The 144,179-nt window shown below is 38.9% G+C and overlaps 7 protein-coding genes and 2 non-coding genes across 11 annotated transcripts; 3 read left to right on the top strand and 6 right to left on the bottom strand.

Moving 5' to 3' along the window:
• Window positions 1-30,037: 30,037 nt before the first annotated feature.
• Window positions 30,038-39,599, bottom strand: SOD2 (superoxide dismutase 2). Its single transcript, XM_063307906.1, has 5 exons — window positions 39,481-39,599; window positions 37,633-37,835; window positions 33,426-33,542; window positions 31,773-31,952; window positions 30,038-30,902 (listed from the first exon to the last, which is right to left on the bottom strand). The coding sequence occupies exons 1-5, from the start codon at window positions 39,513-39,515 to the stop codon at window positions 30,757-30,759; spliced, it is 681 nt and encodes a 226-aa protein (XP_063163976.1). The 5' UTR covers window positions 39,516-39,599; the 3' UTR covers window positions 30,038-30,756.
• A 5,484-nt stretch (window positions 39,600-45,083) lies between these two features.
• On the bottom strand, window positions 45,084-65,752 carry WTAP (WT1 associated protein). 3 transcript variants are annotated; one of them, XM_063307900.1, is made up of 8 exons: window positions 65,483-65,752; window positions 61,829-61,866; window positions 61,691-61,746; window positions 59,977-60,035; window positions 56,929-57,056; window positions 53,707-53,885; window positions 48,385-48,539; window positions 45,084-46,285 (listed from the first exon to the last, which is right to left on the bottom strand). In XM_063307900.1, the coding sequence occupies exons 2-8, from the start codon at window positions 61,856-61,858 to the stop codon at window positions 45,702-45,704; spliced, it is 1,191 nt and encodes a 396-aa protein (XP_063163970.1). In that variant the 5' UTR covers window positions 61,859-61,866; window positions 65,483-65,752; the 3' UTR covers window positions 45,084-45,701. The 3 variants fall into 3 exon arrangements, with proteins under 3 accessions (XP_063163970.1, XP_063163971.1, XP_063163972.1); XM_063307901.1 differs by lacking the exon at window positions 65,483-65,752 and adding an exon at window positions 65,108-65,326; XM_063307902.1 differs by lacking the exon at window positions 65,483-65,752 and adding an exon at window positions 64,700-64,719.
• Window positions 65,753-72,014: 6,262 nt separating this feature from the next.
• On the top strand, window positions 72,015-89,861 carry ACAT2 (acetyl-CoA acetyltransferase 2). Its single transcript, XM_063307899.1, has 9 exons — window positions 72,015-72,122; window positions 74,576-74,710; window positions 77,591-77,772; window positions 79,622-79,739; window positions 80,730-80,873; window positions 85,350-85,472; window positions 87,253-87,407; window positions 88,055-88,165; window positions 89,532-89,861. Exons 1-9 carry the CDS (start codon window positions 72,068-72,070, stop codon window positions 89,697-89,699), a joined length of 1,191 nt encoding a protein of 396 aa, XP_063163969.1. The 5' UTR covers window positions 72,015-72,067; the 3' UTR covers window positions 89,700-89,861.
• Window positions 89,862-90,277: 416 nt separating this feature from the next.
• TCP1 (t-complex 1) lies at window positions 90,278-102,169 on the bottom strand. The gene is made up of 12 exons (XM_063307890.1): window positions 102,026-102,169; window positions 100,093-100,178; window positions 99,153-99,281; window positions 96,769-96,866; window positions 95,684-95,794; window positions 95,319-95,500; window positions 94,435-94,561; window positions 93,324-93,499; window positions 93,043-93,166; window positions 92,532-92,724; window positions 92,078-92,241; window positions 90,278-90,612 (listed from the first exon to the last, which is right to left on the bottom strand). Exons 1-12 carry the CDS (start codon window positions 102,093-102,095, stop codon window positions 90,396-90,398), a joined length of 1,677 nt encoding a protein of 558 aa, XP_063163960.1. The 5' UTR covers window positions 102,096-102,169; the 3' UTR covers window positions 90,278-90,395.
• Window positions 98,724-98,858, bottom strand: LOC134488695 (small nucleolar RNA SNORA29). Its single transcript, XR_010067013.1, has one exon. It is a non-coding gene; the product is annotated as a small nucleolar RNA SNORA29 (small nucleolar RNA).
• Window positions 100,590-100,725, bottom strand: LOC134488696 (small nucleolar RNA SNORA29). Its single transcript, XR_010067014.1, has one exon. It is a non-coding gene; the product is annotated as a small nucleolar RNA SNORA29 (small nucleolar RNA).
• A 1,763-nt stretch (window positions 102,170-103,932) lies between the features above and the next one.
• MRPL18 (mitochondrial ribosomal protein L18) lies at window positions 103,933-109,705 on the top strand. Its single transcript, XM_063307879.1, has 4 exons — window positions 103,933-104,108; window positions 106,494-106,677; window positions 108,968-109,202; window positions 109,493-109,705. Exons 1-4 carry the CDS (start codon window positions 104,042-104,044, stop codon window positions 109,658-109,660), a joined length of 654 nt encoding a protein of 217 aa, XP_063163949.1. The 5' UTR covers window positions 103,933-104,041; the 3' UTR covers window positions 109,661-109,705.
• A 1,799-nt stretch (window positions 109,706-111,504) lies between these two features.
• PNLDC1 (PARN like ribonuclease domain containing exonuclease 1) lies at window positions 111,505-137,424 on the top strand. The gene is made up of 19 exons (XM_063307867.1): window positions 111,505-111,662; window positions 113,469-113,526; window positions 113,636-113,709; window positions 115,427-115,460; window positions 115,568-115,691; window positions 116,535-116,620; window positions 117,276-117,376; window positions 119,705-119,784; window positions 121,601-121,738; window positions 123,101-123,170; window positions 123,364-123,449; window positions 124,866-124,921; window positions 126,113-126,177; window positions 128,267-128,320; window positions 130,292-130,334; window positions 131,524-131,620; window positions 134,349-134,524; window positions 135,924-136,022; window positions 137,260-137,424. The coding sequence occupies exons 1-19, from the start codon at window positions 111,587-111,589 to the stop codon at window positions 137,330-137,332; spliced, it is 1,590 nt and encodes a 529-aa protein (XP_063163937.1). The 5' UTR covers window positions 111,505-111,586; the 3' UTR covers window positions 137,333-137,424.
• A 4,564-nt stretch (window positions 137,425-141,988) lies between these two features.
• Window positions 141,989-142,834, bottom strand: LOC134490402 (mas-related G-protein coupled receptor member H-like). Its single transcript, XM_063293464.1, has one exon. It carries the CDS (start codon window positions 142,832-142,834, stop codon window positions 141,989-141,991), a length of 846 nt encoding a protein of 281 aa, XP_063149534.1.
• Window positions 142,835-144,179: the final 1,345 nt, after the last annotated feature.

Genomic DNA, 144,179 nt, shown 5'->3' with positions numbered 1-144,179 from the left:
AAGGTGTAACTGAATCCTCTATGCATAATATGGTGGAAAGGAGAAGGGGGCAGAATCCCTCTCCCATTCGTGTGAGTCCAATGGAGGGAAATCTCCCCCTCCAGTTTCAAGGTCTATCAGAGGCACGAGAAAGCTCTGGTCCATATAAATCCGTACGGAATAGCTCCAGGATATCTTACCAGTACATAAGAAGAGCATGTGGAATCATCCAGAAACCTATCAAATTGACAGTTCTTCATCCACTGCATCAAATCCGTGGAAAATCCAGCTCCTGCTTGGATATCCTAGTAGCTGATATTTCGATTTTTAATAAGGGTAAAGTCTCCTTTAAGTTGGGCTCAGCTCCCAGTTTCCTTCACAACATGGCCTTGTAGTTTTCTTGGCAGCATTTTATAAGTATGCTGCATCTTACTTTCTGGGACTTTAGTTCTAATCAAGGGGCAGGGAATATAAACAATAATACCTGGAGACGGCTTGGTAGCACCTCTTATTAGTGACTTAGTTATAACATCAGGCAGCTGACCCACTGCCATAGGAATATTTTTAGGTAAAGTGGGGTCCTTCTGTGGGCTGAGATATCTTTTACATGCTGGTTGTCCAGTCTGCGGCTCTTCCCCCTGTCTCCCAAGGTCATTCCCACACACCATTACATCACCTTAGTTCACACTTTCCTTCTTCTTATTCCAAATAATCAGAAATAAGATAACTGGTCACTGTTATTAATTTATCAACAGGTAGCCTGTAGGACATATGTGGTCTACAGTGTTGCAGGAAACCCTACCCATTTTCCCATCTAACCAAAGTGACAAGCTGGCCAGTAGGTCCCAGATTACTTGCTGCTGATGGCAGAGGGAAATCAGGGGATCTAGAGTATGTAAACTGGTAAATTATTATTTTATTGTTATTATTTATTCAAATTTTTGCCACTGCCCATCTCCCCCCACAAGGGGGACTCTGGGCGGTTTACAGTACAAAATTGCTGGGAGGTGAAAGGAAATCATATTGCTCCATATTTCTTTCTCCCAGGCAATCCCTGGGAAGATAAACATGTTGTATAGATAACACACTGGGTATTATCTGTGATTATTTGTTCTTCATACAGTTCAGGTTCACAGAAGTTATTGGCTACCAGTTAACAGACAAAAACCCATCATAGAGTGAATACACAGAATGGTATGGTGGGTTGTAGTTCACGAAAGAAATCTTTGGCTCCCTTACCCATTTTTAAAAAATAACATAAACTTTCAGTTAAAAGATGATATAATATTTTCTTAGCAATTACAGAAGTTTAAAACTTCAAGATCGTACATGCTTGAAAAGAGATAGTATCTCTGGACAAAAAAAAATATCTTTCCTAAGTCCCAGTTTCTCTTTCCCAGCAGAGTGTATGAGCTTCCAAAAAGAAGTGATATCATTTAAAAATCAGAACATATTTATAGCTTTCCTAAAACATCACTTCAGTGTTAATACTAATAACTGTCCCATAAACTTGGCCCACAATCTTAACTTCTAAAAATGTTGTCTTTTGGTATTATTAACTCTCTCATAAATTTGGGGGATGTCATACCACTTTCTTAAAAGGTTATCTAATCTTCACATTTAAAAAGAATGTGTTTCTTGTTAATTAATCTTGAATTGTATTAATCTACATTTTAACCTTTCCAGTTTATAATCTCTAAATCTAAACATCATTTCCACCCCTAAATAACTATGTATCAAAGAATCAAATGCTTTTTGGAACTGATATGAAAGTTGGGGAGATGTATATGAAGAAACAATGGAGATTTGTTCATGTGTTCCCCAAATTCTGGGTCCTAATATCTTGACTAGGTATCTTTAATATCTTCAGTAGAGGTGTGCTCTTATTGTGGTTAAACAAATACATCTGAAGGAGGTAATTCCTCTCAAGCATTCTGAACAGTCAACAATTTTAAAAAAAACAAAAACAAACCATGGTTGGGGAGCAAGAACAATCCCTTCTACCCCGAGAGGGAATCTCTGTGTGGTTGTCTAGCCACTTCCTAGAGCTCCTCCAGTGAAAGCAAATAGCTGACTGAGGAGAATCCTGGTCTCTCATTCCATGTTCCTAGGAGAATCCTGGTCTCTCATTCCATGTTCCTAGGAGAATCCTGGTCTCTCATTCCATGTTCCTAGGAGAATCCTGGTCTCTCATTCCATGTTCCTAGGACTGTTGCCAAAGACAGGATCATAAAATGTGACATGAAGAGAAAATCTGAGAGAATTGGGTCTAATTACTTTACTAACATAGCATACAGCACAATTAGCAAAATAGGTTGTTTTGAAGGAAAGCAGAAGAGATTTTTTTAAGAAAAATCTCAAACTAAACATAAACCACCAAAGCTAAAAATACATCTCAAAATATTGAGATCGCTTTTACAGAACCAGGAAGTCCAAATTTCAAAAGATTTGATGTAATTGATTTCAAATGAGGATGAACAACTTCTGGTGCCTGTAGAAATCCAGGGTGATTTCATCCATAAATGCAGAAAATGTTTGCGTGTTTTACATAAAAGCTGGAAGGATAGTCCCCTTCTAAATATATATGTTCAGGTTAGATAAAAAGAAGGGAGCCAAGTGGCTTTAAAGCAACAGGCAAGGGACAAAGTCCAAAAAAGGGAGGAGGGCTGACAAGTATTAAATTTGATTTGATTTCCATTTACACTAATTAAAATTAAATATAGTTATTATGCTTCTCCTCAGTCATTAATTATTATGCTTCTCCTCAGTCATTAGTAATCTCCTCCTTTTGTGTGATTAAAAATTGTAATTTAAAAATTGTAATTTGGTAGCAACTTGTAGAGGTTTCAAAAGGCCCAGTGAAGGCTTTCATGGTCCAAGTGGAGGGCTGGGTTGTGCATATGTTAGGATTGCAAACTCTGGGCATCTTTCCTCAGAAGAAATACACTTATGGACCATTCATTCAGTTCTTTGAGTTGAGAATGTTTTGGATCATAATACCACTGAGGCATTTTCAACATCATGCTTTTAAAGAATCTTGGATCTGTAATTAGCCATCCAAAGCAAGGACAATTCTAGTTTTCATTGCAGTGCAAAAGTTAAGCAATTATATTCAAACAGGGAAGACTGAAATAATTCAGCTGGGATCCTAACATTCCTATGGATTAACAACTGAAGGATTGCCAAAATATTCATGAAGAGGACTACATCTGAATCTAGAAGACCAATACTCTTCATATTTCCAGTGAATCCTACATCTTAATATTTCAAGCACAGAAGCCCTTCTGTGACTCTATTACTAGCACTCTGGAGAAGCAAACTTATTGTAAGGCAGAGCAAATAGAGCTGGGCACTATGGGCTCTGCCCTTTACCCCCAATCCTAAAATGGTGTTCTTAGGTGAGCAGAGAAGGATGTTCTAATACCAGTTTATCTTAACCTTCACTTTGGCTGACAAACTGTCTTGAGCAATAAGTGTATGTATGTATGTATATGTGTGTGGGGAGGGGGTGACTTCAAGTCATTTTTTGACTCCTGGCAACTGCCTAAACAAGTCCCTGCAGTTTTCTTGGTAAGGTTTTTCAGAAGTGGTTTGCCCTTGCCTCCTTCCTAGGGCTGATAGAAAGGGACTGGCCCAAGGTCACCCAACTGGCTTTGTGCCTAAGGCAGGACCAGAACTCACAGTCTCCTGATTTCTAGACTGATGCCTTAACCACTACATCACACCGGCTCCTTAAGCATTCTTAGGTACTGTAAATCAAAATCAAGATGGAGGGGATACAAATGGCCTAGAATGAGTGATCTACTTGTTGTGGCAATTCTGTGTCCCGCCCATGTACAGACTCATCCTGTAACTAAGTTCATCCATTGGTGCTCTAGACTAGTCTTCCTTGCTTTGCATTTGGACATTCTGGAATCAGTTATATTCCTATGCATAGCAAGTTTCACTGAAATAAGAGGCACTTGCTAAGACTTTTTTAAAAAGTTTTACATTTGTTGTTACTTTCCTTCATTATATTAGTTCTAATTATGGATGGATTAAGGAAACCAGGTTTTGCACAGAGAGACAAAAATGATGAAGCAGTAGCCTGGCCTCTTGTCATTTTCATCACACATTAGTTCTGTCCCGGAAAGCTCTTTCACATCAATAGGAAAAGTAACACACAAATAGTGAGTTTCTGCATGTACAAAGGTAATATACATTGGCCTTCAGATATTTGCCAAACAAAAAATTGTAGCTGAAGAAAACATAAAGCTCTCTTTCAGAGTCCCAGACAGATATTCAGAAAAAACTGAACAAAAGGCAGATTTATTTTTGGCAACTAAAAAGAAACCTTATAGTTGACGAACAACTCACAAAAACAGAGTTTTTGGCAGGGATGTGAATGTGCCTGGCTTATGTTAGAGCTTTTAGGTACATATATGGCCATGGCAATGATAAGAAATTATTGTAAAATCACATGTTCTAACCAATGAGCCAGTTTCTTCATATTCTTACACAAATTGCTACATTAAATGTTTTGTGCAAGTATTTTGCTTTATTCTAAAGTTTTAGATCTTCATCTAGAGCAACAGCAAAGCTAAGGGAAAAGGAACCAACTATGGAGAGTCCTAATCAAATGTCAAAATCTTTATAAATGTCATTTATAAAAAAAATGTAAGTCATGCCTTCCCTGTTGCTCTTTCTCTCATAAACGGTTCCTGGAATTATTTTTATGTAGTATCCTATATATTCAGTATGCACTTGTATCCTCCATGCCTTGCAACTAGACAGATTTACCAGGGCTGTGCACATTTCAGAAATGGTTTGAGTAAGTGGTTCAGACCTTGTGCAAGAACAGCACCTCTCAGCTATTCATTAAAATAGACCGTTTTTTTTCTTCTCCAAGAGTTTGAAGATGGTGCTTTAAGGACTTGACTCATTAAAGTGAATGCCACCCCACTAAGCCAACTCTGCCCCTTATTTGAAAAGCACCAATAAGGATTCCACCACAATTCTGTTGCTTAACAGCTCTTGATTTTAGCATTTTATGAGATAGATGATAAAGGGAGAGAGAGCGTGCATATTCATACTATGAGAAGGAAAGGCTTAGATACAGTATGTTGGTCTCAGAGTTGTAATGACTGATCTAAAGTTTGCAAACTAGTCTGCTTTGCTCTGTATTGGCATTCATCAATAATGGCATCTGAGATTGGATTAGAAATTGGATCCTGTTTTCTAAAGTGTGTACCTTATAGAATATATATTTATTTCTTGCCTGCCCAGCCATCAAGCTAAATATTACACTAAACCCATTGTTTGGCAAACTTTTTAAAAATTGTGGTTAACCTGAAATTGTGAATAAATAAATAAGAACATAGCAACAACAAGAGCCAGGAATTACTGCACTTTGTTGTTGTTTATTCGTTCAGTCGCTTCCGACTCTTCGTGACTTCATGGACCAGCCCATGCCAGAGCTTCCTGTCGGTCGTCAACACCCCCAGCTCCCCCAGGGATGAGTCCGTCACCTCTAGAATATCATCCATCCATCTTGCCCTTGGTCGGCCCCTCTTCCTTTTGCCTTCCACTCTCCCTAGCATCAGCATCTTCTCCAGGGTGTCCTGTCTTCTCATTATGTGGCCAAAGTATTTCAGTTTTGCCTTTAATATTGTTCCCTCAAGTGAGCAGTCTGGCTTTATTTCCTGGAGTATGGACTGGTTTGATCTTCTGGCAGTCCAAGGCACTCGCAGAATTTTCCTCCAACACCACAGTTCAAAAGCATCGATCTTCCTTCTTTCAGCCTTCCTTATGGTCCAGCTCTCGCAGCCATGTGTTACTATGGGGAACACCATTGCTTTAACTATGCGGACCTTTGTTGTCAGTGTGATGTCTCTGCTCTTAACTATTTTATCAAGATTTGTCATCGCTCTTCTCCCAAGGATTAAGTCTTCTGATTTCCTGACTGCAGTCAGCATCCGCAGTAATCTTCGTGTCATGAGTGCCGTTGAGCTGAAGACATCAGCGCAATGGCACACATGACAATAACAAGGAAACAGGGGAAGGGGCTCAAGATAAGTAGCCATCAACTGACAAAGACGGAAGGACAAGAAACAATGGCTAAACGGATCGCGAGGCACACCCAAGCTGTTAGCGCTAACGCAACGGAGATTGCCCAGCTGACAGCAATCACCGGAGGAATAGAGAAACCGATGATGGGAGATCCCGGAATGCCAGCGGGGCCTCGCAACCCCTCACCTACCGGCAGGACAACGTGTTGGACAAAGGGGGGTGACGAAACCATGACTGAGGGGGCGCTGACCGGCGCGGGGTATTTAAACCCCGCACCGGCGCGCTCCTGTCACTCTCAGCTTTTTTCCTATACTGTACCTACACTGCGAATAAATCAGAGCCTGTTCCACAGAATCAGCGTCTGAGTATTATTCGGAGGTAGGCAGCGCATGACACTTCGCACCTAGAAATACAAAGTCTTTCACTGCTTCTACATTTTCTCCCTCTATTTGCCAGTTATCAATCAAGCTGGTTGCCATAATCTTGGTTTTTTTTGAGGTTTAGCTGCAAGCCAGCTTTTGCACTTTCTTCTTTCACCTTCATCATAAGGCTTCTCAGTTCCTCTTCGCTTTCAGCCATCAAAGTGGTATCATCTGCATATCTGAGATGGTTAATGTTTCTTCCAGCGATTTTAACTCCAGCCTTGGATTCCTCAAGCCCAGCATGTCGCATGATGTGTTCTGCGTACAAGTTGAATAGGTAGGGTGAGAGTATACAGCCCTGCCGTACTCCTTGCCCAGTCTTAAACAAGTCCGTTGTTCCATGGTCTGTTCTTACTGTTGCTATTTGGTCATTATACAGATTCTTCAGGAGGCATACAAGATGACTTGGTATCCCCATATCATTAAGAACTTGCCACAATTTGTTATGGTCCACACAGTCAAAGGCTTTAGAATAGTCAATAAAACAGAAATAGATGTTTTTCTGAAACTCCCTGGCTTTTTCCATTATCCAGCGGATATTGGCAATTTGGTCCCTAGTTCCTCTGCCTTTTCTAAACCCAGCTTGTGCATCTGGCAATTCTCGCTTCATGAATTGCTAAAGTCTACCTTGCAGGATCTTGAGCATTACCTTACTGGCATGTGAAATGAGTGCCACTGTTCAATAGTTTGAACATTCTTTAGTGTTTCCTTTTTTTGGTATGGGGATATAAGTTGATTTTTTCCAGTCTGATGGCCATTCTTGTGTTTTCCAAATTTGCTGGCATATAGCATGCATTACCTTGACAGCATCATCTTGCAAGATTTTGAACAGTTCAGCTGGGATGCCGTCGTCTCCTGCTGCCTTGTTATTAACAATGCTTCTTAAGGCCCATTCAACCTCACTCTTCAGGATGTCTGGCTCTAGCTCACTGACCACACCGTCAAAGCTATCCCCGATACTGTTATCCTTCCTATACAGGCCTTCTGTATATTCTTGCCACCTTTTCTTGATCTCTTCTTCTTCTGTTAGGTCCTTGCCATCTTTGTTTTTGATCATACCCATTTTTGCCTGGAATTTACCTCCAATATTTCTAATTTTCTGGAAGAGGTCTCTTGTCCTTCCTATTCTATTGTCTTCTTCCACTTCCGCGCATTGCTTGTTTAAAAATAATTCCTGATCTCTTCTGGCTAACCTCTGGAATTTTGCATTTAATTGGGCATATCTCCCTCTATCACTGTCGCCTTTTGCTTTCCTTCTTTCTTGGGCTACTTCTAGTGTCTCAGCAGACAGCCATTTTGCCTTCTTGGTTTTCTCTTTCTTTGGGATGTATTTTGTTGCCGCCTCCTGAACAATGTTGCGAACTTCTGTCCATAGTTCTTCCGGAACCCTGTCTACTAAGTCCAGTCCCTTAAATCTATTCTTCACCTCCACTGCATATTCCTTAGGAATATTTGTGAGCTCATATCTAGCTGATCTGGGGGTCTTCCCTAATCTCTTTAGTCTGATCCTAAATTGTGCAATAAGAAGTTCGTGATCTGAACTACAGTCAGCTCCAGGTCTTGTTTTTACCAACCATATAGATGTCCGCCACCTTTGGCTGCAAAGGATGTAGTCAATCTGATTTTGGTGTTGTCCATCTGGTGAAGTCCATGTATAAAGCCGTCTCTTAGGCTGTTGGAAGAGAGTGTTTGTTAAGCAGAGTGAGTTGTCTTCGCAAAATTCTATCAGCCTATGTCCTGCTTTGTTTTGTTCTCCCAGGCCATACTTACCTGTAATTCCAGGTGTCGTTTGACTGCCCACTTTATCATTCCAGTCTCCCGTGATGAAAATAACATCTCTTTTAGGCGTGTTGTCCAGTAGGTGCTGCAGATCCTCATAGAACTGCTCTACTTCAGCTTCTTCAGCATCTGTGGTTGGGGCGTATATTTGGATCACTGTGATGTTAGATGGCTTGCCCTGAATTCGAATTGAGATCATTCTATCGTTTTTTGGATTGTATCCAAGCACTGCTTTAGCCACTTTACTATTAATTATGAAGGCTACTCCATTTCTTCTGTGGTCCTCTTGTCCACAGTAGTAGATCTGGTGGTCATTTGATGTAAAGTGGCCCATTCCAGTCCATTTCAGTTCACTGACGCCCAAAATGTCTATCTTTAATCTTGACATCTCACCAATAACCACATCCAATTTGCCCTGGCTCATAGATCTTACATTCCAGGTTCCAATGGTGTGTTGATCCTTAGAACATCGGATTCGCTGTTCACCACCAGCACCGTTGGCCGCTAGCCATCCTTTCGGCTTTGAGCTAGCTGCGTCATCACATCTGGGGCTAGTTGAGCTCATCCTCTGTTCCTCCCCAGTAGCATTTTGACCATCTTCCGACCTGGGAGTCTTGTCTTCTGATGGTATACCGACATATCTCTGGTTGTACTGATCCATTTAGTTTTCATGGCAAGAATACTGGGGTGGGTTGCCATTACCTTCCCCGGGGATCGCATTTAGTCTGACCTCTCTGTCATGATCTTCCCATCTTGGGTGGCCCTTCACGGTTTAGCTCATGGCATCATTGAGGTGCTCAAGCTCCAGCACCACGGCAAGGTAACGATCCTTTGCTGAAGTTACTGCACTAGTTAAGAATTTTATTTTTATTAACAGTTTATCTCCGCACCCTGCCCCAACAAAAATCATACATACACAACCCAGAGTGAATCATGACAGAAGAGTAAACATTTTGAAATGTTTCCTTCCTCATCATGGTCTCCTTCCAGATTTTTCCTCCACATTGTTGTTATGTTCTTATTTATATATTTATTTACAACTGCCTTTATCCTGCTTCATTCCTAACAAATCTAAGCAGCTTACAAAAGAATCTAAATAAATAACTGTACTATATATAAACAATTACATTTCATGAAAATAACAATAGTAACAACAATGATTGACCATCAACAATGCCCACCCACATCCCAAGTACATACATCATCAATTCCTCAATACCTCCCTAAACTACCAGATTTTCATCAAATTTCTGAATACTAATAATGAGGAGGTTAGTCTTATTTATGGGGGCAGTTATAGGAAGGGAACTTCAGTGGAGAATAAAAATAACAAAAATAGGTTAATCCAAACTGAGTTTCATGGCTGGATGGCAAGATAGGAGAGAACTGGCTCATCCAGAAAGGTCCCAGATCCAAAGCTGACTCAGTTTTTCATACTGCAGTATGAACAAAAGCCCCAGGGAAGCCATTTTCATCCCATTGACATGCTGCATTCATCAGCCCGAGCATGCTGAAAACCCATCTTGCAACTGCTTTTCCTATGTTGTCCAGTTCAATGCTTTTTGGAACAAGACGTGAGATTCTTTTTGGCCAAGTCTAGTTGCTTTTTCAGTTAGCTGTAGCTGACATCATGTCTCAGTTATAGCAGGCAGGCAGGGTGGGGAGGAAAAGGAGAGATGAGAGAGAGAAAGATTCTTTTTCGTTCTGAATCCTATTGTTTCTTTCTCAACTATTGCTCTTGCTAGCTATGCTAACAAAGTTCCAGTAAGCTGCTGTCAGGATAACTTGGTGAGAGATCCCCAAAATCTAGTCCTTTGTGCTTGTCTTTTGAATAGCTTATTAATCTCTTCACCAGTGCTTTAAGTTCATTACTATGATTTCTATATTTTTCACACTTTGAAATCAGTTTCTTTTACTACTTACCAAGATTAGGTAAATATGAACAGGGCTGCAACTAGGGTCTGTGTCACCCAGGGCAAACAATGATTCCGTGCCCATTTTGGCACCACCACCCCCAGCACTCATTTTGGCGCCCTCCCAGCACTCATTTTGCTGCCCCACCAGTGCGGCGCCCAGGGCACATGCCCCAGTTGGTCCCCCCACTTGCGGCCCTGAATATGAACATAGATCGTAAGAGCAGTTGCCAATTGGTTTAATTGTATTTTACACATAAATAACACATCTGTAAAGTTGAGGGTCTACCTGGAAAAGATATTGCATGGTCTTCTTATCACAAAGTCAGGAGAAAACAAAAATTATCGATCCCACCAATCACTTAGCCTTTTAACTCAACTGAGATAAATAGAAATTCTAGAGAACTATATATCATATGAGACAAACCTGTGAAATTAGCTTTACTGGACCAGTTCTGTATAGCATTTTGCTTACAGTCTGATGCCTCTGAAAAACTCACAAATAAGGTATTATTTGTCTTTAGCATCTGACGTACTGAAGCACACAATAAGTTGTCAAGGCAGCCTTCCCCAACCTGATGCCCTCCTGTTATTTTAGTACTACAACTGGCAAAATTCCTCGGCTCATGCATTAATAGCTGTCCTGGGTTTTGGCATTAGTGGCATTATAATCTCAGATCAGTTAGAAGGTGCCAGGATGGGGAACATTCTTTTAAAAAGTGCCACCTTGGTTTGCATAACACACTGAATCACATTGATAGGGATGACATAACAGGCAAGATTCAACTCTACTAAACCACATAAAACTAAAACATGTTTGGCTAGTTTGTGGTCCAGAGTGTTGTGTAAACCTAGCCATGTGGCACATTGTCTCTGGAATCCACTTAGGGGGAATACCCCCCATTTTGCAAGTAGGAGAGGTTTATAGAAATAGAAACAAGACAATCGGGTTGTACTTAACTTGGGTTTGTACATTACACTAAGTGTTTTGTTTGTTTTTGATTTAGTGTGATATCCAAACTCACTTACTATGGCTTGGCATAAAGTGGAACCATATTCTGTGATGTGTTCAGCTAATCCCTGGTTTTAAAGTTCTGAATTTAGCAATATCCCTGTATGTACCTCACTCTCTCCCATGGCAGTCATAAGAAGAAAAAGTCAATAACCATTATTCTGGAGAAAAGTAAAATGTATTTGGCCTATTTGACAGGATGTCAAGGGACCAGGCACCCAGCAGTGCTTAGAATGCTGTCACAACCATTGGGTGCCCATCAAGGGTTGACTATCCGTTGGGGGACAGGTAGCACCATGGGTATCATACTGTCATTGTGCAAATGACACAAATTATCAGCCATGTAACACATGTTACATATTTCACATAATTTAGGCAATGATATTGTGATTTATTGTCACATTAGCTATGCACTGATGGGGACCACTGGTCTCAGCCCCTTCAGCTCTGATTTAGCCCTATTCAAATGGGCTTTTATTCAAGCCATTCCTCCATTCACACAGCATATTACATAATAACTGGCAATTTGCTAGGGGATCCTACAAAGTCACTAAATTAGGGCAAATGAAGCTCACCCACATTGCTCAGTCCTTCTACTCTGGCAGAGCCCAAAAGGTATGGTTGAAGGGGAAAAGAAAATATACATCAGCTACTCTTGTGTGAGAATGCGACTCAAATAGTCTATATACAATGAAACAATACGCCAGGCACAGTATATCATGCATCTTAGATATGGATTGAGTAGCATAGTACTGACATATGGACTGATCAGATTTCAATTGAAAAATGCAGGCAGGGTTACCATGAAGTTGGGTGTGTTTGTGGCTTTGGATAACAATTTAATAAAAATATTGCCAGTACCTTGATTAGAATGAGGTCTTACCTCAAAGGGTTTGCTTCAGAAAGACATGCATACTCTGGACTATTTATGCTGTAGAATTGGAGACTAAAATACTTTCAAACCCATTTTACAAATTTATACCTTTAGAATTTCCTTTTTTTTATAAGAATTTTTATTAAACTTCAGACAAAGATAAAAGCTACAGAAAAACAAAAAACTACAAAGATGAAAAAAAAACTTTAAAAAGTGTGAAAACACAAGAGAAAAAAAAATTAACAGATTACAAGAAGAGGTGACTTCCGACTTTAAACAGCAAGGATATACAACAATTTTCCATAATCAATCCCTTACTCTATATTAAACTGAAATCACATTATTTCTATAAATCATACCATTGGCACATTATGAAAATCAATAAATACAGTTGCTCCCTCCCCTTATATTAAAAGAAAAAAGAAAAATTAGACCAAACTGGCTGCAGGAGTGAACACTATAATTAGTTTTGGGGGCTATTTTATTTTATTTGAAAAGACAAATTGTCTTCTGCATTGTTTATGGAATCTCTTACCCTTCCCTTAAAAAATAAGCAATATTAACAAAACTATCCCTTTCCCCTAAAGCAATATAGCATTGTTTTGTGCCTCTTTTGAGATTATATACATATTCTTTAAAGGCTGTGTTGCAGTAAGTATAGCTGTCTCCCGCTATGACCCACAAAGCTTCAGCAAGGCTCTCCTCTTTCCATTATAGGAAGATTGTATGAGATTTGCCTAGCATAAATAAATTGAACTAAGAAAAGCAAATCTGATCTTTTAAATCATCTGCAAAGGTCCAAGATCATTTGGCTGCCATCACTTTTTGAGAAACACATATTGTCAGTATGTTTGTTTATCATTCACAGATGTTTGCCCAAAATTCTTAAGGAAAACATCTGTCCAGAAAATTTTGTTCTGTACATATGCACTGAATCTACTTCTTATCTGCCTAAGAAGTCCCCAGCCAAGAAGCCTATCATGTTCTATCTTTCTGCATTCCTCTCAGAGGTTGGATCCTTTGTGTCGCCTCATTCTTGCTTCTGAGAGGCCAGTGTTCTGGGCACCCAGTGGTAACTGTTACTCCTGTACTCTGAGTTTTCCTAATCTTATTTGGTTATTTCTTGAAGCAGTGAGTTAATATTACAAGAAAGCTAACTTTTAATGTTTGAATAAAACTTTACTGCAGAAACTGAGTAATTCATATTATCAAATGAAAGAACATATTTTCTGTAGGTTAAGTCCTGGCAACTGGATTTCTTTCTTTTTGGTAGAAACATTTCACTGCTTGTCCATGTAGCTTCTCAGTCTGGGCAAAGATTGGAGAGGTGCCACCATGGAAGGTGCCACCCTGGAAGATAAATATGGGGTCCCCTCACCAACCTTTGCCCAGACTGAAGGAGCTGCTCGGACAAGCAGTGAAACGTTTCAACCAAAAAGAAAGAAATCCAGTTGTCATGACTCAACCCATAGACAATTCCACCTGAGAATCTTCATCGAAAGAACTTATTTGCTTAAACAAATTCAACATCAAAATCAATATATGAAGAATGCATACAAATTGAGATTAATTAGATGCCTCTTCTGTTTTCATCATCAGGCAACAAATACAGCCAATCTTTTTGTTCTTTTCTTGTACATTATTCTGCAACCACACTCTCTGAATCTGATAGGGCCTCTTGCTTTTATTTCATGTTCTGTGTGGCATTCTCCACAGATGTATATCATAAGTGGTTCTTAAGGAATGTATTTCAAGTCCCATGATGTGTTCAACATGGTCTTACACCATGAGGCAAAGGTAAAGGTTTCCCCTGCACAGTTGTGTCTGACACTAGGGGGCAGTGCTCATCTCCGTTTCACGGCTGAGGAGCCAGCGTTGCCTGAAGACACTTCCACGGTCATGCGGCCGGCATGACAGTCACAGAACGCTGTTACCTTCCTGCCAAAGCGGTGCCTATTTATCTACTTGCATTTGCATGCTTTTGAATTGCTAGGTTGGCAAGAGCTGGGCAAGTGTGGAAGCTCACTCCATCACGTGGCGCTCAGGTCTCGAACTGCTGAACTTGCGACCTTCCAATCAACAAGCCTGGCATCTTAACCACTGAGCCATCACACCCCCACACCATGGGGCAGGTGCAACCAAAACTGAAACTTATATTTGGGCATGCATCACATTCCCCCCTTCCCCTGGTTATTATTTACTGTGGTTTTTATTTGCTGTCTCACAATTCATTTTCTTTTTTTCTTCTGTCTTTTGAGTTGGTCAGTGACTGTAATAAAGTAGTACTACTATTATCATATGTGGCTATTTGGGAGGAGGACTATCTTTCTGTATGTCCATCTTCCCTCCCAGATTGATCTATTAAATCTCACTCTGAAGGCCATAAGAAAATGTGAACTGAGGTTGAAATGTTGGGGGAGGGTCATAAATCAGACCAGACTCCTACAAAATAATCTGCTTCCAGAAATGTTTTAGAAGTTTTCCATCCAAGACTGGCAAGGTGTCTTCTAGAGATGTTGGAAGTACAATAACTGTGCTTCAAGTTAGGTATCAAACTTTTGGGGTCATCAAGTTCCTTCAGCAACATCCTTACACCATTCGACTTGCTAATCTGTTGCATATTTCAACTTTTTTGGCCTACATTCTGTAATATACCAGTATTTAAATAAATAAACAGCAGATATATGGATTCAGAAAATGTAAGTGGGTTATATTGGATTCTGAAAATGCCCCAAATACCTCCAGAACCATGTGGTCTGGGGGAGGTTTGGCATGGTCCAGAGTGGAAACCAAATGTACTGAAGTTCCATTCCAAAACCAGTGAACATTGCATGCCCCATGGGGTAATTTCCTTACTAAATTGTGAGAATGCTGTATATTCTTACTTCTTGATATCAGCAAAGTATTTGACAAAATACATCATGACAACCTGATTAGTAAGCTAGTTAAATATGGGCTGGAGAGCAAGACAATTAAGCAGATACATAACCGGTTTGAACTTTCTTCAGGTCATCAAACATATAACAGCATCCAGAAATGAAGTTAAGACCTATTCTCCATCATTCCAGAATGAAGGATACAGAATAATAAATTTACAGAAATGCAGACTCTGATTAACAGTTCAAAATAAACTTAATAGGAACAGCAGTTTCTCACACACCCAGAACTGTCAGAAAGCACGAAGCCATAGAAAGACAAAAGAAAGTGCTAGATAAATCAAACACTCAACCAGAACAGCTCAGAGAGGGGACATCTTTTTGTAATGTTCTTGCCTATTGTCACATTGTCTCTGACTTTGGGAAACATCTCCTCAATTACCTGTGGTTGGACTTGGAACAGTCAATACACATCAACTCTCCATTCCTTTTACTAGCTTTAACGTAAGTAAAACAACGTGCCCAAGGGACAACTGGAATTAAACAGGGTTGAAGACAGTTTGGCTGCTGCCAAATAATTCTATTTCATATACCCTAAAGGCGTGTTTGTGGTGAGGGAGAGCTGAAGTCACATTCAACCAAAAATGCTGGATAGGAGAGGGAAATTATCTATGTGTTGTTCCTGCATGTAAGCTTGGCTTGGCTCACGGCTTTGCATTAAGCAAGCATGTTTTGTTTTTAAAAAGTAGAAATGAAAGTTCAAATAAATAAACAAAAACCCCTAGTACTGCTCTCAATCTGTTTCAGATCTCCAGAAAATACAAAACAAACTAGGAAAAAATGCAAAAATATATGTGGGAGTGGAGCAAAACAATGCAAGTTGCAAAGCCCCTTGTTTATATTTCTCCTCAGATGGCCATAGGCTATCCAGGACTCTCTAAATATCCACCTATACCATTTCCAATGAATGATTAAGAAGATGGCCCAACCATCCATGCTAGGGCTACCATATTTGATTTTTTTGAAAAGGGGACAACTGAAGAGAGGACTGTTTTATGCCAAGTGTTGTACAACACTTGCTCCGGTTGCCCCACTCCACCCTGTAGTAGTGGCCCTGGCCTGTTCTATAGCACAGAGCATCTGTTTTTACCTATACATCAGCGTATGAACAATATCCTAAAAACTGCAAAGACATCCACTTCTCCTCCCTCCAAATGGATTAGTAAAATGTCATGACCAGGATATGTCAGTTGTAAGCACTGGTATTTAATTAAGGAGTAGAGGAGGTAAATAGGATGCATATTGCTTCTCATCCTAGTAGGAAAGATTCCCCATCCCCACCCCCACCCCCACCCCCACCCGGTGACTTGCATGCCTGGAGAAATATACTGTTAAATTTATTTAAATTATTAATAGATAACTTCTAGGGCCTATTCTCCCTCCTTATGGTTCTTATCTATACATCAGATTGAAATGATCAGCCTTTGAAACAGAAGACTATCCATATGAATCAGACAGATAGTCAACCTAACTAACATTGCTCTTGATGGAGGAGGTAATGTTTTACGCCACTGACTAACTACATACTTTAGCATTTCTTTATTGCCTTAGAACTTTGAGACAAAATTTTTTGGCTCAAAAACTAAAGCACATTTTCAAACCACATCTATACACACCTAGTGCAGCATGATAAAATATGTTTTAAACTGTTTCCATTTGTTCTGTTTTCCATAATTATAATTCAACCTCTAACATAATTCAGGGGACTCTATAATGTTTTGTTGTTTGATCTTGCATGATAGGTTTTAAAAACATATATAAACACACACGTGAGAAAGTCTTTTGGCTGCAAGATTATCGTTCTTTGTATTTCAATCAAAATCACATGGAAAGTGTATTTATGGCAAAAGGACTGTTTAGAACCTCTCAAAGAAGAAGAAATGCTTTAGCAGATGTTTCCTCTCAAAAGAATATGGATTAGAAAGCCAGGAAGATCTCATCTTGGCCCAAATTAATCTCTGAGTGGAGAATCTCCCTGATACTCAGAGAAAACAGGCCCCCAATACAACATGCAGTAACATCTACTGTGAAACATTATCTGCTAATGCTGCCAAGCTCCCCTCACTCAACATAAAGATTTCAACAAATCTAGCTCAATCAAAATCTCTCTGGAGGTTATAAAGTGCATTAGAATACACTCTTCAGCCATTTGTCCTGCTCCAGCATGGGAACTGCACCAAAGACAATGGGGCTTCTTGTTTTGAACTTGAGGCTTGGTCTGGAATCTGGAATCTTGTCCCTTCTTATTCCCATTTCTAAACTTGTTCATTGATGAGTTCTATGTTACTTAGTTTCTACAATCATTTCTTAGGATCTTTGCCTAGCACTATCCCTGCTCGTTCTGATGACATTTGCCTAGCACCATTCCTGCTAACTCTGATGCTTAGTACATATTTCCAAGGCCAAAATAGCCCCTTAGCCAAAATTCCCCGTCCTCTTCTTAAACCACAACTAATTCAGTTGTCTAGAAACATGCCTTTGCCGTGGATCCAGCAAAAAAAAGTTTTATGCCTGTTAAAGTACTTGTTGAATCCAAAGTCTGGTCGCATACGTGATGCAACATAACTTGCTCAGTCTTACACATGAGATACTAGTCTTTTTACATACATACATATATACATATATACACACACATACACATACACACATACATACATACATACATACACATACACTGTATATATATAATTTTTTAAAGAAGTTTTTTACAAAATTAAAAGATAAACACAAAAAATATAAAGAAAGAAAAAGAAAAAGGTGTTGAAAACAATAGAAAGCGGAGAAAGAAAAAGAAAAAAAAACCTTAAAGAAGCGACTTCCAATCTTCTTTACAGCAGTTATAGACATACTTAAAACCATTTCCTTCTAAATTACATAACATGTGTGAGAGGTGAAAGCAGAACAACACCGGGCAGGTGGAAGAGAACCTAGGAAAAGAAAGCCCTCAGGAGTGTGTACGTGTCTCAAACTCATAGGAATAGGGAAGTGGTAGAAGCTAGCCATCTGCTGATGCTAAAATGCTTATGTGTCAAATAATAAGAGGAAGATTGTAAGCCAAGCCCTCGGAGGAGGGGGAGGACAGTTAGGGTATAAAAGAAAGTAGCCAAGTATTATTCGGGGTTCCTTCTTGTATGGGGGAACCCGCCTTTGCAAACGCGTACAAATAAACTCTTTTCCTTGAACCATCAAACCTTGAGGTGTGGTTTTTGCACCATATACCTGCTGACACATGGTTCCCTTCACCCCATATTCAACCCTTATTAATTGGTAAATCCAGAAATCACCAGTTCATTTTTATCCATTTTCAGCAAAAATTCCATAAAGGGTTTCCAATCTTTTATAAAAGTAGTTGTTCTTCTCCCCCTAATCAGACAAGTCAGTTCGTCTTTTTCTGCAGGTTCTACCATCTTCAGGATCCATTCCTCCACTGTCAGTATGTCTCTATTATTCCATCTTCGTGCATATAATAATCAGGCTGCTGTTACCATATATAAAACCAATTGTCCATGAGTCTTTTCTAATTGACTATCCATGAGTCCTAGTACGAAGAATTCTGTTTTTTTCTGAATGTTGATTTTTAAAACTCTCTACATCGTCATATGCATTTGTGTCCCATATTTTTTCACTTTTCCACAAGTCCACCATGCATGGTAAAATGTCCCATCACGATTTTCACATTTCCAACCATTACAAGTACCTTTCTACATCCTAGATAATTTCTTTGGTGACATATACCAATGGTATATCATTTTATAAAAATTCTCTCTTAAGTTATGAGGCAATGTGGATTTCAGTCCTTTCAGCCACATTCTTTCCCATTGATCCATCTATATATTATAACCAAAACTCTTAGGCCATTTTATCATACAACTGTTTTAAACAGTTTAAAACACATTTTATAGGCCATTTTATCATTTTATCTTCTTCCATTTCAATTCTTAACAAAAGTTTATACATTTTAGCAATTACATGTTCATCATTTGTAGATAGTTCCATTTCAAATTCCATGACACATTGTTCTATACCTGGTAACTTTTTAATCCATATTAAACCTCTGCTTTAATTGTGCGTATGAAAACCATTGAAAAGTAAACCCCTCTGCAGTCAATTGTTCTTTGGATTTCATCTTAAGTTCTCCGTTTTCCTGTATTAGCAGGTCTTGATACCTTAACCATTTTTCTTTGCCTGCTATTTCTGTTCTATACAGTAAATGCTTCTTGTGCCGAGGCCAGTAGAGGTACTTTCAGGCACAGCCTGAATCTGTATCTGTTCCATATTCTTAATATGGCATTCCTAACATAATGGTTTTTGAAGTCTACATTAACTTTACTTTATCATACCATAAAAAACCATGCCACCCAAATTTTAGGTTGTGTCCTTCTAATTGTAACATTCTCTTATTTCTTAGCAACAGCCATTATTTCATCCAGACCAAACAGCAGGCTGCAAAATACAATTTGAAGTCTGGGAGTCCTAATCCTCCTCTTTCCTTTGCATCCTGAAGAATTTTATGTTTAACCTTTGGTTTCTTGCCCTGTTGTATAAATATGGATATATTTTTTTGCCATTGTTTGAAAGGTACATTTCTCAAAACAGGTATTGTCTGAAATAAAAACATCATCCTAGGTAAACCATTCATTTTTACCACAGAAATTCTTCCAAGCTATAATAATTGTAATTTTTCCCACCTTAATAAATCCTTCTTAATTTCACTCCAAACCTTAACATAGTTATTTTGAAATAACATACAATTCATATTAGTCACGTTAATAACCAAATATTTCACTTTTTTCTCAACCTGAAACCCAGATTTTACAGACAATTCTTTTTAGTCTTCTATCCTCATATTCTTTGTCAGTATCTTCATTTTTCTTATTAAATTTAAAACCAGCCAGAGCACCAAATTCCCTTAGTTTTTCCATTAATATGTCTATTCCTTCTATGGGGTTTTCCAGAATTAAAACCAGATTGTCTGCAAATGATGCTAGTCTTGAAGTTAACGGTCATGGCAGTCAAGCAGAGAATTAAGACCATTTGAGAAGTTGCTATCAATGGTTTTTAGTCAAGCAAAATTCACTAACCACCTCTCTAAATTTATTTTTATGCCGCATTTTATGGCCTCAGAACCCCTAATAATAGCTAAGCTTGTACTTAGTTGCTTGTACTTATAGGGGCGACAAAGTACCTAACTATTAAAAAGTGCTCCAGCCTTCACACAAATGTAGCATCTCTGCACTATCTGCTAACATAGCCAGGCCCTTTTCAGACATCTCTATCAGCCTGTGAAACTGATGGGCCTGCTTTAAGAATTGCATTATCTTTAATGAGTTGACTCCTTACAGCTGTGTGGAAGCCAGAAAAAAGTCAGATTCTTTAACTAGCAAGGAAGTGCTGTGTAGGCCATCTGAACCAATTTTTCTATATCATTTTTGAAGTATGCTCACCTCTAATACACAATGCCACAAAATCATCATCATCGTCGTCATCATCTCTTCTTATAAACAAATGCTTAGAAGTATCACATTTTTTCTCCCCATTTCATTTTTCAAAAGTAGAGCAGCATTTCTCAACCTTAGCAACCGTTAAGATGTGTAGACTTCAACCCCCAGAATTCTGGGGGTTGAGGTCTACACTTCTTAAAGTTGCTAAGGTTGAGAAACGTTGCATGTAAGAATTGCTCCCTTAAGGTTTACACAGCAGCCCTCCTTTGCTTATTTGGATAACTTCCCAGTTATTAATCTACAATAATTAGTAAAATTGTAAGAGAGAGTATGGAGAAACAGCTTCTCCTTCTTAGTAGATGATATCACCACCACCACCACCACCACCATCACCTAAACTTGTATGCCACCCAACTCTCAACGACTCTGGGCAGCTCACAACAAAGAAATTACAATCAAATCAATACAACATAAAAATAAAGATAAATGTAAACATGACTATAGGTGCTGAAAATAAAGTTTTTGGCTTTGTATGAGATTTCCTGATTTAATTATGCATGTTACAAGAGAATGGCCAAGGTTGCCAGGCCATCTGTGACCATATCTCATAAAGCATCATGTCCTGCTCATCTGGTACATACTCATCTACATCTCTACATGGAAAGAAGTAGAGCCAGTGGCTTTAAAAGGAGCACTGAATTGTCTTGTTTGGGGCCTGTTTGTCAGAAGGGAATACATGGGGTGTGATGAGTGCAGCTTCAGAGGAAGAGGCTGGAGCAGTCTTGGGCAACTGAAGACATTGAAGAGGTCCAAAAATAGGCCAGTGGCAATCCAGGCAGCAGCTGTGACCCAAAGAGAAGAAAGTTGGTGACAGTGAAATCCCAGAATGAGGTTGGTGGTACTTTGGAGATCTGCAGCAGCAGTGACCTAGGAAGACAGAGGTCTAAAGGTACTGGCAGCACAGAAAACCAGCAGAGGTGATGGGCAATCAGCTGAGCACTTTGTAGGAAAGCAACACAGAAGGAAAAACTGTTGGCAGGTTGAAAGCCTCCCATTTCGTTTCCACTCCTCCTACCCCCAGCCCCGTCCCATATAGCTTTGCCGAGGGAAAGGAGGAGTGCTGGAAGGAGAGCCAGAGGCTGTCCGTAGAGACAAGAACCTGCCTAGCAATGAAGTGCCTGCAATTTCAAGAATCTTCCCATGCTGAGGAAAGAAAATAAACAAGGTCAGCCCTTCCTTAAGGTCTAATTAGGTGAGAGAAGAGAACAAATGAAAGAGAAAGGCTTAGAAACCAAGTCCAGAATTATAAAAGTTAAGAGTTAATAGAGAAGTGGAATAAGTAGCATAAGAGGTGAAAGTGAAAGGTCCCCTGTGCAAGCACTGAATCATGTCTGACCCTTTGGGGGGACGGCACTTTCACAATGTTTTCTTGGCAGACTATAGCGGGGTGGTTTGCCATTGCCTTCCTCAGTCGTCACCTTCCCCAGCAAGCTGGGTACTCATTTTACTGACCTCGGAAGGATGGAAGGCTGACCTGAGCCGGCTACCTGAGAATCCAGCTTCTGCTGGGATTGAACTCGGGTCATGGGGAGAGTTTCGGTTGCAATACTGCTGCCTACCTCTCTGCGCCACACGAGGCTCAAGAGCATAAGAGGTAGTTACAGGAAAAACACACAGAAATAAACTGGGATTTATCAACACACAAATTTAAATTGGGATTTAAAGCCTAATTAATTTGAGCCTGTAGATCCTGTGGAAATGGACAGGTTCTGTGTAATATACACTCTGTCACTTGTGGATTAGACCCACGGCCCTCTTGGTTAGTGAAAGTTACCAAGAAGATGATGGAAGGCTAGGATCAGAAGGTGATTAATGAAACCTTGGGAAGGGGTAAGGTAATGCTACTTGCCTTGAAAAGAGGCAATGGTGCCCCCTCTCCTCAAGAAGCCCTCACTTGATCCTGCTGTTTTAGGTGACTATCAGCTAGTCTCAAAGCTTCCTTGTTTAGGGAAGGTTGTTTGAGAAAGTGAAGAAACAGTTGCAGACAGCCCTGGAAAAAGCTGATTATCTAGTCCCTTTTTCATATGGGTCCAAGACTGCATGGGTTGGTCTTGCTGATGATCTGTGACAGAACTAGGATAGAAAGGGCAACTCTCATGGAGTTGCTAGGCAGCTCAGTTTTCTTGGTTACCATTGACCACAGTCTCCTCCTAGACAGTATTGGCTCAAGGGTATATGCAACCCATAGGCCATATTGACTTATGGCACCACCTTCCACCAATGTGAACATTTGCATTTTTAGAATGATTCTGAAGGAGGGGCAGTGTTGGCACCCTAGGCCAGTGCCTGTTCAGCCTTCGTCTAAAGCTGGTCTTGCTTCTAGACTATCTGTGATGGTTAGAGTGGGGAACTGTTTTACAATGGTTCTCCTCCATCCTGAGTGGACAGTTCCAGTCAATGAGGAAGGTGAAAGGTTGAGCCCTTGAGCTCACTCTCGTAGGGTACTGTAGGGCTCTCAACTCTTTCCCTTCTCCTGTTTAACATTTACATGAAACCACTGGGTGCTAGCTGTTATCTTTGGGGTTCTTATTGACTTGGAACCTAGGTATAGGTAGTCCTTGGGTTATGACGGCATTTGGGGCTGGGAACACCATTGGTAAGTGACATGGTCATAAAGTGTGATATCACATGACAGCATCACTTAGCGATGACAATTCCAGCAGTCACGATTGCCATCGTTAAATGAGGACTGCATTGGTCATTAAGTGAGGTCCTCATGTGATCACAACTTCCAACTTCCTGCCAGCTTCCCTATTGATTTTGCTTGTGGAAAGCTGGCAGGGAACTCAGAAATTGCAATCACATGAATGTGGCTTGCTGCAACATTGTAATTGTGAGCCAGGCACCAAGCACCCAGACCACCCAGATTGCAATCACATGACCACAGGGACACTGTGAGAGCCAGAACTCTGAGGACCCATCATAAGTCTTCCTCATTCAGCTCTGTCATAACTTTGAATGGTTGCTGCACAAATAGTTGTAACTTGAGGACTACCTGTATCTGCAAGATCACCTGCTTCAAGAGGAATCTGCCTATCTAGTGAGATCTACAAGACAGGGCTTGCTATAAGTCCTGATCCCCATGGAATGTTACCCATGGGGACCCTGAGAGTGAGCCTTCTTGGTGAGAGTCCCCTTCTCTGGAACAGCCTTGCCCTGGATATAAGGCTGGCTTTGACCCTGCTAGTGTTCTGGAGGATTGTTAAACCCATTTTAATTCCAGAATGCCTTTGAGAACACATCAGTAAATGGAATATTTCCTAAAAAATTGCACCATTGGGATAAGTGGGTGTTGGGATTATAGTTTGTATTTATTCTGTATGTTTTTAACCCAATTACTGCAAGCCACTTGCAATTGATCTGTCTGGAGAAGCATGTAAACCCAAGTAATACATTCAATAGGGCACACTTCTCTGAAATATTCATTGTAACTTTAAACTGGTTTGTTCCCTTTCTTCAGAGAAATATAGTTACATAAGGAGGATCAGAAGATTCTCAGTCCTTCATCAAGCTACAATACCCGGGATTCTTTGGGAGAAACCACAACAATTAATGTAAATGTATAGCACAGCAATGTGAAAGAGGTCAGAATAGCAAACACACAAACTGACACCAGGTTTAATCTTAAATTCATGTTCTCCTTTTCCCCTAGAAGAATTATACAGAAGTTGAAAAATGTTCATGCTCTTCACCAAATGAAAATTCCTTCAGCACCTTCTGGGAAGGGCAGCCTGCTAGGCCACCACGTAAAGAGGGCTGTCATACAACTTCCAGCTGCTTAGCCCACACAGCAACTATCAGAGTCTTTTACATCCTATTCAGTCCAGCTCTCTCTCGCTCTCGCTCTCCCTCCCTTACTCCCCTTGCCCCCCCACCCCACCTTCAAGTCAGTGTTGATTCCTGGCAAGTGCCTGGACTAGTTCCTGCAGTTTTCTTGGAAAGATTTTCAGAAGTGGTTTGCCCTTGCCTCCTTCCTAGGGCTGAGAAAGAATGACTGGCCCAAGGTCACCCAACTGGCTTCATGCCTAAGGTGGGACCAGAACTCATGGTCTCCCAGTTCCTAGCCTGGTGCCTTGAACCACTACACCAAACTGGCCTCATTGACTACATTCATTTACCAGAAGGGCATTTAAAAAGAGATGGAGTGGAAAAACTTGCTCTTAGGCTATTGTTTATTCGTTTAGTCACTTCCGACTCTTCGTGACTTCATGGACTGGTCCACGCCAGAGCTTCCTGTCGGTCGTCAACACCCCCAGCTCCCCCAGGGATGAGTCCGTCACCTCTAGAATATCATCTCTTAGGCTGTAATTAATCACAAATCCTTTTGCTTGCCCTGAAGAAGCTTAAAGGAATTGGTGACCTGGAAGTGAAATATTCCAACTGACTTGTAGCTTCTTTTATACAACCCAAGCTTCTCAGGGGTTAACATGCCAAACATTTGCAGTTATTCCATTGCTTTGTTCATTGGAGATGTGGCAAGTTAACTGATCCAAAATGACACGCACGTTTGGCACTTCCAGGAATTTCAAGCTTGGAGTGTATAGGTAGGTTGTAGCAAGAAATGATGGTGTATGTTGATGTCTGGCACAGATTGCTGACTTTCCAGGCTACCATACTAGTGTATGTTTTCATTCCAACTTGGCTCATGGAAGCTATGAGAGAGCTGATGTATTTTCAGACTGTTACTATGGCTTACTTTACAAAGGCAGAATAAGTTATTTTCCAAGGCAAGAGGAAAAAAGAAGTTTGGACAGTGAACAACTGTTTCTCCCATAGAGACTGCAAGATTGTTGGGAGGTGCATATATATGTATGTTTAAGAAAAGAGACTTGTTTTGTTCCCAGTGTCCCAAATTCCTAAGCACTGAACCGATTGGGCTGAATTAGTCTAGAACTGTCACTCATGTGTATGGAAACTTCCATATATGTCCCTCACATCTGCACGAAGACTCCAAGACAGTGGTTAAATTTTGCTTTGCATAAATATTTCAAGCGCTCAGTGATACTGATGTTGGCAACTAGCCCTATCTATAAACGGCCCTTGTTAGTAAAACAGATTTCACACTCATGTCCACAAGCCATATTTTTGGTGGGTAGGGATAACACCTGTCTTTTGGACTAGGTTCCTATCAAACTAACTGAGCCAAAGAAATTACTGCTCATTGTATAGGAAGGAAAATTACAGATAAATAACATAACAACCTACAAATGTAAAATACACAGTTGAACTTGTTCAGCTTGAGATGCAGACTACTAAGAAAGTTGAAAGCATTTCCATCAGAAAGACTATTCATATCCTGGAATCACTAAGATCTCATGGTATCATGAATAAGCTGTGGTATTTCACAGGCATTGACTAGCCCAGCTTTTTCCAATCTGGTACCCTTCCAGAATTCCAGTTTAGGAACTAGCATGTATAAAACATAGTTCCATAGTGATCACTTACAGGGGAGACCAGCCAGCACTCTTGGTTCCATTTTTTGGAGCTGGACACAAAAATGGAAATGTTTCTATCACTAGTCAGTTGTCACTGAGTCAGGTTTGAATTCGTGACTATACGTACAAATGTTCACCTTCTTGGCCTGCCTACTTTTAAGACTCATTCAGGCGTGTGTTTTTAGTTCCACTCTTTATTCTATATTCTGCCTCTTCCTCAATATTTCCAAAGGAGGGGAATATGCATGGGCCATGTGCAGGCTTCACCCCACAATTTGCAACCCCATGAGAAACCTGACATTGCATCACTCAAAGTGTTTATCAAAACAGTCTGATTTCAGCAGCACAATTTTGTGCCTCTGCTTGATAAATTAAAGGCAAAAATAAGTCATTTTTATCCTTAAAACTACCCCAAACTGCCTAGTTATCTTAGTGATTGAGATTGCATACAAGTTGGTTGATAGGTAGCCAGCTAGAGTGGTTGAGAATTTCTTGGCCCCATCAAACGCAGTCCTGTGTCATCAAAGCACAACCCCTGAAAAAAACCCTGTCAGTTGCCAAAATTATAAAATGCAGCAGCAAGAAAGTGTGTCCACAAATTTTGCTTTCAGGAAATCCGAAGTTCCACTGGTGGTACACTATGTAAAAAGATCAAATACAAGATGTGAATGTTTCTTCTTCAAAACCTAGAGAATCCCTCTCAAAAAGAATATAGTGGGATAGATCTGGGGCGGAAAACTGGTACGGCCAAAGTCTCCTCCATCCAGCTCCTCACTTGATTTGGCAGCCTGCAAGCCATCAGGGAATATGGTTTAGTTGACATCACACCATGACAGCATTAGCCCAGCCTCTGGTATCACCCATTTATTTCTGTGATGTGTGTCCACTTCTCTGGAAGAGGAATCATCACTGTGTTCTCCTCCATAGTGAAATCTGATGTGTCTGGTCCACCCCTTCCCCTAACAGATAGGATCTGACTCAGCCAAGAGTCACCCAGCATGATCCCTGATCAGGGAATGCAACAGATCGTTCCTGCAGAATGAAAAGGTCCACAGGCTAGGAAAACCAGCTCACCTAGAAGCCACCTACTACAACCCTCAAACAGCATCAGAGGCTCTTGCTTCATTCTTCATCTAAAAGAGGGAAAGGCAGAATGGAGGCAAAGCCCACCCAATCCTACCAGCAGTACTGCAGAAGTATTAGCAGGACCAGAACAGCTTTGCTTAGGGAGAGAAGCCTTGGCTTAAGCCTCACACAAAGGACTGGTCAAGCACCGAGGTCAGAAGTCCCCCATCCCTGATTTAGACATTCAGATAAACTGATCTGGTTTAAGGCAGCTTGTTAATTTTTTTAAAATATATTTGCACATATACCAATTCTGCACATGCATATTTTTTAAAAGAACTAGGATCTCCAGTGCCTTCCCAATCACCCCCCCTTTTTTTTAAAGCTTCTGCAGTCTCACAATTGTAGCTATGTTTAAAGATATATGCTAGACTGTGTGGAAATTCAGGATTTTTAAAGTAGTTATAAACATGGAAAGAAATGCCCAGTGACAACAGTATCAGGAAGCTTGTGTGTGCCCACAAACAGAAAACTATCCAAAGAAACCTGAGCTATATACAATGATATCCAGACTAGGCAATCTTAAACAGCTAAAGAACTCCCTCTAGAGTCCATACATTTGACTATGCAAATTCTGCACACCTGTTTTACTAGGTGAAGCTTCCAAATCACATCCTTATTTCTTGCTGTAAGCTGCAACTCTCCAGATGCTGCTCAACTCCCAGCAGCCCTCACCATTTTGCTATGCTGTCTGGGAAAAAATACAGCACTGATGTTTTGTGCCAGCATTGGAGCAGCAGGGCTTCTCCAATTCCAAGCAAAAGGCTTATAGAAGTGCCACCTCCTTGGCTGCTAGCAATCTTTACACAGCTCTGGTGAACCTTAGGGTGTGATATTGATAGCTGCTGACTAGTACTGGGGCAAAGCTGAGTCTCAGATTTAGGGCAAAGGGGCCAGTTACTCCACATTCTAAGTCTGGAGTTCTTATCCTGGATCGTAAGTCCTGTTTTAACTCAGCAAGTTAAAGACGTGTGCAGGAAAGATAGAGAACGTGGAAAACTAAACTTTCCCCATTTTTTGCATCTACTTTTGTTCCTTTGCTTTTCACCAAAAGGGCATTTTTATTCTTCCCAGCAATTTAAACACTCTTTTCTCATATCTAATAAAACGATTTGAAATTGTCTTAAAATATCCAAAACTTCTGCAAGAAAAGAAAAAGAAAAAAAAGGGAGTTGGTTGAATTGATGACACAAGACCTGATCAATATTCAGGGTAAAATATTTAGGACTATCAGGAATTCCAACTGCACAGATTCGGTTCTATGACGACTGCAACCACATGTGTTACACCCTTGAGACCCTCCATTCCAAGAGGATTCAGAGAAGGGAGGGACAGGACCTAAGCATATGTCCCTATTTTTCTGCCCTGTGTTCATGTGGTCAACACTAAAAGAGAACTTCCATTGCAGCTATTTACTGAAATCTTCATTAGTTTTAAAAAAGGAAAACTAGAAAACATGGTTTGGAAAAAAGCAAAAAGAAATGGTTGCAAGTTACACAATTTTTGCTGTGATCATTATTTCAAAAATCCTGTTCTACTCAATTATAATGCCAGACCTGCTAACTGGAATGGGATGGGATCTTTACTGGGGAGTGTAATGGTCATAGAAATCTCTTTGAATGTAACCAACTGTTGGCAGTGATTCAGGCAAAGTCTTTGGATATTCTGATCCAAAGCCCCTCCATTCCCTAGTGAAGCTTTAGAATTGGGGGTGCTGTATGCAGCCTCAATTCTGGGATAGATATTTTCTTATCTATACCAATTAGTAGCACTGTGGAGGGTGGATCGAAGACCATTAGAAGAAAAAGCGGACAAAACCTGTGTTTCCTCCAGTTTATTTTCTAACAGTTTCCTGACATAACTACCACAGTGGATCTCTCCATTTGCCCTGGCTAGGATAGCTAATATACACCCTTCTCCCAGGTTAGGCGAGTATTTTCTACATCCGATAAAATATTTTCTAGTCTGCAGAAGCTTATGTCATAACAAATTTGTTAGTATTTAAATATACCAATATACGTATTTATTGCATTAGCCAAACCTAATTTCTAAGTATGGTACAGAAACTCCATCTGGTGGACAAATTAAAGACCTTCTACCATTACACAACAGAAAATCAACAACCTACATGTGCAGATTTGAAAATTTTCAAGAGGATGGAAGCCTACTATACTCCATCCATGAGCAGCGGACATACAGTAGTAGTAGTCTCACTACTTTGCAGGATAATAGAGATGATCAGGTTGCACGGGTTAACATTTCCTATTTGTTCAGCATCATGGCTTTATGGAAATGACTTAAGGGACACTTGCAAAACACAAAGTCTACATCGTGAATTTTGTAGACTACTGAATCCCCTCTCTAGTAGTGATACATGAAGTGGTATGGATGAAATGTTTTTAAGGTACTCATATGGTACACAAATTCAGCTATGTGCTCTAATTTTTTGCCATTTATGTATAACTTGCAACTGTTGATTCCATTTTCCTATCAAACATACTTATTTTGATCTCTGATAGATTTTCATATCCATACTCATTGCCGCAAATTATTTAGGTTCTCAGCCAACAACACAGCATGATCTGCATACAAAAGTAAAGACATATTCATGTCCCCAAACAATGTATCTCTGATGTCATCAAAATATTCCTTACATAAATAAATCCTTGTCTCGTTCCCTGCTTGGAGTTGAACCATTTGTCAAGCATTCTATTTATTCTTACTTCTATTGTATTCAGCAACCAACTTTCAACACCTTATTTACACACAGTGTTTTATAATTTAAGCCTATTCATTTTACCATATATCTAAATAAACAAATGTACATTTTTCTCATTTTTACATTTCCCATATTTTGCTCCTTGAAAGGATATGAGATGTGACACTCTGAATTTTTAACAAGCATTTTCCCAGGCACACTCAATACACTAATCCCTCTGTACTTTTTACATTCAACCCCAAGGTTCTTTTGTTTTAAAATGGTCCATTAACATTATACATGTTTATTTAACAATTTAAACAGTAGTTTTGCATTTTTATTTTTGGAACAAAGTCATATATAGTAGTCAGATATATAGTAGACGTAACAATGGATGGATATATTTCACTTGAAGACAGTGCATATATACCTTTAACCCAACCATTTTATCCTATATATTTGGTACACTGTGTCACACCATTGTATCACTTACTTTTCCCCCCTTTCAGAAGCACAAATTTCATGAAGTGATCTACTATATTTACCAACTGACACAATTTAGGAATCTTTGTTATAATGAACATGCCAAATGTTTGTTATTAACATGAATATAACAGATTGCCTTTTATTCAAGGACTATAAAGCTCTTGATACACAACTTTTCAGGAAACCTAGTTTATTAAATGTTCTCTAATTATTATTTCTTAAGAGGCTTCCTGAATTTGCAAGAAATTATTCAAAAGCATTACAAATTCACGTTACCAAAAGGAATTTCATCTATAATTCCATTTTTACGTTTTAGAAATTTACGTTCTTTCAGAACATTACATAACCCCCTCCTGTTTTTAAAGAGACAGTTAGCACTTTAATAACCTACAGTTTTACCACAATTAGGTAAAAATTAGCTTGACAGTGAAAACCTTCTGGTGATGTGATTTAATATTTTCAGTGATGGAGCAATTAGCAATTGAGCTGCTACATATTACAAAAATAATCTGAGGAACACCTAGACATTGTTTCTACAAGATTTTGTTCTATTTTTTGCAAGCTGCATATCTTGAAGATACATTTTCCCAGTTGATCACATTCCAGATAGCTTTGAGATAATCAGGTCTAACATTTTTATATTGAAGGTAATATGCATGTTCCCATACGTCAATTCCTAACAGAGGAATAAGTCCTAGAAAAGAGGTAAAATATTGCTAAAATATTACAAAGCTTTAACAAGTTATTGTCATACACCCCTGCCCCCAATTTAAATAAAGTCTATTTAGGATTATTATCCAAATAAGCACTGAGCATCCAGTTAGTACTAGCTTCTTTCACGGGAATATATATTTTTCAAAATAAACTGATTTCCTGACAAGTTTGATTACTCTCATTACCCACCCATCATGCCTCCTGAAAGGAAGCACCTTCTTCCCTCCAGAAGAAGGTAGAATTCCTCTAAATTCAGCTAAATTATAGAGGTGCAGAAAGAGGCAAGAAAGTTTTTGCTTATTTTGTTATTCTAAAATGTTGCAAAAATGACAACACTTTTTGTCTTAAGTTTAGAGCAAACACATGCTTCTCTCATATACAGAGGTGAGAAAATATCTAATATATTCTTATTCAAATAGTTCAAGGAAAACTCTCTTCCCCAAATCCCATGTGGCCGGCCACAAGATTGAAATGAGAAGCTAGAAAGAGAGACTGAGATATTTCTCACCTGCAGGGGAGATTTGAGGAAGGACAGGAGCAGCTTGCAAGTTTTTCCACCAACAGGCATCATTTCATATTAACATCTGAACACCAGACTCCCTACTGCTGAAACTTTCTGGGAGGCTAAGAGCATGCTTTTGTGAATGCTGCTCATCCCTGGTTTACTCTTTTGATTTCTTATCCAAACTGCTATGCAAGTGAGACCCTGTCAGAAACTAGAAGTTCTTCTCACGAGCAAAGCAAACGCATTTTGCTTCACTAGGAAGCAGAACTGTCAATACCCATCTTCACTCTACATCTAAAAATGGTCTTTAACAGATTTAGTCAAGTTCCACTTAGAGAATCTCACCTGTGGTTCCCTGGAGAGGATCCTGATTGGGACAGGCAGCAATCTGGAGTCTATCAGATTCTTTATTAAAACCGAGCCATCCCCATCCTGAGCCTTGGACACCAACTGAAGCAGCTGTGAGTTTCTCCTTGAAATTTGCAAATGAGCCGAAATCACGTTTAATGGCTTCCAGCAGCTCCCCTTAAAGCAACAAATGTATAAGCAGTTTGCATTTACATAGCACATCATTGGTTTTTCCATCAGGTACCCCAAAGAACCATTTCAGATTAATTCTGAAGTAAAGAGAGGCAGTGTAAATAAGAAATCAACATAAACTTAACCATCAAAAAGAAAATGAAAGCAGCCTGAAACATCACCCATTCTGTCATGCTCCTCCCATCAATTCAATGCAACATTAATCATAGTAAGACCTTACATTATCATCAGGATTATGACTGTAATTTATCAAGCTGTCTCTTAATCAAGATTTGAGTTAGGTATACTGGTTAATGGTAATTGCATAACACTGGTGCTACTGTAATGCTGAGCCACTAAACAGTAAGCAGCAAAAGGACAGCTATTTCATACTAACAATAGAAGGGATTCACTAGATTTCGAGGCTCCGTGTGATTCTGTAACCTGCTGATAATCTCTTATTTATGGCTAATATCTCCAGAAGCAGGTCCAAAATGACTCTTCCTTTGAATGCTTGCCTATTCTTAAAGTATCTGCTACATTCAGTTTGCCCTGTGTGAAAAACTGCTATGAATTTTGCCTGATTAAAGTATTTTTTTCCATAAAGCTTGGTATAAAATCCCACACAACCAAATATTATTTTAATACCAATATTTTAGTTTATTCATGTATTATTTCGTTTTCTTGTTTTCATTTTTTGAGCTGCCTTATCTTTGAAAGCAGTATAGAAATATTTTAATTACCACTGATTAATATCATGTCCCAGCATGACATCTGAAGATACCTCAACTGTAAGCTCAGGAAAGCTGCAGAAGGCTGCAAAGCTAGCGCTACCATTAGTAACACAAAGAGCTGCCTTTAAAAATAGATCCTGAGAACATGGACACTGTCAAGGTGAAGGAACAGAAGTTTTGTATGTACTACCCACTCTGGGTTGCATCACTTATGTACCCTGCTGCTGTCAAGTGCAATGACAAATGAGGTGTTTATCTGTTTGTATATAACTTCCAGTCCACCTACTTTCTGTATGTAGAATTAAGGTATATATGTATTATTATCTCTTGTATCAGGCATTACATTATATCAGGCCAGTCCTGAAGGCTGCAAACTGGGGTGTCCATGGGGGTGAGATTCAACAGCATCAAAACGGCAGGAGTGACTGGGCAAGCAAAGTCCCACCTTATAAAAATGTGTTGCACACACTGTACACATGTGAAAAAGGGCAGGACTTCAGTTGCCCTGCCAGCCATTTTGCTACTGTTGACCCTCCCTGTGGACACCCAGGTTGCAAATGCTGTGTTGCATATTAATAAGCATTGTGGAGCTGATGAGGATCAAGTGTTCAGACCTGATTTTCATTTGCCACTGATAAAGAACCCAATTGGTTTTACTTAGAACTTAAGTAAAAATTCATAAAGAAACAAAGCTTGCCTGTATCAATATTACTAAAAGTTACTACGAGCCAGTTCAAATACAAACCTGTTGGCTCTCCCCCGCCATTAGGAGAAAGGTTTGTCCAAAAGATAGTATGATTAACGTGACCTCCACCATTGAACTTCAAAGCCGGCTGAAGGGACACCTGGGCAGTTACGTCCCCTGAAGACGGAAAGAACAGAACTAGTAAGCTAAGCCCTAACCCAAAACATCTTATGCGAGAGCCTTCCACTAAATATAAGAATTCACACAGATACTGAAGTACTATTATGCACCTCCTAGTTCTTCAATCCAGCAAAAACGGTAGCCTGTTAGAGCTTAACTTGGCTTCCTTCAGCTCTGGGTTCCAATGCTCCAAATCCATGCCTCCTTGTAGCAGTTTCAAGGAACTGTAGCTGCTGATTCCTGACCCACATTTGAATTAGGAAAAAGGCAGAAGAAACTTAAATGAGAACAAAAATGTTCATTGGTAATGCAAGAGTAGCCACAACAGACATGGCCTCATATCTAGCCCATCTATCACGTTGTCGGGTTGGGTCGGGTGGGCGTCCATGGCTCCGGGAGTCCGCGGTGCCTCTGGCCTCAGTCGGTCCTCCTCTGCTTCTTGCCGTGCGGCTCGCCCTCCTTGTCCGCGTCGCGCCGGCCTCATCTTCCTGGTCTTCTCGCCGTCTACTCCTCCCGCGGCTCGTTGTCGTCCGGTGGGGCTCGGCGAGGCTGAGTTTATGACTCTCAGCTTTATGTCATGCGCTGCCTACCTCCGAATAATGCTCAGACACTGGTTCTGTGGAACAGGCTCTGATTTATTCACAGTGTAGGTACAGTATAGGAAAAAAGCTGAGAGTGACAGGAGCGCGCCGGTGCGGGGTTTAAATACCCCGCGCCGGTCAGCGCCCCCTCACTCGCGGTTACGTCACCCCCCTTTGTCCAACACGTTGTCCTGCCGGTAGGTGAGAGGTTGCGAGGCCCCGCTGGCGTTCCGGGATCGCCCATCATCGGTTTCTCTATTCCTCCGGTGATTGCTGTCAGCTGGGCGATCTCCGTTGCGTTAGCGCTAACAGCTTGGGTGTGCCTCGCGATCCGTTTAGCCATTGTTTCTTGTCCTTCAGTCTTTGTGAGTTGATGGCTACTTATCTTGAGCCCCTTCCCCTGTTTCCTTGCTATTGTCATGTGTGCCATTGCGCTGATGACTTCAGCTCAACGGCACTCATGACACAGGTTCAGTTTTACAATGATCTTCACCAATGTCTGAGTGACCTCTGGAAAATATTACAGCCAAAGGCATTTATGTGCAACATGTGCCAAAACACTAGTTAAAAGTTGTCAGAAACAAGCATTAATGGCTTTTTTTTAAAAAAAATCAGCCCCAGAATCCAACCCAAGAAAATAGGAAAGTGTTGCTTTCCCAGCCTTTTTCTTGAGTATCTGATTAATTAGAAATGGAAATGGAAATAATGCTGAGAAGGGGAAAGTCTTATGCTGAAAGCTGTTTCTTTTGATAAAAAATAATAATCAGACTGTAATCAAATTTTCTTCTGATCAAACACTGAATGCAGCTTGAAATACACTGGATGCTAGTAACAGTTTGCTCAGTAAACTAGCTTTATGCAAATTGATTTTTATTTTCTGTTTCATGTAGTTTGAATAAGGCTCCTTTGACCTATCTGTAGACCACACACAAAAACAGTGTTTGGCTACACCCTAACAACAAAGATTGTGGACGACTATTTGCTTTTCTTGGAACTATCAACTAAAAAGAGCATTCCTGTCTCAGCTTAATCATTAAACTCTTAGGGACTGTAGTTTAATTCCTTATTCTGTTATGTCTGTATAGCTTCCATGAGCAATTACTGAGAAACGTCATACACAGTCCTTATGAAATAGTATGCTGACAGCCTAGAAACAAATTTACAAACTTAAGTTACCTTCCAAATGGCTAGGGTTGAGTTAAACTTGCATAAACCATTCACAACAAATACTTTTGAAAATGTATTAAACTAAATAACATAGGATACAACCATAAACAGGCTCCATTTGGGACAACACAATCCTCAGAGTGGAATAATGTGAGTGCAATCCTATACACATTTAGCTAATTCCATTGATATGACTATATTAATTTGCATCCTATCACAGGATGAGATAATCTACACCTTCAGATCAAAAGGCTCATGCAGAGTGGACTAAACTATAATGTGTTTAGATTTAGATTGGCATAAAGTAAATCCAGCCCTGTGGTTTACAAATCAGTTTATTGCTTAGTATTATGTATGAATGAGGTCACAAGCCATGATCAAAAAAGCCATTTAGCTTAGACTGAAGTGTGAACTCAGATTCTACAAAAGCAATAGGAAACCTCCTGTATTGCTGAACGGATGCAGGAAGAACCCATGTAAAAAGACCACATGTATGCTGCACTTCCTCTGCACCTGTCTTTCAGCAGATTCCCACCAAACACATAACCTTTAAACATACAGGTAGTCCTTGAGTTACAACCATTTGTTCAGCAACCATTCAAAGTTACAACTTTGAATGGTTGCTGAACAAATGAAGGGACTGAAAGGACTTATGACTGGGCCTTGAAGTTCCAGCCATTGCAGCACCCCTGTGGTCACATGAACAAAATTTGGGCACTTGGCAACCAGCTCACACTTATGACCAGTTGCAGCATCCTGTGGTCATGTGATCACTGTCCTTCCCGCCTTTGCTAGCACGAATGCACCATGCCCTCCTTCCCCGGCCTCCGTGCAGTCACACACACACACAAGCACCCACCAGTGCCCTCCTTCTCAGGCCTCCCTGTGCTCACACACACCCCACACCCTCTTTCCCCAGCCTCCCTGTGCTCACACACATGCATGTACCCACCAGTGCTGACCTTCCCTGGCCTCTCTGCACTTGCACACATGCACACACTCACCAATGCCCTCCTTCTTGGGCCTCCCTGGGCTTGCGCACACCCCATGCCCTCTTTCCCTGGCCTTCCTGAGCTCGTGCCACTCGCACTGCAGTACCCCCTCCTTCAATTTGCACACAGCCTGCGCTGGGCCTCCCCAGGCCTCCCCACAGCACCCCTGTGCTCATTACCTGGCACACCCACCACTTCCCACTTAACAACCCAAGCATCTTAGGGTTTCAACGACAACCAGGACTGCCTGGATTGTTGCTGCTAAGCAATGTGGTCACATGACTTTGCGCTTTATGACCACATTGTGTAACGACTGCAATCCCAGCCCCAATCGCCATTGTAACTGGAGGACTACCTGTAACACCTTTGGATCAAGGTTGGCTGAGGATCTGGCACTAAAAGAGTTTAAAAGAAAAATATAGGTTACCCAGACAAAATAAACCTTGAATTTATCATTTGTATTTTATTTTCACAGACTTGCTGATTAATCTCATTATAGTCTCAATTTATACCAGTGAAGATTTTAATTTCATCAATAGCATTTACAAATTTTACTCCTCTAAATAATAATTCTCAGTTTTTTCTTTTAACTAACTACAGGGTATCAGTGCTCCTTTAAAAGATTCTGTAAAATTCAGGCACAAGAAAAAACACAATTTCATTTTTACAGGCCATGTAGTTACAGTGGAAGGCAGAAACAACATATGGCCTCTTCTGCTCATTTGTCCTAGTCAGGCAAGATGACAACAAACTACAACTGTGATTTCCTCATAATACAAATACATTAATAAAGGCTACTATCAACTGCTAGTTGATATGACACAATGCCTTCTTTTTAGCAGATGCATTTTGCAGTTACAGGTCCTCAAATCTGTTTCATTACTGTTTATGGTAGCATTCTAAAATCAGATTTGACATGTGAATCCTGGACTCTAAAACAGCCCCCACCGCACTCCAGCTGGGTAAGAGAAGACAGGAACACTATTACTGTATTTATATTCCATGTTTTCTCTGAGAGCTAAAGGGAGCTTGTGTGGGAGGTCTCCACTCATTTTATCCCTACAACAAAACTGTGAAATGGATTAGACTAAAAGACAAACTCTAAGCTCCATGTTTGGGGGGTAACCTCAACCTGGATCTCCCAGCTCTAAAAATGAAATCTTATCCACTAACACTTCACTAGCTCACTTTCTGATTCATTGACTGCCAAAGAAGATGGCTTTCATCCTGAAAAACTGTTAATCTTAGCAAAGGGGAAAGCAAATGTACATAGAACAGTTATAAAAAGGCAGTTTTAGCAGGAAAAAAAAAGTAGAAAATTGTACAGTGATATATTATTCCCACTACCTTTTGCCAAGGCCTCTTTGTATTTTTCTTCAGCAATATTCAGATTATTTACATACGCAGCATGATGTTTGCTGTGGTGAAGCTGCATAATTTCTGCATTGATGTGTGGTTGTAAAGCACCATAATCATAGGGCAAGTCAGGGAGAGTGTGCTTTTTTCTAGAGGCCAGACAACCAAGAGATGTAATCGGCACAGTGCCATTTCTGGAAGACAACGAATAAATTATATAGTAAGAATGCTTTGATTTTCACTTTTTAGGATTTTTCTTGCTGTCATTTAATACATTTAGTAGTGAAATTTTTCATAATGATTATCATCTATTATGTATTGCCACAAGTACCTATATCATCGTTAGTTCCATTTACCTGTGAACTGAGGGGAAACAAAGTCTTGTTTCTCCTCAAGTCAGGACAATGGTAGGGATATGGGAATCAGCCTAAGTATGGTTTATGTTGGTATCACATAATTAATTTGTTTGATCATTTCACACACACACCTGAGATAGATATAAAATAAGGGAAAGAGATAACTGTCCTCTGTAAGTGGAACAAAAGGGTTCAATTCAATAAGCAACAACTAATCTCCAAGCTGGCCTTCAAAGGCTCCCACTCCCTTGCAGCAACATCTACAGCCATCTGCATCTCTTATTCATTCTTTTGTTTTTAACAGATTCTTCTGATTTTACCAAGAATGTAAGACACTCCCTCCTCTCCATGGGAGAAGAAGCCCTCATACCTTCTGGAATCTGATATACACTTCTTTTGTGTTGAACTACATCTAATATTTGCTATATTCTTTAAGTGTCTTTTGCAAGTAAGCACTGTACTGTGTACATGGTGCACTGGGAACAATAAGCAGTGCCTATCACTTATTACTGCCAAGTCATGACCAAGCCTGATTACGCCAATCATTTTTCATTAAAGTCTGTGTTGGATTCCTTTCATGCTCTTAGTCAAAACTATGTTTTTGAACCAGTAAATAAGACACTTGCTTTCCCATACCCAGATTCTCAGTTATAGTTTTTGTTTCCCCTTTGTGGAAGAATGTATATATTTACTATTGGGAAAGATGGGTGTCCAAGAGAAAACTGCTAGAAAAACTTTGTCAACAGCAGGGTTACCATATCTGGCCTCAAAAATCCAGATCACCACTAGATGACAGCACATACAGAAAACTTTTGATTAACTCTTTGCTGTCATCTAATAATTGTCTGAATTTCTGAAGCTGATATGGTAAAAGTCTGTGAGTGACAATGTAATACAAAAAGTAAGAGAAAATCTTAACCATTATTTTCGAAACTAAGAATAAAAATTATAACTTATTAATTATTCTTAAAAAATTGGCAAAGATTGTTTTGAAAATGCTGCTAGCCTGTACCTTTTTCATAAAAGAAGTATTAACAAGTGGCATTTCAAAAACAATTTAGAATTAAGATGCAATAGATGTTTAAGGTACTCTTTCACTTTAGAAATCTACTGCATCTTAATTTAAGGATTATAAAAATTACCTACATTTGAAAATAATGGCTTTGAAATATTTCTATGCCTAAAAAAATCAAACTAATTAACCAAAAATACATACAGCAATATTAATGTAATAGTAAAACTGGGGGACTATAAGATGAAGTCGGCCTGCAACTCAAATGAAGGGCACCAGCTTGGGGAAGCCGCCTTCATCTCTGCTTCACTTCACCCATCGACGGACTCCGGGCGCCCTTCCAGCAGCGCTCTCCTCCCCCCAAGCAGGCCGCCCTTTCATGTCCTCGCGTCCTGCCATTTCTAATCTCCCGCCTCTCGCTATGTCCTTGGCCGGGAACTCAAGGGCTTTCAGACCCCGCTAGGTTCTCACCTGCGGCTGGCCGCGACAGCCAAGCGGCAGAGCATGACGGACGCGTGGCTCACAAGATAGCGGGAGAAAAAGGACAGCACACAGAAGCTCAAAGCAGACAGTCACGCGCGGAGATAGTCTCGGCGGCCCGCGAGCCTTTGTCTCTACAGCGCCTGCGCGGCTCCGCCTCGCCCTTCTCTTGGAGCTCGGCGGAGAAAATATTCTCTTACCAGGCCTATAACAGGAGTGGCTGGACTGAAGAGGCGGAAACGGTAGCCTGGACAGAATTGTGGCTGGCTGGCTTCTCAACTGAGCTATGGTTTCTTTTTCAAATATATGTTCGGGCATTTTTTTTTTTACAAACAGTGAATGTGCCGTTTGGGTGCCTCCTCGTTGCACTTGCATTGGCTGAGTTCAGACAATACACTAAAGTAGGGATACAGTTCTGGGCGGCAAACATTTGGACGACTGCGAGATGACACCGAAGAGTTATGGGTCTCTGCTGCCGTCCAGCAGGTCGTCCGCTTTTGGCAGCCGGCATCTGCTATCCGTCGTCAAGGCAAAATGGGGTTTGTTTGCTTGTGGCGCAGCATGCTGTGAACCCAGCTAATTGGGCCTTTTCAGTCAACCGGGTATATATAGCCTGTTGTGCCAACACAACTCACGCTGGAGAAAGTGCTACAAAATCTCTCCCTCCCCATGCTGCCTGCCGTAAAGCCTTCGTAGGGCTAATGCTACCCGAGGACCGGTGGAATAATTGGCTGCTTCCATCAGGACAACTAAATAACTACACGAGAGTTTAGCAAGATACCCAGTGTTCAGCGTAAACGTTTCATACTACATTAGAAGCTGCTTCATGTTAACTTTGCTGTGCAGATGTTATTAAAATACAGCTCACTTCCGCACCACAGAGGTAATAGCAGAAACTAGTGTAATATTCTTACAACAGTGGAAATTAACAGCCTTAATTTCTAAACGTTACTGCAGCACTGATTCATATGGCAAATATAAAAAACTATCAAAGTTCTCTAAAATCCCCCAAATCAGGCAGAAATTTTCCTTCTGTCATGGATCCATGATCCAGTAAGACATGTACAGGCATCTGTGTGTGTGCATGTGTAATTTTTTTTTCTATGTGGATGGCATGTAATCAAGTGCTGTGACGCTTAATACAAAAAGCTAGAGGAGGGGACTGGTAACAATTCCTTTTTTCTCACTCTCTGGCTAATTGAACTATGGTTACTTAATTAACCCAGTTATATGGATTTGCATAGCACATTGAATCATAAATTAAATGTCACCCCAAACCAGCCAATTGCATTTTAGCATAGTGCATTGAGCAAACCCAGCAAGTATTGTTAGTTCATAGTTCGGGATATAACGTAAATCTATAAAATTGGGTTGAGTAAACCATGTTAGTTTACCTCTCAGAAAATGTGGTATGTGAAGCCATCCTGCAACTCTTTTTGATTTCACTTCTTTGGATTCTGATGGAAATGCTGTTTCCTAAATCAACAGGTAGAGTTAAATAATAACAAGTGATGAAGACTTTGGTTCTGTTTAAAATAATAGGCAATGGTCTGAAGTTAAAAGTCAAGCTGACTGCCAGGACAGCAAGAGGCCCGTCAGAGTCTCGCCATTTTTGGAGGTAGCTTTTTGGAGCCCAGAATGCCTTTTGGGGGAGTCTAGGCCAGTAAGATAACTTTTCCCACCAACATCACTGCTGCTCCCATGCTAGCAATCCCAGGGGGGCATCAGACCCAAACCTCCATCAGACCCACTTTGGAGGGCCTGACAAGCTTTGCACAAATGCATCAGGGGACTGCTAGAGATGACATGGAAACCTCCCCAGCACAGAACAGTTTTGCCCAGGCACCAGCTGTTTCTGAGCCTGGGTCTCTAGATCAGTTTTTCTCAACCTTGGCAACTTTAAGATGCGTAGACTTCAACTCCCACAATTCTCCAGCCAGCCCTGCTGGCTAGGGAATTGTGGGAGTTGAAGTCCACACATCATAAAGTTGCTAAGGTTGAGAAACACTGCTCTAGACCCTTTCAGCTGGTTTAGCTCTGCTCAGGTCTGTCAACATGGCAGGAGTGGGGATTGGCATCAAATCCCAGTGCGGCCTAGCCTCCACCATTTCTTAGGGTTGTAGTGGGGGGAAAGTGATTAATGTGGGGCAAAAACAGGGACCAGCCCCTTTGGGATGTGCAGGATGGTAATTTAGCACCAGGAAGGAGAGAGGCCATGCTTCACCAGGGTCCCCCATCCAAGTGCAGTTCTGCAGAGAGCTACAGAGATGACCTTGGAGGAAATGTTATGAAAACAGAAGCATGCCCTAAGTCTGGGAAATATAGAAAGTGTGAGAAAGAAACTCAGATTGGCTCCACCCTAATTTGCTGGGGTATGAGAGGAAGGGAAAGGAAAACATGATCAGGCTTTCAAGATTGATGCCAGCCCTCCAAGGTAGGCCAGGTCAGGAAACAGACTCCACAAGCTTAACTGAAACAATATACTACTTATATAGGCCATAGTAACAGAATTTTGAAAGGTCATCTCTGTGGCTCTCTACAAACTCATGGGAGACAGGTGACAAATGGGTGAGCTGGGAGAGTCTGGGGGGCATGCAGTAGTTTTGCTACAGGACAGTGGCTACCAGTGGTGGAACGCAGAAGGAGTTCAGCTTTACAGGTAGTCCTTGCTTAATGACCATAATTGGTCGCAAATCACAGTCATGTGACTGCAGGACACTGCAACTGGTTGTAAATGCAAGCCAGTTGCCAAGCACCCAAATCGCGATCATGAGACCGCAGGGGTGGTGCAACAGTTATATCTTCAAAGGCAGGTCATAAGTAGGGCGAGGATTTCTATGACTTAAAAATGTTAGAAATATGCAAGCATTTATGACCTTTAAACTGTTTAAATATGACCAATTAAACCAAAAATATGACTTTACAATTTTTCTGAAATTAGCACCCAATTTTTAAAAACCTGTCCTCACACACACACACACACACACACACAAATTAAAAGGTTTATTCTTCCTCACTTCCAGTGCAGAAGTGCTAGTATCAACGGATCATGGGGACAGTAAATGTTGAGGTTGCCCTTGGCAGCACACATTCTGACAGTGATTCAACTTTGGGTGCACAAGCCTGGTTTGCAAATGCCCGGCTGAATTGTTGCCAGACTGTGCTCCTGTTCTGCTTGGCAAGACAAAAGTTGTTGTAAGCTGTTGTAAGCCACCCAGAGTCACTTGCTGAGATGGGCAGCTATAGAAATCAAATAAGCAAGCAAGCAAGCTGGCTGTCTATAGACAGAGGGAGTGTGATTGCCCTCAAATTTGCTTGTGACCTCAGTTGGAGAAACTGGCAAAAGATCAACCAGTTAAATGAATTATAGGAAATTCAATAGAAAAATAGTATTTCATATAAATCACAATTACTTGGTATTTATTTTTATCGTTAGTGATGATCATTAGTCTAACAGTCTTTTAAAAATAAATAAATTTATTGCCTATTGACGTAGGCAATCTTTGGCTGCATGGTGTTTTCAGATCAAAGGCATCTCCCTAAAATATTCCTGCTTTTTGACTTTCTGGTGGGCTTTCTCTAAGCCAGGTGTCCCTAATGGTGGAAACATCTACAATTTTGAGAGCATGACATGAGCTTTAGCTAAATGGATTTGCCAAAAATCAAAGTGACAGAGTTCCTTTTCACCATTCCCTTTAGTTTCTTAGGATGCCTAGCATAGTGTTTTTTCCCCCCCAAGCCAGGCAACCATCTTCCAAACCAACTGCTTGGCTATAGCCACCCACTTAATTTTCTGAGAATGCCTTTGGGTGTTCCCATCTTCAAGCTAGTGTTTTGCAACATGCTTGTTTTCTATATATGTTTTTAATTGAAAGGAACTTTTAAAAAGAAGATAGGTCAGGAAGCCTGGTAAGCATCTAAGCTGCTGATCAGCTCACAGGAATGTAGAGTGCCATATTGGGACTTGAGGTCACAGATATTTATTACTGTAAACCACCCAGTTGCTCCCTGAGATGGGCGGTGACTAAATTTGAAGTATAAGTAAACAAACAAATGATTTTTAAAGAAAATAAGCTGTCAGATTTACTATAGGCTTGCTCTGATCTTCCAGGATGTTATGAAGCAGAGCACGAGATCAGTTTTGTGTATCAACGTTCAGTAGACCAGGGGTTTTCAAACTTTTCCAAAGGCTATTGATACGAATAATTTACTGGAACCCCTGCTGCCAGCCTCTCAGACACACACAATGATGAATCATCCTAAGCACGATTGCCCCCTAGGGAATGGTGTTTCTGAATGCCCATTGACATGCCCTTCCCACAATACCTTAGAAAAATTGCTATGGATGCCCTTTCATTCAAGTGAACTTTTTTTTTGCCCTTAGTCTCTCATGGAATCCCATCAAGTTCTTCTGGAATCCTAGGGTTCCACAAAACAATTAGAAAAACCCTGGTCTGGACTAGATTAAAAGCGCATCTATCATTTATACGAAGTTACTTTACAATTTAGATCCTATAAATACTAATTACTGATGTTTTTAAAATACAATTTTGCATTAGAATATAAAGTTGTACTAAATACATCAAAATTGTAGCTTCCACCCCTAATTTACCAACTGTAGTAGTGTTGTTTTTTTAATGCCTTCGAGTCAGTGTTGACTCCTAGTGACTGCCTGGACAAGTCTCTGCAGTTTTCTTGGCAAGGTTTCAGAAGTGGCTTGCCACTGCTTTCCTCTTAAGGTTGAGAGTGACTGGCCCAAGGTCACCCAAATGGTTTTGTGCCTAAGGTGGGACTAGAACTCATGGTCTCCTGGATTCTAGCCAGTGCCTTAACCACTATTGTATAACAACCTGGCTCTCTTTAGTGGCTTTTAAGGATCCACAATGTTTTTCATACTATAATGGTCATAATTTACCATTAGTGACAAGGCTGTAATAGGCTACACTTACAATCTCAAGTCAAAACAAACCTCAAGACATGTATTCCTCTCCATGTAAGACAACACTTGTGATTGCAGTATAAGGACAACTTGACTACTGTCACATTGAAGCTTAAGTCAGTTTGACAGGTAGATGTGAAGTATCTTGAGACAATCTATGAATTTTTATTAAACTGGACAGAAAATTTACTATGACAGTTGTTACTCTGGTTACTCAGTCCAAATATGATATAGGCTTAAACACATACCACAGGTTTAGAAATTTACTTTTTCTATGGAAAAGGACTTGCAGGCATGTTTTTCCTGCCTACCAAGGAAGAGAGAGGTACAGCTAAGGATTTCACATACGGAATATTTTCAATACCTGTATTTGTTACTCAGTTTTTACTCCATCTTTCTGCCCAGAAAGTAGGCTGCACCACTTTCATTATGTAGGAATATGTCAGTGCAAAATCCATCATTTGTCCCAATAAGGTACTGTATGGAAATACTCTTGGATATTTTAGATAGTATGCTAATTTGCTATGACAAACTAATCATTTAGTGTATTAATTGAATATTTTAAAAATGATTTTATGAACAAGACCTCTGTAGAAAATGGCAATAAGGAAAAATCCAATGCTGAATAAAGAAAAATGCAGCAGCACCAAATAAATTACATTATTAAAAATTTTATTTAGGTTTGGTCAGTACAGGTAAGATAATATTGGAGTCACAGAGCAATATGCATTAACAGGATACAACAGTTCTTAAAACTGAGTAACTATGCACACAAAATTCTTAAACATTCTGTCACCTAAAGAGAACACACAGATGCATGGTGGCAAAAGTGGAACACAAACTACTATAGGACTCCCTCACCAAGTTTATTTTAGTTAGAAAACTACTGTACTGGGCAACTTGGCAGTCATTAACCCACAACTATTATGACAAAGTTTAAGTGTTATAAACAGTATGAGTAAAGAATGCCCTTACACAGCACAAGTTCTAGATATACACAGATTTGTACAGACATCATTGTGTTATACCTGGAAATAAAATTCCATTTTCAACTTCACATTAACTCAAAATATACCTTGAGCCTACACAAACATCCTTTTAGCAACATTCAACGTAATTAATTGTTAAAATTTCAGAAGTGGCAGAGGTATTGAAGCAGAAAACCCACAAAGGCAGAATTGTGACATATATGCACTAATTTGAACAGTTCTGGACAGTTTCTTCTCCCAATTAAGTGACACTATAAAAATTTTTTTTTTTTTGCAGAAAAAGGTTACAAAACCGAACCCTGCACATTTACATTAGAGTCCAAACCATTCTGAACATGACGAGACCCCGAAGTTCTGTTACCTTTCACACTGACTGTTTTCTCTTCTTGTGGATCATGATTAGAGTCTGTATCATTTGAATGGAGAGTAAGAGAATTTTCACTACCAGTGGGAGAGTCTACACTTTCGTACCCAGTACTGAGTTGGTTTATGTAACTACCAGATCCTCTGCCAGTTCTATCTTCAGAGTGGTTGGAAAGCTTATTACCATTGCTTGGTGAGGGTGGAAAATCATCCTCTGTTCCACTACCTTCTCTATAAAAACCAGGCCCAGCTGTCCTCTGATGTGAAGAGCTGCCATTACTTGGTCCATTGGCCAGGCGACCGCAATCTTTGCTCATGGTTTCTCCCTGATCTGTAGTTTCACAAGATGGAGTCCGGCTGGTACCTGGAGTTGAAGCTTGTAACTGCTGCTGCTGATATTGAACCAACTGTTGGCGAGTCTCTTTCAATTGTTGCTGTAGAACTAGAATGGTACTTTGCATACCTTCTACTTCCTCATCAAGCTGGATGATGAAATCATTCAGTTCTATATGAAGAAAAACAATTTGGAGTATATACTTAATAAGTAATACCTGTCTCTTCAAACTGAGCATAACCAAATAACTTGCTCAGTTCAATATATTAATACCTTATTTGGTCTTACACACATTCCATCATAGCCCTCTTAAAAAAAAACTCTTAGGTAAATTTAGAATCTATTTTTTGTGCATGCATGCACGCACCTGTGAACACAGAGTTCAACAGAATGTGATTTTTAGAATGTAAGTTTTAATCCCTATTTTATCATCCTTTTTTGTTTGTTTAAAGCTCTGGTAGATCTTATGGGCAGATTTTTGCAACTAGCCCTAAATTTAACATGGGGGAAATACATGAAAAATACACTTAAATGGGCTAAAAAAAGGTCAATAGGTATGCAAATGTCCCAGTGGTAGATCTGCTTATCTATATGGCTACATACATCTTACTGCTTCTGATTACTCTGACTTAAGCAATTGATCTTTTCTGTCCAAAACTGATCTACACATCCTAAAATAAAAACTAGTACTGAACTCAAAATACATGCACTGAGAATGTTCAAAAACAGGATTTGCTTACTCTATACAAATAAAAAAACTTGGTATCAGTAGCAAGTTATTTTCTATCTTTCTGCAAGAAACGTACGTTTTTGCTTTTTTATAAATTCTATGCTACCTATCAACCACCTCCAACACAGCTCCCTCCATGTGTGTAGGTTGGCGATTCCTAGGCAGCACAATCTAATTCATCTCGATAGAATAAAGTTGCAGCTGCTCTTTACTGTAATTGTGACGTACAGTATTTAATTTAAATGTTAATTAAATGATGTGTAAGTTCTCTGTAGCATTTACCAGACCAACATCAGACCCAACTCATTGTAACTGTAGCATAGAAATCTTCAAGCATATGCTAACATAGAGAAAGCAAAACTAGGCAGGTTTTTAAAGTCTGTAGACTATTACAACTTAATAAGAAACTAACCAAATTCAGCTAAGTTGAGCTATGACTTTTGAAGGCCCCAAAAGATAAAATAGCAGAGCAGACAATGGCACTAAACATATGGTAACCATATGTGGTCATTATACCTTTGAGAAATGCTAATTAAAACAGTACTGGGTTATCTTTCTTTTGTACTCTCATATAGGAAAAGACCCTCATTTCTACTGTAATTTCATTTACTAGTATCTTAGCTATCGCATTTATGTAAGTATGTGTTAAAGATGCATTCAAAATAATTTTAATTAAGAATTAAATCAAAGTAATTTGCTAGATGGAACAGCCTCACTACTACTTACTTACTACTACTGGTTAAGATGCTGGGCTAGAAACCAGGAGGCTGAGAGTTCTAGTCCCACCTTAGGCATGAAAGCCAGCTGGGTGATCTTGGGCCAGTCACTCTCTCAGCCCAACCCAACTCACAGGGTTGTTGTTGTGGGGAAAATAGGAGGAGGAAGGAGTATTAGGTATGTTCACCGCCTTGAGTTATTTATAAAAATAATAAAGGCGGGATAAAAATATAAATAAACAAATAAATGCAAGTTTCCAATGGCTGTGAAACAAAAGGATGTAAAGATAGTATTACAAAAACAGTCTTCAACTCAATCACACATTTACTTGGAAGCAATGTAAGTCATTTTAAATTTAAGTGCTAAGTTTCTACAACCGTCTTCTGAGCCACTGAAATAACTTTAGATATACTAATGAAAAAGCTAGAAGAGGATAAGAACTTATCTACCACCACTAGGACTTCTGCTTTTCAAAGAAAATAATGAAAACACTATACAACAGCCACAACATGCTTTTACATTATATGCTTAGTTTGTATAATAGTTTTGTTCAGTGGAAAGAGGGCTTTTGCAAAGGGGCACAGAGTTAGTCATGCAAGTTAAAATTAAACAGTCATTAACTATAATCTGAAAAATACATATGCTCAATTCTCATCATCATCTAGTTGTGCTGGTAACTACAACAGGTTGTATGAACTTGAAATCCCTCAGAACATTTAAATGTTTTCCATAGTGGAAATGTTTAATACTCACAATACGTTTTACTTTTGAAGCCTAAACAAACACAAAAGAATTCTCTATTTTCTTTTTAAAAATCCCTTACCATCCTGACTGCTTTTAAGCTCCTCACTATATTTCTTCTGTAAAGCCAACTCTGCCTCAAGTTGTGCAATACGTCCTTGGGACAGTTGCCTTCCAAGCTCTTGATTCTCCTGGATAAGCATTCGACACTTCGCCATTAACTTTTTGCCTGTTTGGCTGTAAAGGAAAGAGCCATCTATCATAAAATGAAGACAAATTTCTTTCATCTCCCTTGATAAAGCTGTCACTGGAAGCACTATTTCTGTAACACATCTTTCTAAAATTTCTTGCTGCCAGTTGCCATTGAACATTGTTTATTGGTCTTCTGACCCCATCTGGTCAAACTGAAAGGCAAGTTTCTACAGTTTAATAATCAAAATATAATTATGATCAAAAGGCATCTACTGCTTTTATGTTCTGACTGGGTAATTTTCAGAAGTAACTGGACTCAACAAGGAAGGGTGGAGAAAAATGATGAAAATAGCAACATCCAATTCTTGGCTTCTATGAACAGAAACATGCAATTGATTTACATAGTGAAAAGCCTAGTCATGTCTATATGCCTAACTCCGTGTCTTCAAAGCTAAACAAATTTGGAATCACCAAAAACCAAGTTTGGGAGTGAAACAAAGTTCAACAGAGTGAAATTTGTTGAATATATTTCATGACTCTTCCCCTATTGGTCTCATGCCAGGTATGCTGCTCTCATGTCAAGCAATCTACATGCAGTCCAACTATCTCTGGCATCTCCTTTTTATATACACCGAGTAACCCACTACCTTCAGTAAGCAGCCTATGCTAGCGGAAGCAGCACTACATACCTATATGGCTTGAGAAGGTATCAGCTTTCTAGGAATAGCCAGTCATATTGCTGTAGGCTAGTATAAGACCACTATGAAGTTGCAATTAACTTTCTAAACGCAGTAGTAGTCTATGCCAACAATAGCATAAAAGTAACTGCTGCTCCTAGACCAATTTAGTTACTTTGACAATTCATTGCTTGATTTGTCAGGAGTTCCATTCTTACAAATCTCCAGCTTTTGCCTAAAACATCTAACCAAGAGGAATGTACCTTTCAGGGCGTAACATTTTATATAATCAGGAAGCTATTTCTAATGTTTAGTTGAAATCTTTCTGTTTATAATTTGAACTTGCTGGTTCAGGCCTACACCTCTAAACTAGCTGAAAATGTGACCCTATATGAAAGCCCTTCAAATGTGGAAGAGGACTATCACATCACCTTTTAAATAGCCTTTTTAGGCTAAAAGCATTTTCCTCATTGAACTCTGATATCTGTCCCTCATCAACTTTATCACTCTTTGGAAATTTTTCTCAACATCCTCCTTGAATTGTGGTAGTTAGAACTGTTTTATTTGACAAAATTATTTTATAGTTTATGTATGTAGTTTTATTTTTTAAATGTATGTAATAAAGGAATCACAACTTAGTGGTAAAACAGCATACATCAGCATTATTGTGAGTTAAACTCTAGTTTTAAAAAATATATATGGGATAATATATTGAACAGCTACTGTCACTTAAGAGAATATTGAGCTGGGTAAACCAATGGTATGATTCAATATAAGTTATTTTAAAAATTCCTAAATGTTATGATCTGGCCAATAGCACCAACAGAAGGCAAAACACCTATCTTGAAAGGCTTAAAAATGCAAGAAACCACCTTTTCATCATAATAAGTGCGTTAAACTATTGGGAGGTAACTTAAATATATCATTTTAAAGGACAAGCGTGGCTTGACAGACAGCACTAAAATCCCAAAAGAAAACACAAAACCTGGCTATATGTACCCCATTTAGGTTCTTTTCTATGTTAGGAAGCTATCATTTGCAATGTCATTCTCCATGGAAAAACACATGCCTATTTTCTGGGCTTAGCAAATACCTTTGAAGGTTTGATCACTATAATCTGAGTAAGTTAATTTCAGCATTCTTCCAATTGACTTTTTTTTTTTTTTTTACAAATCTAGTAAGCACCTGCTCAAAACTGTAAGTCAATGCATAACTATTAAATCACCCAGTTTTTTGTCTGGTTGGAAAAAACGACACTTTCAACGATGCTTTCTAGTAGACTGACACAAAGACATCATACAAAGTAGTTTCCTACGTAAATTATTTCTGTACAGGAAAACTGTAAATATAGCATAATGCCCAACAAGTGCATATATTGTGCATGTGTGGAACCCACTGTGAACCCTGGCTCCAAAAATATCTACATTACATATTATAGCATATACCTAGTTTTTTGTTTTTCTTGTTACTCATACATAAACTTGGATGCAGTAAGTTAACTCAACATATCTGGCTGGGAGACAAAAAGCTGTTTTAGACATGTCAAGAATCTGGCCTCAGTTTGTTTTTTTAATAGCAACCTTCATTGAGTATCAAACACTGTTATCTTCAAAAAAGCAGCATTTTATGAAGGTTAATAGACTTCTGTTCAAGGAAAAAAAAAAACTCATCCCAAACCCTTAATTCCTGGAAATAAGTGGATGATTCTTTGGATCCTGATACATGTCTATAAAAATTTGGCTACTATAGAACAGGTTTACTACTAACAAAATACATAATGCTGAATGTTTAGAATTTGAATAACAGTTTGAAGTTGTTTATGGCAAACATTCTAATTCTAGTAATTTGAACTAGATGTTATATATACTAACCTATAGAAGTTATTTATAAATGACTGAGATAAGCAAAAAACACACACTAGTTAATTAATTGTAGGTAATACAGTTTCAAGTTGTCCAAAGCATCTGGAGGACATCAAGTCAAGGAAGACTATCTTAAAATTTTGAAAGCTACACAAATTTCAAAACAATCTAATGAAATGCCAATACTGTATCCTATCCCTATTCATGTTCATACTATGAAGAGCATCTGTGATTTCCTCCTGTTGTAGTCCAAAAGCCTGTAAACAAGGGCAATGCAATACAATTCTTAAAACACTGTTGAAAAAAGATAAGATTTTGAGCACAGACTTGCAAAGACATAAGATCCACAAAACATTATACGCAGATACAAGAATATTCTTTCCTTAATACTTCAGAATCACTTTCACAGTGTAGAAAAATACACTACCATTTTGAAGCATAAGATCAAAAATAAATTATGGCAAAAAACACAGAAGACAAATAAAATATTTTTAAAATAATAAATTAACACTCATCTCTTGAACCAAACTTATTCAATCTGGGAGCCTCCGGGTTTTTTTGTTTTGTTTTGTTTTTAAAGAAGCTAACTCTCATCATACATGGTAGCTAGGGCTACTGAGTGTTGCAGTTCAAAACATCTGGAGGGCACCAGTTTAAAAAAGGCTGTCTTACAATTTCATAGAAATAATAAAGGACAGTAGGTACGACTACTTAAAATTAAAAGTACCAATTTCACACTTATCTTCTGATTAATCAGTGAAAAAATACGTGCATATCAAATATTCAATTAAGACTACAAATTAGCCATTTTCTGAAACCATTTTTTTAAATGGCAGATGTCTATTTTAAATGCAAGTAAAATAAATGCACCCTAAAATAAATTGCATCTTTAGAAACTAAACACATTTACCATCTTTCCTTCTAAATATCATCTGATCAAGTTGGGAGTTCACAAGCAATCTGTATGACACAATTAAAACATACCTATGAAGAATGATTTTCTGATTATACATTCAACAAATTTTACAAAGACAAGTGTAACATTTTAAGATACTTTTCCCTGCAGAAATCTTACCTCAGTTCTGTTGCTAGACCTTTAAAAGATCTTCCATACCATCCCACCAAGATGATCTTCAAAAGCCTGAATTAGTGTGAATTTTTTTTCTTTTGATAAATACCCATGATTTGTATACTATCACATGTTTATGTTTGATATAATTATATCAGAAGTAAATGTATTTCATAGAAAGGTTGTTTTAACTCAAATTAATTACTGAATGTGGACTGCTGGAACTATTAATTATATGTTTCCAGTTGAGATTTCCTATGCAGTAGTCCTCAATTTTCTCACTGAACCTACTAGAGAAGATTATACAAATATTGACAATGCAAGTAATTTTAGAAGTCTTTCCACTGTGATCTCAAGAATATTGAAATGTCCCATACTATTATCCCTAGAAATCACTTTGGATATGACATGGTGCCAGGCAGTACCAATGATTCTGAACTGATGTGAACCGATGGGATGCATGCAATAAATTTTGACATTATCTATCTTCCAGAGAACAGGGTAAGACATGGTAGCAGCCTGTTCTCCATTCTTTTATGTTCATATTTCATTGGAGCTTCAAACAGTAGTACAGCCAGCTGTGTCTCTCAATTACTCAGAGCAACTATTTTAATGCACATTTTAAAGAAAAGTGCAGTTTAAAATATATATATGAAACTAGATATACAATGGAATGCAAATGCACCATGTTAGCTAGGCAACTGATGCTGGTGTGCCTTGTATAGTTAGCGTATATTTTCTCAGGATAATATTATATATGGCAATTCTATACTGTCAAGGATAGGATAGGAATCACAACTAGTTTTTGATTATATATTCTAGTTGAGATTCACATGTATACAACTGTTCAACAATATAAAAATTGGTAATTAAATTGCACCTATGTTTGTACAGCACTAGATTTAGGAATTTACATTTTACCAGCCATCCACAGAATAATTTGTTATTCAAAACCATGACAAGTTTCACTGAATTCCTATAAAGCCCAAATACTAAGCAAACGAACACTGAGTGTGTGCATGTTCTCACAGCTGATTAGCAAAAATGTGATTTAAACAAAATTCACCTCATTTGAGTTTTGACCCAGCAGTTCAGTGAACAAGGAGGAAGTCCACAGTCTTAATGGCAAAACTGACTTAATCAGTCTCTACATCACTAGGTTTAGGATTAAGAGCGAAGCACATTCCACTTATATGTTTTACTGGAATTTGATATGATCAATTCGTGATTTAAAATCTCTAGGTTCTCCTCCAATTTGTCTGTAGACATAGTGTGCCACAGACTTTAGACTTCTGCTTCTCCCTCATTTTCTTCAAACAGAACCACTTTGCAAGTGTCTACATGTTCTAGAAAGTACACATTTTCTGTGGTGGCCACTTCTTCAGAACAGTCCGACGCTGTCAGGCCTCTGAAGCAAAGGGGGGGAAAAGCTGAAACACAAGGTTCATCTGGTAAGTTTTACATTAAGCAATACAAGCTGGACAGAATAAAATGTAGCTTTTGGCTCAAAACGTCTGAGTCTTGGTGTGGAAACGAGTACGTGGTTGTCCCACCAAAGCATTCTCTGTCAGGGAAGTCTTGACTGGGGAGTATGTTTTGTTTACCTATCAGGTGTAAATTTCCAGGCACTCAGTTCATTTTGGGCTTGTTCCAGTTTGTCTTTAGTCTGTTCCAGTTCACCTTTCATTTTTAGGAAAAACAAGTTGATGGCTGGGTCCACCATTGTTGATCTCAGTTGAGCAACACTGGGTTGCTGGACTTGCTTGAGGTACTGTATCTGATTCTGCATGAAGGAAAGAAACATTATTAAGTCAATATATTTCCACACAATCTGAAAAATAAACCTTGCTTTTGTATTGATATTAATAGAACATAAAACTGAACTCTGAAATTATATGACAGAATTTATAAAGGGGACTACAAAAATTGTAACAATTCATACAACCATCCGGGCACTAGTCACGAATTTTAGAAGTGGCACTACAATATAACTCCCCTCCTTCTGCATGTGCATGCACTATTAACATCTGCACAAAAGGGGCAGAGCTTGCATTGTGACAATGCTTCCACCATCTTGGTTTTTTGACCACCATCCCTGCCACTGATAAAATAAACTTTATATACTATTTTTAATTTTATCAAGTCAGAGTTATAAATAAATATTAATGCCATTTAAGTTATTTTTTTAAACTGAGCAATTTATAGCCTTTTATGAAGTTTACTTTTTAGTAGTAGCAAATTCTAATAAGCTGAAAAACCTATTTCTACTCATTAAGGATTACAAGGAAATACATGATTGGTCAATAAATCTGTGTCTTTGGTACTTACAGACTTTTAGAATTCTAAAAGCTAATTCTTACATATCTTGAGAGAAGGAATGTGAGCTTTGATTTTAATGAAGCAGAATAAATACTATAGTAATGGTGAGTTCCAATTGCAGTTATTTCAGTAAGTAGTATTAATTGTTCAGTGAGCTATAATAGTAAAAATGCAATGTTTAGAGTCAGTTGAAAAGTACTAATGCAATAAACTTTGTCCTCAAAAACCACAAATTCTCAACCTTAGGGCTGCTTAGAATTAGAAACTCAAGATAATTAAACATAGTAAGAGATGACTGCTAGAAACTCCGGTGGCTTTAATAATATAGTTTCATTTTCCCAGGTTTGGTACTGTCCCAACAAGGTAGAGGGTTGTAGGTGGTATCAACGGAAGGTTGGTGACATCAAAAAGGGCCACAGGAACTTTTTCAGCCTGTTTTCCTGGGTTTGGGGAGAGGAGTTTATGGTGAGAATGGGAACAGGAAGCCTCTGTGAAGAAAACTGTTCTATTTCCATCCTTAAAAAGTTCCCAGCTCTCACCAAAACAAGTGTGCTGCTAAACTTCAATGGTAACATTCCAGCAGTGAAAGGGGACACCTCTTGGAGATGTCCCATTCCATTTTCCACCACTATTTTTGAGAAAATGCTCCCCCCCCACATGCACACACGATACTAATTGGCCATTTTGCTCATGAATTTCAGTTTTATGGTCTTGAGATGCTTGACAGTAGCAATTAGGGTACAAGAGATACATACAGATCACAATCTGCCAGATGCATTAAACAATTAGTAGGACTTTATTCTAACCAATCTTATCTCAACCAACAAGAACATTGGCTTAAACATGTGGGATCTCAGGTATTTCTATAAACAGAAATGAGCTGTATTCATGTAGCAGACACAGAGTTACAACAAAACTCTGAATGCTTTAGATGTGTGTACAGCATACAATATGTTTTATAAGCATCTACTGTGAAAATGTGAAAGGATGCACAACAAATATATGAAATACTGTAGAGAGTTGTACATACACATCTGTACGTATTATGATAGATCATGCAAGGATTAGTGGACAGGCAACAGTAATAAAATACAGCTTTGACAAGAAGACAAACCAGACAGTATTTTAAATAGTCTTTCCATGTTAAGTTCTACAAAAGATTATTGGCAACAAATCTTCATACTATCATGGAAAACCAAATGATATTCCAGTCTTTCCTGTCAACATCTTCCACTGACTAGACAGAAAGTCTTATTTCTTAGTTATTATAGATACATCCCAGTGATTACTAATTAAATAAAACCAAATATATGAAGTTCTTCACTAAGAGGAAATTTTTTACTCCTCTTACCATCACTAAGTGCTGAAATGAACTATTACGCCTGAATCTTTCTATACTATCTTTAGATGTCCAATACACACATTTACAACCTTCACAGTATCCCTCATTCGCATGATCACCATTACAGTCAGTACATGTTGTGGGGGGAGTGGCTAGGAGGCAAACCAAAGTGGAAAGGGTGAAATTGATTAGTCTTGTCAGTTTCAAGCCAGCTGTCCCAGCACCACCAGGGTAAGCATTCCAAAGGGCAGGGGAGTGGAGAAAAGGAAAGCACAGGTGCAGTCATGTGATTTCCCACTTAGCAACCATTTCACTTAATGACAGAGCTGCTGGTCTCAAATGTGGTTGATAAATGAGGACTACCTGTAGCCCCTAAAATGGCAGAAAAAGCACACCCAAATTTCCTATCAAATTTCAGTAGTGTAGTTTGGGGTGACTTCAGAAATTCTGTCATGAGTACGAATGGTGAGCAGGAGGAGGCCCCTATCCAGGGGGGAAAACGCATATTTAGTTTAGAGACTTTGAGCTGTCATTCAAAGAAACCCAGAACAGACCCGCCTTGAGCTTTGGGGTTTAACTGTCTGGGTTTTCCCACGCTTCTTCAGTTTGATAGGATTTTCTGTCTACAATAGCAGTTAAATAAAACACTAGAGACTTTCTCCTCGTCTCAGCGTGGTCTTTGCTTAGCCAGGACAAATTCATAGGTGCAAGCAATCACTCTCTCATCCCCACCCCCAAGAGCAAACTTTAATTTTAAATTTATATGAGCATTACAACAGAATTGTGTAATACAAATTAGTCGTATTTATTTGTAGGTTCTCTAACGTTAGTGATAACCCATAGTGGAAATCTGTATTGAACGTGTTTTGCAATCATTATTGCCATCCATATTTGCTTATGGTTTGTTACTGACCTACAGTATGGCAGCACACAACCACTTGAATAATTAGAAATATGTCAACCTATTTTACATCACTGTAATAACTTTTCAAGTGTGCATTCTATTAAGGATACAGTCTTTTGATAAAAATATAAAAATCCAAGGTCATGCTAAACAGCTGGAATAATTAGCACAAGAGATGAATAGCATTGTTCAGAGCATTCAAAGCCAAACCAATAGATTTCAACAAAGACAGTCTCAAATGATTTGATTAACTTCACTTACAGTACACTCCTGCATCTCTTGTTCTTTAGTTGCTAGTCGCATCACCAAGATATTTTCCCTTCGAGCAGATTCTTGCTGTTGCTGCTTCAGTTTTTCTTCAGATTCTCTTAATCCAGTTACATCATTAGCTAGTGTTAAAAAGACAAGCAATTGCAAGGTTTATTACCAGAAACCTTCAAAATAATAAGATAAAAATTGTACCTAAATAAAACAAGGTCAAAATAATGTGGACCATAAATGCTGTTTGCCCCTTCTTCCTTTTGGAAGGGAATGTAAGACAGACATGAATAGTTCCTGTGAGAACACAGGCAATACTACAACAGGAAAACTCAGCCTATGACTATTTTCTATTGGCCTTACAACAGTTTCCAAAGAACAGAAGATAACAGTAATGGTATGACAGTGTACCATACAAGCAATAACTCTAATCCTGTGCTAATCCTCCTCCTCTGTCCAAATGTGATAAAATCATCAGCAAATTTATGGTGATAATCTTTACACCCATGGAAAAAACTAAAGCAGCTGCTTTGTCTGTTTAAAGGGAGCTACAGATAAAATATACATGACAATTATTGACAGGGCATTCTCCCACAGTGATACAACTGTAACAGCTTTCTGTAACTGAATTTAAGTTGCACATTAATTAACACATTTAGGCCCCTGTATGAGATCATGAAGAATTACAAACTATAATCTGTTCATTTGTGCCTGTAAATTCTACATCAAGCACAAAAGCATCAATAATAAATGCTTCCAGAACTTTCTTCTAGTTGCATTTTATTTTGAATTTTTATCTTGACAGATTCATATTAAACAAAATGGAACACAGCTTTCCTAGGTGCAGAAAAAAAGTAATTTCTCAAACTCTAGAGGCATTACATGGCTACCCACACAGCTACCTATCAGTCCCTAATTGTTGTTTCCAGTATTAATCCTACGGCACAGGTGAAGCCTAGAGGGGCAGTTTTGAGACACGTATGACTAACTTAAAATAACCTGAACTCAAATCCGAAAGATACAGCAGAGCTTAACAAACCCATTACTCTATAAAGGTTTCTTATTGAATACGGTTAAACAGAAAGTAAACAAGCTTGATTACCCAAAGGAAGAAAACAACATAACCATAAAGGTTTTTTTAAGCAAACAAAACAAAGAGGGGACAGAAAAGGAATTGTTTTAGCTTTTCGGCATCCGCTGCTTGTGAGAAAACACAATGAAAACAAAATTCTGGCTAATTTTCTTTGTCCTATATTATCTGGTGGTGCCCTTTAGACTAATTAATAGATTATCTTATCTACTGTTAACATGTTAAGTTCTTCTATACAAGACTAACATGTTACCACTCTCTTCCAATAAAAAAACATATAGGAATGAAGCAATAATTATAAAACTTGGCCCACATCACTTTTAGAACTAGAAAGTGGAATATAATTATATGTTTAATTAAAATACAATCTATTATAACACATTTCAAATGTATAATCAATCAACCAATACTTTCATGGATGCATTATAAGGGAAAGACTATCCAAAAGGATGTTTTAACTACAAATCCAAAGATGTTTTAACTATAAAATACTGAGATTTCAACCAATACATTCATGGATGCATTATAAGGAAATTAGTATCCAAAAGGGATTATCCAAAGATGTTTTAACTATAAAATACTAAGATTTAAAAACGTGTTACCTCTGACACATGGTTTAAATAGCTTAAAGCAAGACTGCATTGTTCTGGGGTTCTTTAGACTAGTACAATCAGAAAATGTACATTTATCAGATATTATCCTATATAAAGGCACACAAATAATTCTATTTCAATGATTGCAGAGATATATTCTAGTTCTCTATGTAATTTTAAAGGACAACAGGTCATGCAAAGTGGCTTGAGAATATGTGAAGCCCCAACATTCAACATTTTAGAGGTATGCAAAACATTTCATTTTGAACCATTTGATGTACAAAGCTTCATGAAACTCCACTGAATTGTGAAACAGATCCTTCTCAGTATATAGGAAGTGTTTCAAATTTAAAACACTTCCAACATGTTCAAGGCAGCATTTTTACACTAGAGTTTCATAAAATTTTAAACTCAAAATTGTTTAAATGAACCACTATGCACACTTCTATCACATTCCATCTGTCAACTGAGAAAATATTTATACCAGTATCTGAAATTGACAAAGCCCTGCTTCATTAAATTTATTCATAATAAAATGGTTTGGTTTTTACAAACTGCCCAGAGTCCCTCCTTTGGGGGGGTAGATGGGCAGTAATAAAAATTTGATAAATAAATATACTGGTGAACCAAACAATACTAAATAGCTGGCCTAATGAGTATGCCCAATAGAAAGTCTTCTGTCACTTCATGTCACAAAGATACTGATTCAAATATCTTTAGTGTATAAATTTTAATGTATCAGTAGAGATGAGAATCAGCTTTATACTAGACAGTCTGTCTCCTTTTCCCAGGAAGTCTTGAAAAAACTTTGCACAGAAAGTACAAAAAGAAATAATTCAGATTCTAGCTTCTAATAACTGACTTTTTAAAATTTAATTGTATGTGATTCTAAATTTAGTTTAGTTTTAGGGAAAGCTATTTACAAATGACTTGAATGATAGAGGTCAGATAGAGATAACTCAGGAGTACTAGCCTGATGGACTGCTTGGATTTTATATTTTATATCTATTTTATTTTTATAGATCTATTTATATTGTAATTTATATGTTTTAATTGTGATTTTATTGTAAACCGCCCAGAGTCCCCTTTTTGGGAGAGATGGGCAGTGACAGAAATTTGAAAAACAAACAAACAAACAAATTAGCATATAATCTTCCTCAAGCAGGTGATCAACATTAAGTCCCAGCTTGTGAATCAATATATTCAAACTTACAGAAAAATGTATATACCATATAGATATACTTTAGTTGCTATGCCCATATGTTGTCCAGTTATTCACTCCCAATCAACTCAATTTTTTATTGTCACTTCTATTTTTCAAAGAATATGGCAGGGTCTAATTATATATTCAGCTGATTTTCAACTTACAGTTTAGATCAGTGTATTTGCCCTCAAGAGCTTGCACGTATGCTTCATACTGCTTCCATCTAACAAAGAATGAAAAATATATTTCTGAATTGCATATATGATAAAAAAATAGCAGTATATGATCAAACTCATCCTACATCTTTCATTAAGTATTTTTTCCAAATACCGATCATTATAACATACCCAAGTTTTCATACCTAAGAACACCCTAAGCAGCCACAGGAAACACACACCAACAAACCCCTATTTCAAATTGTAGTCTGCTTTCCAAAAACAATTATGCTTTCTTTTGGTTTTGTAGATCATCTTAAGCCAAAAACAACCTAATATGTGAGCCAATACAAAGGCAATATCGTTTGAACAGGTTTTTCAGTAATATTCTTTAATAGTTATCTTTCTGAGTCTTTTTATATCTGGCTATTTTGATTACTTTTAAAAATATATACATACCCACAACACTATACTTTTTCAGGGGTTAAGCAACATTATGGAAAATATAGAAAAGGAGTAAGAAAATAAAAGGAGTAAGTAAAATATAGACGTAACTGAAAAAAACAAAAGACAGCTAAATCGAGTCTACAACAAAATCATTTGCCATTATCTCCCCATGCCTTTCTGTCCTTGCAAACTATATTAAAATGATTTCAGTGGCTCAGTGAAATTGTTAACTGCTTTTAGTCTCCTATTAGGGCATAAGATGGGGCAAAAGTAATTCTATAAACAACTGGCTCAAGGCCACTCACTAAATTGAAAACTGAACTGAGATTTTTCCTGTGCCTGTTTAGCCCAACCCAAATACATATCCAAATATGCATATAATCTTAGCTTTAAACTAATTTCAGGTATGCAAAAAAAATGACAGGTTCCTACACACCTGTATAAAACCACTGGTTTTGGCTTAATGCAATGTGCAAACCTAACCACTATGCTTTTTAAAACCATGCTTCATAAATCATGGCTTATTACACAAATCCTGATTAATAGAAACAATAGCTTAGTGCAATATGTGGATCTAGTCACTATGTACTTTGCTCCTGGTAACCTCATAGACTTATCCATGTACTTTTCTTTGGCAAGAAAACAGAAGTGGCTTGCCACTGCCTTCTTCCAGGTTGTTTTTTTTCAAATGTCCTCATCTAGCAATAGTTCTTAGATTTCCTGGCAGTCTTCCATTCAAATACTAATCAGGAGGACTGTGCAGTGCTTTGGATTTGATTTAGAAGAGGTGCTTCAGACTATGCTCATTGTTTTCAGACCTGCACTTCAGAAGCCTCCCTGCAGCAGTTGCACAAAAAAAAGCAAAGCTGCTTTAACAAGTTGCAGAAAGAGCCCACATTTGTGAACCCACGTGTTTCAAACTACCTCTTCCAAAGGGAATCCTACTTACACTGACTTTTTTTTAGAGATTAGCCAACAGTGGCTAGGGGCCGTTTGTAAGCAAAACAGTGGGAGTTTGGATCAGACTAGTAATGGGATACTTACATTTCTTTTCTTCTGAAATATCTCCTTGAATCTCAGTAAATCACAAACTACAAAAATTGGTATTTTAAGGGTTTAATTCCCCAAAATACCTGCTTTAAACTTTTTAATATTTTCAAATGCAAAAATGGTTTATTAATCCTCCTAACTCAATAAGCTCTTGTGACAATCCAAGTTATTTTATATGACACAATAAATGCATTTTTTGCTATTTTGAGATAGATCATTATTTTACCTTAAGATCAATTCCTCTCTAGGTAGAACCTTGAAGTCTGTTTCACTGAGGCGGGCCTGCACAAAAATAATTACATTGAATTATTTCATCTAGCATTGGCAAGGAAGAATAATACTAGAGTACATGTTTCTAGATTACCTTCTTTGGAAGAGGTTCTTCATTAGTCATTGTGAACTCTGTAGAAGAAATTAACACCATGTTATTTCACCCTTTTAACAACTAAATCTGTATACAACATCAAAATACAAAAGTTCCAATCAGTTTGAATATATGTAGTATATTTTTGGTAACAGCTTTGGGACTTAGTAAACATTTTAATTTCAACAATTTACATATACTCGCTATAACTCCTAAGAAATCTATCAGTTAAGCCTATTTAACTCTATATTGTAAAAATAACCTGGCCTCAAATTTCTTTATTTTCAATAATATTGAACATTTAAATCATTTCTGGAAATGCATGAACATACATGAATGTTCACTATTGTTTGGTTAAAACAGATTTATCCAGTTACAGATAACTCTGTCTTATTAGATTTATTGTTTTTGCTGTTTATTTCAGCAAGTAACCAACCTATGCTCACATTTATTGACTTTCAAATATTATCATATATTTTTCTGCACTGCATAATCAATTCAGTAGTAGAAACATACATTTTTCACAGCAGTAGAGAAAATATTTTGCTCAAAGTTTTAAAACATTGAGAGTTAGTTGTAGTGATCAACATCAGACTACAACCCTGAAACCCTATTTCACCAGATGAGGCAGTGACTATTTTTCAGGCTAACCTATTTCACAGGACTATTGCAAAGATGAAAGATTGACAACAGGTATAAAGCAATTAACAACTCTGTTGTTTTACATATTGCCATATCAATTCAATCTGAGGACCCAATCAATAATGCTTTACTTAAATTATCAGTAAAGAGGAAATAATTTTGATAAATCGCAAAAAAAAAAAAAAAAAAAAAGCCCACCCTTAAGGACAACCTTGTATATGGAATCCAATGGGACTTACTCCTAAATAGAAATACAACCTTATAAGAAAGCGGGCTGCAAGTACCACTGTGTGGTAAGAGACTCGATTCCTGGACAGATCAATGTAGTTTTCTTGGCAACAATACAGAACTGGCTTGCTTTCTCTTAGGATGTTTTGACTTCCCAATCTAGCCTACAGCCCTGGTTGTAGTTTTCCATCCAATTATTGAAGTTCTGATTATCCTTAAGGTTTTTCCCTGTAATGATCAGCCATAGTCAGACAGGTGCCATCCACTGCTATTTCTACTGTACCATAAGCTGCTTATCAAAGGAAATTCATGAAACCAGTCTGACCCATTATTTCAAATTACAGTGTGCAACTGGTCAATTTAAGTAGCCTTTTCTTTGAAAATTGGTTAACCCAGACTATTATCATTTGTTTCAAACTACAATAAAGCACTTCTGCACAATTCTGTTTATATTCAGTAGCTTTACTGAAACTCCCCTTTTTCTACTGAAAATAAACATTACCCATTTTCATATGACTAATTCTATAACAATTGTCCTCCCTTTGCATGCCAAAATACATTTGGAACAGATTTAGGGACTCTAGCAAATGAGGTATTTGTTCTGTGTACAGACTACATCTCGTATATACAACCCTGAAATGTAAAAACATAATCTGACCCCAAAATTGTATCTGTAACAGCCTCAAAAATGCAAGAACATTTGTGGAGTATAATAGAAGTAACCATACATTTTGTTAGCCATCACTAAGCTATATTAAATTCTGCTGAATTAATATTTAATAGAGATTGCTAATTCTAACTTAAGCTGAAGTACTTTTTTTTCAAGCTCTTTACTGCTATTAAATAAACTAAGTCAATTTTTGCTTATTTCAGAAAGGTGAGTGAACCAAGTATAACACTACCAAATTAGAATTATTTTTAGTGAAATGAAAAATATTTTTCCTCTCCGCATGGACTGAAATAGATGTAATGGCAACTATGGTTAAAATAAATTAGTATAAACTGTTCTACAAATACCTCATCACATATAAACCTGGTTATAATCTGAACAAATGCAATTTTGCCATTAGTACATTAACGATTTATAGTCTGGGCAGAGGCACCACCAATGTACTAAATCTACATGTGAATGGCTTGATCAATACAATAACTGCATTTCTACATGATGGGTCATGCAACTAATTCTTAACATAGGCAGTTTATTCATAGCCAACATTTCTATACTGGCCTTCAGAAAAATATTTCACTTTTGGTTGAATTGTGACATCCATTACAAAAAGTCTGCCTTGCATTATATTGGATCACCCGTTACATGTAGTACATTCATTGCAATCTAACACATCATTGAAGATACTTCTCTCTAAGCGACCTGTAGAATGAACAAAAATATTCTGTGTCTAATCTACATATGTATTCCAGCCTTCCCCAACTTGGGTCCTCTCCAAATGTACAGGGCTACAATTCCCATTTCCATCAATTACTGGATATGTTGAAACAGATGGTTTATAATTCAACAGATGAGGAGCAAATCATTTTGAAGAGTGATATTTCATGTGGAAAATAGCCAGTCACATCTCAGGCTTCATACAACTTTCGATGGTACAGTGGCAAAACTGCCAAGTAAAACACCAACATTAAAAAATTCAGTTTGGCGAAGCATATATAAATAATAAAATCTATGGTCAATTTAAGATTTTAAAATCTTCTAAGGGTAAACCAAACTAAGCTTAGAATCACATGTTAACCTCCTAATAAAACATAGCAATATAACCTATGCAATTTTTTTGATTGAAAATTGTGAAGGCATAAAACAAAACAGTAACAAACTTAAAGCATTTTTTGCAAGCTAAGGAGGTCCTAAATAACACAGGCATGTGATGTGCTGCCCAATTCAACCCATTTACTCAGAATACTCTGACACCTACTCCCATGCATAATTTCCGGACTAAAACTTTGTAACTTTTAGACAAGAACACAAAACACGTGGATTTACATCGACACCTCAAGCTTCTTAGTCAGACAGATTAAATAATTAATAAATTGAACGCGTCTTTGGAACTGTTCGGCCAGCGAAGAATATACTGCTTTCGGCCCTCCTCCACTTATGGCCGTCTAGGTAAACATATCAGCATTTTCCCAAAAACAAAGGTTGCATGTCTAAAATAAGCATTCGGAAGGATCGCAGGAAACAGGCGGGGGCGGGCGAGCGACAGCAAGATGCTACAGGCGTGGCGGTGTCGGACCCCCACCAAAGGAATGCCGCGAGGGGCATGGGGCCCGATCCCCGATGCACAGCTGGTAAAACGACGGCCTTCGAAACCTTTTCTTCGTTCTTTCCGGGGCAGAACTGTGGGTCCCTCTTAAGGCTGGAGCTTGCGGCGGCTCGCACGGGAGGAGGCCATCACTCACCTCCCGCCGATGGCGGCGGCACCAAGGCGTCGCGTCCTGAGCGCTCCGGATACTTCCACGCAGGGGCTCTCCTGTCGCATCAATAAACTAGAACCACCGCCCCGAAACGGTCACCACCGCCGCCACATTCGCTTCCCGCCTGCTCTTTATTAGCTGCTTCGCTGCGCTACAAAATGGCGCCCGGGAGGGAAATGAGAACAGCCGCCGCGCCCCTTCCTTGCCTCCCGCCTCGTCCCAGCGAGCAGGCAGCGCCACCGCAGCGCGGAGCCAACCGCTGCCACTCAATTCCCCGGCCCCACCCCCACGTCCTCCTCTCGACTGCCGCCGCCCGCGCGCCCACTCTCTCCCTCCCCCGCGCCTCCTATTCACACTTACCGGCCCAGCCAGCCAGCAACTGACGCCGCGACAGCCGCGGCGGCGCTTCCTCAGCGCCGGGACTACACTTCTCTGCCGCTTCTTTCGCCCCGTCCCTCCGTCGCGCGCGGGCGCTGTTTCCTTCTTTTGCTTTCTATGGGAATAAACAGCCGTTGCGCGGGAAAAGGGACAGAATAATTAATATTTTCGGGAGTGAATGGGTAAGAAGATGCGAAAAGCCCAAGTCAGTCTAGTTCCCCTTCTGTCAGGGTGCGCAGTTGCAAAGCATGATGGGAAGGAAGGGAGTTGGCGGAAGGATTCGAAATCGCGTTTTATAACCACCTGCAAGAGTGAGGCAGCTTTGGCGGAAGGAGATTTGACATAGAACGCCAAAAAGAGAAGAGCATCGAAGCTCCGTTTCTCTTTTTCGAACTGTATGTTTCTTTGTGAATTCTGCAAAATGATAAAATCGGTTGTGGCTCGGCTCTCGAAGGTCCAGTTCAATCTTGCGTAGAATGCAGAACTATCTAAAATAGCAGCCTGAAATGGTTTTAAAGGTGGTTTTTCCTGCGTAGGTCTGTTCCTTTTGCTAAACTATAGATTAGTTTGTAATTTATAATTTTGATTTTTATATTCTAGATCTGGTAGCTCTGTTCCCAGTGAGTATAGTACAGGAATGCAGCATTGCTCTCTGCAAACAAGCAAGGTATTCCTTTTTTTAAGGAATCAGCCGGAAAGCTATCAAGTGTTTCAGGAACGATCAACTCATTCGCATGATGAATTACTAAGAAATTATTTTTCCACAAGATATGGTAGCCAGTACTGCATGAGTAGTTTAAGTAATGTGGAAGAGCCAGGATTGACTGGACTCATAAAGTTAAGGCATAAATCATATTTCTCAAACATGAACAGTTAGATTTGCACAACGTAGTAAGCCAAGGGGTTTCGACAGGTGGGTTTTGACCCCCAGGGTTGCAAACAACCTGCAGAAGGGGTCATAATTTTTTCCGTTTTAAGCCGACGAGGCTTGGGCAGGTAAAGCAGCGGTGCTTTCAGTGCTTTGCTGGGGAAGCCTGCAGCATCTGTTGAGATACAGCAAAAGCTGAGATTTTCCATAATGCTACATAAATTAAAATGTAATTGTTAAAGCTAAGTGTTATAAACCCAGTAGTGAAATGGGGGGGAGTGCAGGGGAGGTTGCACATACTCCTTTTATCATTTCAGGTGATGATGATAGAACAAAATTTAAGCCTGCTGCAGTGTACCATGTAATTCAGTTACGACTTCTGACAGGAGAATCAATCTGAATCATTCAGTTCTACAAATTAATTGGTTCCTAATGCTTTCAGTGCAATCATGTACAGAAACAGCCAAAAGTAAATCCCACTGAGCTAAATTAAGGTTCTTCCCAAGTAGGGTTATGAAATGTGAAATACAAATATCCAGACAACCACTAATTGGCAGTGAAGAGGTTGTGTTTCCTGTATCTTCTTTTCGCTGTCATCTAATGATTGTCCAGATTTTTATATTCTAGATCTGGTAGCTCTGTTCCCAGTGAGTATAGTACAGGAATGCAGCATTGCTCTCTGCAAACAAGCAAGGTATTCCTTTTTTTAAACATGTCAATCCATTTTCCTCTACTTTTACAAGCATTTTTTCTTGCAAGTTCCAAGCCCCAAGTTGTCTCTAAAAGCAAACAAGTGTGTGTGTGTGTGTGTATATAGGCTATACAGAGCAAGCTTTTTGAAATTTATGTACTTGTGAATTAAAGTTAATTAATTAAAAAGTATAGTGTCTCACTACCTAGATAGTATAAATGCTGTATGTGACAGTAAATTAATCCATTTAATTGCTTAGCCAAAATTAATGTGAAAAATTGAAATTGGAAGCTTGTTTAAGGCATTACTTACATTGGCTTAATTTAAAGGTAGTTATTTCTAATTAGGCAGCTGATAGCTTGGTTTACATATATATACTATAATGGCTAAGCTATGATGAGTTTGGTGTAGTTTATAGCATAGTATGTGAACTAATCCAGTGTAGCTTATAAACCATGGTTTATGTCTTAGGCCTTTTCCGACAACCAGTGTGCTCCACCTATCCTTGAAGTGGCAGAAAACTACACTGGCATGAAATTGGCTGCCCTCATTGCCCATTCCTATTCTGTTTTTCTTACCTCTGATCCCAGTCATTACCAATTGCCTAAGGTCCCTTGCAAGGTAATAGATGACACTGCCAAGCAGAGGTTACACATCTTGAGGTTGCCCTTGGACAGTCTCAGTATGAGGAGGAAAATACTGCTTTAATGCCATTATAGCGAATCATAGATGTGACTTGTCTCACTTATGGCCGGGAATGAGATAAAGGCAGTGTGAGGGGGACACAGCAAGAACTGAAAAGTGTTGCTAATGCATGTTTGGGGCACAAGATGTAGTTGTGCAAAGGCCCTGTGAGCGATTGCTACCACCTGCACATTGAGCAGGACCTGAGAATCTAGGAGGACCCAGAAGTTGTTCACTGGATCTGTCTGGGCAGCAAGACTGACTTATCCATTAGGCACAATAGACACAGTGCCTAGGGCCCACAAAAAATGTTTTAAATTTTTTAAAATCAGAATAAAATTGAAGTAGAACGTATTTATTTTCAGGCCTTGCCTTTTGGTCTTGAAAATATACACAATAAATAGAATACAAATACATAAAGGAGAAATAAAATATACATACAATTCAAATTAAAAGCTCAGTTATATATTAAATGCCACCAAGGTAATTTAATAATTTTCACAGGAACATGTTACATTAAATTAAAAGAACTTATAAGGGAAAAGTAAATATTACATTTGAGTAGCAACATTCCCACATATGAACACAAATTTATTACCTAAATTTTAACTTTATGGCATTTTTATTGGCAAATTCCTGGATTATTCATCAAAGGATGAAAATCAATTTCAACTTTTAATAACTCAACTGGTGATTATTATTACAAAATAATACAATATTTACTATTCCCTATTTCACTGTAAAAATGCAAAAAAAATATTGAAAATCATATGAAATACAATGTTTAATACTATTATTTTTATGGAGAGAGGGGCCAATGAAAGCAAAAGTGCCTAGGGCACACAAAAGTCATAATGTGACCCTGCGGGGCAATGCAACCCTATTTATAACTATTGATAGGAAATTCCCAGTTCTAAGGAGACCTAGAACCCACAGCTTCTTAGCTTGCAAGGGTTGAGTTTAAGCCAGTTTCTCCTTATCCATGCTTCCACAGACATCAACACTGAAAAAGAACTTTGACGGCATCACTTGGTTGGCCAGGGTTTGAGACATACAGCTGAGTATCATCAGCTTTATTTACATTCCACATAAGTGATAGGACTTAGGTTTCATCACTTAACGCCTATGTATCAGCTGTTTTGATGGACTTCCTAAAGAATCAGAAAGTTAAGTTCTATACTACGAACAACAGCACTAATTAGTTCAATCAGCAGCCATAAAATAGGTAATGAAAGTATAATCTATATGATTTTAAAAAATGGAAAGAGAAGTTTTAGCTACTGTCATGAATGTACTTTGGAATATTCTGAATGTTGTACCGCCTCGGACGTCAGCAGTGCAACTGCTGATGTAAGATCTGACTGTTTGGACAAGAAGACATCTGCAGTTGCACTCTTCAGTGTATCAGCACCCCTCCCTGATGCTACTAGTCTTACCTAATCCTTATTTAGGACACACAGAGTGATTGCTTTTTGGCATCAACATTTTGCTGGCATTGAGTTCAAAAAGGAACTGGTTGCTGATTTACTAACTTTTCTAAACTGTACATTTGATGACATTACTAGGAATTTATCTTTGTTTGGTATATTACAATTGTTTCTAGTAGTGACATAGTCTCATGACATCTTTATATAGCCTTGTACTTTAGAAAACAATTTAAAAAAAAAATCCTGTACAATTAATAAGGTTGTATATTGCAAATTGGGGCCTTAAGTTGGAAAAACATTCTTAAGGCCTGTTTTGTCAGCAAACTGAAGTACATAGAGGAGAAATAATGTTGAGCTACTATAATAATAGGTTCCAACATGTTCACATTATGGTAATCAGAATTCATTATAATTTAAGTGCTTATGAGTAAGAACTTTCTCATGATAGAGAATGGTTTGCCTGATAAATGGTAGTATGTTTAGGCCTATGGAGACAGCCTCACAATTTATTATCATGGTTTGTTGTAGGTTTGTACTCACTTTACTTATGGCACCGCATGTCATCAGAACTGGGTGGAAAAAGTGAATTTCCTTTCTGTCTCCCAGATCCAATGATGGGAAGTAGAAGCAGCTGAAAATGGGCCTGCTTCAGTTGCAGCATCTCTTGTTTCTGTGGGGGGTTTTGTATGTGTTTTTCCAGTTTGCATGTGAGGGGTGAAACAGAAATGCCAGTGCAGTGCAGAAGGTTCAACTTTTCTCTGTCTTATGCATACGTCGTACCTTTAACTGTAATTGGGCCACCTCAATTTTTTTTTCAAACATTAAAATAAAAGTGGGGAAAAAAAACAGAACATGTCAGTGTCAGGTGGCCAGCAAACACAAAGGTCACTGTGATGCCAGCCAACACTAAAGGCTATTGGTGCACTATGGCGAAATGCAGTTTTTAGTGCTGTGTTGTAGCATTGAGGGATAAGTACTGTAACCATAATTCATAGTTCATAGATTTTATTTGCAACCATTGGTTTTAGCAAAAATCTGTAACCATAACTAGTACACAAATGTGGCTTAGGGTTATTTTGACGCATTATCAATGCTACTGATCACCCTGGACAAAAATATTTCTTCCATATAATCCTTAGTAGGTTGACCTGCTAACCTAAAACAACTCTAGTTGACTATTACAAATTTGTGTATATCATGAAGTAGACTGTAGCACAGGTCTAAGGATTACACCCTTTAAAGTAGCCTTAAATAGACAATGCCCATGTTCGCAGATCCTTTGAATTGTGAAAAGCCTGGACTGGTAGTTTTACATCAAGTGCTAAGAGAACCACTGAATTCAAGAGTAATCCCAGGATATGTATTTTGTAGCAACCACAAATTCCAAAGTAATTTTTTTAGAAGTTTACTCACTTCAGTGGTAGTTGTTTGGAAGTGCTTTTTTCATAGCATGTTGTGATTGAGGTGATTTGTGATTTACATGATTTAAGACTGATGTTATTTTATTTATTTTCTATCCCTTTATTATTTTATAAATAGCTCAAGGTAGCAAACATACCTGTTTCCTCCTCCTATTTTCCCCACAACCACCACCCTGTGAGGTGAGTTGGGCTGAGAGTGACTTGCCCAAGGTCACCCAGCCAGCTTTCATGCCCAAGGCAGGACTAGAACTCTCTGTCTCCTGGTTTCTAGCCTGTTCCCTTAACCACTAGACCAAACTGGCTCTCTATACTTTCTCCTTACCATTTAATAAACCATGATATTTATCTGGCTAACTGATCTTTATTATTGTATTCTATGCTCTAGAACTGCACTATGGCATTGAAATGTGATTGTTGCCTATAAAGCAACTTTCCATTTCTGATGTGTTGAACTACAAGCCAGTGTGAAAGCCTTATTGGCTAGGTGTTCTTGGAATTAATCTGACACATCTGGAGGGCATCAGGTTGAAGATTTTTCTAAATCCTATGGATCTTGCTCAGCAGACAGAAAATGCATTTGTTGGTAGAAAGTGTTTCTTAAGTTGAGAATTAGTATACTTCCAGAAGTGTAGCCAGGGTGGCATTTACCAACCAAAATAAGGCTCTTGTGGTACCTTAAAAACCAAAATTTGTATTATTGTATAAGCAGTTAGAAGTTTATAGGCTTTGGGTTAAAAGGTGGACCCCAAACAGGTCCAAGGATGTATATGTAAGTCTGAGGGCAGAGACAAAAAAAAAATCTGTTCACCAAGTGAACACTTAAAAAAACAAACTTGAAGGTGGGGGGGGGGGGGAGATGCGGAGCCTTTTTTTTTAGGCAAGTCCAAAATCAAAAGAAAAATCTTGCCACTGTGATGGTAACTGGATGGTCAATAAATTAAGGAATTTGGTTTTTACTATTTTGGAGGGAGACTCCAGCACAAAAATGTGCTAGAAAGGGAGGAAAACTGGCGTGAACCTTCCTGGAAGATTTTCTGATAGCAAATTTCATACAGATAGATTTAATTCCTCGTGCTTTCTACTTGGAAAGGAGAGATACCTATATAAATACAGCGACCATAACGCGTGAATAGCCTCCCTAGGTCTCATCGCGGCCAGCGTGGGACCCGCAGCATCAGCTCCGAAAACGTTTGGACAACAACCCACGCCGAACTCCAGAACCAGGCCGCGCGCTCTCCGCTCGATTGTCTCCGATTGAAGCGTCCTTCATCAGCCGGACCTCAGTTTCTGTCTCGTGACGATGGCCGCCCCGTCAGCCTAGCCCTCCTCGAGAAAGAGAGGAGGTGGGCGGGGCCCGGGGTAGCCAATGAGAACGAGGATGCGCGTAGCTGCCGGAGTCTAAGGGAGGCGCGAGGCGGTTTGCACGGGTGGAGTGTGTGGCAGCAGGAGCGACAGCGCTTTTACCACCTTGGAAGCATGGACTGCGGGGATGAGGTCGTTGTGCTCGTTGCTGCTGCAAGGACCCCGGTCGGTGAGTAGAAACTCTTACTGGGGGTATTTCATTCCTCGATACTGTATTACTCTGGAGCGGGCGTTTTCATCGGCTGTCATCACGCTTGCTCCCAACCTTGAATGGTTCATTCATTCCGATGCCTTCGGGACATTTGCCTTCGCCCATTTTTCCTTTTATGCTGTCCCGTGTTGGAGGAACTCCTATAATTTTTCTGATCATGGCAGAAAGGCACGAAAATGAATCGAGGTAGGATTGTGGTAGGAGGGCTTGGAATTGTACTGCGAGTGTATTTTTGAGGCGGAGAACTGCAGTTTGGCGAGGGCGAGGATATAAGGCTTTGTTAACTGCTTAGTTAACAGCTTATTAAGGCTTTAGGATCGGGTGAAAAGTATTCGGACAACAAGGACTGGAAGATTGGAAACCGACACCGCGGTCTAACGGTATGTCTGGAAGTCCGATTGAGTGTAATAAGGTTTAATTTCAGCTACCTGTATGCAAGATCGTAGGCTAAATCGTTCTTCTAACACATTTTCTTACCCCTCGACACTACACTGGCATTCTTTCAACCTGCCCTCCACAAAGCTCGAGCTGGCTTGGCATCTTTGTTTCTTCGCTTCCTTGTTTTTCCTGCAAAGCAACCTCTGAGGTTTATTAGATGGATACTTTGGCACAAGGGAAAATTATTAGCAGAGCGAGTGTTTGAATCTGTGTCTGTTTGCCACCCTAAGCTCCATTTCAACGTTGGGTAGACATTTCCCACTTGGTTAATGCTACTACTGCAGAATAAACGATATGAAAAATATATCCCCGCTTGTTTGGTCACTCGCTCGCTTATTCACAGCAGTTGCCTTGTTTGTTTTGACCGTAGTACCGGAGGCTCCTCCCTCGCCTGTACTTTCCTTGCAATGATTGGACAATGAGTATAGAGCCATTGCGCGAAGGTGCGCTGTGATTGCCTCGCGCCTTTCGCTGAAGAGTCCCTCTTGCTCTGATTGGCCCTTGACCGGTAGAACCATGACGGTCTGGTCGCCGGCTCTTAATCTCCTTCAATTAATAAAACCAAGTCCTGCTTCTCCAGTGGAAAGAAGTATACATAGAAGAGCATCTAAATGCCATTAGAGACTTGGCTTCCAACCACTGCGTTGCATCTTAGCTAGAGTTATATTCCCCATCCTCTTACTTTTATCCTTGGCATTTTATTTTCATCCTTTCCTCTTCAGATTAATTATTCCACACTTTTTATATGCCTTTCCTAGAGTTTATTTTGATTTTTGTATGATAAGAATGAAAAAAAAGCCATCTTAAATCGATTTCCTTAAAGCAACTGTGTAATACAGCATAGATAGAGACAAGAGAAATCCTGCCTTAAGAAGCTACTATTTCTGTTTAATATGAATTAAACAGCATAGTAGCATATTTAACAACAAAGCAATGGAGATTCTTGTATGTATAATTCAAAATTAGACTGCCCACAGCTTTTCTAATTAAAAGTGCTGCAGATGAAGTTTATTTGCTCAAATAGTTTGAATTCATTTAGCACTTTTTATCTTACTCTTCTATCTCTATTTCACCCTAGTGTATTTTATTGTATTTTAGCTCACTTTAAGTATATTTTATCATATCTTACTGCATTTTATCTGTCTTATGGTACTATATTTTATTGTGGCTGATGCCCAACTTTTTGATATGTCACTTGACTAATCAATAAAGTTATATTATTATTATTAGTAGTATTTAGCATAAAGAGGTAAGAAATAGATACACAAAATGCATTTATTGAAGTTTAGTAGGAGAAGCAGTTTGGTGTAGTGGTTAAGGCATCAGGCTAGAAATCAGGAGACCGTAGTGCCTTAGGCACGAAGCCAGCTGGTTGACCTTGGGCCAGTCACTTTCTCTCAGCCCTAGGAAGGAGGCAATGGCAAACCACTTCTGAAAAACTTTGCCAAGAAAACTGCAGGGTCTTGTCCAGGCAGTCTCCAAGAACTGGACACAATTGAACAGATTTAAAACAAAAACAAAAAACCTAGAAATGACAACTGGAATGGTGCTTTCCCTAGTAAAGGTGAGGTAAATTGTAGGATGATAATATCTAACTAATGAATGATATCCAGTGGTTCCATTTAATTTTGGGTAATAGCAGCAGGGAATTGATTTATATTGTATATAATAAGTGTATATACATAACATTGGCAGAAAAATACTACCATATTTGAAGAATCAGATCTCAAAGTGTTTGACAGTACATTAGACCAGATAATAAAATAAAATGCCAGGCTTTTAATAAACAGTATAGATATAAGTTAAGCTCTGTGTATACCCACAAAAATATAATACTTGTTTATTTTCCTAGGATTGTAATCTGTACATTTTACCTAGAATGTTTTTCTAAAAAAAAAAGAATAGAATGAAATGAAAGAAGGAATAGAGTAGAATTAAAACACACCTATTTCTTATTTTAATATTTTGTCTAGGATCCTTCAATGGTGCCTTGTCGACTATGCATGCCCATGAATTGGCTTCAGTAGTCATTAAAGAATTGTTGGAGAGGACCAAAATCGATCCTAAAGAAGTATCTGAAGTTATACTTGGACAAGTATTGACTGCGGGTATGAACTTAATGAACCGTTTATCCTGGGTTTTGATCTGGATCCCATTTATGGCCTCTTCTCTAGCATTTTTGTCATATAGTAACTATATTCAGGGTTTCCATCTTCCAACCTAGCAATTTGTATAGTAATGTTTAATATTTATTTATCCATTTTTTTTATTGATCGTATTTGTATAACTGCGCATTTCACAAGAAAGTGACTCTGGGCAGCATATAACATTCAATTAAAAGAACCAGTAAATACATATAAAACAATCGTTAAAACTATAAAAACTATTTTAAAAAAACACAAAACAGGAGAGGATGATGTTAATCATAGTAAGGGAGACATTGCGAAATCTCCCCGGTCTCCTGGGACCCCCAGGCCTGATCACATAGCCAGGTCTTGAGGGACTTGTGAAAAGTTAAAATGTTAAAATATTTCTGGAAGTGGAAGATGAAGCAACATTGGCACTTCCTTCATATGCTTCCATTGGTTCTCCATCTGCTGTCCCCATTACCTGTTAGAACTGAAGGGCTTCCCTGCGCGCACACGTAAATCAGAGAAAAGAGTGGGTGGTGATAAATGAGGACAGGAATGTAATGAAGAAGCCACGGTGCTTTCTTCTCCCACAGTTCTGGGTGTGTTAAATCTGCAGTAGGATTGCAACATGGCAGTCTGCTCTAACTGCCTGTATTCTTGCCCATACTTTTACTGCTTCATATCCCATTAGTCCTTTCCTTCCCTAATTTAGGTAAAGGTAAAGGTTTCCCTTGACATTAAGTCCAGTCGTGTCCGACTCTAGGGGGCGGTGCTCATCTCTGTTTCAAAGCCAAAGAGCCGGCGTTTGTCCGTAGACACTTCCGTGGTCATGTGGCTGGCATGACTACATGGAACACTGTTAGCTGCCCGCCGAAGCGGTACCTATTAATCTACTCACATTGGCATGTTTTCGAACTGCTAGGTTGGCAGGAGCTGGGACTAGCAACGGGAGCTCGCCCAGTGTGGTGTAGTGGTAAGGTGCTGGGCTAGGGGTGGGGACACCCAGCTGACCTAGTCCTCCATTAGGAACAGAAGCTAGTTGGGTGGCCTTGGGCCAATCACTCTCTCTTAGTGCTAGACTGGGATGTGAATACACACACACACACACATACACATACATACACACCAACTCACAGTAGACCAGCATGGTAGATTATGGCCCATAAGAGGCCTTCATCCTGTGGTGGATTGACTCAAGCTGAACATGTATATAATATATATTCTTGTCTACTGCAAGAGTGGGGAGCTTCTGAGAAGTCAAGGCTGCAACCAGCCTCCTAAATTTCTGGAGGGTTGCAGAACATCATTTCAGTTACATTACTGATAGATATTGATCTGTTCTGACATTTTTCAGAGGTTTTAAGGATGGGAGCAGCAACAGGTATCTGGAGGCAAACCAATGCCAATGTCTTGCTCAAAATCCTCCCAAACCCTGAAAAGTGATATCAGTGAAGTGTCATGTTTTCCCTGAATTTCAGCAGTGCAATACTGAGATGTGGGGGTTTACAGGTTGCCCACCCTGTTGCATAGTCTCAGTCAGTACAGTTAACACATCTGGAAGAGGACTACTTGGCTGAGCTTCCACTATGACAGTCTTACTACTGCTAATAAAGGTTCCTCTACTATTTATCATCTTTCAGTAGACAGTGGTAAACAAAGAATCAATTTTTGGGAAGTGACAGAAAGTGATTACAGGCATACCTTGGAGATATTGCAGGTTTGGTTCCAGACCACTGCAATAAAGCAAATATCGCAATAAAGCAAGTCACACAATTTTTTTAGTTTCCCAGTGCATATAAAGGTTATATTTACACTATACTGTAATCTATTAAATGTGCAATAGTATTATGTCTGAAAAAACAATGTACATACCTTAATTAAAAAACATTTTATTGCAGTATCTGTGATGTATTCATGGAATATATTTAGGTAGAAAAGGAAGTTGGGGAGTCAAACTTATATTTTGTTTTGACATATGGAAAATATTTTGCCTTACTGATACTTTTTGCCAAAAAAGTAACCCAAAACATGGATATTATAAATCCATTAATTGAAAAGGTATGTATCTTTTAGAACAGAATCCTGAAAGCAGATTACAACATAGTATAAAATACAAAATAAATAGTTGTTCAATAAATGCAACAAATAGGAAACATTATCATTAAAATAATTAATAAGGTAGCACCAGATGAAATTGCAGTTATGGGTTTCTGATGTATTAAACTAATAAGAATATACAAATCTTTAAAAAGCAGCCTAGAATATACAAATCTTTAAAATCATCTGGAAGATCAGCAAATAGGAGGTTGTGTATAGTGTATAGTGTATTTTGTGTATAGTGTTTGGGGAATCATCTTCTATCTAAAGTTGTGGGGCCACTATTGAAAAGGCCCTGCCCTTGAAATTTCCTGATTTCACAGCCATCTGTCATCAGTGGTCCACACAATAGGGACTTAGATGCTGATCATAAAGCTTGGACAAGCTCCTATGAATGCAGACAGGCCTTGACATAAGCCTTCATATCATGCTGAAGGTTGAAAGCAAAAAACAAAAGCAAAACCATACACCACCCTCACTGTTGAAATATAGTCCAAAGGCAATGAAGGGACAACCTAAGAAAAGTGAAAATAAAAGTAACTTGAACAATTAAGACATGGGGATTGAAATGCAGGGTCAAACGTTCATTTTTACAAAATGGCGCCTGGAAACGAGGTGGGTTATCAATCTAAACTGAAACTGGTTATAAGTAGCATTACAGGCAAACAATATCGGTACCTATCTGGCACTAAAAACGGAGGTAGGAGAATGAGCTAAAAACAGTTTAGTATAGTTGTCCCTGCATGTTTATTTCTGTAGGTGCTGGTCAGAATCCTGCTCGACAAGCCAGTGTTGGTGCAGGGATTCCATACGAGATACCATCTTGGAGCTGTCAAATGATATGTGGGTCAGGCCTGAAAGCCGTTTGCCTCGGGGCTCAGTCTATTAAAACAGGAGATTCCAGTATTGTGGTGGCTGGTGGCATGGAAAACATGAGCAAGGTAAGGCTGCTTGATGTTCATAGAGGTTAAGACTTACTGCTCCTAAGAAGCTAGTGCTGAAAAATCGTGGAAGGATGACTTGCCTGGGAGAATTACTGCATTAAACAATACGTAAGCTGTATATCTGGCCTCGACCAAGAGCAACTTCTTTCCCACCAGCTACATCCCCAGCCAGTAAGAGCCTGGCCTTCCCTGGATTGAGGCTTAATATAACTGGGCCTTGCCCAGCCCATCACTGATTTGAGATGCTTATTGGCACACAAGCTTAAGCCAGATTTATTAAACCACAATTTATTAAACAGGACATGACTCTACACCAAAAACAAATCATACATGAACACAACCAGTATCTAAAGCTTTGAGTAACCTCATGTGGGTATTAAGCAACTTGGGAGAGAAAGTAAAAGCTGGTGGCGTCGCACAGTGCAAATGCTATGGGTCTGAACAGTCCATCTCTGAGTATCAGCTGACTATTAATAAGGGAGACTGGTATTTTTATCAGTTCCCTTCTGGATGGAAAATCCAGGTGTACATGATTGATGGAATTGAGTGGCTCACTTAATTGCTATAGATAGAAATAGCACTAGACCACTGAGTTAATCATGCTTTGCTAGGTTAATTTCTGATTTGTGCAAAGTACAAAACCAAATCTGGAATAAGCCAGGGTTTTTGAGTTTAGATATAATGACATATTTTTGTGAGTTTATAAAGCTTCATATCAGTTTCAAGGGTTTATAAAGCATGGCCCAGTTTTTTTAAAAACACAACCATGTAGTTTCTTCAGATGATTTGCACATTGTGCTAAGCCAAAATAAGAGCTTTGGGTTAGCTGCTACTCATGGCAGAATGTCCAAAAGAACCAATAAGGCAGGAGTTTCATCTGTTGTCAGAAACATCATTTTACAGGAAAAACAGGTTGTTTTATCTTTAAACCTTGGATGGAAACCAGGTTGAAATAGTTCCAAGTAGTCATTTTTTTCTGGGGATTATGCAGCTGTAGTTTAAATGATACTGCATGAACTAACATGTAGCTTGTTTGCTTTGGTCTTATTGTTTTAAACTAACCTGAGTTATTCCAACCATAGTTTATCATGAATTGAACTTACCTACTGTCTCCCTTGAACCTCTAGTATAAATGAGCAGGAGGAGTATGGAAAGTAATTTGGCCAGAGAGAAGAGTATCTGGACAGAGTCTTTGTAATATAAATACGAGTGTGTGTATACCTACATATACATACACAGACAGACAGACCCCCCCCCCCCACACACACAAAATCAGCAGAGAAAGAATGCTGCTGTTGGGCTTTCGTTTTTGCTGATAGCATTTGGATATTTGCCTGAGATTTTATATTTGAATGTGACAATGACTTTTGAAACTGCCATGGCAAAGGCAGAACTGTTCTTCTGGTCTGTCTGTCTCACTGTTGCTTCTGATAAAAAAAAATGGCAGGGAGATGATTGTGCATACATTGGGAGGTATACTTTCAGCCGGATATGCCTCTAGTCTTAATGTGAAATATTCTTTGGCTTTTTTGAAGCCTTCACCTTCCTCCCAGCTAGAATCCAGGAGGAAGAAATATGGAAGCTTCCTTTTTCTTACATACTTTCTCTTTCATACATACCATGTGATTCTTTAATGGGTGATATCAGGGATTGAACCTGAGACCTCATGCGTACAAGGCATGGGCTCTACAACTGAGTTGGGATTCCTTCTCTATACTGGATTTACTTATGACAGATGAATGGAAGGGTCATACAGTGAGAATGGGCGGTCCAGGGATTATTTCCATCTACCTCCAAAGAAAGTTGCTTTCAATGTTCTAAATGTGTCAGAATGCTTTTCTTGCAGGCTCCTCATATCATTCATCTGCGCAGTGGGGTGAAGATGGGAGAAACCTCTTTGCAAGACAGTATTATTGTAGATGGCTTGACAGATGCCTTTCACTGTTATCACATGGGCATTACAGGTAAGCCACATGAAATTAGCACTTTCAAGAAGGTTGGAGGAAGGCTTACCCTGACTTAATTTATCTGAAAAAGGAAGAATGGACAGAGAGTAAGAATTACAAGGATAGGAATGTCCAGCTTCCCCATCTTGTCCATGTAGGGTTGCCAGCTGTAACTGAGATGAATCCCTGTACCCACACACACACTGCAAAAGTATACATGTAACATACCTACATATGCCCATGCATGTATGTTCTAGGAAAAAAAGGAAAGAGAGAGAAGCCCTGTTTAGGGATTATAAAAGAGTCACATTCCCCAGGTAAAAAGCCTCTCCCAGGTAAGAGCTAACTCATCCATACACACTGAGAGCCAGATTGAGGCAGTGGTTAGGATGTTGCACCAGATGCAGAAAGGCCCAGGTTCTTATCTACCCTCAGCCAGGGAAATTCACTTGGTGACTTCGGGCCAGTCACTCTCAGTCCAACCTACCAAAATAGGAGGAGGGAGTGCTGTATACAATATCTTGAGCTCCTGTACAAAAGGTGTGATATAAATTAACAATAGAATAATATTTAAAAACAATACAATTTATTATATAATTGCATTTATATGATTTTATTATTAAATTATATGTGTATTACATATAGTATATAATAAATACTATGTTATAAAACAAATAATCTTGAGAGAGATCCAATCTACCATTCTGTAGCCATTTACACCTGTTGCTCAGTCCATTTTCAAGCTAATCAGGTAAGCTCAACATTACAGCTCTTAAGAATTGCATTTTTAGCCTGTAGTTTTGTGCACTCATTTATTCAATGAAAATACATTTCCAACAAAACCAAATTCAAAACTGATGCGAATGTGTAAACATTATATGTTGGAGACAATGCATTCTCTATCATCAATTTTTGAAGATTCGGTGTAATAAATGCAATGCAGTGTACAGTAAATAAATCATGATGTATCCTGATTAGAGTATCTACTGTATTTTTTAATTGTTTCAGCTGAAAATGTGGCCAAGCAATGGAAGGTTAGTCGAGAGGAACAAGACCAGCTGGCTGTAAACTCGCAGAACAAGGCTGAAAATGCCCAGAAGGGTGGATATTTTGATAAAGAGATTGTACCTGTCGTTGTACCTTCCAGAAGAGGTCAGTGAGCAGTTGGTCATATTGGACAAGGGTTGTTGTTGTTTATTCGTTTAGTCGCTTCCGACTCTTCGTGACTTCATGGACCAGCCCACGCCAGAGCTTCCTGTCGGTCGTCAACACCCCCAGCTCCCCCAGGGACGAGTCCGTCACCTCTAGAATATCATCCATCCACCTTGCCCTTGGTCGGCCCCTCTTCCTTTTGCCTTCCACTCTCCCTAGCATCAGCATCTTCTCCAGGGTGTCCTGTCTTCTCATTATGTGGCCAAGGTATTTCAGTTTTGCCTTTAATATCATTCCCTCAAGTGAGCAGTCTGGCTCTATTTCCTGGAGGATGGACCGGTTTGATCTTCTTGCAGTCCAAGGCACTCTCAGAATTTTCCTCCAACACCACAGTTCAAAAGCATCGATCTTCCTTCTCTCAGCCTTCCTTATGGTCCAGCTCTCGCAGCCATATGTTATTACGGGGAACACCATTGCTTTAACTATGCGGGCCTTTGTTGTCAGTGTGATGTCTCTGCTCTTAACTATTTTATCGAGATTTGTCATTGCTCTTCTCCCAAGGATTAAGCGTCTTCTTATTTCCTGACTGCAGTCAGCATCTGCAGTAATCTTTGCACCTAGGAATACAAAGTCTTTCACTGCTTCTACATTTCCTCCCTCTATTTGCCAGTTATCAATCAAGCTGGTTGCCATAATCTTGGTTTTTTTGAGGTTTAGCTGCAAGCCAGCTTTTGCACTTTCTTCTTTCACCTTCATCATAAGGCTCCTCAGTTCCTCTTGACTTTCAGCCATCAAAGTGGTATCATCTGCATATCTGAGATTGTTAATGTTTCTTCCAGCGATTTTAACTCCAGCCTTGGATTCCTCAAGCCCAGCTTGTCGCATGATGTGTTCTGCATACAAGTTGAATAGGTAGGGTGAGAGTATACAGCCCTGCCGTACTCCTTTCCCAATCTTAAACCAGTCCATTGTTCCATGGTCTGTTCTTACTGTTGCTACTTGGTCGTTATACAGATTCTTCAGGAGGCATACAAGATGACTTGGTATCCCCATACCGCTAAGAACTTGCCACAATTTGTTATGGTCCACACAGTCAAAGGCTTTAGAATAGTCAATAAAACAGAAATAGATGTTTTTCTGAAACTCCCTGGCTTTTTCCATTATCCAGCGGATATTGGCAATTTGGTCTCTAGTTCCTCTGCCTTTTCTAAACCCAGCTTGTACATCTGGCAATTCTCGCTCCATGAATTGCTGAAGTCTACCTTGCAGGATCTTGAGCATTACCTTACTGGCATGTGAAATGAGTGCCACTGTTCGATAGTTTGAACATTCTTTAGTGTTTCCCTTTTTTGGTATGGGGATATAAGTTGATTTTTTCCAATCTGATTGCCATTCTTGTGTTTTCCAAATTTGCTGGCATATAGCATGCATTACCTTGACAGCATCATCTTGCAAGATTTTGAACAGTTCAGCTGGGATGCCGTCGTCTCCTGCTGCCTTGTTATTAGCAATGCTTCTTAAGGCCCACTCAACCTCACTCTTCAGGATGTCTGGCTCTAGCTCACTGACCACACCGTCAAAGCTATCCCCGATATTGTTACCCTTCCTATACAGGTCTTCTGTATATTCTTGCCACCTTTTCTTGATCTCTTCTTCTTCTGTTAGGTCGTTGCCATCTTTGTTTTTGATCATACCCATTTTGGCCTGGAATTTACCTCCGATGTTTCTAATTTTCTGGAAGAGGTCTCTTGTCCTTCCTATTCTATTGTCTTCTTCCACTTCCGCGCATTGCTTGTTTAAAAATAATTCCTTATCTCTTCTGGCTAACCTCTGGAATTTTGCATTTAATTGGGCATATCTCCCCCTATCACTGTTGCCTTTTGCTTTCCTTCTTTCTTGGGCTACTTCTAGTGTCTCAGCAGACAGCCATTTTGCCTTCTTGGTTTTCTCTTTCTTTGGGATGTATTTTGTTGCCGCCTCCTGAACAATGCTGCCAACTTCTGTCCAGAGTTCTTCCGGGACCCTATCTACTAAGTCCAGTCCCTTAAATCGATTCTTCACCTCCACTGCATATTCCTTAGGAATATTAGTGAGCTCATATCTAGCTGATCTGTGGGTCTTCCCTAATCTCTTTAGTCTGATCCTAAATTGTGCAAGAAGAAGTTCGTGATCTGAACTACAGTCAGCTCCAGGCCTTGTTTTTACCGACTGTACAGATGTCCGCCACCTTTGGCTGCAAAGGATGTAATCAATCTGATTTCGGTGTTGTCCATCTGGTGAAGTCCATGTATAAAGCCGTCTCTTAGGTTGTTGGAAGAGAGTGTTTGTTATGCAGAGTGAATTGTCTTGGCAAAATTCTATCAGCCTATGTCCTGCTTCATTTTGTTCTACCAGGCCATACTTACCTGTAATTCGAGGTGTCATTTGACTGCCCACCTTAGCATTCCAGTCTCCCGTGATGAAAATAACATCTCTTTTAGGCGTGTTGTCCAGTAGGTGCTGCAGATCCTCATAGAACTGCTCTACTTCAGCTTCTTCAGCATCTGTGGTTGGGGCGTATATTTGGATCACTGTGATGTTAGATGGCTTGCCCTGAATTCGAATTGAGATCATTCTGTCGTTTTTTGGGTTGTATCCAAGCACTGCTTTAGCCACTTTACTATTAATTATGAAGGCTACTCCATTTCTTCTGTGGTCCTCTTGTCCACAGTAGTAGATCTGGTGGTCATTTGATGTGAAGTGGCCCATTCCAGTCCATTTCAGTTCACTGACGCCCAGAATGTCTATCTTTAATCTTGACATCTCACCAATAACCACATCCAATTTGCCCTGGCTCATAGATCTTACATTCCAGGTTCCAATGGTGTGTTGATCCTTAGAACATCGGATTCGCCGTTCACCACCAGCACCGTCGGCCGCTAGCCGTCCTTTCGGCTTTGAGCTAGCTGCGTCATCACGTCTGGGGCTAGTTGAGCTCATCCTCTGTTCCTCCCCAGTAGCATTTTGACCATCTTCTGACCTGGGGGTCTCATCTTCTGATGGTATACCGACATATCTCTGGTTGTACTGATCCATTTAGTTTTCACGGCAAGAATACTGGGGTGGGTTGCCATTACCTTCCCCAGGGATCGCATTTAGTCTGACCTCTCTGTCATGACCTTCCCGTCTTGGGTGGCCCTTCACGGTTTAGCTCATGGCATCATTGAGGTGCTCAAGCTCCAGCACCACGACAAGGTAACGATCCTTTGCTGAAGATTGGACAAGGGATTGGTTATTAATTATAATCGTCTGTATCTGATTTTAATGATCCATCTTTATATTCATTTTATCTGCTTCAGTTCTCCCTCTGTAATCAAGTATTAGAATAATTTGTGAGTCGGAAGGGGAGGGTCACTTAGTAACCTCAGGCTTAGTCCTTACTGCTAGATGAAGATAGAATTATGAATGTAACCATTGTGTGCTCCCAGTCATAACTACCTATACTTTGGAAAGAGAAGTATAATTACAGATCTGGAAAGAACGTCATCTAACTAATGTAAAAATTTGCTGCCACGATGTCAATTTTGGTTTGTAGATTGAACCAGAGTTTCTTTCTGTTTCAGTAACCTGTTTTTTTTAAAATACATGTATTAATCTAACAGTAATTTAGAGAATAATCTCACTGAATTTTAGAAGTTCTTGTGAGTTAATTTCAAGACATACTACATCAGTTCTTGGGACTTTATTATGAGTTTCATACATTGTTCTGAGAGCCAGTTTGGTCTAGTGGTTAAGGTGCTGGGCTAGAAACCAGGAGACCGTGAGCTCTAGTCCTGCCTTAGGCATGAAAGCCAGTTGGGTGACCTTGGGCCAGTCACTCTCTCTGAGCCCAACTCACCTTACAGGGTTGTTGTTGTGGTGAAAACAGGAGGAGGAAGGAGTATTAGGTATGTTAGGTGCCTTGAGTTATTTATAAAAATAATAAAGGCAGGATAGAAAATAAATAAATACTTTGCTTATTAGTGATCTATTGAATAAACCACAACAGGTAGACATTACATATTATGTTAAGCCAAAATCAACCAAACAGCATAGATTGGGTTCATGCTATATTTAAACCCCAGTATAGAACTCTATGGCTTAATATATGAATTCAATTTATCACTCCTAGACTAGAATACATGTAATTCAGGAGTGTAGGAAATTGCAATCACTGAAAAGTTGGCTAATAGTAATTGGCATACAAAGGGAGAAATAGGAATAATGTCACTACTTTTTGATAATGAGGAGCATACAGTATGCTAGGCTAATGACCTGGACATCAGAGTTCCAGGATAAAATGCTACTGCAGACGACCCCTCTATGACTCTTTATTGAAGGGCAGTGCGTATCCTTGAAAAAGAACATAAGAAGTAGAATTCTTAAATGGAAAATTCTACTTTTCTTCTTTTGTATCGAGTATAAAATGGCTGCTGCTGAAATACTTGCTTTTGATAGGCCCTACAGAAGTTAAAGCAGATGAACATCCTCGCCACGGGTGCAACATACAAACAGTAGCAAAGTTGAAACCTTGCTTCATAACCAGCGGTACAGGAACTGTGACTGCAGCAAACGCCTCAGGTTGGTTTGAGCAATTCTAAGATAAGGCATAAAATCATCTGTTTCGTTTTTATTGATCTAATTTATTTCACTTGAATGAAGAATATGGGGAGGGGATGTTTTTCTAGTTCAACGTGTACAGTTTGGATTTAGTGGAAGAAACATGGATTATTGGAGTGTGGTGTCATGGTTAAGATCTTGGATGAGGAATGAAATGGACCAGGTGCCAACTAAGCCCCAGAAGCTGGCTCGGTGACTTTGGGCCAGTAACTGTCTCTCAACCCAACCTTCCCATGGGGTTGTTGGTGAAGGAAGAAATAGGAGGAGGGAATGCTACGTTCACCTCTGGAGTTTTTGAATGAAAGGCAGAGTATAACTCTAATTAATTAATGCAATAAATAAAAGTTAAGTAGCGTTCAGTAGAGTAATAAAGAACAGTACAAGTAGTCCTCATTTAACAACCACTCATTCAGCGACTATTCAAAATTACGATGGTGCTGAACAAGGAGACTTATGACCAGTCCTCATAATTGCAGCCATCGCAGCATCCTCATGGTAACATGATCACAGTTCAGGCACTTGGCAACTGACTTGCAATTAAGATGGTTGCAGTGTCCTGCAGTCAGATGATCACCATTTGAGAGCTTCACTGCCAGCTTCTGACATACAAAGTCAATGGGGAAGCTGGCAGAAGGTCACAAATGGCGATCACGTGATGTCGCGCCTAATAACCATGCGAGGTTTGCTTAACAACATCATGGTTTACGACTGCATTGCTTGGCAACAGAGTTGCCCATCTGAATTACTGTTGTTAAGTGAGGCCTACCTGTATAAAACAACACGTCCTGGAAAACAGTAAAAACTATAAGACACAGATTGCGTTTACAGTGAAACTGTAAAAAGAAATGCATACTAGATGTATTTCTGTAAAGTGGGCCTGTTTGAGGTAGACCTTCTTTTAATAGTGTTGCCTTCAATTACCCAAGATGTAATAATGTCTTTTTAAAATTATTTATTAAATTAACTTTTCTTGGTTAATGTTGTTTATTCGTTTGTAGTATTATACTGTATGTGAACTAGATAGCTGTGTGATTATATAATTATATTACAATTGTATAGAATGTGATATTCTTTAAAGAAGGAACATAACCTATCAAGTATAAAAACTATATGGTGAAAGCAAAATATCTCTTAAGGGAAAACAAAAAACATTACAAAAAAGAGAACCCCCCCAACAGGGGGAAAAAAACCCTTTAAAAATAGAAACTAAACTAAACTAAAGAGAAACAGAGAAAAAGCATACAAATTATATCTAATGCTATTTTTTAAAAAAAATCAGAGTACAGTATTGAAATTATATAATGTTCTTTAATTATCATGATTTAGTTTTCAAATATTGAATTAAGCCCAGGCCACCTGCCTCAAAATGGCCAAAGAACGTGCTACTTATTATTGGGTATCACTGCTAATGTTTTGATTCTGGTGCTACATACTATCCAATGAAATTATAAACTCTCCACTTTTTTTAAAGTGTCTATATAACTAACTTAAAAAGTTAGAGTTTTTCCTGAAATAATCCGTGCTAGCTTAAGGGAGCAGCTGCAGATCACAGATCTTTTCAAGGGAAATTCCTTTTTCTCTCATGCCTCACCCTGTGCAGATGGAAAAGTTTCCAGTGGAAATTATTGCTTTGTGATAGAAATATACATGAAGATAAACCTGGGCAAAACTGACATATCTGGAGAAGTATCAAGCTTTGTTAGATACTTTAAAGCTAGTTCAGTTGTTTCTTTCCCTTCAGGTATAAATGATGGTGCTGCTGCTGTAATTCTTATGAAAAAATCAGAAGCAGTTAAACGAAATCTCACTCCTTTGGCACAGATTGTGTCTTCGGCTCAAGTTGGTGTTGATCCTTCTGTTATGGGAATAGCACCCATCATGGCAATAAGAAAAGCTGTAAGTTGGGAAGAGGGTGAATCCCACTGAAATAATGTGATAATTCTGAAAATTAAATTGTCTATTTATGTCACAATATTTATAGCCTGTCCCAATCCTGATGAATTACGGTCTCTTTGCCAATAGATGATTCAGTAATCCTCTATGTTACTGAAACTCTAGGCATTTTTTTCTGAATATTAAATGTGTATATACATATATTCATACACATATGCTCTTTGTGGAAAGAAAAGAAGTGATTGGTCATTAATGAAGACTGAAGACTCAGAGTTGATTAATTAACTAATTGAATTGTGCATTTGCTTCAGAGCTATAGAAGAGGATGAATCCAGCATCTGTGGAGACGTTGGGATTGCATGCATTTGTGGCCCTATCCCTTACGCATGTTTAAATTCCTTTCTCTGTGCTGAATACCAGATTAGAGTTTATTTCAGCACCTTATCTTAAATACATGGACATCAGTTGGTTTATTGGAAAGGAACATTTTATCTGTAGAGAGTTAAGGAACTCACCAGAACCTCATTTATCTCTAAATATTACAGATCATTATATTTCATTTCAGAAAAATTAGAACTCATTATTTTCTAATAGAATTCAGCCCTGGTTTTTAACCATATTAATTGAAAGAGCTTGTTGATCTTCTGTAGGTTGAAAAAGCAGATTGGACATTGGATCAAGTGGATCTGTATGAAATTAATGAAGCATTTGCTGCTGTAGGTGTTGCTATAATAAAAGAACTAAAACTGAAGCCAGAAAAGGTATGTTCAGCATTGCCCTAAAAGCACAAAAACCCGAATACTGGAACATATATATTCTAGGCTATAAACAAATAGAAAATATATGCCAGGACACTGAAATGCATCTTGTTTGATGCAAACATGCTGTATTTCTTAGATAGGGATGGGGAGGGGAACATTACTATCTATTTGGGAAAATTGACAAATTATATAGATGGGGGACTCCTAGTGCAAATTGCTGCTTCAATGTTTAAGGGAAGGACTTATTTTTCTCTCTGCTGTGATCCTGATAAGAGATCAGAACCCCTCCAAATCTTTTGTCCACTTTTTAAAGAATCTGCTTGTTAAATGTACAGACATATTTAACATCAGGTATAATTTGGTACTCAGTGATGCTAGTGTGGAGGTAAAACTTTGTTGACCTTTGGAAACAAAGCCTATGTTGAGCTGTATACTTCCAGTAACACCTCACAAGGAGCATATCTAGGCATTGCAGTCTAAAAAGGACATAAAAAAACTGAAGCAAGTTCAGATGAAGTCCTACATAGAATGATTGAAAGAACTGGATATATTTAGGCTGCAGAAGAGAAGACTGAAGGGTTGTATGATATCAATCTTACTTAAAGGATTGTCCTATAAAGAAAGGATTAGATTTGTTCTCCATTTCCCCAGAGGGTGGAACCAGAATCAGTGGGTTATAATTGCTGGTTAGAAGGATTTTTGACAGTAACAGCTGTTGACCACTAAGTTACCTCATGAAAGGCTATGTACCCTTTCTCTGGAGGTTCATCTATTTGAAATGCATTAGCAGATCCTGCACTGAACAGTGGTATTCTACTGCAGTATACCCACTTGGTTGTTTTAGATCTCTCAGCATCCAGACATGATATCCTGATCTACCTGCAACTGCGGGGAGTTATAGCCACCAGTTTATGATAGTTCCAGTACTACCTATGCGGGCAGTAACAGTTGGCAGTCACAGCAATCACATCTACAGTTGTTCTGAGGCAGAGTGCTCCTTCCAAAAATATGGTGGCTGGCGATAAAAATTGAGTAGCCAAGTAGCAGCTGTTTAAAAATGCTACTAAGCTTAAAAGGTATGCTTGAAGTAGAGATAGGCAAGTGTTTTGTGAAACTGCTTTACCCTCAAGGTTAAATATCTCAATCAGATACAGCCTGAGTTTCAAGGGTTGCAAGTGTACTAGTCATTGAAACTTTCCTGTGGTCTCTGCATGAAAACAAATCTTACCCACTTCACTATAAAATCTGTTGTCAGAGATTTCCAATCCTTGCTCTATGTATTAGACTCCACAGTAGGAAAGGAGCTGTACATTTAACTGGTATCTGTGGTGGATTATAATAAAATAATAGTTTATTTTTATGGCAGGTTAACATCGAAGGTGGGGCTGTTGCTCTTGGCCATCCTCTTGGAGCATCTGGTTGTCGAATCCTTGTTACGCTTCTGCACTCATTAGAACGAACAGGTGGAAAACGAGGAGTTGCAGCTTTATGTATAGGAGGAGGAATGGGCATAGCTGTGTGTGTAGAAAGATAAAGGAAACTTTTCTTTTATTCTGTACTAATTTGTAACATGACTTATCTTTATTAGTAGTAAAGTTAACAAGACACCTATTAGGCAATACCTATATATTGTTACTAGGCAAGATCTAAGCATCTGCCTAACTGCTGTCAGATTAAATAGAACTTTCTTCAACAATGTATTCTGTCTCTTCTTGCCTCAAATTTCTATTCAAGACAAGGGATTTACTGATTCTTGGAGAGCAGAAGGCACCCTATGCATACCATTCACACCCTACTACTAGCACCTGCGGATACCTAACTTCATGATGCCTTTGAGAAGAACAGCTGTTGAGCTTTTCTTTCTCCAATACTAGCAGAAAGCTATGACTACAATTTGTGTATACCCAAGGGAGGGCTCTTGTACTGACTGGACATATGACCCTGCTATGTTATTCTCTGTAGCAGAAAATTTACAAGAAAAGCACCAGAAGTTAAATGTTTGGCTATATTTGGCTTTGTTATTAGTGGTAGCTATTGTTGAAGTCTTCAGGTTTTCTCCAACCTCCCCTCTACGTTCTGCATTATAATACTGATACAAAGACAAATACAAAATATGGCCATCTTTCATTTATTTTCTAGTTATGAAGGAGTTTGACAGCTTGCTTTCATCAACATACTACTTAATACAGACTAGAGAGAATTTCACAGGGATAGTTAAATAAAAATCCATTTAGTCTTCAATTGCTCCAGACTGAACCGCATCTTCATAGCATCCTCCTTTTTCACCTTTACTTTCAGGGTGCAACTTAATGAGATCATCAATTCGAAGAATAGTAATTGCTGCTTCTGTTGCAAACTTTAAGCTCTTTGTTTTAACTACAGTAGGCTCATATACACCAGCTTGTTTGTTGTCACGTGGTTTCCCATTGATTAAATCAAGACCGATCCTTTTAAAAAAGGAAATACTGTTTTAAACAGGAATGTACATTTCAAACATCTTCAGTCTTCTCAAACCCCAAACCTGAAACATGAGACCCACTTCAAATTTTCCAACATCAAATGCAACAGATGTCAAACAGTACCTGGTAGTTCCCTCTGCAAACATCCAACAATTTTACAGGTAGTCCTCAACTTACAACCACAACAGGGACTGGAATTTCCATCGTAAGTCATTGAGGTCGTAAGCTGACTCACCACTTGACCAGACCTGATTTTATGACATTTTTATGATGGTCATTAATCGAATCACCAGGGTCATTAAGCAAATCCAGATTCCCCAAGACTTTTTTGCCAGAAACCAAGAAAGGTTGCAAATCGTGATCACATGACTGCAGGACACTGCAAGAGGTCATAAATACAAGCCAGTTGCCAAGCACCCAAAATTGCAATCATGTGACCGTGGGTGGTAGTACAACAGTTTTAAGTGTGAGTACAGGTTGTAAAGCACTTTTTCCGAGGCTGCCTGCGCTTTGGACCGTCATTAAACGAACAGTGGTAAATTGAGGACTACCTGTATTATATATACTAAGAACAGGCAAAATCTAGCATTCTAGAAATGTAAGATTCCAAATGGCAATTTCTGGTCAGGATATGCTGTTACTGCAAAGAGCTGATCCAGCTATTTTCCAGAAATGAATCCTCCAAAATGAAAACTATTTGTGAAATTCCAAAGGTAATAAGGCTGTTTCAGAGTCAAACTATGTCCAGAACATAACAAACCATTTCCAGCTTGGGGGATTAATTTCTGGAAAATTGCCAGTCTGTCCATGGAATGACTAGACTAGTGTTGTCTGGAAAGAAAATTCCACACCTGAAAATCTAGGTTTTGCACATCCCTAACATGCATCCAGGGACGCGGTGGCGCTGCGGGTTAAACCGCTGAGCTGTCGATCGGAAGGTCGGCGGTTCGAAACCGCGCGGCGGGGTGAGCTCCCGTTGCTCGTCCCAGCTCCTGCACACCAAGCAGTTCGAAAACATGCAAATGTGAGTAGATTAATTGGTACCGCTTCGGCGGGAAGGTAACGGCGTTCCGTGAGTCATGCTGGCCACATGACCCGGAAGTGTCTATGACAACGCCGGCTCCAAGGCTTTGAAACGGAGATGAGCACCGCCCCCTAGAGTCGGACACGACTGGACTTTACGTCAAGGGAAACCTTTACCTTTCTCTAACATGCATCCATTATTCCATTTCTTCTGATAAAGCTATAAGCTGACTGTAGAAGATCAAAACTTACTTTAAACATTCTGTATGCTAGCATCTTAAGACTAGACATCATTTTTGTTTAGCATGCTGAATGCTCACACCCAATTGATTCATTCAACAAGAAATGATTAAACAAATAATAGCCTACGACAATGCATAAAACCAATCAATATTCTGATTTTGCCATAAATTCTTCCATGCGCACTTACCACTTCAAATTTTTACGGTCTGGATTCACTTGAGCTTCATTGTGAAATGCTCTGAGTTTTGCAACAAGGTCAATGGCATCTTGAGCAGCATTCACTGCTAACGTATTTGGAATAACTAGAAGAGATCTTGCAAATTCTGCTATAGCAAGCTGTTCCCGTGATCCCTATTTAAATAAGAAAAAATCTAATATTAAGTTAATACATTATAAAATAATGGAGTGAGGCAATGAGCTACCCTTGCTGGATGTGTTGAAGCAATTTCTGGATACCCATCCATAGATAAAGCTTTAATATGGTCTCCTGAACCAAGCAGGAAGTAGGACTTGATACCTAAATGACCCCTCCAGCCCCAATTCTATAAACTTTTCAGATATAGGTAGCACTGAATGTTAGTATAGGTCTGATTTCCTAAGAAAAGCATTACAATTTAAACTTTAGTTAACTAAATACTTACCATGCTAGTTGCATAATTTTCTAGATAAATGGAAAGTGCTGCTTCAACTGCACCACCTCCTGGTACAACAGACTTTGACTCTAATATTCTTTTGACCACACAAAGAGCATCATGCAAAGACCTCTCCATCTCATCACACATAAAGTCATTTGCTCCTCGTAATATAATAGCAGCTGAAGTCCGTGCCTTAGTACTGTTTCAGAAAGAGAGATAAATGTTTCCTTGTGAAATAATTATCAAACTATAATAAATCTCTAAAGCTGAGGGCAAGGCAATAGAATCACCGTACATTATGTAGCTAGCAGTAATTCTGTGTCCAAGTCCATCAACAAAGTCAAGACATTTACTGCCTCAACATTTATAGGGGGACTAAAAGTAATCTATCCCACGCGTATAACTGCTCATACGATTTGAAAATAGCATGGCAGCAATTCAATGGGAAACACTTTCAAAAGTTACAGCAAAATGTATCCATTACAAATTACTTTATACAAGATAGGTATTTCCTTACTTCTTAATTAAAATCAATTCATCATCACAAATTCGTTCTTGAACCACCTCTTCTGCTTGTCCCAGCATGGATGCTTCAAAAGTTTCTTCACCTTCCAGATTTGCCAGGGTAGAACAAACGGTGGCTAATACAAAGTAAAAAGACTTGATAAATCACAACGTCTTTTTATACACATATATTGTAGTCTGAAGGAACATCAGTAATAGCAATCTTCTACACATTTAAGCTCTTTATTGAAGGACAATTAAACTGTGATTATATTTAGAGATATCTGTAATTACCTCCAGAAGCCTTAGCAATGCGTTTAAGGTCTCTTTTTAGAACTCTGCGTACTGCCATAGCACCAGCATCCACAAAATATTTCAGACACATATCATCAATGCCCCCAGTGGTCAAAACAACATTTGCTCCTGTAGCCAGAATCTTCTGAATTTTCTCTTTAGTGATGTCAGCCTCTCTGCATGAGAAAGTACACACTGATTAAATAGAACTATAAATTTAAGTTCAAGAGCAATCAAAGTTTTTAATTAAAATAATTAGAAAGTGTGGAGCACATCAAGCAACTAGTTGTTATTTGTGTGTGTCCTATTCCTTCTCCCATACTGCAGACATTTCAATAAAAAATATAGAAGTCTATTTTGTCCCTAAAAACCAGTCATTGTATTCCAGGTAATACAGAAACTATTTGGCAACCTATGAGAAATTCTCAATAAGAATATTATTAATGGTGAATAATTTGCAAATCATTACTGAACTTACCCTGTAAATGTATACCACCCCATACAATCTAATTCAGAGGTGGGCAATGATTTGGGCTCAAGGAACCCCATGTACATTGGGATACAAAGACATGGATTTAGTTGCATGCAATGTTTTCCCTCACCAAGCAGTAAAAATGTTTCCCTACTGCTGTTAAAACAGAGAAACATCTATCTCAGTTGTAATGGTATCACTGGCAAAATAACGACCCCTCCCTCAAAATACGGCTGAAATCTATGTCTCCGTTACTACACTGGATCTTTTGATAAATTCCCAAGACTAATTCAAGGAAGACTTGTATGTTTAATATCATTAGAACACTTCAGCATTCTATCAGTAAGCAAAAACTGGAGACACTACTGACTTTTAAAGAGGGAAATACATTTACCAGAGGAAGAGGAAAGGTAAATTAAGCTCTTAATTACAGATTCACTTAGACCTACAAATTTATGTAAAATGAGGACAAACCTCTTGCTAGAAATTGGATATAGAAAAAAATTATTTTGGATAGAATACTGTCATATTCATAATCAAATTTTGTATTTAAGATGCCATGCTCTTAGTATGTGTGGGACAAATGCTGAAAATGTACACATTTTCTCATTTTAGTTAAAAAAGCTCCCTATAGAATACCTCTGTCTAATCTGATCCAGTTTTTCTGGGTCTGTGATCACCACCTGAACACCAAGCTTCATTTTAGTTTTCTGTAGGCTGAAATCAAGACATGCAATTTTGGCATTAACTATTCTCTTAGGCATACCTAAAAGAAAGAGAAAGATTCTCTTAAGATTCTGTATAAAAATAGAACTTAACTGCATCTAAAAACACAGTGATACCTAATTTTCATAGTGGCTGTAGGAATCCTCAAACAGACTGCTTCTCCCATTCACTTTAATAGGTATGGTTCATAAAAACAGACTTACATATACTTTCCCATATGGGAAAGAGGTCTCACTCCATTATAAACAGTGAGGCCAGGCAGAATAATCCAGCTAAAAATATTCAAAATTTACCAAAGCTTCTAAGACTTTTGAAGGCATACCCTTGCATACTTCAAGTGCATCATACTTCTCCTTGATTACTACTGAAATGTAAAGCTAAACCTTCAGAGAGATCATCAAACCACTCCCTTTAATGAAAATACTTAATCCTGCACAATCATCAACATTCCTAGGTCAATTTACAGAAGATTGTCTTCCCAAAGAGATGTATAGAAACAATTATTTTTCTTCTGGACACAAAAACTTCCTCCATGTCTTCTGTTTATCAGAGCTAATTTATAAAAGCCATGCTCATTCAAGCAAAGGGTAGGGACAATCCATCTGAAGATACTTGCCTCAACTGTATTACAAATGTACGATAATTTCAATCTCCATCTAGTTATACTATTTCTTCTAGCCAACTTATCAGTCAAAAATACTGTTTCCAAAAACTTGTCTATATCCAGATATAAAAGTGCAATCACTTTTTAAATTACACCCCTTTATTGCTTTGCTGGGGGAAAAAACTGATCTTACCTTGGGAGCCTACAACACAGTTTAATGCATAGCCATTTACAAGAATACTCTCTTTCTGACTGCGACCATGTGCCTTCAAAACATTGATAGAGTTGATAGGATAATGTGGTTGTCCTTTCTGATCTGTGTATTTTACTGCAAGTACAGCATCTACTACCATGTTGGCAAAGAAGTCACTGTCACTACAAGAACACAGTTAAGGTTAACATAATCAGATACAAGAGAAATAAATCCCACACGCTTCACAATTAAATGATATTACAAACGCAAATAAAAAATGCTGTTTTTCTCTAGAAGGTAATGGTCTAGTCAGTATCTAGTTTCTACACAATACCACTTCCTAATTTTTCTCTGTGAAAGGATACACTCCTATGATTTTGGATGACATTGATGTTTTTGCTGCATTAATAAGACAGTCTCTGCCCAGCTCATCTGAGTTAATAACCAAATTTTCATTGATGTAACGAACTGCCTCTCTGTTAGGGAAAAAAACAGTATTTTTGTAGAATCATTAAAATTTAAACCCCAGAACAATAAGTTTTGCACATAGTTAGAAAAAAGTTATCTCAAATGTACATTTTCAATGGCCTTGCATTTCCATGCTTTCTAATATTTTACAATATATTACTAAATATTAAAAATACATATCTAAAATAATTTTTAAACACAGCGTATCATATCTGCATTAGTATGTCTGTGTTGCACCCAATAACTAAACATAACAGCTTAAAAGAATTTAAAGGCTTGGTGGGCAATTTTACAGACCAATTCTGTATTTTAGCAAAAGTCCTGTTATACCGATTATACTGATAAGATTGAGATATGCTGCCATCACAACAAATACAATAGCAGAACATCTAGTTATACAGATAACTATTTATTTGGTCAATGACATGGATGAAAGGGGGACAGGGCAAAAATGGTACCTTGTTAATGAAAGTCAGACCACTGTTGGCTAATTTACCCCCGAGCCCTGCTGCTTTACAGAATCACAACTGGGTCACAGGTAGCACTAAGAATTCCAGCAAATCTCAAATTCTATTATAACCCTCAAACATCACCACAGTAACAATCCTCTTTCCACTGGTAAAGGGGAAAACCTCAGAAGCATCTGCACGGACAAAGCATGCTGCTGACTTCATTTAGTCTTTTACTCACTGACTCACAAATACATATTTGCATCTAGGTCCAAGGCTAGTTTTTCAGCTGCTTGTTATTGGGTGGCAGGTAATGGCACTCCACGACCATAGTACTATCAGTGGAAGGGCTCTAGCTGTTTGTCAGCTACCTCATGACTGATGGGAGAGGTCATTAAGTGGGCAACGATATATGAAAAATGCTATGTTGATCAAAGAAAAAATGCATTATCCAATACCTTAAAACTTAAATTTAAAACGTAACTGGTAAATTTTATACAATTTCTCGTTTGAAATACTTCAGTAGGTCTTACTTGCAAGCAAGACGATATCCACTAATGACAGAAGTGGGATGAATTTTCTGTTTCACCAATTCATCCGCATTTTTCAAAAGTTCTGCAGCAACAATTACCTGTTAAAGAGAACACATGATTTAAAACTACTATGTGAAAAAGTTACACCCTTGATACAAGCAGTAAAAAACAAAACAAAAAATACCACATAAACCTTCACTTCAGTAAATGGAAGACATTCTTGGAATACTTACAACTCACATTTGCTTCAGGAGGCAGAACTATTCAATTTACTCTTATATACAGTCCAAGTTACAGGTGCACAGAACTTTTTGTTTAGAATATTTTTGAGCTTGAAGCTTTGCAGAACATCCCATTTTGAGTATTCTTGGAAATCTTCAAGCTTGAAACAGAGCTATATCATATTGACTACGATCATAGAATATAATCACAAATTAATCAGAAGCCAGGGAGATAGGATGAATATGCCAGGGATAGAAAGGAACCAGCCAAGACAAAAAATAATCTGAATGTACTTTTGCCAAATTGAAGCCAAGGAAGCACACAGTCCTTTAGTTGACATTCTAGATGCTGCTGACTGCAACTAAGAGAAAACTGAGCCAGAATATTGGCATGTACTTGCAAAAACATCCAAAGGAGACCTTGCTAAGGAAGACTGCCCTAAAGGTATCTTGGGAACCGAAGGACATTTTCTGGATTTAAATTCTTGCATCACAAACTATCTCATCCATCATTATAGCTAAAGTCAATTGATTACTTGTCCTCAGTTTTGCATTAAGAATATTTAGTACTGGCCTAGCGCAGTCACTCAAGTTCTTCTCCATCACCACAAATGAGTGCAGGTCTCATGGAGGAACTTCATCCACTGTTATGTCTACTCTTATTTATTTCCTCTATTGTCACATAAACTGTAAGCTGAACCTCTAACACCAAGACTTCCAGTTCACACTTATACTACAGGGCCATATACATAGAAGATCAACAAGTACAATGTTTCCTTCTCACAATCCTCACATAAATGGGCAACTGTTGAGAGTTCAAAGTCAAACAGAAAACTACAACCTGAACACATTTGATGCAGAAAGGATCAGGATTCAACAAAAACAGGAACTAGATATTGATTATGCAAGGATATACAAGGCCAATCTGAATGGTTCTGTTATTTGAACTAATATGGGATGCAAGAATACCTTCCTCCTCTTAAGGAGAAACAGAAAACTTTCCTCAAATGGAGACAAAAAGAAATATTAATATGGCCTTCAAACAATGTTGTTGCTTAGAATTTACTAAGGATATCTCTCTTCAGGGTCAATTGAACTTTTTAATTAGTAGCACTATCCTTGAACCTAAAAAGTGCTTTCCCAATCCAACTTTTCAAAATTTGTTTTCAATTGTTGGTGAGAAAGATACTTTTCCCTGTTTTGCTAAAATAAGAGTTTAGAAAAAGAAATCGGTCAAATTTTCACACTTATGCAGGAACAATCTGTGCATGAGAAAATCAAGATGCACCTCTAAAACAGGAACACATACACCCCTTCTTTTTCTAAAAGTGAAGTACTGGTAATCCTCAGTTAACTACAGTAATTGGGACCAGGAAGCACATCGTGAAGCAATGCGGTCCTAAAGCGTGACATCACGTGACTGCACCAACTTACAACAGCAGTTCTGGTTGCAGTTGTTAGATGAATCCCGCAGTCACAGCATCCCATGGTCACGCAATCGTCATTTGTGACCTCCTGCCGGCATCCCCATTGACTTTGTTAGAAACCAGCGATGAAGGTTGCAAATGGTGATCACGTAACCGCAGGATGCTGCAACCATCATAACTGTGAGCTGGTCGCCAAGCGCCTGAATCGTGATCATGTGACTGTGGGGACACTGCGAGAGCAGCAAATTCAAACAGTCACTGAACAAATGGTTGTTAACCAAGGACTACCTGTATAGAGTTAGAATTGCTATATATGTTCTGCCACTTCATATAGGAAAAAGATATTGTTGGTCTTCTCCTTCAGACTTTGGCAGTTATTCCTATATCCCATAAGCATAGCCATTTATTTTGTAGAACAAATAAATGGTAGTCAAATGGGAAAGTTTTCACTCTGCTTTTAGAGGTAAACTTAAGTAGCCCTTAAGAGGTAAACTTAAGTAGCTCTAAGATACATTATACCAGTTCTTCACATCCAAATGAAACTGTATTTTAACTGAAGACAGCGCCAGTGTTAATTCTGTTTGGGTACAGCAAGTTTAAGGATCATCATTTGTCATTATTAAAAGAGGCACAAGCTAATGTCACATAATTCCATTATAAAATGTAAGTTTTAAACACGATTAATGCTACTTCAAAGCTAGCATGGTTGTGAGACTATAAAAATGCACATACGTACCACAGAAGTGGTCCCATCTCCAACCTCTTTGTCTTGTAGTTCCGCTAGTTCACATAATACTTTTGCAGCAGGGTGCTCTACCTCCAACAACTTGAGAATAGTTGCACCATCATTAGTAATGGTCACATCCTAATATTCCAAACACACAAAAATCACTCACGTAACTTAATACTGATTGGGATCACAGAATATAACAAATAATTGCCTTGCAAGTAGTGATGTACTCAGCCATTTAGCTATTTAACAACCATACAGCCCCATGTACTACTAAATGATAGCTGCCTTTTTTGCATCACATGTAAGAATGTACTGCTGTTCTCATTAAGCTCCAGAATTATAATTAAGAATGGTAGAACAGATATTTCTGATATGGGAACATCAGTGTGAAAGTACCTCTACCAAACTGAAGCCAAGGACGCATCTCTTTTCCTGTGGCAAAGTTTGATGAGGGACCATGCATGCCATTTTTGGCTAACACCTGGAATACTATTGGCTAAAGGTTCTCCTGTTTCTTTTTATTTTAGAAAGGCAAAATTCAGAAAAATGCTGACCTTGTGAGGCAGTCCAAACATTGCTACCTAGGATTTTTTGCTTATTCCAGAGCAAAGAAAGAGAGAGAGAGAGAAAGGGGGGGGGGGTATTGGTTTGGCCTTCTGTGACTAGACAGCCTTTTTGAGTATCCTAGACTATCCATTTTTTGACACCTGCATGAAAACTACATGTATATGAAGGTACAGGTGAGGGAATTTTTTTTATACCTTCTCAAATCAAGGAGATGCAAGGGAAATGCTTGGGTGGGGGGAAGAAACAGGGAAAAAAATTCTGTTCCCCCCTCCCCCCATTAGTTGACTACCTTGCATGGAATGTCTTAATTTTAAAAGCAGGAAGCTGAGAGCAAATTACTTTCTTTGTGTAGTTTCATAAAGGAAGGTCTACTTACACCAATGTCATCCACCAGCATTTTATCCAAGCCAACTGGACCCAGTGAACTCTTTACAATATTGGCAATCGAAGCAGCAGCTGTAACTGTTTCAACAAAACAGATTTTTTCCCCTAATAAACAGAGTTGTTTCCTAAAATTTTAACTTATGCAGTTCAAGTGCTAAATATATACATTTAGTTAAATATTTTAAAGATAGTAAATAGTTCTGGACAATTAAACTGGCAATTATTACTCGTTCAGGGTTTAACTACTATTTCATTTATACACAAATGTTTTGCAGTTGACTTTGAAAACAGACTGTATGCAGTAACTTATATAAAGTAAATGCTTTATACACAGGCTGTAGTTTGTGATCCAGGCATTCAGCATATTATAAGTAAAACTTAGTCCATTATGAAGACTTTATGCATAATTAATGTCAGGTTCTTTGCATCATCTACACAAAGAACAGACAAGGAAACAACATGAATCAGTCCTAAAAATATCGTCTTCGTCATGCTTTGTTCTGCCATTTCATATAGAAAGAAGCTGATATTCATTCTTCTCCATCAGACTATGACAGGCTTTTATTTATCCCATGAGGATTATCTCTTATTTTGTATTGCAAATAAGAGGCAGTACAACGGGACATGCCTAATTCTCAGCAAATACAACAGCATCTCTCTTTTTAAAAAAAATCTCTCATATATACTCTGGTGGTACTTATTATCAAAATCTATTATCAAAAGAAATAATCTCTTAACAGTGAAACAAGAGATGCCTATATGCATATTGGCACAGGATACAGACTGAAAGGGTTAGCATTTACAGAAATTTCCTTCTCTAACATATGATCTGTTACTATTTATAAGTAAAGCAGAGTCTCTTACTACAGCTTGGTTCTTGGTGACCACATGCAAACCTCTATGTGGTTTGCCATGCTCTTCCTCCTGGAAGTTTAACTTTACAACTTTAACTAGTTTACAATCCTGAGATTTATTTGGGGTTTCCCATCCAAATACTAATCAAATGAGTCCAGTGCAGTTATTTTCAACAATAACAGGCTCTGCTTATAGCAAGAGCAGAATGCAGGGAGCATAGATATTTAAGTAAAAACTGTGGCAAACCCCTTTACAGGCCATTAGTCCTTCAGAAATAAAGAGATGTTTAACTTAAAACACCGCTGTAACTTCAACAACAAAAGACCTAACATTCTTCATGAGATATTTTGGCAGGACATAAAAGAATATTTGATTCTGAAAAAACGATGGTTTAAAAGTTAACACCAAAATGCCTCGGCTACCAAACTTATTTTTAAGCAGCTGAATATATTCGCTACATTTTCTACAGCAATTTTAAAATACTCATAGGCTACTGATAACATATCTTCCCCAAAAGCGAGTCTGCATCCGCATGGGATTAAAATGCTGCTTCTCAACTGCCAGCGTACTATAAGGAAGCGAACCAGCCTCTAAGCTACCAATTCATATGGGGCGTGACTGAAGAAGCGAAGTTATCTCACGTGGGAACAGAGAGTATTACTGTCTTTCAGTTGCAGCGCGGAGACAGCAGCGGTCCGCAGTTATCTCAGGTCCAAGCGGAGAACAGCCAGAACTGGACCAGGCGAGGACCACATTGCTGCTGACGCAGCCCCTCGTTCCTCTCTTCCCCTCCCGACGGCTTAAGAGGCGTCACAACCCTTCTTCCCGTTGAGGTTAATAAAGCACGTGGTGCCTGCCGGCAACCACTGCTTGCGCGGGCCCGACGTCGCACCCAGACCGGCCCCTCCTGCTCGGGACCGCGAGTTCAGATAGCGTGGCCCACCTTGCCTGATGTCCGCGCCCCCGCCCAAGGTTTCCCACGCGCCAGAGAGGACGGCGAAGTAACCGTTAACTCTCTGGCGACTCAGGGTGTGGCGGTCTAAAGAACCGAGGGAAGATTTTGCGTTTACCATTCTGTGTCCGGACGTTCTCGCCGGTGCCCCGCTCCCCAAAGACCGCTAAAGGCCCCTCAAACGCCATTTTCCCGGACAAAGAGACCGAGGCGTCAACGCGCGCGCTCCTGCAGGCACTGCGGACGGCGATGCAATGCCTTCTGGGTAGCTCTGCCTCTCGCGACTCAGCCTATCGGTGAATTGAACGCAGAGAATCGGCTGCACAGGAATGTCGTAAAACTCACATGACGTAAAGAAAAGGAAGCGAACTCCCCTGCCCGGCACAAGCTTGTTAGGTAGCGGCCCGTTGGGCCTTTGAAGGCGATTGGTGCTTGGGAAACAAATGTCCCACCCTACTTTCGCGGAATAACCAATGAGAGTGACAGGTGGGTCAATGTGTTCTAGAAGATTCTAGTGGGAGTGAGAGTAGTCACTCCCTTCAAATACAATTAAGTGGAGCTGCAAGCTTGCGGGTCCGCCATTTAAAAAGAAAGAAAAGTATAAAAAGAATGGTCATTGTCTTTGTTGTTCCTTGCCACAGCTGTTCAGACAAGACGAAGGTATCTCTTCCATCGCACAAACTCTTTTTAAACACTGAAATCGGAGAACCTCCATTTCTCCCTCGGTACATAAAGCGTTAAAAATGCGCAGTCGCGTGGTCTGTCCCCAAATCCAGGTTGCGCGATTTGAGGTTTTTTTATTAAAAAAAGGTTGCACCGGATATGAATCAAGTATTTCCTTTGAATCTCAAACCCACAGAGATAGAAAAAGGGAAGAGCAGCATCCCAACAGTTAAATACGTCAGTGCAGGGTGCTACTTAGGGATTCCGAAGAATTTATTAGTCTGATTGTTTGGATGTTTGCAATTGCAGCCGACACGTTTATTTGGAGAGAAGTGGTAAGATCGTATAGGTCTGACTGAGAGACAGCTGGTCTCACCCACCAGGGCCTCTTTCTGTTTCAGATTTTCTCCCCGATTAAGATGACACTGGATGAATTTCTATTATTGAAAACAAAGTAGTGCTGACTATTTCACCTCATCTTAATATTGTAAATTAATGGAGATGAAGTTGAAATATCATAGTTTAAACCTTTTATGAATTACGATCTTTCAACTTCATTATTATGATTATTGGATTTTTATCCCACTCAGATACACACACATAAAATTCACAATCTGTAGTAGGTTAGAGATTGGACTGAGACTGGTTTGCATGTCTAACAAATTCATCCACTTTTTTTTTTAATTTCTATCCCGCCTTTATTACTTTTATAAATAACTCAAGGCGGCGAACATACCTAATACTCCTTCCGCCTCCTATTTTCCCCACAACAGCAGCCCTGTGAGGTGAGTTGGGCTGAGAGAGTGACTGGCCCAATGTCACTCAACCGGCTTTCATGCCAAAGGCGGGAGTAGAACTCTCCGTCTCCATGGATTTATAAGCCCGTTGTCTTACTTTTACTTCTTTTAGAAGTCTATATATACCTCTACAATTTGCTGTTGAACAGCATGCTGTTCAAATACAGCGATGTGCGTGAAGACACCTTGAGTTTTTCATTTCTAAAAACGTACCATTGGCATAAAACAAAACACTAATTAGTCATCTGCTTCACCGGGAAGGGGAAAAAGGACTGTATTTAAATCAGAAACTTTTCCATTCCTCTACAGCAAGGTTTTTCAACCTTGGCAACTTTCAGATATGTGGACTTCAACTTCCAGAATTTGCTGGCTAGGGAACTCTGGGAGTTGAAGTCCACACACCTTAAAGTTGCCAAGGTTGAAAAACCCTGCTCTACAGTTACAAGTCTATAGCCATATTCATCCGAATTGTTATTGGCTTGTACGGCCATTCTAGAGGAAATAAAGTGAGTTAATATGACGTTGGCCAATCAAGATTTCTACTTTTTTGAGGGGGGGAGGACGGAAAGAGATCGTGGGAAAAACCATATCGGTTCGTTCAACAGAGGAAGAGGTGGCGCCCCCTAGCCTTTTGTAGGTCCTGCCAGGTCCTTTCCTGCGGTTTTCCAGGCGTGATGGCGCTCAGAAGGTGGACTGTGCGGCTCAGCAGCGCGGCTAAGACGTTCCGGGAACCCGGGCACGGTAGAGAGAGTTCTGGATTTCGTTCTTGGGTGGAGAAGCGTGGGATGTTAATATGACATTCAGAAAGACAGGGAAGGAGGCTGAACAGTTAAGTCAGCGAAAGGTTTTGCCTTTTGTAACTCCTTCTGCACGGGTCTTTTCGAAAACCTGCGCTCTTAGAAGCATGTTCCTTTCAAAATCTGCGCAAGAATACAGCTCCTGCGATCGAAAGCATCCGCTGTTACCAAAATATTTTGAAGGACGGGCGGCCATCCTCAGCCTTTTGCTCTCCAGATGATTTGAACTTGAATTACAGGCAAAATGCTGAATATAAATGATGGCACTTGTAGTTTGGGTAGCACTAAGTTAAGGGAGAAGGATTTACTTTGCTGCAGGTTATGAGGAGTGGTGGGGATTATACTGTATAGCCAATCTAGAAATAAACACTTTGCAGTTTGTTGCATTAGTTTGTTCACCCATCATCATCATCATCATCATCATCTGATAAGAGAAGAAAGGACAAGTCTCTGTTGCTAGGCTTTGAAAGTACAAAGAGGGGTTATCTGTATGCATAATACCTTTAAAGAAAGTGTGTCTGTGGAATATGATGCAGTGATGCAAACTTCATTGAATGGGGCAGCATCCACGGTCATGAGGCAATAAGGTATCCTTCAACTTCACAAATGAAAATAGGTATACCATATGCCTTTACAGAACAGCCTCCATGACTCATTCATGTAATTTTACCATTGTCTTTTATTTCTGGTTCTTCTGTTGTATCTCATCATTATCTTAAAAAAAAAAGTTGCATGTAAAGTGGAATAATTTTAGCCACCTCTTTGTAGATCACTTGTTCCATAGAGAAGCTTATGCTATTTTGTAACTTAGAAGAAGTCTCAAAAGTAATCAAAGAAATTTCTTCCTCTTTATTAACACAGTTTTCAGTAGGCTTGGAATATATATGTGTGTGCACCTTTAAATCAGTTTTCAACTCCTGGCGACTGCCTGGACAAGTTCCTGTTGTTTTCTTGGCAAGATTTTCAGAAGTGGTTTGCCATTGCCTTCTTTTTAGGGCTGAAAGAGAGTAACTGGCCCAAGGTCACCCAGCTGGCTTTCTACATAAGGCGGGACTAGAACTGATAGTCTTCTTGTTTCTAGCCCAGTGCCTTAACCACTACACCATACTGGCTCTTAGGCTTGGATATAAAACAGTGCAAAAATAAACCGTCTGTAAGAATTATTTCCTTTATTTATTTTGTAACCTGTAATGTTTTAGCTAGAATAGTTAATCCCACAATGAATTAATGGAATAATTAAAGTACACTGATCAACTTTACAATTCCCCAAATCCAATTATGAGTTGATAGAAATTTATGGTAGTCTTATGTATCCATTGAATGCACATTTATCAATGTGGTATCAATAGAGATACATCTCCTACAAACATGTTACAATCCCATGCATGCTCACTCAGAATTAAACTCCACTCCATTGAATGTAATGTAGTTATTTTAATAATAAATAATATATTAATATTGGAAATTAGTTATTACTTTACTTTTAATTTAATTTAAACATTTGTTACTCAGTTTAGCAATGCTTTGTTTTCATCTTTAGATATACAAAGGAGATAAAACCTGAACAGTGAATTCAAAAAGGTGCAAATCTCATTGCTGCTTACCTTAAAATATGTTTCATTAAACAGAGTACTATTTACTACTTTTTAAAAGTAGTTATATACTGTACATATCTGCTTGTCAGAGCGTAACTTGGGCATGACAATCTCTCTTTTCGTAATGTAAGCATGCACGTACTAACTTAGTAGAGGAAGATTTAGAAATGAGATTCAGATAAATAAAATGTTTTTATTGTGAAAGAAATTCTTTTAACAACAAAGATCAGTTATTGTAGAATCTAAGCATCTAGCTATATTTGTATGCCAACTCTGGGGTTTAAGTCCTGTACCCTTATATTGTAACTGACTTTTTGCTGCCAGGTTCTCAGTCTTGGATGTTTAGAGCACCTGCACAGAATGCACATTATGGTCTGTGTGGTCTAAAGCTCTTTGCTTTTCACCTTGCTGGCTTCAGCCTTCATATGGCGGATAAAACATTTAAGTGGCATCTCTGCAGCCTCTCTAAACCACAAATTAGGAACAATGATGTGCCAGGTATTCTTTAATAAATGGGGATATGAAGTGTATTAAATAAGGTTGAGCTTGCTTAAGATTAACAACATAATATTAAACATTTTTATCTGTGTTTGTGCCTTACTCCCATTTCACCACCAGTCTATGATTCTAGTACATTTTCATTATATGTTATACCGAAAATTTTTCTGTGCTCTTGGTTGTTTTCAAAGTCCTTTAAGTATACATTTAAGTAGTTTTTCTTTATTTTCTTGCAGGAGTTAAATTTAATTCTTTTGTTCCCAATTCCATACCTCTTACGGATGAAGTGGATACAAGAGAAAATGAGATTGTTGCTCCTGACTTCAGAAATAGGAATCCACATAACTTGGAAAGATTGGCTATTGCAAGAAAGGATCTAGGCTGGAGAACCTCATGGCCAAAACGGGATTATTGGTACAGGTAAATTAAAAAATGCAAAGTAACCCAAGTTCAATAATATAGGGAACACTTGTGCAATTATTACTTGTGAAGAAGCAATTTTTTAAATCAAATATTTCTTCTAATCTGAAGAGGGCAATGATGTTGTCAATGATACTGATAATGTTGTCTGCCTCACAATCTTTCCTATCTTTGTGTCCATATGAATCTGCAGCAGTTCATTTGCTTTTTCTCTTGATTCCAAATTCCCAATATTTATATTTGAGAGTCTTGACTCCTAGTTCTAGAACCCTTTTCATATTATTATTGTGATTATTTAAATTTATATGCTGCCCAACTCCCAACGATTCTGGGCGATTTATAAATGATTTAAAACATGAAGTACAAGACAATAAAAACAACAAGAAACAAAATAGAGTAGAGATAGCAGAATAACAAACTGGGTGGAAAAAAAAGAAAACTCTGAGCTCTAGTCCTGTTTTAGGCATGAAAGCCGGCTGGGTGACCTTGGGCCAGTCCCTCTCTCTCAGCCCAACTCACCTTACAGGGTTGTTGTTGTGGGGGAAAGAGGAGGAGGAAGGCATATTAGCTATTTTGGCCGCCTTATTTATAAAAACAATAAAGGCGGGATAGAGAATAAATAAAATAAAAGGAGGTTTTGGTCATCCTCACCAAAGGCCTGGATGAAGAACCAGGTCTTCAAGTCCCTTTGAAACACCAGCAGGATGGGGGCTGTTTGAATCTCGAGGGGAATCTCATTCCAGGCACTGCGACAGAGAAAGTGCGCTCTCGGGGTACTAATGGATGGCATTGTTTAATTGAAGGAACGTGGAACATGCCAACCTTGTCAGATCGAATGGGCTGGGCAGATACTCTGGGAGACAGGTGATCCCTCAAGTAACCAGGCCTATGCCATGTAGGGCTTTAGAGTTAGCAACCAGCACCTTGAATCACACCTGGAAGCAAACTGGCCATCAGTGCAGCTCATGAAGCAGAGGTGTTCCATGGACTTATTGAGGCATCCCCATCATTGCTTGCACCACTGCATTCTAGACCAGTTGAAGCTTCTGGGTGGTCTTCAAGGGCACCCCCCTATAGAGTGTGTTGCAATAAATTTGTGGCAAATACTTTGGTACTTGTGGATTTTCTTTTGTTTAGCTCTCTGCCTGGGGCAGAACATATCCTCAACTGTTTCTCTGCTTTGTTGGATTTATGGGTCCCAGTATCATTACTGGGGCTGGTCTGGGTTCTTTTCTTGCCTCTGGAGGGCATTTTTGGGCCAAAGGGCTAAGCCAGAGCGGGTGAGGCCAGTCACAGTTCAGAGGCTTAATTCAGGAGCTGTTAGTTGATTGCCATCTTGGCTCCTCCCAATGGCAGAACATACAGCCTGTAATAGTCCACTTGTTATTTCAGCCATAACATTGGAAGTTATAGCTAAGTTTATTTTCTTGAATCTTTTAAGTTCTGTTTCTGATTATGGCCTCCTACTTATAGGGGATAACCATGGTTAGAAAATATAGTTTAGGGAAAAGATTATTGCACCAAAAAATGTACTTTAAAAATAGAGTAAAACAAAGTTGTTTTTTGGGGATCTGCAAGAGGAAAGAGACTTGGAGCTCACTTGAGTATCTACCATCACAGAGGTTTCCACAGGGAATCCTGTACTTAGTGCCAGTTCCCATTTGTTCCCGAGGAACAACTCTGTTTTCATCAGTGCAGTGTGTATGCATGTATGTATGCATGTTTATTCATTTGTAATGGCTTCTAAGCCTCTCAGTTGCAAAAGGCTCTAAGTAGCTTATATCCACCAACTCATAGAATTAAAATCAATAAAATAAAATCAACCCATATTATACAATTTAACATTTGATATGCCATCAGTGGGGAACAGATCAGTTCTCAACATCCCTCAAATCTTCCATCAAAGAGCTGTGTATTTATGGCCCCATGAAAGCCCAATTGGGGCATTGTGGTCCAGATATCCAGAGGCAGGCTACTCCACATAAAGGGGGCCATCACTGAGAATGCTCAGCTATGGGGACTGTGCAGATTGTATTTTCTCAGAGATGAGGAACCTTTCGCTTCAGGTAAGCTATAGTTCACATCCTAATACAGACTTTTCAGTTTATAATTAGTGTTTGGAAAGGGAAAGAAAAAGGCATTATTATACAGAGTTTGAGATAGAATTCCAAGTATGAGACATAAGAGAAGATTTACAAATATAGAACTATAGGAATATTTTTCTGTTATTGAGAATGAACTTCTCTGAAAGAAAACAGTAACATTTTGTTTTTCATATCTAACAATTCAGGTTACGATTTGAGAAAACCCAAAAACACGTGGAAGGTTACATTGAACACTGCAGCGGTCATATTGCCGTGTCTGCTTCCACTCGAGAGTGGGCTATTAGGAAGCATCTTTATAAAACAACCGGTGTGGCAGCATGTGAGAATGTGGGGCGTGTGTTAGCACAACGTTGCCTCGAAGCTGGAATCAACTTTGTGGACGACAGGGTTACAATTCCGTGGGAAAAACATGGCGAAGGGGCAAGTTGATTTTTTTTCTTACTTTAGTTGCTACTTGTCCCATGCTTTATGTTCTTGACCACAATATTGTACAGCTTATTATAGCTTGGTTTTATGGCTATAGCACTAACAATGTTAACACATGCATATCTAAGAATGCTAAATGCCAGAGTTGGCATATACTCTTAACCTGAGAATTGCTTTATTTGGGAGGCGAAGGGAATTTGGAGAACTGTAATTCGTTGTTTGCTGAAAGTACTGATAGCAGTGAAAAAATTAAAAGTTGTGTCTTTCTTTTTAAATGAAAACAGCTGAAACGTTTCAAAAAGGCTATGACTGAAGGTGGTGTTGAACTGAGAGAACTTGAAAGAATTTATAACAAGTATGGTAATAAGAAGCTGCCCAAGCAAGTAGAGCCTCAGAAGCCTGCAGTTCCATCCTTGGAGGAGAGTCAGTCACACACTGTTCTTAATACATAATACTATTGAAGCCTTTCATATTAAATAAAAACCCAACATGTACAACTGATGGTGACAGTTTTTTGCTTTCATATTTGCAGTTTTCATAAAACATGTATTACAACAGCATAAAAGCACAACCTGCTGCAAGTGATTCCCTAGCCAATGAGTCTGTATTCTGGCTTTTTAAAAAAGAATACATCAGTCAATATTGTTAGGTTATTTCTCTTTAAAAATAAGTAGATATAGGCTTTGTGTGCCTATATCTACTTATAGTACTCACTCACTAGCAGTAACAATAGGCTCTTACTTCCCTTTGTTTTTTAAAACACACCACTCAACTATGTTGGGTGATTTCTTTTAAGAAACAGTGAACAACAGGACAAGAGTACATGCATGCATTCCTTCTCAGTGGCAGTGTTGGTCTGTCATCTGAACAGAAATCAGCTGATGTGGTTGGACATCTTAAAAAATAAATGAAGAGAGACCAAATGTATACTCACTAGTTGGTAGCAGCACAGACGTTTTCTCTCTCACACACACACACTTTTTAAGGAAAAATCATTCCCCAAAATGATGCAATAGAGGAAAGCTTTTGTGATTTTTTTTAAAGGTCCCAGCTGCACTTGCAATTGTACCCTGTCTTTTTTCCTACAAGATCATTGTAAGAGGAAAAAAATGGTAGAGACAGTTGTTTTGTTACAAATAGATATACATCAGATTAATTTTGACAATGTTTAAAATAGCTCTTTTTAGTGTTCCACAAAAGTGTTTAAGATACGGTCTACATAAAGGAAAATGTTGGAAGCTGGTGTTCCAAAACCCATCCTGCACCTTGAGCCTCATAGAATTAATTAGATTTTAGTAGAGTCTTGACATACTTGTGCTGACTCTGAAAGCTGCTTACTCAATAGGTTTGATCTCTGTAGTAGAAACTTGGTTAGGACTATCAATGCACTTGCTCTGCAGTATCTTTTGTCACTTTTCTAGCACAAATCCCCCTTGTAAACAAAGGATAAGAGAGATTCAGCATAAAGGAAGGGGATTTTATTTGTATTATACCACAGCATCAAACTATTTTTCTCTTGCTCTTCAGGAAAAAAACCTCACAGCTATTTGCATAGGTTGTTCACCACTTTACCATGGCTTCTGTCCTGCTCAGGAGATAACATTTGAGAGGGCTTCATGATAATTCTAAAAATGAGAAAATACATATGAGCATACCCCATTCTCAGTGACAGTGTGGACACAATTTACTTAGCAAGACACTATATTAAGTCAAGGTGGTGCAGTTTTTACCCTCAGTAAATGCATGCAACCCTTAATTGAAGCACCACCTTACAGTACCATTTAAACCCCAAATGGATGTCTATTACACATTACATGCAAGAGGGAAACCCCCCCCCGCAAGGATATAGAGGTCTCATATATTAACCGCCCAGTCACTGGGAATTGGGCAGCATATAAATTTAATAAATTATTTAACTTAGTCTTATTATATACTTAAACGCTACTGAACTCAGAATGCCTAAAGGAGCAAAAAATATCCCTACCAGTTTATATAATCAAGTTAATATGTAAATAGTCATCCGATCGGAACTTTAGGCGATAAAACGTTTGTTCAAATATAAAAAGCTAGGTTCTTCAGTCCCCTGTATAATTGACGGAGAGTAGACACCTAATCCTTCCCCAAAGGCTGGTTTGTTAGGCGGCTAATAAGAAGCACTAACAACCACATTCAGCCCATCGCTTTTGGCGATGGGAGAACTCCGGTTGCGCGGGCAAGCCTTTTAAAATGTCGGGGAAGGGCGGAGCAACAAGTCGGGCAGGTTCCGCCCCCTCGAGCCTCCAAGGAGCAAGCGGGAAGGTGGCTGCGCCTCCTTTTTCTCCCGGAGCCGCGAAAGTGGGAGTTGGCCGCTGACGCGGAGAGAACGCAGAAAGGGCGGGATGGATGTGGGGGCCGTGCAGTTTCAAGAAAAAATGCCTCGTTTACAGGAGCTCTTACTGGGCTGCGACTTTGTTGGTGAGGCAGGGTGATGGCTGTGAGGCAGAGGGTTGCTTACGGAAGGCACCCTAGAAATAGAGGGCGTCCTTCCCCATCTATTTGGATTAACAACGAAAATGGGGAGCCCTGTTGTCCACACAAGCCCACCCCTATTCGTGCTAACTTTGATCTCAGCTGCTCTACGAATGGTGCATTCCTCTTTAAACTTTGGAAGATGTTTTAAACGTAGAAAACTGCTACTGATCCCGAGGAAGCTGCCTCGTATTTTGCCGGCTTACCAGGTTCTACTTAGTTGGGGAACAGGAACACTGACTGGATTCCTACTCGGCCCTTTAAATGACTCATTGGCTGGGTTTATGGAGCCAAAAGACTGTATATGAAATAAAAATAAAACACTCTGTGTGAACCCAGCTAGTATAATTTGTACACCAAGGTTATGTAAATCATATAACTGTGGCTTGTTTAATAGCTGATGGAACAAACCATGGCTTAGTATATGTGACCACAACCAGGGCCACAACTAGGGGAGGCAAGCAGGCCATGTGCCCCTGGTGCTGTGCTGGGGGGGTGTCAAAATGACAAAATAGTATTTGTATACTGAATGGGGGGGTGCAGAATCCATGTTTGCCCTGGGTGACACAGACCACAATCATGATCTCAACCTACTTTCCAAGGTGGCTGTAAGAAGGATATAATGAGAGGATGTGTATGTGTATAATAAAATATAGTAAGTAAACAATTTTACCAAGATGAGTTGTATGTAAATAAGTATCTAGTATATCTATGTTACTATAGATCAGCCTTTCTCAACCTTTTGACCCCGGAGAAACCCTTGAAATATTTTTCAGGCCTCGGGGAACCCCTGCACATTCATGCTCAAATATAGGCCAGAAGTTACAAAATTATTATATTCATTTCCTGTGTAGGCTGGTATATATGCATTAACAGTGCATAACTGTTAAACTAAAAATTAAGACTGAAACTTACCTCTTTAATGTGAAGTTGCCTGAATTTAAATAATTTTATAAATAAATTGTGATCTCCCAGGGAACCCCTAGTGACCTCTTGTGGAACCCTAGGGCTCCACGGAACCCTGGCTGAGAAATGCTGCTATAGATTATGCCATAATGGCATAGTATCAGTACTTAGCACTAGCAAGTGTGAATGCAGGAATTTTGCTAGAACTGATAGAAAAAAGTATGAAGCACATTGAGGAGTCTCTGTATGAAGTGCATTACAGTATGATAAGTCAGAAGATACTGCAAATGATGGTTTACTTTGTGGAGATCAAGGAATTGGACAGAAAACCTGTGTGGTTTATTAAAATATGTATAACTGAAATCACTTTATAGAACAATCCTAAATGTTTACATCTCTCTGATTTTTAAAAAATCAGATCTAAATTTTTTCATAGTTTGGAGCAAGGTAGAAGGCTGGTATAGTAGTGGATAATCCTTTGGCTTTTCACAACCCCTCAGCACCTCTGTTTCAACCTCACTTGGATTTCATAGCCACAAAGCTGATGCAGAAGTTACTGAAAAGGGGAAAGCTAAAGAATCTTATGACCTCAGAAACTTCAGGATTGCAGCTGTAAGCATCTTGCACAATAGATCATGAAGAAATCCATCCATCCCTATTTTGAAGTTTAGGAGCCCTTTACTACTACATGTATACTTTTTCAACATCATTAACAAATACAATATGAATTAGTGCAGATAGCATAAAAAGTTATATATGTAAGATTGAGATACATCAATTAAATAAAGCTTTGTATTCTATCCTGTAATAATAGTGGAAGGTACATATTCTGTCTGTCTTTTGCAGGCCTTGATATGGAATTCACAGGTTTGCATTCAGCTTTTTCATCTGATAGACGGCCCAGGTAAGTTTGTTTAAATAAATATACAGTATTTTCCAGTGATGTCCCCATAGGAGACTAGGAACATGGCAAACAACAATAAGGAAATCCTTCATATCTTTTTTTTCCCCAGTCTCTTTGATTCACCTGCTGAGTGGTATCAGAAAGCCAGACAGAGCGTTCAGCGGTTTACAGTGAGTCAGCTTGGTGAGCTTTTCTAGTTTCTAAAAGTTAGGTTTTGCAACATATTTGATGTATCCTGCTGAACACCAGAGGCATGGTGGATTGATAGCTGGATTTGAATGAGAGTGGTTGTTTTCCACTTCAGTGGAAGATTTAAATGAATGTTCATGTCCGGTTTAAAAGGTGGCAACCAACAATTAGAAATACTATAGTATGTGAAACAAAATCCTTTTCAAGGTCATCTTTATTTCTCAATACATTTTTTTGCTTTTATTTAAAAAGAATAGATGTTGTGTAGTTTTCCTCTTTTCCCAAATGTATTTTGAGATGTATCTATTAAAGGAAATGAGGGGAAAATTATGCTACATATAAGAGTGTAGTGAATGAGCAATCCCTATGTATACATGTAGGCACCCCAACACTCACCCAAGACACTTGATCCACAAATCTCTCACACATAAAATCAACACTTTTGCTCCCAAATAGAACATATCTGATGATTTTTATAAAGTGGGACTGATCCACAATCCCACCCTGAAGATGTTAGCTAACATAGAAAATGGGGGGGGGGAAACAGGCAACATTCTGAAAGGCAGATAACAGGACTTCAGGTCAGTGGAGAGATAAGTTGCCTGGATTTGTGGTAAACCCAAAGAAACTGATTCCTTTGGAGGATGGAGGTCAGAGAGGGAATAGGAAACCCAGAAATCTCCAGGAAAACAGGTTTAATTCCTTCTGAGTTTGCAATTAAAAGTTGGAAGTCTGCAAGAAGCATGGCTTTTCTTGGGAACCACTGAATGAATCATGAAGTAACACAATCGTTAAGCTAGAATGCACAATCAGGAGTTTATGCTTTTTTTCTGAAGGATTATTTGCTTTATTCCCCTTGACATCTTGATTGTTTCTCAAAATTGTCTTTAATACCTTGTATCTGAAGCAGGCTGAGGTCATGGTATGTTTTTATTCCACCTCAAGCTTTTAACCTCAGGTCCCACCCAGTGTAGATTTGTGCCCAGTCTCTCCCATAGTGTTTTATGGGAGATAAAGAGACTCTTTATGGTTTTATCAGCCTTACGTGCTTTACCAGCCTCTTGTAATTGTCTTGAGCATTCAATTACCCAATTTTACTTTTACTTATTTTTAATAAAGATTAGATTCTTAGATTTTAGATTAGATCTTAGATTTCTAAGGTTAGGATCAATGAATTATACTGAGATGCCCCAAACAATTTCCCCCCTATATAAGAGAATGAAGCAATATCTCCACTGAGTGACATAGGATGGGGAGGGGAACTCGCAGGCCTTGTTAGCCAATAAAACTTGCAGCTGGTTTTGTAGTTAGCGTTCTCCCCCATAGAAGTTGGTGGACGTCTTGCTTCATTGATTTGCAGTGAGGTATTTGTACTCCTCTGCTGAAAATAAGGTGGAGAAGCTCTTCCATCTGTACTGTTTCTTTAGTAAAGCCAGGAAGTGCACTGGCCAAAGTAGGATAGCTACCCTAGTGAGGGAGAGCCTGCAAAGGTGGAGGAAGGCAATGATCTCTGGGTGGCCTTTGGAACTATTGTTCGTGGGATTACTGTTGATATTTGGTGCTCAAAAGTTGGCTTTAACTTTCCCCCTTATGTCTGCTGTTACTGGTTTCAGTCAAAGGCTAAAATGAAGCATCTTTATTAGGCGGGAAAGAAGATGACCCTGTGATCAAAGTATTGCTGCACATGCAACTGCGTGTTTCTTTCTTTTAGGTTTGTCCATATTTTACAAGGGGATGTCAAACAAGTAAGTAAACTGTTCCATTGTCATCTCTTATATTCACCTGATTATAACTTTCAGGCCTTACCATGCCACAGATAGTTAGCCTTAATTGTTTTGGTTAATTTTTATAGGTATGTCACACATTCATATAACTTCTTCCTGTTCCCCGCCACGTTTGGCCAAATGGATTCCGAGTTTTCCTTCCAAGCCTCTAGCGTTCAATTCCTGTCTCATTATGGCTTTGACTATAATAAGGTATGTTATTTAATAGAGTAGACAGAGTTTAAGTAGGAAAGGAACTACTGTAGATTTGGATTTTGCCCTTGAAATGCTGTTGAAATGCAGTATAGTAAAATACTATTTAAATTTACTACTTAAATTTAATTTAGTTAAATTAAACATTTAATTTGTAATTGAATGGTATAGGAAGGTGAATTTTTTTTTTATAACTGTTAGCATCCCAGGACCCCTTGAGTTGCTTCATTCTTTCTGTGATTTCAGAGCAGGGCTCCTGTCTCAGGAGGGAGAAGAACCAGCATTTGATCAAGACTCCTCTGTAGGGTTTGTAGCTGGCCAGTTCCCCAAAGAGACCATGGTGGATGTAGGGTAGAGGTTAGTATGAGGGGGAAGAGATTTTTAAGGATTCTAAGCCTTCTAGTTGTCTATCACTCTGTCAAAGTAGAGTAATTTAGACCGGCCTTTTTGACTGGAATGTATACAATTCTCTGCTGTTGTGATCCAGGGGAGAAAATGGTTCCTTCCTCCATATTTCTTGTCAATCAATGGCTTGCAAGACTCTAGAGCTTATCAAATTACTTGACCGCAGGATAAGATGAGCTGTGCTTATCAACTGAGTAGAAGCAGTTGATAAATAGTTTCATTTTTTAGCTTTTTAAAAATAAAACTTGAAATTTTTATGAATATGTTATGATTTAATATATGAATATGCCCATGCAGTTACTAGAAGCCAAGTTCACCTTGAAAGAACCTTTACCTTTTTTTTTACTTACCCCTAGTACATGATTTTCTCCTAAGTTAGGAAAAAAATATCTTGATGCCTGAATTCCATGCTATGTAATGCTATCTATTTGCCTTTAGTTTCTTAAAGATGGAATCCCATATATGAATGAAACACAAGAGAAGAAACTTCAGCATCTGTTATCTGGTGATTGGATGGTCCGAAGGTAAACTTCCACACTATTGCTTCTATACTAATGTTGTTTTTTTCCCCCCTGTGTTTCTTTATGCACTTAAATAATCAGAGTGACAGATTTCTGTTCTTAGAACAGTGGCTCTCAACCAGTGGTGCTCTACAACAACTGAGATTCAGAAGTAGTCTAAGTGGGACTCAGATTAAGTCATTTAAAGTCTTTAAAGTCCGAATGGTTAACATAACAACAGGAGGCCTATAAACATATAGATACCCTTCTTGGAAGGGTTTTGTTTATATTGTGGTGAGACTCAAGTTCTTTGATAGAATTATCAGTGGGCTTTAGAATAGATTAAGAAGCAATTCCCTAAGAGATAAAAGAGCCATGACCTTAATTTCAGGCACCCTCTCCTCATAACTTTCCTCTAATTGTCCTCCTTTCTTCCTACATTTTGTCTGTGTTCCTACTCACATGTCTGTGGCCATTTTACTTTTCTAGTCTTGTGAGCTCTTATCCTTTTTTTAACTCTAACTCACAGCATCTGTTCTTTCACATCTGCAGTACATGTCCTTTGCTGCATTCCTTATTTTTCATAAATAGAGTTAGTTTTCTGGTGAGAACCTGAAGATACTGGAAAGGCTGAGTTGGAGAAGAGTATCATTCAACTGTCTTACTCTGCTTACTCCAGTAGTTTTGATAAGGACAAGGTGAAAAAAGTGATTGATGAAGTAACTTGCTGGATGTGCTCAGCAGAAGAGGAAGATTCTATGGTTCTGCATGATATGTATGGTATGAATTAATACTTTTAAGATTCTTTCATCTTTTAAATTCCTGTTTATTGATCCCTTGAAAATCTTTTTATATTGTTCTTGGTTTTAGGGAGTAGTATTAACCTTAAAAGGGATAATTATAGTTTTGAATCATTTGAACAATGTATGAAATAAAGAATTTTGCAGGTTGACTTGACTTATGGTATGCCTTGCAAAGATGACAATCTTCTCATAACCATCCCCCAAATCAAATTAATGTTTTTAAACAGTTTTTTATATACCGTAGCAGACAGCTGAGCCAATAGAATGGAAGGCTGGACGTCACAAACAGCCTCTTCCAGAAACTCTTTCACACCTTGGCTCTGCCTCTTGTTTGGGGGTAGCATCTTTATAGTTCTGCTGCCACCACCTGTATTCCAGGAGCTGCCTCACCTGGCTTCTTCCCCTAACCCTGGACTGTAAGAGAGAGAGGTCTTTCTGGCAATTAAAAGATAAAAATGAAAAAGTTTAACTTATATCTGTAATGCCACTTTTGGCCATATAGCATGCAAATGTGGGGCTAAAGGATTCAATCCTGTCCCCCATGAGTTAGACCATAAGAGAAAAAGAAAATCAATCTTTATTTTTTTAAAATAAGGAAAAATAAAATGTAAAACTAATTTAAAGTTAAATAATTTTAAAAAACAGCTGGTAATTTGGGGGAACAAAACAAAAAAGATCCCTAAAGAAAATGCAGTGTTCTGGGTAGACCACAAGTTGATGCTCGTCTACCGTAAGCAAAGAGAATATTACAGTTCCTGAGGATAGTCTAGAGCAGCGGTTCTCAAACATTTTGGCCTCAGGACCCCCTTGCATTCTTAAAAGTGATTGAGGATCCCAAATACGTTTGGTTTATATGGGTTATATCTATCAATATTCACTGTATTAGAAATTAAACCTGAGAAATTTTAAAGTATTTACTTACTTGTCTTTGCAGACCCCCTGAAAGGGTCTCAGGGAACGCCAGCGGTCCTCAGACCACACTTTGAGAACTGTTGGTCTAAAGAAAATAAGAATATATTTTGGATATGCCTTCAGAATGCATAAATGCAGGAGTTACTTTAAGTTGCACTGAGAAATAAAGAATGTTTAAACATTAATACAACACAGAAACACAAACCAAGAACCTAGTAGGGATTCCTGGCTAAAACGTATTAACTATTTCTACAGAAATAGAATCCCCTTTTATCTAGACTTCCCATTTTCTTTGGGTTCCAGACTTAAAACAGGGTGTGGGGAGATGGCAAAATCGCTCTTTCCCAGCCTGGATTCAATGACTTCTCTGATATTTTGCTCCATTTGTCTTCAAAACAACAAATCTCTTTCTTTCTCCAGGCCGGGGTGGGTGGTGTTGCCCTAATGAACATGGCAGACTTTCTCTCCCTCATCGGGGTGTGTGTGTGTGTGTATTGGCAGTGTGGTATGAGAGGCTCTATTCCATGTTGCTGTAGCTACTGATATGTGTGTAATATGGGTCTCTGTGTATCTGTGTAAAAAATTCGTAAAGAGTGTATAATATAGCCTTGCCCAGTTCTGAACTTTCAGGTGGAGGAACTCAGTTCATGATAACCAAATAAAATACTTCTTACCTTCGTTAGAAAAATCAGCATTTCAAAAATAAAGCAAGATTACAACTCCATTTACTGAGTGCAGTCTTTCAACAGAAGGGTCAATTTTTTTGATAGGGAGATTCCCCCTCAATCTTTGTTTTGAAATGATGCAGTTTTATGGGGGGGTATTGTTTTGAAAGTGTATATTTGTCTACTGGAGGCAGTTTGGTGTAGTGGTTAAGGTGCTGGCCAAGAAACCAGGAGACGATAAGTGGTAGGCCTCCCTTAGGCATGAAAGCTGCTGGATGACTTTGGGCCAGTCACTCTCTTTCATTCCATCTCACCTCACAGGGTTGTTACTGTGGGGAAAATAGTAGGCAGAAGAATTAGGTATGTTCAGGGCCTTGAGACAGACAGACAGACAGACAGACAGACAGACAGACAGACTCTTGAGACACACACACACACACACACAGTATGTGTGTGTGTGTATATAATATACTGAAAGAAGGATAAGAAAAACTGTATGAATCCCATTTATTCCTTTTGTTCTTTATATGTGTTTCTTATGTTCTGCTAACATTTTTCTTTGGTTTATTCCCACCTTTCAATTGGGCAACAGTGCTATGAATTTCTCATTTAAATGCTTTCATGCAATGCTGAACCTCTTTAGTCACAGAACCTCTTTAGTCACAGAAAAATATATTGTAACTGTACTCTTCAGCTTTCCATTATGCTCTTTACACTTTGTCTTAAAGGCTTCCAAGTGGTTGAAATACAGCTCATACTAAGACAAGCTTTTCCAAATATTTGGACTATTCCTTTGGAAGGTGAAAAAGTAAGTTTAATATTGTAGCATCTTGAAATAAGACTGGTATATTACGAACCTCAAAGTCAGTCTGTCCCTGCCATTGAACATGTTTCCATATTTCTGACAAACGTTTAGCCAGGATTATACAAAAGTAGTTATGCTAATGCATTCCCTGAAATTTTATATTACTAGATTAGAATTTTCAGATCACTAGGCACAGAACAAAATTGGCTTTGTGATGAGATTTATAGCCTTGCAAATCACGCAAATAACTTCTGTGTCTCTCTGTTAGCTGCTTATGCTATATTAAAGACATGGGCATACATGGAGCTACATTTAGATCTTGCCAAATTGTTATGGTTGCTTATGAATACTTCTAGAAACTGTGTTAGGAATTTTTTTAAATACCATACGTTATAATGGAATGTTAAGTGAATATGTGATTATGGAAGTTAAGTGAAAATACTGCAAATGTTTAATAAGAAATAATCAACTATTTGAAATATATAATAATAAAAATAGTGATTGTCTTAAGGGAAGACATGCAGTATAACTTCATAAAGAATCTTGGGGAGCCATGGCATTAGTCAGATAGAACTTGATAGGAGTGATAAAGCCATGAAACCAGCTAGCATGAAATGAAAACAGGTAAGTAGAATAGAAAAAGAAGAATAGAAGAAGAGTAGAAAGTAATCAAATTTGGCGTAGAAGTATTGTTTTCACTGAATAGACAACAATAATAAGGTGAATTACTTTGTGACTTCTGATTTAAAATATTAATATTAGATCATGGCCCAAGGAACTGGGATGATTATTAATAATAAGAGTGAAGCTATATTTTAAGGAAAGGAATACAAGCTTGAACCAAGATTAAATGGGGAGTTGTCTCTGAATGCTTATTCTTTTCTACCATACTAGTTTATCATGGATACCACAAATCATGTTGGCTGAATCTTGTAAGTGGTTGTTAGATTTAGCCCATCATTATTAACTTATTTAGTAAAACTTTCCAACAAAAAAGTGTGCAAGAGATATTTCTTCTCTTAGATTCTCTTAGTTTAAATACTTCTCATTCAGTGGAAGCTATGGAGTTCATCTACATATGTTCTGATACTGTGTTTATTGAGAGTTTTAATAAAATTTTTAAAAAGGACTAAGTATTTGTGTGCTATAATTTTTATTTGCTTATTTGTTTGTTTGTTTATTTAATCTGTTCAGTTGTGTCTGATGCTTGGAAACTGCCTGGACTAGTCAGTTTTGAAGTGGTTTGCCACTGCCTCCTTCCTAGGGCTGAGAGAAAGTGACTGGCCCAGGTCACCCAGCTGGTTTTGTGCCTAAGGCGGGACTAGAACTCACAGTCTCCCAGTTTCTAGCCTGATGCCTTAACCACTACAACTAACTGGCTCTCAATTTTTATTAATACAATACTAAATAGAGCCCTTAGATATCATTCTCATGTATACTTTGTTAAATAGAGTTGTATTCTTCTTTAGAAAACTGATCCTTTTATTTTTATTTACATTTTGCCCAAAGGAAATACATGTAGCTGTGGCAAGGGGAAAAACTTACGTAGTTGAAACAGAAAATGCTTATGTCTAGAGTGAAAAATCTTCCCCACCCCTTAAATCAATGGTTTATGGCCTAGCTTTTTCTGCAATCACAGTGGAGTGCGAATATTCTGAGTATGTTGAGTACTGTATAATAAATGTACCAAACACCATCAGTTTGAATGTGCATAACAGGCAAATGTGTTGTAAGGGCTGAATATACCCATTAAATATTTACCAAGGCAGATATAACAAAAGAGAATGAGTTACTCATAGCTTCTGTTCTGATCTCTTAGGTGATGGTGAAAAAGATGAATCCACAGCACCGCTGGGTACTAGAAAACACTTCTTTTGATTCATGTCAAAGACAGCAAATTCTTTTCTCGGCAAGGGGTTTCACCAATCTTTTCCAGACACTTGTTAGAGCTAAGAAGGTAAAGCCCAGATTTCTGTTAAAATGTTCATTCATGATATAAACCTGAGCTATAAAACATGAACTACATTCACATTTGTGGGACACATACATTCTACACAATTTAGAATAATCTGGAATCCTTGTTGTTAAATCACTGGATTCCATGTTCTGACTGTGAAAATTAATTCAGTTTGAATATTTTGTTAAATACTCTACACTTTAGTGATAGTGTTTCCATGATGTCCAGAGCTATTGCCATTTTGTGTAACTACAACAGGAGTGCACTAGTCTTCCACAATTGACTTTTAAGTAGTATACCAAGGGCCATACGAAGGCTGGACAAAAGTAAAAGTTCATCTTACTTACATTTAAAATTAATTTAAATTTTGTATGCATATACATCTGTTACTTATAGAATAATTTTCCCTTCCATCAAATTAAAAATTACAATTTGGTAGCAACTTTTACAGTTATTTCAACAGTTTGGCATTCTTGGGCTGAATGCAATCCTGGGGCTACTTAGGATTTTACTTCCACATTCTGTATTAACTGCTTGTCACAAGCAAAAATACACGAACTTGAATGGCGGTAACATGATTAAGGGATGCTATGACAGTCATAAATGTACACCAGTTGCGAAGCGCCTGAAGGGCGATCATGTTACCATGGGATGCTGCAATGGTTGTAAATGCGAGGATTGGTCGCACAGTTATTTTTTTAGCACTGTCATAACTTTGAATGGTTGCTGAAGAAGGCAGCTGGCAAGCTAGGACAACCTATAAATACTTTTTTTCCTAATTGACTGGTCTAGAGGAGGAAGAATTCTTACGCCTTAAATCTCATTTATAATAAGTATATATGGGCTCCAAATATGTATCTAGCATACTAGTAGATCTGTCGGCTGTGATGGAGTTGATTTGGATGCATTTCCCAATATATAATTATATAGCTCTGTGAGGCTTAAGACTGAAGCCTACTCGATTTGAAATGTATATTCCAAGGCCAAAATTGCTGGCAGAAGGAAAACTAAACTAGAAGCTTCTTGCACCCAGCAGGATTTTACATGGGATGTCTCTTACAAATTTTCTCAGGTATTCCAAGGCAGAGAGAGAGGTTTGCTTACAAATGTATATCCCATTGCATTTGAATTACTGCTTTTTCGCTTTTAGAAAAACAGTTCTAAAAGGTGATACCAATTTGATCACACATAAGCAATCAGTCTGTTCCTGGGTTTGGAAGATTGCCCTCTGCATTGCATAGCCCTAGTAATTTGCAAGCAAATTGCACTTAGTGTTTTTAAAGGACCAGTGCAGAACTATAGTGATCTTACAGAGACAATCTTACAGAGTTTCGTTTTGTTTTTTCTTCCCCTTCTCTGTAGCCGCTGGTGGGACACAATATGCTGATGGATCTTCTGCATCTACATGAGAAATTCTATAAACCCCTTCCTGGTAATGCCTTTTCAAATACCAGTCATACAGGGTCTGTCATATTCCTCTTTCAGCAGTATCTCTTGATATTTGCTACTACAGAAGAACTGATACAGTTTTGGTCTCTTGCAAATCTGATGGCACTAGCTTAATAAATTAACAAGCAAGCATTATTTTGTTGCCCCTCCTTTTCCCTTCTACTTGCAATTTTCAGAAAACTATGAAGAATTTAAAAGTAACATCCACTTCCTGTTTCCTGTTCTTATGGATACAAAGAACATCGCCAAAGCCACGTGGAAGGTAATTTTAATTCTCTGCCACAATTAAAAATGTTCCAGCTTGTTTTCATCTATTCTTCTCTTCCTCTCAAAGTGAGGGCCTGTAGTTCAGTTCTCCCAATTTTTAAAAGCATGCTTAATGTCCCAGATTAAATAGCTGAAGGATCTCAGTTAGTGGCTGAAAAACACATTTGCATGCGACAGTAGAGAGCCAATGCCTGTGAAAAGTGAATGGTTCTGGACTACTGGACTAAATAGAGCAAGTTCTGGCACTTTCATATTAGATTTTCTCTCAAATTAAATATTTTAATTTATTCAGATAAATGAGCATACAGACATTTTCCCCTTTTTATAATGATCAAGAGCAGCTTACTCCATTTTGTTTCTTTTTCATTGTTCAACATTTCTTCTTAGAGGAGCAGTGATCACAGAACTCAGTAAAAGTCAGGGATGAGGAGACTTACCAGGTCTTTGTCCATTCAATCAGGAGTCCTAGGCTTATGAGCCCAGTGCTTCACAAACTGCAGGAAAGTGTCGATAGGTTCCTGGGGAACTTGGGTACTGCATTTATTAAAACTTGTGTACTGTAGGACTGAGTGAATAGAAACTTTTCCTTTTGAACTAAAAAAAAATATGAATTGGAAGCAGGTAATAATTGGCCCTGAGGCCCAGTCTGGTGCAGTGGTTAAGGCATCAGGCTAGAAACCGGGAGACCGTGAGTTCTAGTCCCACCTTAGGGACAAAACCAGCTGGGTGACCTGGGCCAGTCACTTTCTCTCAGCCCTAGGAAGGAGGCAAGGGCAAACCACTTCTGAAAAACCTTGCCAAGAAAACTCCAGGGACTTATCCAGGAAGTCTCCGAGAATCAGACATGATTGAACAAATAAAAAATTGGCCTTGCTCGGAGGTGACAGCACTGATGTCCCAGTTTGAGGGTGGCTTTGTAAGTTCCACACGCTGGTCTTAGCAGTGCAGGCTGCTATGATCATTGTTAATACTTATCCTGATTGCAAGAACAGGAGTGGAGCTTCCTTTCTTGAGTTTCAGCATAAGATCCTATTTCTCCAGGCTTCTAATTTTTGGGAAGGGTAGCTGATGAAGATGAGATGCATTTGCAGAGGAACCAGTATAAAAATATGTTAAATAAGTACCCTTGATTAGTTCTGGTGCATGTAAATTCCGAGCTCATTCAAGGACCTTGTGTTTATAGAACATTTGATAGTAAAATGGGTAGTAATCTCATTTTCCTCATAGGAGAATAAAGGTGAGAGTGGAAGACCCAGAGGACAGCCGGTGTTATAAGAAAATTCAGAAACCGTGTGTGGTTCACGCCCTCTGTCTGGCTTTCCATATTCACTCTCCTTTTTATGACTTGCCAGCTGACTCATATCATGGCACCTGAAAGCTTTTTGTTTCTTTTTTTTTTCCTTCAACACAGGAATTTCAATTTCCTCAAGTTTCTAATCTTTTGGGGGTGTATGAAGTGCTGTGCAGGTCAGCCACTTGCCTCTTTTCTCGAACTCTCTCCTGGTTTTATCACTATGTGATTAGTAGTAATCTTAACAATCACTTCATTTCACTGAATGGTTATTCCACTGAGAGCTCCCAGGAATCAAATGGTGTTTTATTTCTGTCCTCTGTCCTCAGTGTTTCAGTCATTCAGATGTGGCCAGATGGCACTTTGCTCAGCTTGACATTTGAAAGGGAAAAAACAACCAATGCTTTGCCTAAGAGTCCTGTCATTCTCAGTAAAGTAATCCTCTTGAGCAGCAGATTTTAGGATAACATTAAGGCTGAGCACATGGTCAATCCATCTGTAGAATTTGTTGATGTTATGGTCATAAATCTGCCTTACTGTAGAGAGTCAAGAGGGTGACCCTGAGAGAATGAGGGAAGATCCATTACCAAGACAATGTGGAGATAAATATTGCAGAAGCCCAGATGAGAAGGGAGGGGCCAAAAATATCTCAGGCAGGCACCCCTCCCCCCAAATTCACACAATAGATAAAAGAGGGAGGAGGGGAAGCATGTTCAGACTTGCAAGATTCTGCTGCTGTAGCCAATTTTAATAAAAGTAGTTTTATGCCTACATAGCATCTGTTTCTTGTTCTGGTCTACCCTGTAGGACTGACATATGGATGCTTTCTGACAATAGGAAGTTTACATAAATGGTGTGGTTGACAAATTACAGGAGACAATAAAGTAGTGACACCAAGGACTTTATATCTGACCTCTGGAGGCCTATCCTAGAAACTCTAGTCCCACTCAATATCTCTGCTTCAAAGGAGCTATATGAGTGGATGTGGAGGAGGAGAGAGGGAGGGAAGGAAGGAGTACACCACTACCCCCCATGCAAAGAAAAGAAAGTTGCTATTTCAGCAACAGAAATTTCAGTGGGAGAGAGATGTCCTTCCCCAAGGCCCAACTTCCAATTTTGTCCCAACCACTGATAGTTGGGGGTGGGGGAAATACCTTTGGGCCTGATTCTGTTCCCCTATAATAATACATTAGCAGAATGGATACATATATACTATAATTTCACTCATTCAACTTGCCTTCCCTCACTTCAGTTTGTAGAAAAATCAGCCCAATCTTTTCATGGAGGGCCAGACAATGAAGATTATCAGTACTGTCATAGAAAGAAACATGCAGGAACTAAAAAAAATAATTTCTGCCTCTTAACAGTGTTCTGAGTCCAACAGACCAGCTTTCTCCGGAGATCCTTCACTCAAGTGATTGCCTCAGATACGGTACGTCTGATTATGGAATGAAACTCTTAGCCGTTATCACTGGTAAGTCTAAAGGATATCCTTTGCTCAGTTTGAAGTCCTGAAGAGTTAACTGACACTTTTCATAAGCTAGAAGAAAAGATCACATTAATCTGCATAACTTTGAATGCTGGCACACTATTCCTTGGCTTCATTGCAGGATGCACTCAGGTATGCTGTGAAAGGGAGTGTCAGCTACACTCCTGGCCTTTACAGGGTTACTTGTTCTGTTGCTGTCTTACTCCTTATCTATCCTTGGCAGCCTACAAAGGGCTGTAATGTATAGAAGCAAGGTCAGCTTGGTAGAGTGGGAATATTACCTGCTTTCTCTTTTTTTAATAGTAATTTTATTAAAGATTATAATTACAACAGTAAAAACTAATACAAACTAACAAAAAAATAGAAGAATAAAAAGTAAGAGTAGAAGGTACAGAAAAGAAAAAAGAGAAAAGTAAAAATATAGTAAAGAAAAGAAAAGAAATATATAAAGAAGTGACTTCCCACCTTCATGACAACAAGTATAAATAATTTTACAACAAATGATCTCTTCTTCCCATATCCCTTCTCTTATCTATAAACAAATCGATAAAGCATCGTCATTTCAGTCCTGGTGTCAGCAAAAGTCCATTAAGGGTTAACAGAAATAACAATGTATTTTAATCTTGATCAAATCAACTTTGTATTCCTTCCTTTTACTTCTAACAATCTTAATCTTTAGTCCAGTCAAATAAAGTCGTAGAACTTGATTTCTTTTCATTGTTTCTTTGTCCCTTCTCACAAGATTCTTTAAAATTTTAACAAGCCTCTTTTGTAAATTCAATGTAGGAAAATTATCCTGGTCACTTTCTTGGTTTATTGTTTGTATATCCCTTTTTATTATTAAAACATCATCCAGTTTCTTTTGTATGTCCAGTGTAGCATCTTTTTCCATGTCATTCTTGTAGCCTGTCATTTGTAAATCCACTTTCAACTCAGTCTTGATCTTGTCAGGTAAACCATGTTCCTCTTCCATAACATCTTGTCAGCAGATGTCTCTGTTGACCCTATTAATATTAATTTCTGAGTCCATTTTTCAAAAATATCCTTCAATATGTCCAGTGTTAGAATATTTTGCTTCATTCTGTAATTATAAGTTGAGTTTGTGTTCTCCTTTAATTGTAAACTTTACTTCCATCTAGTGTCCAATTTTTTAAATCTTATGTTGTTGTTTTTTAAAAAATCGAAATAAAATCATTTTCCCACAGGAAGGATTCTTTATAATTAATTCCAAAATCTTACTTCAAATTTATCTGGACCCGTAGTCCATTTGAAACTTTCTAAAATCAAGGTTCAAATAACTCTTCTGCTGTTTATTCCAAAAAAAGTTTTTGTTTTTGTTTTATGTTCTTCAGCTTGTAGTTTAAAACTTTCTTTTGCTAAGGATTGAAGCAAACTCACCTGGTGCTGTCAAACTTGTTGATCCAAAGGTTCCTAATAGCCGAAAAGCAGTTAACGAGCTATTTGTGAAAGTGATTAGAAAAGAAGGTGTGCGAACTTAGTCTCCTTTCAAAGGCGCCAACAGCGGTTTGAGCAAAAAGATGGCTATCCCCTGGTCTCACAGAGCTCTAAACCCACCAGAGACTCCTGTCTTGTGGTCTCCTCATGAGGAGCAGCTGTCTGGAGTACTTGTGGCGATCTCAAGTCCTCTCCTTGTCCGGAGAAATTTTGAAAAGCTGGTCTACTTGTCAGCTCTTCATTCCGCCATGGTCCTCGGCCCCACTGTTCGCGGAGTCATCTTCAGTCCTCCATTTCTTCCTCTGGAATCTGGAATATTACTTGCTTTCTCAAGGAGCTCTCCCTTGGTCCGATTACTAAGTAACAAACCAGACTGTTAAGGGAGGATGTGATCTTGGATTCTAATTTTAGGTTGTAATGAAATCCTTGTATAGACTAACATTCTTTGTGATTTTTAAAAGTAGGATGAGAATAGCAATAAAAATGTTAAAAAGAAAACTCCAGACTGTTCATGTAATAAAGCTTCAGTGGACTATCTGGCAAGCTTTACTTTTTCTGTGCATTTGAAATCTTTCAGCTACAAATAATTGTCCTCATGAGGCAGCCTATGATGCATTCCTCTGTGGATCAGGTATGTGATGTACCTTTAAGAAGCTAAAATATTTCTTTTTTTTAGGCTTTGTCAAATTCTGTGTATGGACTATTCAGGGGATGGAAAACTGGTTGCTTTACGGTTTATAGAACAGGACTGGACAGGACCATTTAAGGCACTGAGTGCAATCCCCTGTACAAGCAGTGAGTGCAGGGATCATCCACATTAGGCATTCCGGTAAATTGTACCAGAATCCCAATTAAAGGGTGCCAGGAGATGTTACTGAACTACAGTCTTCTGCATCATTAGCTGTTGTTGGCTGGGATTGCTGGGTCTTGTAGTTCTGCAAAATCTGAAGGGCAATAGATTTACCCATTCCTGCAACAGTCCATCTAATGCATTAATAATTTCTATGTCCAGTTCAATCCATCCAGATGATATCAGCCATTCTTTGGGAAACTGTAATAGTTCCATTGATGACAATTTCATCTGCTCAGTGGTGGCATCTAGTATAACAGTTAAAGATAAAAATTATTAATCCCTGCTTTAGGCTCAGATTAATGATACTTGTCCAGCTGATGAGCTGGGCTGAGCTATGCTGTCCACTTGTTCAGACACAACCAAGTAGCTTCCGTCCTATTTTCTGTTGTAGAAAGGAAAACTTCAGCATAGTCAGAGCTTTCAATTTTGCCTTTATGTAGGATGTATGGCTATATTAACATGTAGGTTTATATGGGAAGGATGTCTGGATCCTGACCTTCATCAGCTCATGAGTATTATTTAAAATCTGTAAAATTTCATTTGTTGCTAGTGAAGTTCCAAGGATAAGACATTTTAAAAATAGATTTGTATGATTTCCCTCCGAAAAGTGAATCTTCACTGGAAATTTCCAGATTTCCATTTACAAGTAATCCTTGCTTAATGATCCTAATTGGGACCAGAATTTCCATCACTAAGTGAAGTGGTTGTTAGGTGAAACATCACACTGCTTAGCAATGGCAGTTCCAGTAGTTCCAGTTGTGGTTGTTAGGCGAGGACCGCACTGTCCTTAGGCAAGGCCTCACACTTCTTCTGCCATGCTGCGCTTGCCTTTGATTCAACTCCCCCCACCTGCCTATCTCCCCCGCATCTCTGCACTTTTGGCCATCTACCCCTGCCACCACCACCCCCAGCTGACTTGCTGTCTTTTTCCTCCCGCTGCTGATGAGGCACACCTGGCTGAGGTAGCTGCTGACCCTTTGTGATGCTCTATGTGCCCTGTTAGCAGTGGGAGGAAGAAGACGGTGAAAGTCAGCTGGGGGCAGCGGGGGGTGGCAGAGGTAGGCTGTAGCAGGGTGCAGGGCAGCCAAAAGGGCAGAGATGGGAGGAGATAGGCAGGTGGGAGGAGCTGATGCTCACGCTGCAGTCATTAATGCAGGCAGGCTGCCAAGGGCCCGAATTTTGATAATGTGTCTGCTGGGGCCCTGCAACGGTGGTAACTTTGAGGACCGGTCATAACTACCATTTGTTCAGTGTCATCATAACTTTGAATGGTTGCTGAACGAATGGTTGTTAAGTGAGGACTACCTGTATAATTCTCTCTCTTTCATTACTGTTTTTTTAAAGCAAAGCAAATAGTAATATTAGTGTGTCCTACAAGAGTACACACTTCAGTCCTTTTGGGATTGGTTGTAAATTCTTAGCTAAGGAACCAGTCATATGGTCTTACTACTTTAGCTTTTGTGATTGGGCAAATGCAGAAATACTTGAAGGGCTAGTTAGTTAGCCATCAAGATAGACTCAAGTCCGAGTGACTGAATGGACAAACACTTGTCACCTCCACCTGTCTCCAGCAAAACCTGTAGTTCTCCCAAAGACCCAGAGCTGTTCCAAAGCTCTTAATGCCTTGTATGAATTAAAGTAAGAGAAGGTCGTTGTGGGATTCCCTCTTCTCTTAACAGTTTTCACATTTATTTTTCCAGTCCTACCAACTAATAGTAACTAACAAGTGACACATATTCTTTCTTCTAGTTCTTCTTAAAATAGCTCACTTGCTCCTCTGCAGAAATATTGGGTAAGTAATAGTTTGAATTTTCCACTATAGGTGTGAATGGCAGTAATTAATTTTTACTGAAATACTATTTCAAGTTGTTGAGGAGTTTCATGATAAATATTCTGGAAGTTAGAGTTAGCAGTGAGGTAATTAAGTTTGCTAACCCCACCAAATTTCTTAGGGTGGTTAAAACAAACAAAAATCACAAAGAACTCCAAACGCCACGTCCTTCACCGAAAGAAGTATAAAGTGATGTCTTTTATGGCAGGAGATAAAAATCCTAACATCATATACCCCTTCTGGGATCTGAATGAATGGTAACTAGTCAGGAGACAGCCATGGAATTCTTCTGGATTGCTTGTTGAATCAGCATGTTTGGTTGCGGTGGATAAAGGCAGATTTCACATCTTAGAGACTGAGATAAAATTCTCCGTATCTATACTACACATGAAATAATACGTACATTTCTGGTAGAATTAGTAGGTTTGTAGATTTGGAAAAGGCACACGAATAAAGCAACTGATGTTATTGAGGAACTGGAGCAATTTTTCTGTAAGAGAAAGCTTATAATGTTGGAGGCTTTTAGTTTGGAAAAGAGGAGTTAAGCTTCGTCGTGATAGATGTGTTCAAAAAGTATGCAGGTTATAACATGCTTGTCATTAGTACAGAAATCCAATTCAAAATCAGTTTTCTCATTCATAGAATCATAATTCTTCTTATCCAATTTAAATCTTCGTCAACTGAACATAAGCAAACCATTGACAAGTATGGCCTTCCATTTCAAATTAATGTATCTTATGTTTGTATCTGTACCAATGAAAGTCAGAAGCTATTCTTTTTCTAGTCTTTCCCTTTCTCTTTTCTGCACTCTTAATTTTGCTTTCTTTCTGATATTTTCTTCTCAACTCTTTTTTCTTCTTTTAATACTTTATCTTTTACTGAAATTTAATAAAGTTTTATAAAAAAGAGTATGCAGGTTATGGAGAAAAATGAAACTGAGGAAGGCCTACTGGAGTATTTTACATGATGATTATTTGGCTTCAAGATGCAAAATGTCTGCATTATACTTTCCTCTTTTTTGCAAAGAATAAGCATTTTAAGCCCGACAAAAAGCATTACATGGGAATTGGCATTTATACACTGCTATCATGATATCCGCCTCCAATGCAACTTTGTTAAACTATTAAAAACCGTTTTTCCTTTCATTTAGTGATCAAACAGCAGAACCCACTTTTTCCCAGTACCTTGATGTATTAGCTGCATATGTGAATCAGGTGAACTTGATTCGAGCCAGGGTTCAGAAAATTGTGAGTATGACATACAGAAGGATTCCAGCAGCCAGTGGTGAGGAGAGATGAGGTAGCAGGTTGGGATGGGCAGCTCCCCATTTGTGACTCCAGGTTTCCCTTGGAGTGGACAGGGCCAAAATGTTTGAACCCTGTTTTGTTGGGGAGGGGGGCTTGTTATGGATGTCTTAAATCTTGCAAAAAATTAGGGCAGTAATTGTATTCCTTAAATTCTCCCACCTCCCATGCCCAAATGAGATTGGTTGGTATCACACACTTTGCCCCTTCAAGCCATCTCAAAATCTTCAAAAAAGTAAGAACCAAAAGTCCCTGAATTTTAGTTTTGATGCCCAGATGATGCCATAAAGTCACAAGCAATGCCCTCTGTGAGTCTTCAGTCAGAGCACAAAGGCTGAGTTATGCTCCACCCCAGGCTGCAAAAGGCTGTTCATCCCTCTTCTGCTCAAATCCTAAGGGATTGGTCCATGAAGTGGGCCTAGAAGAGAAGGAGTTTGGGGGCAGGAGTTTTCTCAGCCACGCTGTTCCATTGATGAGATGCTTGTGATAGCTGCCCAGTGAAAGGTGGGATGTCTGGGGGTAGAATTTGCAAAAAAAGAGGCACTACAACAGTTACTTCCTCACACCCCAATTGCTTACACCAGATTCCTCTCCCCGCTCCCCTTCTTTTGTTGGAAGCGTAATGGAGAGACGTGATAGCTGCAGCCAGAGAGATCTGCCTTTTGCCTTACAGAGCTTGTAACTGCTGTGAGAGGAGTTGTGAAATTAAGGAACTCTCTCTCCCATGTAGGCAAGGAGGCAAAACAAGACCATTTATTAACGATACTGTTACAGGCAGTGCACGTGTTCTTCATATCATAGGAAGAAAGCAAACGTCCAGTCTTTCTGACTGACAGTCATCATCAGCACAATAATAAAGCCAGTTGACCACGTCCTAGTTTGCAATGCTTGACTAAGTATATACTTTTTGCCCTAGTTCTTATGCATAGAAAAACAGGCTTAACTTGAGCATATTGGATTAAGTGGGGGTTTCCAGGGTCTTTTGAGTAAACTTGTTTCCAGGGTCCCACCTAAAATAGGCTATCATGAAGTTTGGGGACATCATTAATTCCCAAATGTTGACAGCATTCTGCTCTCTCTGAGTATGGGTATCTGAACAGTATGCAGTTTCTTTGACACTCTTGCTACTTTCTTTGACTTTTTATTCCCCCTCCCCCCACGGGTGTCCCAGCTGTTTTGTTTGTTTTCTTCCACTCCCTCTTTGTTTTTGAGTTTTTAATGTGGCTGGACAGAAGTTCAGCATGCAGCAATGTACCGTTCCCTTTTTCCCCAGAGAAAAGACATGATAAGGAAAAGAGGATGGTGACAGTAGGAAACTCCTGCTTTGCTTTGAGGCCTCAATATTTAAATATTTTAGCCAATGCCATTGTTTAACTTATTTAAAAATGGAGGGAATCAAATGACCCCTTGAGTTCAATGGGAAATATACTGATGCTGCATTGCCATCCTTAGTTACAGACTCATGAAATTAGTTGGCTGTATATCTCTTTAAGCAAATTTCCTTTAAAAATTCACATTATAGCCATATAGTGAACTATACTCCAAGAGCACTGATTTTTAATATATTTAATTGTTTCCAATTTACATTTCTAATTTGCAGAACTATAGTCCACAGGTGTCTTTTAACCTGCCCTGAATATCAAACCCAGGATACTCAACCATGTAAAGCATTATTGAAAAGAGTAAAGATTCTGCTATAGTAGTAGAGTCTTGCCCTGGGCAGGGAGATGGACTTGATTACCTCCAAGTCTCTTCCAACCGTTACAATCTGTGATTATATGATACCTTTGTGTCATACTGAGTTCCTGGTGATTTTCTGAATCAGGCCATGCAATATTATTTTTTACAGTAGTATTGTCAAGCCCTGTAAAGCTGCCAAGCTTAGAAAACAAGAACTACATGGATTTCTGGAAAGATCTTTACTGCTAGTAGGGTAATGTAACAGGATCTTGAAAGCTTGCCAAAGTAATTCTCCAGATCAACTTATACCTAGCGTAATACCGAGTAGTATTGTAGGAGAATGCCAGAAGTGCCGAGTTTTTCCTCATGCTTTTATTGTTTTTATTTATTTATTTTTATGGTTGTTGTGAACTGCCCAGAGTTGTGTCTCTTAAGATGGGCAGCCATATAAGTATAATAAATAAACAAATAAGCAAGCCAGTTACTTTGAGTCCATTTCTTATACTTCTCCCCTTCCCCTGGATTCCAGAATCTCTTCTCTAATGGCTCTGCTTCCTCCCTTCATTGCCTTGATGCCTCCTGTGTTCCCAGGCTCTGTTAGGTATTGCATCACAAGTATCAGTAGAAATGGCTCACTATTACCTTCTTCCAGGATGTTTTTTTTTTTTTAACATCCTATTCTAACCTGTACCTCTGGGATTTTCTGCTTGCTTTCCATGTGAGTGTTGGCCAACATTTCCTTTAGATCAGGAAAGGGCACTGGACTGGATGTTGCCCTCAAGATATTATTAGTACATTTAATAAGCAAGACAGCATTTAAGGGATACTATCATAGCTTTTTTTTTAAAAAACATTTACATTACATCTCAGTTCACATCACCATACAGTGTATATCTGTTTTGTATAAAATGTCATAATGCTTAAATGAATAGTCTGGAACATCTTTCTGGTGCTCTTAGTAACTGAAAACTTTGCTTTGTTACTTTCTCAGAATTTTTCTGGTGTGGATGACCCTACACGACGTCCCCCTCTCCTAGTAGCTACTGTGAAGGGGTGGCCTGGGGTAACTGAAGAGCAGATTCATCAAGAGTTAAGGACCCTCTGCAGGTTTGATGTCCGGCGGCTAGGAATGAACCAGTTTCTCTTGCTCTCCAATAAATTTAACGAGTATGTGATTAACATCCCAGCTGTTCCTGAACCTGCAATTTTCTGACTGTATGAGCTGTCAGCCTGTGGAGCAGGCTGCCACCGGGGTGTTTGCTTTTGCTAGGGATGGTCAAACAGAGGCTGGATGGTTATCTGTCAGTGATGTTCTAGTGCAGTGATTCTCAACCTCAGCAACTTTAAGATGTGTGGACTTCAACTCCCAAAATTCTGGCTGGGGAATTCTGGGAGTTGAAGTGCATGTATCTTAAAGCTACTGAAGTTGAGAAACACTGTTCTAGTGGATTCTGCATTGAGCAGGAGGTTGAACTAGATGACCTCTAAGATCCCCTCTAATTCTATGATTCTATGAGTAATATTGTCTTTCTTCCCAAGACATGAGAATTAATCTTTCAAACATATTTATAAGATGGATAAATCTTAAATAAAGTTATATTTACATACCTTAACATTTTCTGACCTATCATCCTTACATCTTGCTTTTCTTTAAAATGGTCTCACTTTCCAGTTATATACTATCTAGAAATTATCTAGAAATTTCTAGATCGTACATCGTATATTTAAAGTTCTTTAAATACTTCAAATTCCATTGGCATTTCAGCCTTTTGTTCTCTCTCAACTTCTGCAGCTACTTATATTTCTCTTTCCCATCTCAATTCAAAACTTCTTACGACTTCAAAGAGTAAGAAAAAGTTATTGGCAATTTCTCAACAATTCTGAACCTTTCTTTTGCAGCTATCTCCTCCATCACCAGTGGTTTAATGATTTGTTGAGGAAGCCATGGCTTATGTGCCAGTCTGGATGGGTTCATAAATCTATTAAGGCAAAACTGAACCAAGCACATTATATTTTAGTGCTGCGTGTGAGCTTTTAATTATCAGTGCTAAAATCAAGATAGGGAAATGAAAAACGGGCTTCAAGGAGATGTGAAATTGTGGCTGAGGGCCTGGGAAGTAAGAGGAGAAGTTGCTGTGGAGTTGTTCCTCTTGGCCTTTTGCTTTGGCTGGGGAAGAACAATGGAAAAAGGGAAGATGGCAGCCTGCTTGAGAGAGAGCAAGATGGAATCTTCCTCAGAACAGAGAGCTAATGTGCTGTGAGAATGTGAGCAAGCAGGTTTTGGTAAAGTTGATATGGAGATAAATGAGGTGGCTGTAGGTTGTCCATCAGTCAGAAAAGGCCCAGTCCCAGCATCCTCTGATTGGCTTCCTCTGTCCTGTTTTCACCTCCCCTGGCATATGAGTGTGGCTTGTTTTGTAGGCAAGAGGAACACCAGCTGAGCCAGCAATTTTCTAGCATTGATCAGTGCCTGCCCCTTGTGGTAGCAAAGCTATTGTTTGGTTGTATGAAGCATTCTTCTTTATTAGCCAGCAAGCTGAGCTTTCTCTTCAAATTATTCTTACAGCGTCAGGATAGTTCTGAAAGAATGTAAAGCTCATCCCAACCTGCAGATTTCTGTGTACCACCGTTGGAGGCATTCTCCACAAGTGACTAGCTTCCTACAGTAAGTAAGCTTGGCTTTATACTACCTTTTGGGATGGTAGTTTAAAAAGATTATCTGAATTCAATCAGGGTGTTGATGCGAAAATCTGCCACTGCTTAAATGCTTGAGTTGTTGCATTGCTGCATCTGGCTGCAGCTGCTCCATTAGAAGTACAGCACGTTCTTCAAGAAAAGTGTACCTACACTTGTCTGGCCTGATTTCTTTCCACTGTTCCATTAGCCAAGCATCAATCTCTGAAATATTAATGATTAAAAGCTCATTGAGAATTGCATAGATTCACATTCTCAGATGTGCATGTAATTGGTGATAGAACAACTGCAGCAAGAGACTAGTATGACATACACTGGCCCAATTACCTTTTCTGCCAACTGGAATATATGAAATAAAGCTCAAACTATGCCTGAATATATGTAACCCCTAAGTTTTCATTGCTGGGTAGCATCAGTTAGGAGTTTCATTATTCAAAATGCTCAATTGATACGGTAAAATACACTTCCATCCCCAAATTGCACTGTTTGTGGGATACCATTGGGATCTCATCAGTGTAAAAGCTGGCAGTCCATAGCCTCAGTGAAATATAGTGCTTAAAACCACAGGAGAATAGAAGAGAATCAGGGTAGAAAGAGTGCAGAATTTACTTTAGGGATTATTGACAATGCACTCTTGAGCATGGTTCTGGTGAAACCACTTTCTAGTGCCCTTTGAATACACAGACATATTTGTTCTGGACTGAAGAACTACAATTCTCATCATCTCTAGCCTCCATGGCTGCACAGGCTGAGGCTGAAGTGAGCTGTATTCCAACATACCTGGAAGGATCTGATTGGGGAAGGAGATATAGGTCATGAGATCTTTTTATATATGTATTCATTTTATTTTGTTACTTCAAACGGTGGAGACAAAGACTTGAGAAAGCGGATAAAGGTATTAAGGGGAGACTGCATTTGATTATAATTGGTTTTATTTAAAATTGCTTATTTTAATATAACTGTTAATATATTTGAAAGGTTTTTATGCTATAGGCTGCTCTGGGAATTACTTGGTTTTAAACAATAACTGAAGTGTGGATTATCTAAACCCTTGTGTAATGCCCATCTCATTAAGTTACCCATTGAATGATAAAGTCAAGTGAAACCAAATATAAGACCTGTGACAGGAAGAACTAAGCTTGTTAACTCTTGATGTTGTTTGGCTTTGGAACAATTGCATTTATGCTTATTTGTTTATGCCCTTTCAGAGTATGTAGCGTTGTGGCCTCTTGGTCTCTGCTGGCTTTCTTGCTTGGAGGCTCTTCTAGCTGTCGTGTGTAACTGCTCATCCACTGGAAATGCTTTTCTGCAGCTGCCTGGTCTCCTCTTTTTCCCTCAGTGTAAGCTTTACAATGATAGATTAAAATATTCTGCATTGCAATGGTCCCAAAGTTGTGTGGTTCCTAATGTGGGAAGAAGGATAGGGAAAGGAGAACTTTGTTAAATAGGATGAAGTGAAAGGCAATCTTCTTTATTATGAAAATATACAGAAGGATTGAATGGAGTAAGGTAAGAGATACTGAGGATTTTCTTAAAGCATAAGTATTGAACAAAATATTTTGTGCTTGCCACTTGTGCTCAATCTTTCCAGCACTGAGTAAACTTCCTTCCTCTCTCCCTCCCTTTTTTTCAAGGGGGATATGAAGCTTCTAGGGCAGCTCACAAAAGCAACCCAGAGAACCCAAAATAATTTAATATACAAGCTATACAAATAGATGTTAAATTCTGGAAGAATTGGAATAAATCTTGATATCAAAGGGCTAATAGCAATGGTAGGCAGTTCTTGCAGAGACGTGTAATGTACAAGGCACTCTAGTCACCATACAGGTAACCTTTTATGGCGAGGGCCTCAGAAGATTACCTCTGTATACAGGAAAGTTGGGATAGGAGAAAAAATAGCATTAAGTATCTGGGTCCTAAGCTGTAAAAGGTCCTAAGAGACCCAGAATGCATCCAAATGCAGAACAGATGTATCATCATTGCCCTAATCTCTGAATTTTTTGACTTCCTAATTTCTTCTGCAGGAAAGAACAGCTTCACTAAGCTGCAATAGAGCCAATCTCATCCCTTTTTCTTGTTCACTCACACAATGTGAAGAGGCAACTTTTGAAAAAGCGTATGCTGCTTGAATGTATTTTCTTTCTATTTACAGTTGAGAAAGAAGTGAGAATGCCTGTAATTATTTTAAGCTCAAATGTATAGTCCTGAACCCAGAGTTCAATGCTCAGGGCAAGCAGCATTAAACCACCAGTCATCATGGCTGTTGCATATAGATTTGAATAAGATTTACATTGTTCAGTAAATTGTTTGAATATTTCCAAGTTTCATCTGACTATGATATTTATGAGAGCTGATGACCTTAGAAAACCAAGCAGTTTGGTACTGATACTCATAGCTCATCAGCTGTTCATCATTTTTCTTCAGAAATGGTCTTGTATCTCTGCCAGGAAGATTAAAGATATCTTCTTCATAGAAAACTGCAAAGAGGGTGTTTAAATATTGCTGAATGCCCCTTTCCAAGTCAGTGCCAGTGATCTCTCCACACTAACGATAATCTTCAGAAGATCACTATCATTGTGTCCAAAACTGAAGGCCACAGTCGGTAACTTCTCTTCAACGAAAGGATCAAAATAGAGCAGGGATATTTTGAGGTGCTGATAGAAGCTCTGAAACTAGTTATTCATTATGCAAATTGAGTGAAGTTTTCTAAACACCAAACTTAACATGGCAACTCTGTATTGTTCTGCAGAAGGATATGCCCAATCCAGTTTGTGTACTTGCTTATCCAAAAACTAGACTATCCACTTTGTATTAAATAAAAATTCTTTAGTTAATTAATTTAGTAATACAGCATTTAGGTTTTCTTCCTTTCTAAGTGTATAGTAAAACCTTAAGTCCTTGCCATGAAAAAATGTCTTCTAAAACAACCACAACGAATACAATTGTAATGGTGCATTACAACTGTACAACTGTACAAAAAGAATCAGGGAAAAAAAGAGACATAATTCTGGGTAATTTAGCAGTTTTATTAATCCAAAGCTGGGTGTAGGAGCAGTATGTAAAATTGTATTAACAATACATTTATGCATCAGTTATCCTTGATATCCCCAGAAGCTATGCCTTCTTCCCATTGTTCCTTCTGGCCTCTAAGCTGAATGGGATTCAGAACCCAAGGTATTCACAAATCAGGTTTTAGTTCCTATGAAGAAAAAAAAATGAAAGTTTAATTTAGGATTCACCAAAGTGGAAAGATTAAAAAACGGATGAAAGTTATAATTCGTGTACTACGCATGCAGCCCTGGCCATCTGTGATCCACACTTACCGGGAATTGCTTGTTCATGGGGAATAATTGCAATCTCTGATCCCCATCATCAATAGGGTTCAACACACCTGTTGGAGTAGGGTAGATGCAAGCTGAGCTAGTCAGAATAATGTTATTTGTATTTTATTTGCTTTTTCCATTTAACTTAGCTGGCCCTGGAGTATCTAATAAAGACAGTACGGGAGTTTTCTATTATTCCCTTTCATCCAGGAATACTAAAAGAAGAAATTAACAAAGCTAGCTAAACACAGGCCTTCCATTAATGGAGGGGACTTGGCTTCAGCCAAGATCCCACTAGCAGAAAGAAAATGGCAACATTTACAGATCCTGCATCCTCTAGTGCCTACTTCTTAGGAGGAATAGAAAGAAAGGGAAATTGGCATTTTCAGTCAGATAAATCTTAAAAGTGAGGTAATTCTGAAAGGACTAGAATAAAAAGTCTTCTGAAAGTACAATGGATTAGCCTTTAAACTTCTATGTGGTGATAATTTTGCATATTGGGGTCCCAGCACTGAGAAAGTTCTTTCCTGTGATTCAGACTGCAGTGAAACCTGCAGAAGGTAGAAGTTGGCATATTCAGTAGGAGTCTGCTTATGTGGTGGTTTAGCTTTGGGCCTTATTTCAGAAAGACCTCCTTTGCAAGGTTTTCAGTCAGAACTCCTTGGAATCAACATGGATTCCTCTCAGAGTTGTGAACCAGTTTTGGTTCAGCCTTGAAGCCCAAAGTTAATATAACAGGGAGAGAGATTGGAGGAGAACAGTAGATGTCATGAGTAAGGATGGCGAGCAGGGGGCTCCCATCCAGACTGTTAAGCGCATGCGTAGCACTGAGGAATTGGGCAGCCATTCAAAGAGACACAAATCGGGACCGCCTTAACCTTTGGGGTTTATATGTCTGGGTTTTTCCCACACTTCTTCAGTTTGTTAGGATTCCTGTTATGTACAAGCAATAACACATTAGACACCAGTTCCTTGTCTCAGCGTGGTTCTTGGCTGTTAGGACAGTAGGTCTGACTTCTGGGCAGGGACTGGAATAACTGTATATTTTTGTCTTTTGGGCTTTAAAGAAAAAATGTAACTTATGTGAAGCTATTTGATATTGTCACAGCTGTTCACAAGTGGCCTATTGGATTGGGTGGCCCTATAAATCCATCAAATAAATAATGTCACAGTATCCAGTTTCATAATGTAATCAAACATGCCATTTAAGGGATATCTTGTTTTAGTAAGAAATGCAGCAGGTTCTCCAGATAGTTCTACCTTCACCTGTCCAGAGGTGTTTGTGGGTGAAGATAAAAAAAAATCAAAATAGCAATCACAACCATGCAATCAATGCCCCTTTGTATGGGTGTTACAACACATGTCAAAAAGGGGTGGAGCTTCAGTTGCATGGGTCACATCTACTATTTTGACTTCATTGACTACCTCCACCCCTTGCGGACATCCCTGCTCTGTTTCTCTCACCCTCGTGGTAGGATCTTTCTTGCTCACTCTAGTAAAGTGGCAGAGATGAAAGTCACTGCCTTCATTTGAGTTACAGCATTAAACTGTGTCCTGTGAAGTGGTTGAGTATTCTGTCTCCTGTGTTCTTTCCAGAGATGCTTACCCATTGCCAGATTTTGTTTTCTTTAGTATTTTTCTGTCAGGTGAAGAATTGTTTTTAATTTTACCAGTTATTTTAAGAACTGTTCTATGCTGCTGCTTTTTTTTTTTACTTTTCCTTCTGATTTGAGCTTGATTTTTTAAATAGGTGCTGCATTGCTTACCATTTGCTGGTTTTATCCTCGTTTTATTAGGCAAAGTTTTACTGTTTTGTCTGTCTTTAAGTTTATATCAGCCAGAGCCTTTCAGTACTGAGTCATTATAGGTATAACATTTCAGATAAATAAACCATTTACATTATTAACATAGAAAATCCAGAAAGATGGGAGATTTTTTTTCCTTTGGGAAAATTTGTCCCATGTGTTCTAGTTAGACTAAAGTTCTTTAAAGTACATTGTACTCTACTGTAAAGATAAATAATTGTGCTTTCTGAATGTCTGTAACTCAGAGTTAAGATGTATCGCTTAGTACCTGTCAAAACTTTCCTGATGGAAATGTGGGTGGAATACTGTTTGCTCGCCCATAAACCTCCTCCGTCAGTCTTCAGGCTGTACAAATACCACTGTATGCCCCTCTGCAGATTTTTCCTTCCACTTTTTCCAGGTTCCTTTGACTCCACTGCTTTCTCTTCTTCCTCTGCTTCCTTCCAATCTTCTTTATGCAGTGGCAGTCTACAGACGCTTCTCCTTACCTGATATTGTTAGCAACATTTACTTCCTGCTTTGGGAACGCTCAGACTCATAGTTCATAACTGCAGCAAAGTCGTCACAGAATTAAAGTCCTCTCCCCAAAGGAACCTTTATTTCCTGACCTCCAACTTCTTTTTGTATGGCAAGAATAGATGGGGGACTGTGAGCCAAATAAAGCATTTGGCTGATTTTGTTAATGGGCCTGGGTGGTTATATACGGAGTAATGAACCATAACATTAATTATCCAGGACACCTTTATTCTGGAGCGGGGAATGTAAGTCAATACTGTATTCTTCTAAGGACAATTCTCTGGCTCCTAGGATCATTGGGGAAGTTGTTCTTGGTGTGTCTGTGTTCCCTCAGCTTGCAAAGCTCTCTCAAGAAAAGACTCAAGGGGAGCAAAGGAGCTTGTCAGAAAGCCTCCAATAATAAAATACATAAAAGGGTTGATACTGCTGCTTATGGTATCAAATAATACCACCACTGAAAATGTTGGTACGTGTACTGCATCAAACCATAATTCAATAGTATTAAGAATTTCAACTGATACATCAAATACAAGAAAAAGAACAACGGTAGCTGTAAGAGAGAGATCAAGTGTTGCTGGAGGAGTCTGCTGTTTTTTTTTCTGCATTCTGATAAAAATCGCCAAAGTGGAAAAGACCATGATGGGAATAAAAATCAGGAACTGAAGACATACTTGGAATAGATTTGTGATTCTGCAGTGTAAAGTATTTTCATCCAAGTATATATAGAATCTTGGATAGCAAGCAAAGTATTCCACAAGCGATACCAGGCCAGAAAAGGTCCAGAGTGTAGTCACAAAAAAGATGGAAAAATGTTCTGGCCGATGACATTGATACCAAGTAGAGAAAAAAATAGACAAATACCTTTCAAGGCAGAGAACTGTTAATATATACAATCTGGATGTGGATCCAACTGCATATATCAGCTCTATTACATAGGACACAGATGTACTGACAAGACTTGGTTTTAAAAATAGCATAAAATAAGTATATAAATAGATTAGGATACTAAAATCAGCAATAGTTACATTTAGGACGTACACAGTGAACCTGGTCTTCTTAATCTTAAAGGAAAGAAATAAAATAACCAGTATATTTCCAACTATTCCCAAAATGCTGATTGGAATAGCAATGAGGATCATTGCTTAGGTCAGTGTGGTATGCAGTCTGTGCCACTTCAGTCTCATTTTCGTTCACTGGGTCAGCATATATGGAACGACAAGTTGCTAATCTGTTCTGGCACAAGACTATTCACACGCTCAGTAAATCTTCTCAACCTGTCAAAACCAAACACAATTTCTCATTATTACACTATTTACTCTGCTAACTCAGACATCACTTGTGTTTATGGGATTTTATGTTATATTGGAAACAGGAAAAAGAGACTCCACAAAACATAACTTTCTCACCTGTGACACAAAACTAGAGGTAGTCATCGCTTAGCAACCACAATTGGGATTAGCAACTTGGTCATTAAGTGAAGCGGTTGCTTAGTGAAGCTGCAACTGTGCTTATGATCTTACTTCAGCTTTTCTTTGCTTTACAGACCTGCGAAGGTCATAAATGCAAGGATTGGTCACAAACTTTTTCATCACTCTCGTAACTGCGAACGGTCACTGTCCGAGGCAGTCACTAAACAAGGACTACCCATATGTTATATGATTATTAATATTTGTCCATTCACCTAACAATAGGAAAGAAAAGGATTTAAAATGATAAATTATTTACGCGGGCCAAATTTCTACATAATCTTCCAAACAGTTTTCTTGGTGATAAGATGGGTGTTCAAGTATAGAAATCACTCTTATTATCATTGAGAGGGAAGGGACCAAGCCTATTTAATTTGTAATACACTTTATCTAAATCAACAAATGTGCAATAAAGTCCCTTTCTAACATTAATGAAATGGCTTTTCCAGAACAAAATTACAACATGAAAGGATTCCTGTCCAGAACTTGCCACTTCAGCATGCAATAACATTATATGAACCCGTATTACATTCTACGTATAATATCTAGGTTTATGCTTAAGCGTTGAATGTTCCTTCTCATGCCCACTGATTCCCACATGAATCAGGGCAACCAGCAAACAACAGTAGTGCTACAGATTCTAGAGATCAGATTGTTCAAAGTGATGTCTATGCCTGACTGGGGCCCGACGCTAACTGAAATGGTTCTAGATACCTCTCATAGTACTGCTGAGGTGAATAACCAGTAACCCTTTAGGTATTATTAACTAGCAATCCTGGCAAAGGGAAGGGATGCTAGCAGATGTAGTTTGGCAACTTTGGGAAAACCACAGGATCCCCATTCTTACCCTGCGTATGCTGGAACCCTCTACTACTAAGACACTGATCATATATAATCGCTTGTGTTGGAGCCTGTCAGTATCTACCTGGAGAGACTACCTATTCAGTCACCTACAGATCAAATTCCAACTCTGCCTCTCTGAAGCAGATACTGAATTCCTCTTGAGGAATAGCAAATA

The sequence above is a fragment of the Candoia aspera genome, chromosome 1 (assembly GCF_035149785.1).
Source record: "Candoia aspera isolate rCanAsp1 chromosome 1, rCanAsp1.hap2, whole genome shotgun sequence".
NCBI classification, from domain to species: domain Eukaryota; kingdom Metazoa; phylum Chordata; class Lepidosauria; order Squamata; family Boidae; genus Candoia; species Candoia aspera.
Note: the sequence above shows the minus strand (reverse complement) of the source record. Positions and strands in the feature narration are given on the sequence as shown.

What these genes read in the sequence shown, in the direction of transcription:
- LOC134490402 (XM_063293464.1), bottom strand. Translation starts at nt 142,834, where the DNA reads ATGATCCTCATTGCTATTCCAATCAGCATTTTGGGAATAGTTGGAAAT.
- MRPL18 (XM_063307879.1), top strand. Translation starts at nt 104,042, where the DNA reads ATGGCGCTCAGAAGGTGGACTGTGCGGCTCAGCAGCGCGGCTAAGACG. An exon ending in GTTCCGGGAACCCGGGCACG is followed by an intron (nt 104,109 to 106,493) that starts GTAGAGAGAGTT and finishes ATTTTCTTGCAG; the next exon opens with GAGTTAAATTTAATTCTTTT. An exon ending in GGGAAAAACATGGCGAAGGG is followed by an intron (nt 109,203 to 109,492) that starts GCAAGTTGATTT and finishes AAATGAAAACAG; the next exon opens with CTGAAACGTTTCAAAAAGGC.
- ACAT2 (XM_063307899.1), top strand. Translation starts at nt 72,068, where the DNA reads ATGGACTGCGGGGATGAGGTCGTTGTGCTCGTTGCTGCTGCAAGGACC. An exon ending in CGTTGTACCTTCCAGAAGAG is followed by an intron (nt 80,874 to 85,349) that starts GTCAGTGAGCAG and finishes TGCTTTTGATAG; the next exon opens with GCCCTACAGAAGTTAAAGCA. An exon ending in GACTGCAGCAAACGCCTCAG is followed by an intron (nt 85,473 to 87,252) that starts GTTGGTTTGAGC and finishes CTTTCCCTTCAG; the next exon opens with GTATAAATGATGGTGCTGCT.
- WTAP (XM_063307900.1), bottom strand. Translation starts at nt 61,858, where the DNA reads ATGACTAATGAAGAACCTCTTCCAAAGAAG. An exon ending in AGAGAGGAATTGATCTTAAG is followed by an intron (nt 60,036 to 61,690) that starts GTAAAATAATGA and finishes ATTCTTTGTTAG; the next exon opens with ATGGAAGCAGTATGAAGCAT. An exon ending in AAGAGATGCAGGAGTGTACT is followed by an intron (nt 53,886 to 56,928) that starts GTAAGTGAAGTT and finishes TCCTTCATGCAG; the next exon opens with AATCAGATACAGTACCTCAA.
- TCP1 (XM_063307890.1), bottom strand. Translation starts at nt 102,095, where the DNA reads ATGGCGTTTGAGGGGCCTTTAGCGGTCTTTGGGGAGCGGGGCACCGGC. An exon ending in CATTGCTAAGGCTTCTGGAG is followed by an intron (nt 93,167 to 93,323) that starts GTAATTACAGAT and finishes ACTTTGTATTAG; the next exon opens with CCACCGTTTGTTCTACCCTG. An exon ending in GAATTGATTTTAATTAAGAA is followed by an intron (nt 92,725 to 93,042) that starts GTAAGGAAATAC and finishes TTTCTGAAACAG; the next exon opens with TACTAAGGCACGGACTTCAG.
- SOD2 (XM_063307906.1), bottom strand. Translation starts at nt 39,515, where the DNA reads ATGCTCTGCCGCTTGGCTGTCGCGGCCAGCCGCAG. An exon ending in CAAAGAGGCCTTGGCAAAAG is followed by an intron (nt 33,543 to 37,632) that starts GTAGTGGGAATA and finishes TTCCGTCTTCAG; the next exon opens with GGGACGTAACTGCCCAGGTG. An exon ending in TCCTCTCCAGGGAACCACAG is followed by an intron (nt 30,903 to 31,772) that starts GTGAGATTCTCT and finishes CCTCTTTTCTAG; the next exon opens with GACTTATTCCTCTGTTAGGA.
- PNLDC1 (XM_063307867.1), top strand. Translation starts at nt 111,587, where the DNA reads ATGGATGTGGGGGCCGTGCAGTTTCAAGAAAAAATGCCTCGTTTACAG. An exon ending in GGTGATTGGATGGTCCGAAG is followed by an intron (nt 116,621 to 117,275) that starts GTAAACTTCCAC and finishes TGCTTACTCCAG; the next exon opens with TAGTTTTGATAAGGACAAGG. An exon ending in CTCCTCTGCAGAAATATTGG is followed by an intron (nt 130,335 to 131,523) that starts GTAAGTAATAGT and finishes CCTTTCATTTAG; the next exon opens with TGATCAAACAGCAGAACCCA.